Source organism: Heterocephalus glaber, unplaced genomic scaffold, assembly GCF_053883595.1.
Source record: "Heterocephalus glaber isolate CG9 unplaced genomic scaffold, H.glaber_assembly_v1.0 deba00000122, whole genome shotgun sequence".
Taxonomy (NCBI): domain Eukaryota; kingdom Metazoa; phylum Chordata; class Mammalia; order Rodentia; family Bathyergidae; genus Heterocephalus; species Heterocephalus glaber.
Genome location: NW_028258138.1, coordinates 59,978,890 through 60,123,068, shown reverse-complemented (window position 1 = coordinate 60,123,068; position 144,179 = coordinate 59,978,890). Strand labels below are relative to the sequence as shown.

General features: G+C 35.7%; 1 pseudogene; it reads right to left on the bottom strand.

Moving 5' to 3' along the window:
* Positions 1-63,332: 63,332 nt before the first annotated feature.
* LOC101702939 (nuclear speckle splicing regulatory protein 1 pseudogene) lies at positions 63,333-65,002 on the bottom strand (annotated as a pseudogene).
* Positions 65,003-144,179: the final 79,177 nt, after the last annotated feature.

Here is a 144,179-nt window from a genome sequence, read left to right as displayed (position 1 = left end):
GAAATTACAATGGAGCAAGAAGAAATCCAAAGGATCATCAAAACCTACTTTGAGAACCTATACACCAATAAGATGGAAAATATGGAAGAAATGGACAGATTCCTGATAGGTGTGAATTACCAAAGTTGAAGGAAGAAGACCTAAAAATTCTAAACTACACAATATCAATCAATGAAATTGAAAACATAATTAAAAACTTACCAACTAAGTAAAGCCCATGTGCTAATGGATTCACTGCTGAATTCTACAAGACATTTAGAAGGGAACTAATATCACTACTGTTTAGACACTTCAATTAAATTGAAAGGGAAGCAATACTCCTGTATTCATTCCTGGAAGCAAGAATCATCTTGCTCTCCAAAGCAGAAAAAGACCCAACCAAAAAAGAGAACTATAGGCCAAATTCACTAATGAGCATAGATGCAAAATTTCTTAATAAGATACTGACAAAGAGAATGCAGAAGATCATCAAGAAGATCATACACCCTGACCAAGTGGGATTCATCCCAGGGATGCAAGGATAGTTCATCATATGAAAATCAATAAATATAATACACTATATTAATAGACCCATGGACAAAAACATATGATCATCTCAATAGATGCATAAAAACCATTTGACAAAACCCAACATACATTTATGATAAAAACTCTCCAAAAAATTGGAATAGACTGTCTCTACCTCAATCTGATAAAATCCATCTATGAAAAACCAACAGCTAATATCACACTGAATGGTCAAAAACTGAAATCCTTCACACTAAAGTCAGGAACAAGACAAGGATGTCCACTATCACCACTTCTGTTCAATATAGTTTTGGAAACATTAGCCACAGCAATTAGAGAAGAGAAAGAAATAAAAGGAATAAAGATAGGACATGAAAAAGTCAAATTGTCATTATTAGCAGATGACATGATACTCTATATAGAAGACCCCAAGAACTCCACCAAAAGTCTTCTATATTTAGTAACCAAATTCAGTAATGTAGCTGGATACAAACAAGGTCAACACACAAAAATCAATAGCTTTTCTGTGCACAAAAACAGAATCATTGAAAGAGAAATGGGGCAATCAATTCCTTTCACAAAAGCATCCAAAGAACTGAAATACCTAGGAAACAACCTAACAAAAGAAATCAAAGACCTCTACACTGAAAATTATAGCATGCATAAAAAGAGATTGAAGAAAATATCAGAAAATGGAAAGATATCCCTTGTTCCTGGGTAGGAAGAATCAACATAGTGAAAATGGCCATACTTCTAAAACTGTTATATAGATTCAATGCAATCCTAATTGAAATCTCAGCAGCATACTTTACAGACCTGGAGAAAACAATCCAAAAATTCATTTGGAACAAGAAGAGATCTAGAATAGCAAAAGCAATTCTAAGGAATAAGGACAAGGTAGGGAGTATCACAATCCCCAACTTGAAACTATACTACAAAGCTACTGTGATAAAAACAGCATGATATTGACAAAGAAACTGACCTGAGTACCAGTGCAACAGATTAGAAGACACACAAACAACTCTAGACCCACTAAACCACCTCATCTTCAACAAAGGAGCCAAACAAACTCACTGAAGGAAAAATAGCCTCTTTAATATATGGTGCTGGGAAAATTGGGTTTCAACTTGCCAAAGATTCAAACTAGAACTATATCTCTCACTATGCACTAAAGCAAAATTGAAATGGATTAAAGATCTAAATATTAAAACAGAATTATTCGACTAGCTGGAACAGAGGTTAGGTAGAAGTCTTGAAGATATTGGTGTCGGAAAAGATTTTATGAACAAAACCACAGTTACCCGTGACCTAACACAAACCATCAACAAGTAGGATCTCTTCTTACTAAAAAGCTACTGCACAGCAAGCGAAACCACCAGCAGTGTGAAGAGACAACCCACTATGTGGGAAAATATTTTCACCAGCTATCCCTCAGACAAAGGTCTACTATCTAGAATATATAGCAAACTTAAAGAAAATAAGACCTCCCAAATTTAAAGACCTAATCCAAAAATGGGCATCTGAAAGGAACAAGAAGTTTCTCAGACAAAGAAGTATAAATAACAAATAAGTACATGAAAAAATGTTCAACATCACTGGTCATTTGAGAGGTGCAAATGAAAAAAATGCTGAGATTCCATCTCACCCCAGAAAGAATGGCTGCTATCATGAAATCAACCAATAACAAATGGTGGTGGGGCTGTTGGGGAAAGAGTAATACTGCTCCACTGCTGGTGGTAGTGTTGATTGGTGCAACCATTGTGGAAATCAGTATGGAGATACCTCAAAGAACTAGGACTGGAAGTCCTATTTGACTCAGCTCTTCCCCTGCTGGGTATCTTCCCCAAAGAATTAAAAGAATCATACCACAGTGATATATGTGCACCTACGTTCATAGCAGCACAATTCATCATAGCTAAAACTTGGAAGCAGCCCAATTTCCCATCAACTGGAGACTGTATAAAGAAAATGTGTTTTTTTTTAATAAAATGGAGTATAGTCAGCCTTAAAGAAGGAGAAACTGGAGACATTTATAGCTAAATGGATGCACATTTAGGTGATACTCTTAAGTAACATAAATTGGACACACGTGGAAATACTAAATAGTTTCTCTATAGTGAACAACTGAAATTGTAAATAAGGACTAAAATATATAGTAGATAATGTGAAATAGGAAGAAAAGGTGAAAAGTGGAAGGGGAAGTGGGATGGGTAGGGAAAAGAAAGAAGTGAATGGAATTAATATGAGAAAAAGAAAAAATGGAAACAAAGTCTTTGTAGATAGGGAAGGGTGGAGGGCTTGAAGAGAAGGCAGTGGAATGGTGAAAAATAAGAACAAGATTGTTTATATAAAGGTGGAAATTTCCAGTGATGAATGTCATTACTTTGTATAACTTAAATGTACCAATAAAATTAATTTTTTTAAAAAAGATAACCAGTACTCTCACCACCCCACTACAAAATAAGTTCAGTTACCAATTTCAAGTTCAATTACCAAGATCTCTGTTTTTTGCCTTATCTTTTCAGGAGATGCTGCTGGGTCAATAACTATAACATCAAACTTACACACACAGATGCACACATACACTATTGGACTTCAAGTTTTGATCCAACCAAAACTACCTTTCTTTTTTTGTGCTGTCAATTTCACTATTTCATTTTAGAATTGACATGAAAAAGACTACGAATTAACAGTGGGGTAGTCCCAGTCAGAATGCAGTTCATGAGACTTGAAAAGAGACACAAGGTGAAATATTACCCCACAGGTATCACCAGAAGAAATAATTTCAAAGAAATCCTTTGTTTAATGCCCAATATTTATTTGATAGTCACAATTTATGGCAGCCTATAGACCAGAAGATGATTGTCATATCCATATTCTTATCAATAAATTATTTAAATTTCTTTTTACTTTGCCTTATTTTTTTTGTAAAATAAAATACATTTCTGTTCAACGTGTATTGATATTTAATGTTTTTGAAAACTCTCTTTATATTTCAAGATTCCACCAATATTGAGATTTTGGTAATACATGACTAAATTCTTTACAAAAACTTACTTTCTAACATTATCTATAAACATGGAACAATAACTAATTTTGATCATTGAATAACAAAATATAGATTTTTTTTAGGGATGATGTACTAAGTGTGATTCATTTATGTCATAAAAATGCTTTTTTACTTAAATTTCTGAACTTAATTAATTTCATCTCATATACAGCTTTAATAAATTCAATTGCCTGGCAAAAATCCACAAATACAGAAAACAACAAATTAGAGATAAAAAGTGTCAACTGTAAGAGACACTGAGAGTAGGTATAGGAAATGATTGAAAGGGCCAGGGATTTAGCTCAGTGATTTTGCCCCCTTTTTGCAAGTGCAAGGAGCTGAGTTCAATTAATATTTGCAGCATAACTAGCAGTTAGCTTGTTTATTCATTTAGTAATTTTTTTGTATCCACAGGGAGAAAAATAACTATTAGTATGTATAGGAATAGATTTAATAATGGCTAACACATACATACTTTATTTTGTGCCTGTTACATCTTAAATTGTTCTTGTGAATTAATTTATTTAAGTCCAATATAGATTGTAGATGTTATCGTGTTATAGATCTTATAGATAAGAGACTGAATACAGAATTATTTAAGTAGCCTGTCAAAAATCAGATTTCTAAGCCCACTGCCGACTGGCAGGTCTGCAGGCATGATCTCAAGGCCACCAGTCCTGAAGAGGGCGCCAGGTCGGCCTGCTGCATGCGGGCAGGTCTGTGGACACAGTCCTGAGGTGGCCAGTTGCATGGAGGGCACTGAGTCAGCCCACTTCAGACAGGCGGGTCTGTGGATGCAGTCCTTAGGTCACCAGTGGTCCAGAGAGGACCCAGTCAGCCCGCTGCAGAAAGGCAGTTCTGCAGACATAGTCCCAGGGTCACCAGTCATGGGAAGGGCACTAAACCAGCTGGCTGAAGATGGACAGGTCTATGGACATGGCCCTGGGGTCACCAGTCATGCAGAAAACACAGAATCAGCCCGCCAAAAAGGCAGGTCTGTTGACATGGTCCCGAGGTTGCCAGTCATGTGGAAAACACCAAATCAGCCTGTGCCCTGGCAGCAATCCACTGGACCCCCACCACCACCACTGCCCCTTTGGCATCTTCTCTGTATAGCCACCTGGCTCCACACTACAAAGACACAGAAGACATCGGACCACCAGACCACTGTACTGGAGCTAATCAAGTTCTTAGCATTTAAAGATTTCCTGCCCAGAGGTAGGGGCTTCTGAGGCACAGACCCACTGCTCCTGGTCCAGAGAAAGAGGCTTCTGGGTGACCAAACATCCTGCTTCTCCCAGCCCAGAGGAAGAGATTTTCAGGCCACAATCCCTACTGCCACTCCCGGCCCCTGGCCCACCTCTCCTAGCTCAGAGGAGGTGAGTCACACAGACACCCTGCTCCCTCAGTTGAAATGAGAAAACACATAAATAATTCTCAAAACCAGGCTTCCAGATCACCTACAGCAACCCCAAAGGGAAATGAGATGGAACACTCTGATACTCAACCACCTGGACCCTCTGAACTGGCAACAAAAGGGGATCTGGAAAAAATGAAATCACAAATAATTTATCAGATAATGGGAGGAATTGTGCTACTAGTGCAAGGCATGATTAATAAATCTAGAGAGGAGCTGAGGAACATGATGGAATCCCAACATAAGAAACAAATTGAATCCATAAAACAGATGCAAATAGATTTCTAAGAGATGAAATATTCCATTGAATGTCTACACAGCATAATGAGCCAATGTGCGGACAGAATTTCAGATATAGAAGATAAGAGTGCAATTAATGACCAGAAAAAGAAAAAATTATTTCAAAATTATAAGGGAACATGAGAAATCAATCCAGCAGCTGTTAGATGATCCAAAGAACAATAACATGAGACTGATTGGAGTCAATGAAGAAACAGGAGAGAGTGGAGATGACATAAAAAAATTCTTCAGCCAAATAATGGCAGAAAACTTCCCAAGCAGGGAAAAAGAACTTGACATACATATAAATGAGGCATATAGGACTCCAAATAGCCTTGATCAAAAAAAATCTACACATAGGCATATGATTGTTAAGATTCCAGAAACTCAACAGAACAAATTTCTACAAGCACTTAGAGAAAAGAAACAAATCACATACAAAGAAAGTCCAACAGAATCACAGCACATTTCTCAGCACAAACCATCAAGGAAAGAAGAGCTTGGAGTGACATATTCCAAGCCCTAAAAGAAAACAGCCTCCAACTCAGATTGATGTAAACTGCAAAACTATCTTTCAAAATGGATGGAGAAATAAGATAGTTTCATGACAAAGAGTACCTTAGGAACTTTGTGAATACCAAACCAACACTCCAAAGAATTTTACACAATATCTTAGGAATAGACACTGAGGATCACAACCCCAGGAAGCAAAGCAGAATGAACCCATAGGGCATGACAAGAAATTAAATGTAAAGGGGGAGAACCCAACAAAAAGAAAAAGTCATGGCAATGACAAATCAATACAATTCAGTGATAACCATCAAAGCTAATGGTCTCAATTCACCAATCAAAAGAAATAGACTGGCAGAATGGGTCAAGAAGCAAAATCCAACAATATGCTGCATACAAGAAACACACTTAATTCAAAAGGAAACTCATAGACTGAAAGTTAAAGCGTGGAAAACAATACTCCATGCAACAGGAACTCAAAAAAAAAAAAAAAAAAGCAGGAGTAGCTATCCTCTTTGCAGATCAAGTAGATTTCAAACCAACACTGATTAAGAGAGACAAAGAAGGACACTACATCCTTGTAAAGGGAAGAATCCAAGAGGAAGAGATGACAATCATAAATATTTATGCACCAAACACTAGTGCACCCACCTATATAAAACAAATGCTAACAGACATGAAAAGTCATATATGCACTAATTCAATTGTAGTGAAGGACCTCAACACCCCACTGTCATAAATAGATAGATCAACTAGACAAAAAAAGTAATGAAATACTAGAACTCAATCGAACTCTTGGACAAATGAACTTAACAGATGTTTACAGAGTCTTCCCCCCCACAAAATCAGAATACACATTCTTCTTAGATGGACATGGGTTATTCTCCAAAACAAACCACATACTCACACATAGAACATGTTTAAGTAAGTGCAAAGGAATTGAAGTTATCCCTTGTATATTATCAGACCATAGTGCCATGAAATTGGAGATCCATAGCAAAAGAAACTGGAAAAATTTCATAAACACATGGAAATTGAACAACACACTTCTGAACAACCAATGGGTCACAGAGGAAATTAAAGAAGAAATTAGACAGTTCCTTTAATTAAATGACAATGATAATACAACATATTGGAATCTATGGGACACAATGAAAGCAGTCTTAGGAGGGAAATTCATAGCAGTGAATATGCATATTAGGAAAACAGAAGGAGCCCAATTAAACAAGCTGATACTGAACCTCAAGCTGCTAGAAAAAGAAGAACAGGACAAACACAGAGCTCAACAGGGGAGGAGATTGTAAAGATCAAAGGAGAAAGCAATGCAATGGAGACTAAAAGAATGATACAAAAAATCAATGAAGCCAAGAGTTGGTTCTTTGAAGGAATCAACAAAATTGACAAACCCTTACCCAACCTTGTCAGAAAAAGGAAAGAAAATGCCCAAATCCATGCAATTTGGAATGAAAAGGGTGATATTACAACGGACACTGCAGAAATCCAGAGGATCATCAATACCTACTTCCAGAAGCTATATGCCAATAAGATGGACAACACAGAAGAAATGGACAGATTCCTAGATACGTATGCATTAACAAAATTGAATAAAGACCTAAAAATTCTAAACAACCCAGTATCAAACAAAGAAATTGAAAACATAACAACAAACATATCTAATAAGAAAAGCCCGGGCCCTGATGGCTTCACCACTGAATTCTACAAGATATTTAGAGAGGAACTGCTGCCACTACTGTTTAAACTCTTCAGTGAAATTGAAAGGGCAGCAATAATGCCAAATTCATTCCTGGAAGCAAGCATCAGCTTGATCCGCAAAGCAGAGAAAGACTCAACCAAAAAGGAGAACTATAGGCCAATCTCACTAATGAACATAGATGCAAAAATCCTTAATAAGATACTGGCAAATAGAATGCAAAAGATTATCAAGAAGGTCATACACCCTGATCAAGTGGGATTCATCCCAGGGATGCAGGGATGGTTCAATATATGAAAATCAATCAATGTAATATGCTATATGAATAAAGGTAAGGACAAAAACCATATGATTATCTCCATAGATGCAGAAAAAGCATTTGACAAAATCCAACATGCATTTATGATAAAAACCCTACAAAAAATTCGAATAGATGGTCTCTACCTCAAACTGATAGAAGCCATCTATGAAAAACCAACAGCCAATATCATACTAAATGGTCAATAACTGAAATCCTTCACACTAAAATCAGGAACAAGACAAGGATGTACACTATCACCACTCTTGTTCAATATAGTTTTGGAAACATTACCCATGGCAATTAGACAAGAGAAAGAAATAAAAGGAATAAAGATAGGAAATGAAGAAGTCAAATTGTCATTATTTGCAGATGACATGATACTCTATATAGGAGACCCCAAGAAGTGCACCAAAAGTCTTCTAGACTTAACAACCAAATTCAGTCAAGTAGCTGGTTACAAGGTCAACACACAAAAATCAATTGCTTTCCTCCACACCAATGACAGACTCACTGCGAGAGAAAGAGGGCAAACAATTCCTTTCACAATAGCTTCCAAAAAACTGAAATACCTAGGAATCAACCTAACAAGAAAACAAAGACCTCTTCTCTGAAAACTATAGCATTCTTTAAAGAGAGATTGAAGATATCAGAAAATGGACAGACATCCCCTGCTCCTGGGTAGGAAGGATTAATATAGTGAAAATGGCCATACTTCCAAAACTGCTATATAGATTTAATGCAATTCACGGACCTTGAGAAAACAATCCAAAAATTCATTTGGAACAAGAAGAGACCCAGAATAGCAAAAGCAATTCTAGCTAACAGAGACATGGCAGGGGGTATCACAATCCCCAACCTGCAACTCTACTACAAAGCTATTGTGATAAAAACAGCATGGTACTGGCAAAGAAATAGATCTGTGGACCAGTGGAACAGATTAGAAGATGCAGAAACAACGTCAAACACACTCAGCCATCTTATCTTTGATAAAGGAGCCAAACACCCTCACTGAAGGAAAGAAAGCCTCTTTAATAAATGGTGCTGAAAAATTGGGTTTCAACTTGCCAAAGATTAAATCTAGGCCTATATATCTTGCCATGCACTAAACTAAAATCAAAATGGATTAAAGATCTAAATATTAAAATAGAAACTCTGAACCAGTTGCAACAGAGGTTAGGTAGAACTCTTGAAGATATTGGTGTTGGAAAAGATTTTATGGACAAAACCTCACTTTCCTGTGAACTAGCACAAACAATCAATAAGTGGGATCTCTTCTTATTAAAAAGCTTCTGCACAGCAAGAGAAACGATCAGCAGTGTGAAGAAACAAACCACAATGTGGGAAAATATCTTCACCTGCTCTTCCTCAGACAAAGGTCTACTATCTCAAATCTATAAAGAACTTAAAAAGATCAGACATCCCAAATTTAAAGATCCAATGTGAAAATGAGCATGTGAAATGAACAGACATTTCTCAGACAAGGAAGTAAAAATAACAAATAAATACATAAAAAAATGTATAACATCACTGGTCATTCGAGAGATGCAAATGAAAACAATGCTGAGATTTCACCTCATACCAGAAAGAATGGCTGTTATCATGAAATCAACCAGTAACAAATGCTGGTGGGGCTATTGGGGAAAGAGTAACCCTGCTCCACTACTTGTGGTAGTGCTGATTGATGCAACCACTGTGGAAATCAGTATGGAGATACCTCAAAGAACTAGGACTGGAAGTCCCATTTGACCCCGCTATTTCACTGCTGGGGATCTTCCCCAAAGAATTAAAAGAAGGATACCACAGTGATATATGTGCACCCATGTTCATAGCAGCACAGTTTGTGATAGCTAAAACTTGGAAACAGCCCAAACGCCCATCAACTGGAGACTGGATAAAGAAAATGTGGATTTTTAATAAAATGGAGTACTACGAAGCCATAAAAAATCAGAAATTAGAGACTTTTATAGATAAATGGATGCACATTGAGGTGATACTCTTAAGTGAAATAAATAGGACACACATGAATAAATACCGAATAGTTTCTCTGGTATGAGAAACTGAAAGTGTAAATAAGGACTAAAATGTATAACAGGTAATGTGAAATAGGAAGAAAAGGGGCAAAGGGGAAGGAAGTGGTAAGGGGTAGGGGAAAGGAAAGAAGGGTATGGAATTAATATGAGAAAATGAAAAACTAGGAACAAAATGTTTGTAAATAGGGAGGAATGGAGGTGTTGAAGGGAGGGCTGGGCAAGGGTGAAAAATAAGAACCAAGAGTGGTTATGGAAAGGTGCAAATTTGCAATGATGAATGTCATTATATTGTATACCCAAAATATACCAATGATTAGAATGAATGATTGATAATGCAAAATAGGAAGAAAATATCCAAAGGGGTAGGGATAGTGGGAGTGGAAGGGAAAGGGAAGAAGGGAAAGGAAAAATGATGAGAAATGGAAAAAATGGAAATAAAGTCTTTGTAAATAGGGAAGGGTGGAGGGGGTGAAGGGAGGGCTAGGAATGGGGAAAAAATAAGAACCAAGATGCTTCATGTAAAGGTACAACTCCTCAATGAGAAATGTAGTTGTGTTGCATACCTACAATGTACCAATAAAAGAATTTTTTAAAAAATCAGATTTCTAGTCAGAAATGTCTGGTGCTCAGTTTGATTTGGCTCTAGAACTCATACTCAAAAATACTAATAATATTTGCTCTTGAAAATCCAATTAAAGTGTGCTTTCAGCCTTAAAAATAAGTTCAAAAGAGGAACTTGGATAGAACTGCTATTTGTCTTCTAAAGTCAGCTCCGTTTTTATTTCATAATAATATGTCATCATCTGGGCACATGGCACACCCAGTTTGAGAGTTGGTCGACACTGCCGTTGGTGGCAATATGCAGGACATCTCTCCAAGCTGTCCCCTTTTTGGTCTCTGTCTCATCCTGAAGTGGTTTCAAAGCAGTAGCTGTAAACATCTGGATTCTAGCCCCTTCTCCTGAACAACCCAAATGATTGGCATCTGGCACCATTTCTCCCCTACCACTACTTTCTCCACCTCACTGCCACACATGACCTCCTTCTGAGCTGATCTCACTGTAAAACTAGTTGTGTTTGGGAGAATACTCGGGTCTCAATACTTTTTCAAGCCAGTAACTATACATTTTATTATCCATTGTTAATGTTTATGGAGGTCTGTGCTTCCACCTGGATTATGAACACCTGAAATGCAATTGTTATATATACACACACACATATATATATACGTATTGTGTGTGTATGTTTGTGTTTGTGTGCTGGGGATCAAACTCAGGACCCTGCACTTGCAAGGCAGGCAGTGGCACCACTGAGCTAAATCCACAGCCCAACAATTGTTATATTTCTTCTTCCTTATTCTAACACCTAGCATGTTCCTTCTATAGCTGGTATCTAAATTTATGTGGAATTAGTAAATAAAGCAACATATTCTCTGCCAAAAAAAAGAAAAAGAAAGCTAGAATGTGAGCTAACTGATATATGTAATTCCTATTTCACAAGGAACAATAATCTTGTTCCTTCCTTTCTTGCCCTTTCCAACAGGTTGTCAATGTTGGCAATGGCAACCAGTTGCATCTGTGTATTTAAAAGAAACAGAAGAAGCAAGGTAAAAGTAACTTGGGAGCTTGACTAACTTCAGGGAGCTGAAGTATTTTACAGCTCTGTCTAATCATAGTCAGGATGTTATGTGAAAGAGTTGAATTTTTATTTTGCTTAGCCATCCATATTTTTTTTTTTTTTTTTTGGTACCGGGGATTGAACTCAGGACCTTGCACTTGCAAGGCAGGCAGCAGAACCACTGAGCTACATCCCTGGCCCAAGCCGTCTATATTTTTGATGTCTTTCTTGCACCATGTTGATCTGCTTTCCACCTTACACAAAACTAAAAATATGGTGTATGGTTATCACATCTTTGGAATAAATATGTCTTCTACTTTGTGGTGAGCTATCTTCATGCAAGGTGACATTATACAAGGGAAAATTATTTGGAAAACAGGATAGAGATCTAGTACTTAGTCCTGTGTTCAATATCCTCTCCCTTTTTCAATATTTATGAAGCAGTATGTGTCTTGTTATATATTAAGATCCTATAAAAGACATGCTTCTTTTCTTTAAAGATACAGTTAATAAATGAAAGAAGTATACTATAATATAATGTGACATGTACCATAATTAAGAAAAAGTCTAAGACATGCTGAAAGAAAGTGAGTCTAAATTGCAAAAAGAAAAAGAAAAGAAAGAGGCCAATGATTTCTCAGGGGTGCTAATGAAGGAGGTAATTTTTTTTACAAATAAGTAGCAGTTTCCTTGCAGAAGAGTTTCCACATTCTGGGTATTGTGAACATCACTGTCAAAGCAAAAGAGATCTAACTTAGCATGAGGTCATGACTAAGCAGAAATATTTCCTTATTGTTGAAATATAAAGCATAAGGCTAGTGAAAAGATTGATAGATTTCCCTCCAATTTAGGGTGGCTTTTTTATATAATACCTACCTTGTTCTTCCCAACATGTCCCTGGTCCCACAAAAAGAGTGACCTAATACTTGCTCTCCTCCTAACAGCTAGTGACGTCACAGGCTTCTCCAGTCCCTGGCCACTACCTCACTCAACCCCAGCCCAGCTCCTATAAAAAGCACTCCCAATCCTGGCCATATTGCTTTTGTCTCTCCTTTGTTCAGAGACAGCCTGGCAGATCATTCCTGGAATAAAGGCTTGTTGTGGTCTGGTCTGGTCTTGGTTTTTGTCTTTTTTTTACCTGACAAAGATAATATGATAGAGGTACCTAAGAGTCTACATATTATGGTGAAAATAATGTGCTGTCATTGAAATTTTTAAAATAGGAGGCATATGGTGATGGTCATTTATTATATCTATTATATATTGTACATTATGTTCTCTGCTTGATGTAAGGGATAGAGAAAACCGATACATCATGAATGTCATCAAGAAGCTCATAATCTTCTGGAAAACCACATGAATAACAAAGCCTCGTGACAAGTGCTGAGACAAAAGCAAATACGATATCCTTGTGTTAGGGATAAGAGCAGAATATGTGAAATTCTGAAGATGAGAAGGAAGACAGATCATTTGCAGAACTGCAGGTAGTTAAAAAGCAATATTTGGGGGATTGGGGGACAGCAAGAATGTCAGAGAGTGAGACTGGAAGATAATCAAGAATCAAGTCACGAAGGTCTTTCATACCATACAAAAAAAGGTTGGATTTTACTCTGAATCAATCATATATCTGAAAAAAGAGAACAAGGAGGTGGAACCAATAGATGTAATGCAGAAAGGAAGGAAAAAGTACTGAACATACTCTGTCACACTGAGCAATGTAAATGATAGGGTCTTTAACTGACAAAAGAAAATAAAAGGGAAAGGATCGATTCAGAAAAGAATGACACATTGCAGGTGATGTCCAGTAAACAGCTTCTCCTATCTATATTCCATGATGAAAAAGGCAACTATTTTACTATCTCATATCTTTTTTTTCTCATATCTTAATTACAGCTGATATAACAAAATTAAGAATGTGAATGATGAATAGCTAATTTGTAGGCAGGTCATCCAGCAATTACATGTCCCAAAACTCTGACTGTCTAGGCCTCTTTTCCTTCAAAGGTGCTGGGCAGGACAGGTCGAAGTGTGACACCACAGAGGAGAGTGAGCCATACAGAAGCTGTTTCAGAAAGCCAGAGGGGTGGCCTGAGATGAATTACCAATTTGCTGAAACTCTAAGGGCATGGCACATATTTCTCTCTTCCACTGGACTTCATTTATAAAATATAAGTTCAAAAGTTACCTTACTAATAATGTCAAGGCAGATACTTCAGCACACTATACTCTGAGCAGGAACCCTACTTAATCTGAAACTCAGTATGGTTTACTGATTATATACTTGGAATCTGTATAGGAAAAAGGAGGAAATTAGAGAGTAAAATGAATAACTGTTGAGCAATTCTGATTTTTTTTCATGCAAAATATCTTATTTGTAACTTACATGATGATAAAGAAGAGTTTGATATATAATTTGCTCCAAAAACTATTTCTTTTCTATATAGAATCCGCAAGAAATTGTCACTATTGCTAAAAATAAAATAAATAACAAACTATCAACAATATAAGAAGCATTATAAAAATCACATTTGAAAACATCAATGTATATAAATTCTGATAATGTAGAAAGTAATTCTGAAACTTCACTGTCTCTATATTAGTGACTCAGCTGCTTAATTTCTCTACCTTTAACAATTTATCCTTTCACAGTGTGATAGCTGATAGAGGACTATAACTTTTGTAAGTACAGGTATATAATAAGATGGTAAAGGTCACATTCTCATTTTAACACAGGAAAAAGAGCAGTCTATAATCACAAATATGGCCATGCTTTGAGAAATAGTCTCACAATTTGTACTTATTTCTAATCAAGTAGGTATTTGGCTGCAAGCAGCAAAAAGCATAGTTTTACTGTTGTTCTGTTTTCTAAAGGAAGTAAGAGAGTTTCAGGATTTTAAGCAAGATGCTTGTATTTCTAATCATGCAGAAAAGTCTTGGAGAGAGTGGTTGTTAAACAAGAGTTGTTTTGTCTTTAGAAGCCTTCAGTACAATACAATGTCATTCATAACACTTTCCAAAGAATGTGCAGCAACTTTCATAGCAACTTTGTCTAACAAGAGAGACAGAGCAAAGAAAAACCTCAAGCAGGAGAAGGTAGGGGTGATTCAAAATCACAGAACTCCCTGGGAGCAGCACAGTGGCCAAAGAGGACAAAAGGACACATAGTGAGCTTTTGACTCTTTGAATGGCTCAGGAGTTCTTTATTATTACAGGAAAAAAATTTTAAAGTTTAATTTTTTCCTGGGGATGATTAGTACAGGCAACTGAACAAGAAGGAGCTCTTGGGATTACAGTGTGCTATGCATTGGTTCTCACAGAAGTTTTTTCCTCTAACGAATACCCAGTCTAATAATTTTTGATGTTATCCTATAGTCATGCAGTGATTCCCCCTGAAGTGAATGATACTCAAGACAGTACCAGTCTGTTGTAATGTCTGCACTCCTTTTTTTTAACAGCATAAAGATGCTTACTGCTGGAAATTTGCAATGTTAAGGGAAGCTAGGTTTATTAATCATTTGGGATGTTGCCCATATGTCCATGTGTGACAACAGCATTTTCTCTTCCTATTTGTGCTTTCAAAATGGATAAGTGAATGGCACAGCACTGAGGTAAAGTGGGGTGCACAAATGCCCTCTTGAAGCTTAATTACAGGGAAGCTTTCCTTGGAAAAGAGCCAGGATATCTTGTGAACCGAGCAGTCTTAATTTAGTTTTGCCTCTGCTTCACTGACACTGAGGTGCTATGATCTTATTCATTACTCCATTCCAAAAGCTGTGTGCAATTTTCTGCTCTGCCTGGTAAGGAAGATTTAGCCATTGTTATGTTTAGATGATAGTTAATCACTTGTAATGCTAATGTACTGTAATACATATGTTAATAATCCTGACATCCTGCTTAGTGGGCCTTTGGGTTATTTAGTGTCAGTCCATTTCATCAGCTCAGGGCTCAGGAAGTCTCATCTCCTTCACAAAATGTCTTTGTACTCCTTAATTCTTACAATGCTCTTGAGTGTAAGTGGGGGAGATTATATTCATTCCTGAAGAAGCAATACAAAATGAAATAGTATCATAGTATCTTCCAGCACATTCCTTTTCATATAGTGCTCTTTGATATTATTTGCCAAATAAATGATCCAATTAACTGGTAGGCATCATACTTCTAGTATATCAACCCCATATTTGTTGAAGTCCTTATGTTAGTCTTTTGTGGTGCTGGGTATTCCAAGGCTCAGAAAACAATTCTATCCTTAGTGTACTGCAAGCACTATACACTCAAACACATCAAAATCACCCAAACATTTCCTCTGACCACAGCATTGCCTACTTCAATTATAATCCCTTAGGAAATGTTTTAGATTATCTGAGACAGTGAGGTGGGTTTAGGAGAGGGAGATGTATTATCAATAGAATCATGAATATCTACATGATTAGAGACAATGTCATTTATTTTATAGAGAAGAAGAGATGAAATATCATTAACACTCATGAAGGGAATTCCTTGTCCCTTCACTCTCTAGTCTCCCAAAGATAAATTTGCCCTATCAATAACTGAGATTTTCTGAAACCTTACATCCTTATGCCCTAGAAATAAAGAATAATTTTCTTATTGACAGTGTTAAGATTCATTCTGCTGTGGGACTGCATAACTCTGTAATCATAAAAGCTCCACTCAAGCCCCAACATAGTGACTGATTGTGAGTTAATGGTTAAAATGTGCTTGTTAGTTCTGGGACACTAGATAAAATCTGTAACAAACATAGAGTTCCTAAGTGAATTACCCATCTCCTTGTTTGTCCAAAACTGATGTTCTGGACACAGCTAACTATAAGACAATCTGCAAACATCTTTTGACCATCAACATTTTTTTTTCTCTTTTCTGTAAGTTCTGCTTGCTAACTTCCCCTGCAACCCCCTATAAAAACAGCCTCGGACTCTGAGCCAGTTGTCTGTCTAAGCTACTTTGCTTTGGGAGTGCTGTCTGGCCAGACTAATAAAGGTCTGTTTTACTTTCCAACTTGTCTAGTGTGTTCTTTCCCGGGTGTTCTTCACTGCAGTCACCTCCTCAGAGTGTTTGGTAAGGCCCTCGGTCTTACACTGCCACCAATAATTTGACCAGAAAATATGAGCACTTACATAGTGCTAGATATTGGGTTTAAGAAAACAGAAAAGCAAAACTGAGCTTCTACATTTAGAAAACTATCTTTTGTAGGTCATAAATCTAACACTCAAGGTGCCACCTGACATTATCAGATAGTCTGGAAGAAGTCATACTCCAAATCCTCCTTTTTTATTGAGCAGAATTAGGAGGTAGAGGATAAAGACAGGTTTCAGTGAGGCTGAAACATACAAGTGTAACTCAATCAACTTTGATATAAAATCTACAAAATGGATATCGTGAAGGACTCAAAAGACTTTATCCTCAAATATGATAACTTGTACGTCACTCTCTAATCTTCACTTACTTTCTCCCATGAAGTATAATTATTAAAAAAAAAAAAAAACCTTACCTATCTCCGCTAAAAACACTGGGTTGTGTTCCTCTACAGCCAGAGGAACTCTGTCTTTTATGTGAAGGCCAAGAAGAATCCAGACATACAGACCTTGCTAACTTCCCCAGTTTATTACCATTAGATGATGTCTTTTTGTCCTCCAATCACATTTCTGGTCAACCATTGCTGAGCATACAGTTGTCTGGCAGCCATTTTAAAGGTTTCTGTGTTGTGCAATACTTTTGTTAGATAAATTGGTTATGTTTTCTTCTTGTTAATATTCCTTTGTTATAGAGTTATTACAGAGATGTCTGGATGAACCATGTCATGTGTATAAAATATGTATTACTTCTTCTCTACAGTATCCATACAAAATAACAATCCAAACCACTGATTTAAAAGAAACAAAAATTAAAAACATTTCATCTATTGAATGCATCAATGAGCTGCATTTAATAGTTTGCTAGCTGTAATCTCTGGGAATCAATGCATTTAATAGAAATGTAGAAATAAAATAAAAACAATAGAAGTGACATATTGGAATTAATCATTTCTTCTCTAATTTATTGGAATTATTTCCTGTGGGAGATGAGATTTCAAGATGTGTTTGAATGATGAAGAAAAGGGAATTTGTCAGAGAGAGTCAGAAATTTTGTGAGAGGAAGCAATTTGCCCAAGGTCAGTTAACTAGCCAGTGTCAGAGGAGGGAATTAAACATACTGAAAAGAAATGAATGCTTCTATATTGAGTCTCTGGTAAGAGCACCTTCAAGCTGATGTGAAGAATTTTCTCCAGAAGATAGGCAAGAATTCATGAAATTGTACATTGTGTATCAGAAAAAAAGAGATGCTGAGATTTTTCAGCTGAGAAACCTGATTTGCACAGACAGATCTAAACCTACTTTCTGCATTGGCCATCAAAATGATTTTCAAATTTCTATCAAGCCTAGAGCAAGACTAAACTACCTCCAAACAAAAGATGAAGATGTGCTTTAATCCTTCCTTCACGTGAGGACTGTAATCCTCATTTTGCTCTTGAAAAGAAGAGCAATAAATGAATGCAAACTTTAATAGCTATATTTCTGTCAAGAATCTCTCCCCGCTAATTTACCTGAGTAAAGATGGAGTGAAACAAGCAGCTTTTCAGATCACAGGATTCCAAATGTCTTTGAGTTGGTCATGCTACCTGTACCCAAGAATTTACTTTCCTTATGATGAAATCTCTCTTGTAGCTTGCTCACTTTGCTTGTTTTCCTCACAGAAAATATCCATGTTAAAATTTCAATATTATTTTTTCTAATGGTCCCTCCCTAGTGGAGTGAAAACTTTATAAAGTCTTAAACTCTATCAAGCTTACGAGCTTACTGCTATAACCACAGCACCTGGAAATGTATATAGTGCATAGGTGATCCTCAGTAAACATTTGCTAAATAGTATGCTGGGATATAAATCAGTGTCAGAGCATGTGCTTAGCATACACAAATCCCCACCACCACCCTCTCAAAATACCATACAAAAAAACATGTCAACCATATTCCAAAAAAGTTTTAAGTGTTTTTTAAAAATATTTTTCCAAATGGCAACAAAGACACAGTGTAAAATTAGTGAATAAAAACAAAGGGTAAAAACCTGTTGTTTTCCATGATATAATGTTTACTACTAGGGTCATAGTACCATTAGTGTGATGGTTATTACTTCAGTATTCTGTTATAAATTACAAATTATATATTCTGATAAGTATGATGTAGATGATTCAACCTGAATTGTATATATGGAAGCTTCACTTGAGGCACCAAAGGTCTGCAGATTATACATGGAGAATCACTGCTAGAAGTTTCTTAATCCAATTTTTATTTTAATTTCTTATTAATTTATAAATTAAAATATTTATTTAACCAAAATTATATATATTTAAGGTGTACAACATGATTTGTGTACTGGTTATCATAGTCAAATTGATTAACATATCCATCACTACCCATAGTTACTATTTGTGTGTATGTATGTGTGTGCCTGTTTATGTGTGTGTGCACATGTTGAGGACACTTAAAATTTCTCTTATCTGGTCAGAGATTTGGCTCAGAGGTCCTGCCACCTGCCTTGAAGGTGCAGGGTCCCAAGTTAGATCCCCAGTACCAAAAAAAAATAAAATAAAATAAGGTGTTAGTCTTTAAAAAAACCAAAATTTTCTCTTATCAAATGTCAGGGAACTAAGGCAACATTAATTATAGTCACCATATTGTGCATTAAATCTCCAGAGCTTACTCATAAATGCTAGCTTGGACACTTTTACTAAATTCTCCTCACCCCCACCCCCTAATTCTTAGCAATCATCTTTCTATTCAGCTTCAAGTTCACCTTTTTTAGATTCCATATACAAATGACATCATATTTCACTGTACTTATCTTTTTGTGTCTGAGCTACTTCACTGTTTTAAAAATAATAGATTGGTTCTTAAAACATTCTATTTAAAATAGTCATAAAGATATCAAGATGAGAATATAATTCTTTCAAAGACAGTGCTCCTACAGGAATGGTCATAGACTTCAGTGTGAACTAGCCTTGGTACTTGGATCTTAGATATGATACTTAGTGAAGCCATGCATTTGGGTAAGTTATCCATACTGAGATTCCATTTCTCTCAGTAAATTAGACACAAAAGTATCCACCTTACAGGAATATTATAAATACTGTAAGTATTATTAGAATTATATCAACATGATTGGCCTGAAACTTGGCAAATAGCAATTATAGTACTTGTTACTGCCCAGGGCTCCCTGCACATTCCATCTACTTTACCCAAAGTCCTCAGTCAACCAACTCACATTGCCAAAATCCTAACTGCATCAATATGATCACAGTATTAATATAATCAGACTTCTTCACCTTATCAATTAGCTAACCTTTACTTTCCCTTGAAGACTCTGCTCAGAAAACACCTTCAATATGAAGGCTTCCCTAAGTATCCCTGATCTCTGTGAGACAACACCCTTTTCTATGCTGAAAGATTTCATAGGGAGTGTCTACCAAGGGCTCATTGGCTAAAGGCTTGGTCCCCAGGCTGTGACACTTTTGGGAGTTCAGGCCTATTGGGAGGAATTTATGTCATTGAGAGGGTCCCCTTGAAGGAGATGTTGGAACCCTGGCTTTCCCCCCCTTTCTCTTTTATATCCCAGCTACCTTGAGATGAAACACTGCCTCTGTCATGTGCCTCAACTATAATGTACTCACTGTCCTTCCTCAAATTAAGGAGGTACATGGACCATAGAATGGAACCTCTAAAACTATGTGCCAAAATAAAACTTTCCTCCTTATCTTTGATTATCCCAGGTCAGGTATTACAATAATGGAAAACTGCCTAACACAGAGACTCTCGAGAGATGCTACCATTGGGTTTACTGGGCCACACATAACCATCAATTCATTTGTCTCTCCCCTGACATAGTTGCTGTTCCCACTTCTCATCACATAGACACAAAGACACACTCACATAAACACACACCTAATAAAATATCTAACAGTATGGATAATGTCTGTATTCTTTGTACCCTCAGTACATAAAATAGTGGATAGTGTACATCTGATACTTAAGAAATCTTCACAGTTGTTGATGAAACTTGAAATTAAAAACTGGCATGAATTCATCATAAAACTTTCATTTCCTATTTAAGTGAAAAGTGTTCCCTTGTTGTAATATGAAACAAACATATATTTCAAAATCATATAACTCCTTCTTGTAAAAAATGGGCTGTCACTTTCACAATGATTTTGATATCATAATTACCTGGTACAATTTAAGGAGCATAAAAAGACCCAGCTTTCCTATGTGGAATATCATTCTAGCTCTGGAATGATGCCTGAAATAACTAATTATTTATTTGTATGGTTTAGGAAATAAATGTTGTTACATTCTCACCAATAGAGTACCAGGTTTCTAACTTCTACACATATTTGCCAATACTTGTTATGTTTTTAATTATTATTTTGATAACACCCATCCTGACAAGTTTGAGTGACACATCATTGTGATTTTGATTTACTTTTCTTATTAGTGGTGCTGGGGACAATTTCATGTAACCGTTGGCCTCCATATATTTATTTGTAGAAAAGTCTAGTCAAGTCCTTTCCTCATCTTAATATTTTCTTCTTTTGTGTTTCTTCTTTTGTGTTGAATTGAAGGAGCTCCTAATATATTTCAGTTATTAATACTTAATCATATATATGTGATTTCCAAATATTTTCTTTCATTGCCTATATTGCTTTTTTAATCTGTTGATTGTTTCCCTTCTGTGAAGAAGTCTTTTGGTTTGATGTAGTTCCAGTTGATTGATTTGGGTTTTGTGCTTGTGTTTTTGATGTAATATCTAAGAAATCATTGGGATGTGAGACTTAGTTAAAGGAAACCCAACACAAAAAAAATATTCAGCAACATATTAGCAAACCAAATATAATTGCTCATCAAAAGGATTATATATCATGAGCAAGTAAGATTTGTTCCTGGGAGGCAAAGATGGTCCAACATATGCAAATCAATTGATGCAACACAGTCTCTGAAACAAAGACTTCTAAGGCAGCAGAGAATAAGGTTTCATGAACAGGAAGCAAAAATTTGGCTAGTGGGTCACTAGAGATAATGGTAATTGTGAGGGGTAGCATTCCTATTTCCACCCCTTGATTCCAGGGCCTATGAATCCTGGCTATGGGAAACACAGTACTGTATAATAGTGGATGCTGAATTAAAGCATATACAGCCTTTTGAAGATCCTTGCCCCAGCCCTGAAAGATACTCCATCTAGCAGGCACTGTAAGTGTATTTTCAAAAGGCCATTCCACTTATCCAACAGCTTCTGCATGACAAGGATCATGGTAATGCCAGTGAATTCCATGAACATGAGTACATCACCTCACTTCTTTGTCAGGGAAATGTGTTCTTGGATCAGAAGTTCTGTGTAGAATACCATGACACTGGATAAGGGATACTTTTAAGTCTATGGATGGTAGTTAGGGCAGAAACATTACATGAAAGGAAGACAAATCCACCCTCAGAGTAAGTGTCTGTGCCAGTAAGGACTATGTGCTGCCCTTTCTATAATGAAATAAGTCCAATATAATCAACAGCCAACTGGTTGTAGGCTGACTGCTCTGAGAAATGATGCCATATCAAGGACTCAGTGTTGGTCTGTGCTGCTGAGCATTCAGCAGTGGTTGTAGTCAGATCAGCCTGGTGAATGAAAGCCATGATGCTGAACCCATACATAGCCTCCATCCCTGCCACCTTGGCCATTCTGTTATGAGCCCATTGGGCAGTGATGGGATGGCTGAAGTAAAAGGTTGCCTACTATCCACAGAATAGGTCAACTTATCCACTTGATTATTAAAGTCTTCTTTTGCTAAGATTATCTTTTTGTGAGCATTTATATGGGACACAAATATCTTTACATTGTTTGCCCATATGAAGAGGTCTATCCACATCCCTCTTCCCCAAATATCTTTGTCACCAATTTTCCAGTCATGTTCATTTCAAGTTCCTGACCATCTTACCAGACCAATGACCTATGAACAAGTATACAGACACACATCTAGATATTTTTCTTCCAAGAAAAATGTGTGCCCAGGTGAACTTCATGAGGTTCTTCCCACTGTGAAGATTTCCCTTCACCACTGTCCTTCAGGAATGTCCTGTAAAGGGGCAGTAGTGCTAAGCTGTCCACTTTTGGATGGTGCTTGTATACATGCTGAACCATATGCAAACCAGGCCCTATTCTGCTCTTTCTCTGTTATCTGATCATATGGTATACCACATGAAGGCATAGGTGGATGCTGGGAGACAGAAGGTAATATAGCATAAATAAGAACCATGGGCATTTGGGCTACTTCTTCATGTAGCCTACTTGGGTATTCCAGATCTGCTTAGGCTCAATCATATATATACCAATTCTGTTTAATGATAGATTGTTGCCTACACCCAACTTTATGATTGGTGAATGAGATAATACCCAGCTCACAACGGGCAGTATAAGATGTATGGCAACCTGATATTGCATGGTCAAGTGTTCAGTTTCCACCAAGGCCCAGTACCATGCCAGAAACTTCTTTTCAAAGGTAGAGTAGTTGTTGCAGATGATGACTGAGTCTTGCCCCCAAATCCTAAGCACTTGTGCTGTGATTCACCTATGGGAGCCTGCCACAGCTCCAAACATCATGCCTATCTCTCAATGACATCTCAAGTACCAATGGTTATTCTGTATACTATAGCCCCAGTATCTGAGCAGCCTGTACAGCAGCCTGGACCTATTGCAGTGCCCTCCCCTTTTTTTTTCCTTAACTCAAAACTAGCAGTTTTCCAAGTCACTCATTAAATGGCTAGAGTAACACACCTAAGTTAGGATATGTTACCTCCAAAATGCAAATAGATCCACTAGGCTTTGTGTCTCTTTTATGGTTATGGGTGGAGCCAAGTGCAACAACTTATTCTTCATCTTCAAAGTGATCTCTCTGCATGCCCTACACCACTGGATTCTTAGAAATTTCACTGAGGTAAAATGATCTTGAAATTTTTGCTCCATCCTTTGACAAACAAGTGCTTTACTAACAAGTCCAGAATGACTACTTCCTCCTGCAGTTCAATCAGCAAAATATCATCAATGTAATGGACCAGTGTAATACCTTGTGGATGAAAAAGGCAGTCAAGATCCCTACAAACTAAATTGTAACACTGGGCTGGAGAGTTAATATAATAATGAGGTAGGGTAGCAAAGTATACTGCTGGCCTTGCTAAGTAAAGACAAATTGTTTCCAGTGGCCCTTATGGAGTAGCTGGATAGCAGGTACCAAGAGTATTGTAAATCTGCTCATTCAAGAAAACCATATCTGGTACAGCAGGTGTAATTGGTGTCACAACTTGAATAAGTTTATGATAATCCACATCATTCTCCAACACTCATCTGTCTTTTGCACTTGTCAAATAGAATTAAATGGAAATGTAGTGGGAACTATATCTTTCACTTCCTTTTTTGTTTTGTTTTGTTTTGTTTTTTGGTACCGGAGATCAGAGATGGAACTTGGGTCCTTGTGCTTGTGAGGCAGGCAGAATGCTTGTGAGGCAGGTGGCTCTTTCACTTCCTTGATAGTGGCACTAATCTTTACAAGCCCTCCAGGGATGCAGCATTGTCATTGGTTTACTGTTTTCCCAGGTAAATATAACTCTAATTGGCTTCCATTTGGTTTCTTCAACCATAATAGCCCTCACACCACTGGTCAAGCAACCAATGTGAGGATTTTGCCAAGTACTGAGTACATCTATCCCAATTATGGATTCTGGAGTGGGGGAAATTGCCATAACCTGAGTGGCTGAAGGATCCACTAAGTGAGAAATGACTGTGGAAGATTAAGAAAAGACAAAGACAAAGAGATATAAAAGAAAATAAGGTGGGGCTAGGTGGGGCTCTTACTCCTGATGGGAGAAAAAGATCACCAGGCATTTATAGTGTTAGAGATAAGGGAAGTGCAGGGGGAAGTAAAAGGGGCCGGTCTGTAACCAGAGCCAGGAGAGTAGCTAAGGTCTGCAGAACAACATGATTGATGGTTTTCTGGTAAATGGTCAGGGAGGAAGACAGTCCTCTTCTCAGCCAGGCCTTGCTCCACTATGCTGGCTTGTCTCCTGTTCTCCTCCCAAGGGGCTCTACCTCATCCTTGGGAGGAGGTGAGTTATGCCGGGCCATAGTGATCTACAGCACAGTGCTCCCAGCAGGAAATTACTACTGGGTGGGTTTGAGGACCTACTGCATCAGTGTGAGTTGGACCTTTGCTAAAACTGCATTGATCATTTAACTTCTATAAACCCCGACTCTTACCAGAGGGCGACAATGATGTTTTGAATATCCAAGAATCAGCATTAGTTCAGAACCAGTGTCCAGTAGTCCCCCAAATAGCTGCTCATTTTCCTTTATCCAGTATGTATTTATTCAAGTGACCTTTGGTCCATTTGTGGAAGGATGGAAAAAAGACTGATAATGTAAAATTTTGGTAGTAAATCAGGGTACTTTTTCAAGGGGACCCAGCCACTCCTTCATTCAACAGATTCTGGATCTATAAACTGAGGAGCCATGATTTTCTGATATTATAACTTGAGGTTGATATGTATTTATTTGCCCTTAAATTTTTCTAAATACACAACTCTACTAAAAATTTAGTAGGCTTTCTATCTCACTTTTGGGAATACCATTACTAATCACCAACACCATAGGTCAACATGAATCAGACAAATCTGATTATAGGTCCTCTTGTTCATTACAGTAATTATGGGTACTTTTCTTTGGCAATTAAATGCTGCCACTTGATCCCCCCTGACACTCTAGGAGGCAATTAAACCCACTGCCCTGAAGTCTCCCAATTGAGTAAGTATGGTCCCTCCATAAGGTCTGACATAAAGAGAAGAGCAATTGCAGACCTCTTCAGGGTTGCTGGTGCTCCCCTAACAAATCTACATCTTAAAGTATTAGTGATAGGTGCATTTTCTGCGTAGTCTCAGTGTGGAAGGTTAGGTTTAACATGACAAATCGACTCCACTATTCCATTTTCTTAAACCTTTGAATCCTCTCATCATCAGTCAACCAAGAAATATCAAGTATCTCTAACTCATTTAAGTGGGCAATCTTTTGATCCATACTGTTGCCAATAAGCCAAATAAACTAATAATATCTTTTTAAAAATTCCTTGAGGTACAAAATTAAATTTGGAATCTCGACTTAATGAGCTCATATTGACAAACTTAGCCTAACCCATGTGGATGTTTCTGCCACTATTGTCCCATACCCTTAAAATCCATTTCCATGTTTATTCCTCAGACCTCTGCTTATAAGAGTTAGCAATCTCAAAGTGTTCTATGAGAGTATAATGGACCTCCTCACAGGTCACACTTCGTACTCGCCTTTAGGGGCCTTCTGAGATCTGAGCCTGGCTATAGGCTTAGAGGCAAATATAGGTAGTGAGAGTGGGTCCTGAGGAGTATCAGTATTGTCTTATTTGATAACTGCATCATGTAAAACAGGATTAGTTTCCTCTGGGATAGGAGGAAAGACTAATATCACAGGGGGTGGGGGATTCCTTTATCACCAAGGTGGGGAAACTTCCTCCTCTGGCAGAATAATCTCATCAGGATCTAGCAGCTCAATGTCCCCTGACACACCAGGATACTCCCAAACATTTCTATCTCAATGAAGAGATCATATTCTTTTCTGATCAGCCACCCTCACTTTCACTTTTGATGGACACCACAATTAACTACCACAATGGGTAATCCATACTACCCAAGGTGATTCAGAGATTCAGTGAAATGCTTATGGAAATCCCAGTGGCATTTTTTCTGAGAAGTAGGAAACAGAATTCTAAAATTCATATGGAACCATGGAACATTCCAAATAGAAAAAGAAATCTTAAGAAAGAAAAACAAACCTGGAGGCATCACACTTTCTGATTTCCAAATATAGTTCAGACAATTGGATCAATGCAATAGAACAGAGGATACAGAAACAACTGTAAGCACACACAATTATTTGATCTTTGACAAATGGGTTCAAAATATACACTGGAGGAAAGATGGGCTCTTTAGTAAATGGTGCTCAAAACACTGGCTATCAACATGCAGAAGATTGAATCCAGACCCATATCTCTCATCATGTACTAAAATAAAAACAGACCAAAAATCTAAATATTAAAAGAGAAACACTTAATTGCTAGAAGATAAGATAGGCAAAACTCTTTAAGTCACAGGCACAAGCAAGAATCTTCTGAACAGAGCCCTGGTTACACAGGAAATAATATCACAACTTAACTAATGGGATCCTATCAAATTTAAAAGCTTCTGTGCAGCAGAAGGAAAAAACAACAAAGTGACAACCTGTAGAAGGGGGAAAAGTCTTCTCAGTTATTTCTCAGAAAAAGGATTAAAATCTAGAATATGTAGAGGATTAAAATTAATCAAAAAGTGGGTTAGTGAAATGAATAGACATTTCTCAGAAGACATAAAAATGCTCAGTAAATACATACATAAAGAAATGTTCAACATTGCTGGCCATTAGAGAAATGAAAATTAAAACAACACTGGCATTCCAACATAGCCCAGAAATAATGGCTATCATGAAGAAATCAAGTAATAACAAATGCTGATGAGGCCACAAGGGAAGAAGAACGCATACATCATTGGTGGTAATGATGGAACTACAATGGAAATCAGTATGGAGCTTCCTCAAAAAACTAAAATTAGAAATTTTATTCAATCCAGTTATTCTCCTTCTAGGTATCTTCCCAAAACAGTTAAAGACATCATATTACAGTGATACATGCATACTTATGTTTATACCAGCATAATTCATAAGAGCTAAATCTTGGAAATTGTCTATATGTTCATCAACAGATGAATAAAGAAAATGGGTTATTTATGCACAATGGAATACTCTTTTGCCATAAAAATAAACTTGTCATTTGTAGAAAAATTGATACACTTAAGACCATGAGTGTAAAGTGAAATAAGTGAGACACACAAACTTAAATATTGCATGGTTTCTTTTAAATGAGAAACCCAAAATATAAATAAAGAGTAAAATGAAAGATAGCTAATAGGAAGTAGGGAAATAGAGCATCCTCAAATGGGAAGGAAATCAAGAGATGGGGAATGGGAAGGGAGCAGAAGGTAAGGGGTGAAAAAAGAACTAAGATGTGTTATGTACATGTACCAACTCCACATAAGGAATGTAATCATTATGTAATACAAACATATATTAATGAAAACTAAAAACTAAACCTATACATAGTATTAGTTTTTCAAAAGCATAGTAACTAAAAGCCAAAGCATTTAAAAAACTATACAAAAATAGACATATAGACCAACAGAAAAAAATAGCCAAAAAATAACTCCATACACATAAGATCAACTGATTCTTGACAAGGGTCTCAATCATATAAAATAGAGAAAGAATATTCTCTTTAGCAAAATGTGGTGAGAAAAGTGGATATTCACATGCAAGAGAATAAAATCTGGCTCCTATATTATATCACACTAAAAATTAACTCAACATTTTTTAAAGATGTAAACATAAGACTTGAAACTATAAGATCACAGCAGGTAGTTGATTTTTTTAAACTGTAAAATTTTATTTTGTTTCATTTTTTATTTTGAAAAGATGAAAATATACTAAACCAGCTGGCCCTCAAATTCCACAAGATAATTCACAAAGTTTGATAATAGTAGGATAGAAGGGGTAAGTAGAGTAGAGGTGGCGGCTTCACCTTTGGCCTAGACAACTAGGATAATGAATTTCTTCCCTCAGAGAGGGGATAGCTTATTTTGAGCAGGCTTGGAAAAAGGAGGATTCTGCAGCAGGTGTGGGAAGTTTGTAAACAGATAGTGTAAGCATCTAGATATATGTCAATGAAGTTCAGGAGACAGATCTTGCTCAGAAGTACTTATCTGGGAGTCGTTCATGTATTTCACTAATATATATATAGAGAGAGAGGGCCTAATGTGTGTCATTCAGGATTTTGGGCAAATATTCCTCATCCTCAGGGAGGTTATATTCTAATGGGGCTTTTGACAGCTGTAGGAAAGATAAACCCAAGACAATTGTGTATGTGAAGAGAATGGAACCTAGGGACTTTAAAAAACTGTAAAGTTTGCAGAATTGAGTCACCATAGCCAAGCCAGACCTGTGTGAAATAAATATTTACTTTTTTGCCAAGAAGATTCTGTGGTAGTGTTATGCCAAGCAAGCCAGGAAATCACCAAACACTGGGACAAAGACAGAGTTAAAAACTGAAAGGAGTTTATTCACACACATGGACTCCACCCTCTAGGAGAAGTGAAGTCAGAACCAGGGGACAGCACAGCTTTTATAGGTAACTCAAACAAAGAAGTTCAGGGAAAGGTCAATATGTCCTTCAACCAGCTGCAAAATATCTTTTACAACCCAGCTTTTTAAACCCAGCTATTTTGTCAGGATAGGACATTCTATGTCTACAGGGTTCAGCTGTTACAGGGAGGCACCAGGCACCATCTGTTCCCAGGGAGTGATAAAGCATATCTATAGAAGCAGAGCAAGCCATTAGAAGGGCAGTTACAAAAATGCATCTTTAGGAGAATTCCAGCACTCTGTAAGGGGAGGGGCATGAGGGGAGTTTACTCACAGGCCAAGATGGCATTGCTTAGGTTCACTTTTGGTCTCACATTCCCCACTGGTTTTGGGGGAGGGGGGGTTGGTGCCAGGGATTGAACTCAGGACCTTGCGCTTTCAAAGCAGGTGCTGGAACCACTGAGCTAAATACCCAGCCCTCTCCACTGATTTTTGTACAAAATCAAACCTTTGATATTTTTTCAGGCAAGGGTTTATACATTTGATTCAGAAACATAATAGTCAAATTTAATAATCTATGAACCACTGAGGGCATCCCATACAGTAAGGTAGGCATTGTATGCCACAACATGATAACAACAAACATATGACAATTATGACTACAAGAAAAAGCTGTTTTAACCATTGGATATTAGGCAACCATTGAGTTAACCATTGAAACAAATCCCATCCTAATTTTTTATTATGTATTTTTTCTGTCAATTTTTAAAGTTGTTTTATTTTTTCTTGAATCCCTGGGCTATTGTCAGTCATATTAAAACAACACATTTTAAAAATTTTTTTTACATCCTTGATGATGGAACAAGAACAAGAGCAAGTAATCTATTGCTGCCCTGTTGTCTAGTATAGCCCATCAGTACTCTTGTATTCCTGATTAATTAATGCCAAGGCAGATGAGGTAGCATTTAGACCTTCGACCACCTTGCATGCCAATTTTTGCACCATCTTTTCTGCATGAATTCCTATGGCAGGCTGAGCAAGCACAGATGCTATCATAGGTAGCACTAGAGCATCTGTTAAGAGACCTACATCATCATCACATCCTGGTTCAGTATAGGGTGACCAACATTTAATTTTTTTTGGCACTATCAAATCAGTTCGATCTGGCAATATTATGGCCAAGTGAATCAGGCACCACTGAGTCTCAGATAAGTAGACAGGAATATAATTAAATGTTACTCTTTTACATGTATAAAACCAACCTGATGGTAAAGGTACATGACATCACTATATATGATTTTTTGTTTCTCATAACAGGTCATTTTTCCTAACCTTTTTCATCTTAGACATTGTGTATTGTTTAACATAATCATCTGAGGTGTATATAACTTAATAGCAATTTTTGGTTTAGAATAAGAAGGGGTCCCCCAATTGTAACTATCTTTATACATAAGATATTTTCCTGGGATGTCTTTAAATGGTATAAGGTTGTATCAGACTCAAAGGAGTGCACACCGGGATGAGACAACTCCCTAATACATAATGTAAATTTATGTCTACATTTAAACAGAACTCAGACAAATTAAGTGATTGTGCCAGCTGAATCAAACATTACCAGCAAGGTCCAATTGTTTTGGGGGTAATATTGCCATTGTTCCAGAAAATAATGATTTAAAAATAATGATCATAATAAATGTTGAATTACAGGTCAGTATAGCAAACAACATTATATCCAACAAAAGTAATCCATCAGTTTTTATTTTTATCTCTTGGGCCTCAGGGTTAATGTCTATCTATATATCATCATTGTTTTAAGCTGAAACTGACTCACAACCCCACTCAGCACAGTAAGGGGAGTTTTCCTGACACTTTGAAAGGCCATCTGAATTGCAAGCATAAAATTGTAAAAGCTTAAGGACTGAGACAGCCAGATCGCCTAGAATATTTACCAAATGCCACATTACATTTGAGCAGTCTGTGCTTAAGGGATTCAGATGGGGATGGAACAGTTGGCATAAAGAAACAATTTTAAACTTTAGATCATTTTGGTCTGGCCCAAACTTTGTCCATCTATATATGTATTCTGTGTTGGTTTCCCAGAGCTGCCATTTCTCCCACTGGGGTGGTTGTCCCAGACGTTGTCCCCCCACACATTTCAGTATTAACAAGAAGGGGTTATATTTCCAACCCATTCCAGTCTTAGCTTTTTGTCCCCTGGTTGACTGATGATCCCCCATTTGTCTTCCGGGGTGTCCTCAGGAGCTGCTTTGATGTGGTAGTGATGTATCCGCAGTGTCTTTCCTGCGACCTTTACAGCAGATGGTGTCGTCAAGATCACCTGGAAAGGCCCTTCTCAATGTGGCTTCAGAGCCTTAGATGAATATCTCTTTACCAGCACCAGATCTCCAGGATGAAATTTATGGCAGGTGACATCAGGTCGAGGGGCTGGCCTGGCCTCCCAAACTCAATTTCACAGTTTCAGTTGGATTACCTGGAGGGCCTTTAAAGAATTTAATGAAGTATGATTTTTACATTTTGATACATTTTTCAAATTTACCCTGGGCAGTAAGGGAGGTGGTCTCCCTAATATGATTTCATAAGGAGTTAATTTTTCTATATAAGGAGTGCACCTAGCCCACAAGAGGGCCAGCGGGAGGAGGTCTGGCCAGCTTCCCCCAGTTTCCAAAACAAACTTAGTTAATGTCTCTTTTAAGGTACAATTCATCATTTCCACTTGCCCTGAACTTTGTGGTCAATAGGCACAATGAAGTTTCCAATCAATGTTGAGGGCCTTGGCACGAATTGGGATAACTTGGCCCTGAAGGCTGGGCCATTGTCAGACCCCAGTGTATGGGGGAGGCCAAATCGGGGGATGAGCTCCTGTAACAACTTTTGTTAACTATTGTAGCTGTCTCTCCTTTAGTAGGGAAGGCTTTTACCCACCCAGAATAAGTATCTACCCAAACCAACAGGTACCTATATCTGCAGCTTGGCTTGACTTCAGTAAAATCCAATTCCCAAAATTCCCCAGGTTGCTCATCTCAATGTCGGGTTCCCTTGCCTCTGGGTGTTGTTTTTGGCATTTACCTGGGTGCATGTCTGGCACCAAGTGCAAACATCCTGGACCATGGCAGCCATCTTAGGAGTTAAGAACCAGGAACTTATCAATTGTCTGAGTTTCTTTTCTCCTAGGTGAGCAAACTGATGTATTTGTTGAATTAGCTGTCAGCCAAGAGCCTGAGGCAAGCAAACTCAGCCATCTGGATGACTTCACCATCCATTTTTATCTTGTATAGCTCCCACCTGGGCATTTTGTTTCTCTTCCTCTGATGAGTAATGTGGCTTAGTTGGCAGCTCAGGAAAACCTTTAAGGAGCAGAGTGGGGGCTGTCCCCACTGGTTTTCTGGCAGCCAGTTTAGCAGCTAGATCAGCCTTTTGATTTCCTATTTCCTCTGGTGTGTCGGCCCTCTGATGTCCCTTGCAGTGCATTATAGCTACTGATCTAGGCTTCCATATGGCTTCTAGTAAAGCTAGGATCTCATGTTTATTTTTGATGTCTTTTCCTCCTGATGTGAGCAGGCCTCGTTGTTTATATATCTCTCCATGAACATGTACAGTTGCAAAGGCATACCGACTGTCTGTGTAGATACTAACAGCCTTTTTTTTTTACCCAGGTTTAAGGCCTGAGCAAGAGCTATCAGCTCTGCTCATTGGGCTGAAGTTCCAAGTCCCAGGGCAGCAGCCCACCTCATCACTCCCTGGCCACCTTCCACCGCCACCCCCACTTACCTGACTTCTTGTTTGATGAAGCTGCTTCCATCCATGAAGAATTTCTCCTCAGGGTCCCTTAGGGGCACATCCCACAAATCAGGTCTGGTTACCATTATGTCCTGGAGGGTCTCCACGCAATCATGTAGTGGAGTCATTGGGTCTGAGGCTGGCAGCAGGGTCGCAGGGTTTAAGGTAGTGGCTTCTGTGAACTTGATCTGGGGCTCTTGGAAGTCTTGGACAGGCTTGTAGTAAGAAGTACCAGGCTTTTGGACAGGCAGGAGTGGGGTGTTCCAAGGGGATTGGCATGGCTTTAAGATTCCAGCATCTAGGAGTCGGTTGATGTGTGTTTGAATTTTTCTTCTTGCCTTCTTTTTGATAGGATACTGTCAGACAGAAACAGGCTGGGCATTGGACTTTAGACTGATCACTATAGGAACTTGATGGCTTGCTAACCCAGGGGATTAATTTCAGCCCACACAACTGGAAACTCCATTTGTAGACCACCAATCAGCCCAGCTGACTTGTCCTCTGGCTCCGAGAGCATCAGGTATTCAGAAGTCAATGGGCAAGTCACCATAACTTTGACAGTCCCCTGTGGGATGCCTAGTTTTAGGTCTGCCTTTTCCTCTGTAAAGGTAATTGTTGCACCCAATTTTCTTAGCAGGTCCCTACCAAGCAAGGGGTATGGACACTCTGGAATCACCAGAAAGGAGTGAGTCACTTGTCTGTTACCCAAGTCTACCATTCGTGTAGTTGTTCATTTATAACCCTGAGAGCCCTTGCTGGTACCCCCTGTACCAAAGTCTCTCATGTTGTCAATTTTCCCAAAGGTTTAGTCAGTACTGAATGGGTCACCCCAGTATCTACCAGGAAGTTGGTTGGTGTGCCCCTGATTTTTAATTTTACCATGGGCTTGTGGGGGCTTAATTTGAATCAGCTCTGACTTTCCTATTCCATGTCTTCAAAGGTCAGAACCTCCTGTGTCTTTTTCTGGTTCTAACCCTCTTTTCTTTTTGAGGGGGCACTCATTTTTCCAATGTCCAGTCTGTTTGCAATAGGCACATTGGTCCCTTCCAAGCTTAGGCCTTGGGGGTCTCTCTGGCTTAGGTATCCTGGTCTGTTTACTTGTCTCATAGTTTTTGGGAGCAGCAATAGTAACTTTTCCCAGCCACTTGGAAACTGCCTGTTCCAGGGAGTCTTGGTTGTCAAAAACCTTTTGTGCTAGACTCAGGAGCTCAGACCTGTTCTTTCCCTCAAATCTTTCCAATCTCTGAAGTTTCTTTCTAATATCTGGGGGAAACTGAGATACAAAAGCCAGATTTATTGTGGCTGGATTTTCTGGAGGATCAGGATTAATACATGTATAGATCCAATATGCCTCTAAAAGGAGCTCCAGGAAAGCCTCGGGGGACTCCATCTTATCCTGTTTTACCTCACTCACTTTGGTCATATTAGTCAGCTTCCTAGCTGCTTGGTGGGGTCCCTGTAAAAGGTGCTGGCAGTAACTGGCCAGGTCTCTCCTACCTGCATCAGTGTTGGGGTCCCAGTCTGGTCGGTGGGTCTGCAACTAGGCCTCTGCTCACTGCAGATAATCCAGAGTGTTTGGACCAAGGTCTGGGTTTGGTCCCAGGGCTGCCTTAATGGTCTCTTGGAAAATCTAGTCCCGCTCCTCTGTAGTGAAGCAGTTGTGGAGCAGCTGCTGGAAGTCATCTCAGGTAGGCTGATGAGTATGGAAAACAGATTCTAGGAGGTGAATCAAGGCCTGGGGTTTCTCTGAAAAAGGGGGAACTTGATTTTTCCAATTATAAAGGTCACTAGTAGTAAAGGGAACATACACGAATCCACCACCTGGCTCAACCTGTTTTAAAGGAAGGACTGTGGATGTTACCTGACTAGTTGTCCCTTGTGACTCATAAGTTTGTCCCAATCGGGTATGAGGGGGAGACAGGGGGTCAGATGGTGTGGTTGGGGCAGAGGGATTAGTGGGAGCAGAATCAGAAGGGGAGTCAGAGTCTTCTTCAGGTTCTTCATCCTGGGCCCAATATGGGGGCGGACAAGTTCAGAAGTCATCCCCATCCCATGGAGCCTGGAAAAGGTTACATTTTAAAAGAGGCTTACTAACAAACACATTTGCCATCTCTCAGGAACTCTGCCATTGGAGGAAGTGACGATGGACCTTATTTTCACTAGACTGAGATGACTGGGCAACTTCTGAACAGACAAGAAAAGAGGGGGGCTCTTCTACTAGGTCCATCCAAACATCAATATAAGGGAACTAATCAGGGTGACAGGGCCCTCCCTTTCCTGTAACCCAATTCCAAACCTGTTGGGTAGTCTGAATGCTAAAACTTCCCACACTCGGCCATCCCACCCTGAACAATAGCCACTCTAATTGATACAGGGTCCAGAGTTTTCCTTTTGAGAACTTGATGATGAATTCATCTGCTATCTGTGGGTATAAATTTGAGAGAAATGTTGTAAAACACATTCAAGGGGGTGGAGGGGGTAGACTGCCCAGCTCCCATGGCTCGCTGTAGAACAAAACTGAAAGCAAAAGGCACACAGAGCAAGCTGACAGACAACAAACAACAGATACACAGATATTTAGACAGACTACAGCCTTCTTTACCAAAAGGATAAACTGACCAGGGGACTTCCTGCCATCGTGGCAAAGTCCCGGGTGTGGGAATTAGTTCCGAGTCTGACTTCCCTTTCACCCTCTGTAGGATCCACTGAGAATCATGAGATTCTTACCTGACCTCCAGAGGCTTTCCAGATAAACTCCCTTCAGGATGGCTGGAATGACCTGAATCCTCCGCTAGGGGCCTGAGCTCCCAGGGCCCTGATCAAATGGTCAGGGTGGCCTCCCCAGGCTTATTTTAGGCCAGTGGCCTGACACAAGGGCCGTCCACTGGACCAAAGTCACCAAGTGATGGTGATTTCACTGGGGCCTCCAAAAATGTTATGCCAAGTGAGCCAAGAAATCACCAAACTCTGGGACAAAGAGTTAAAAACTGAAAGGAGTTTATTCATGCACATGGACTCCACCCTCTAGGAGAAGTGAAGTCCAGAAGCAGGGGACAGCACAGCTTTTATTTTATTGTATTTTTTTCCCATCAAGTTTACTGGTACATTTTTGGTACAAAATACAGTTACATTCATCATTGGGATCTTGTACCATTACATAAGTATCTTGGTTCTTTTTTTTCCCCCTTTCCCTTGCCTCCCTCCACCCACTCCACCCTTCCCTATTTGCAAAGACTTTGTTTCTATTTTTTTCCTTTTCTCATATTTTTTCTTTCCCTACCTCTTCCACTTCCCCTGCTCCTTTAGACCTTTACTTCCTGTTACACAATATCAATTATACATTTTTAAAATTACAATACCAAGATCTAGGAGACATTACCACAGATTTTACAGAATTTAAAAAGATATAGATATATATTTCAAAATCTGTTTTGAAATAAATTTGACAACTTCTAAGAAGTACCTTGGAAGACAAATTAATGAAACTAACTCTGGAGGAAATATAAAATTTGAATAGCACCTATTAAAGAAAGTATATCCCTAGCTTGAAAACCTACCTATATGACAACAGTAGGCTCATATACATTTTAACTGATAAATTACATCAAACAATTAAAGCAGAAAAAAGAAGGAACACTTCTCCCCTCATTTTAGGAACTCAACATTGAACCACAGCTTTTATAGGTAACTCAAACAAAGTTCAGGGAGAGGTCAACATGCCCTTCAACCAGCTGCAAAATATTTTTCACAACCCAGCTTTTTCAACCCAGCTATCTTGTCAAGTTATGACATTCTATGGCTACAGGGTTCAGCGGTTACAGGAAGGCACCCGGCACCATCTGTTCCCAGGGAGTGATAAAGCATATCTACAGAAGCAGAGCAAGCCATTAGAAGGGAGGTTACAAAAGTGCATCTTTAGGAGAACTCCAGCACTCTGTAAGGGGAGGGGCATGAGGGGAGTTTACTCACAGGCCAAGATGGCATTACTTAAGTTCACTTTTGGTCTCACAGTAGAAATGGTTAAATCAAACATTAAGTAAAATCAGGCAGGATGTTGCATGTCTGTAATCATAGCACTCTGGGAAGCTGATACAGGAAAATCACAAGTTCAGATTGTGCCTGGGAAAATGAACAACTTAGCAAGACCTTGTTTCAAAATAAAACATGTAAGAGGCTTGGAGATTTACCTCACTATGAAGGTCCTGATGTTTTGATTTCCCACTATTACCAAAAAAAAAATCAAGAAGCTAATGACCAAAAACATTCAATATAATTAACAATAAAAAGTCTGTGTGTGTGTGTGTGTGTGTATGTGTGTGTGTGTACACATGCATGTTTCTAGGCCTTAATAAGAGCACTTGAAATGAAAGTGTAGGGAAAAGAAACTGAACTCTAATGGGTGGAGTTATATAAATGGAGTGATATTCTGTTACTGAGAAGATACAGCATGAGTAGATTTAAGGATATAGAACACTAAAAGGATTTCAATAGTAGTGTTTATCTTATTTTTATATTTTTTTAATTTTTAATTGTTTTCGGTACCAGAGATTGAACTTTGGTGGCAGAACCACTGAGCTAAATCCCCGCCCCTCTTATCTTTTTATTAGTATCAAAGTGTATGTCAGAAAAATTCATGTATAAATGCCATATGCATTTTTTCATTGGTAACAAAAATTGAATTAGAAAGTCCTATAAATGACACAGTAATAGAACATATAATTCCATTATGAATCACATATCTTTGGAGGCTTTATGAATATACATTTTATTTCACATATATACACTACTGTCATAACTAGGCTAAATAAGGACTTATTTAATAATACAATGAAATTTATTCAGCTTGAATTACAACCATTGAAATCCACTGAGCTCCAGTTACAAATGACCATTGCCTCAAGCCTGCTGTCTTTACATCCACCCGCTACGGGGATGTATATATCACTGGGTATGGGGAGTATTTGAATCCTTTTAGAATATGTAATAAATTATTTTGATTTGCATTAATTTCAGTTTATATTTTATTCTTTTGTTCCTGCCATTCATTGTGATTGTGTCTTTCTCCAGAAAATTTCTGGATGATCACTCTTGAGGGCTTAGGTGAATTAACTGTTTTTGGACTTTGGACAATTTTTAAATTTCAGAATTCTAGAGCTCCTTCAAATTTTTCTGACTTTAAAGACAGTATGTGTTGGTAACCTTGAGTTTGATTGGGTTTTTTAAAATAATTTTTAGTTCTTTTACAATAGTCAACTAAAATAATTATAATCAATAATTTTTATGAAGCTAAATATAATAATATAAGAAACAAAATAAGCAGTCACAAAAAAGTATTATAGTAGTGATGTCATTGTGTGGCTATGTAGGTCCTCATAATGCAAATGAAATGAAGCAAACTTGTGTACCTTAGAATTTTAAACACTAAGAAATGTGAAAGGTCAAAATGGATATAGTGCTTTCTAAAAACATTAGATTTCTTTTCCTAATTCTATAAGAAAAAAACAGAAGTAGGAAATTTAAAAAATAGCAAGGTCAAATAGGGGAATGAAAAGGAGTTCTATTAGGGAAATATGTAAATAGTTTGCCATTTCACATGGCCTAATTAGAGAGTACTTATGGATAAATGAGATGTACAAGAAATAATTTTCAAACACTCTTTGTTTAAGTGATAAAACTTAAGCTGTCTGATTGGCTACTTCAAGAGGGAGGGAGAATCCTGAGAATCAAAATGTCCATTTTCATTGTGGCTTAATGATTCACTGTCCAAGTGTGAAATTAGATAAATACACATTCCTTCAAGCAGAGCTAAAATTTTGAAATGTCTAGGGGTGTTTGACAGTGTCACATTGTGTCTCTGGTTTTCCCTTTTGCTCATTTTCCATAATTTGGAGAATGGTGTCAAAATGTTTGCCACTATGATAGAGAAAGAGAGAGTTTTATTGTTTAGCAAGAACATACTTAAAGTCACACACAAAGCCCTCTGCTTCCCTGATAAAGCAGATGAAAAACAAAAATCTGCTTTTGTGTAAAGCAAGATAACTTTTTGTTTTGGTGATATTTGAGAAAGACCTCACAGAAGCCTCTCTTAAGATAGGGTACATTCTTATCCACTGATTCATCTTCTCTACTTTTGCCAGTACTATTTCTGGAAATTGCAGCAACTGATAAAAGAATATTACCTTGGGAACATGGTGATCACTGGGCTGTCTTAGGAGACTTTAGCAAAAACTGTATTTGCTTCTGAAAAAAATGTTCATAGAAGATAATGGTACAATTAAATGCCTGATTTTATGTATATTTACTCTAATTTGTTTCATGGGAGAGCAATTTACTGATTCCTTTCATGGTTTTTATAAAAGAAGGAAGTTCTAGCACACTGCACATATTCTCAGGGCAGGGCAAACAAGCAAAGACAATGCCAACTAATTGAGTAACGAAATGAAGTTTTGCTTTTGCTATGCAGAAGTTTTATAATGCAGGTGGACATTCTCATACCCCATGAAAGAAAGAAGGATGCAGCTCCCAGAATATGTGGTAAGCATCAGTGGAGACAAATTCTATCTATACCATGGCGCCACTACTTGATCCAGGGTGTACAACTGTCTTCTGGTTCATAGTATACAGTGACACAAATCCTGTATGCTCAACCTAAAAATAAGAAGATGTGAGATACCTGTACCTTAGGATACAGAATCAAGTTCTGTGAGATATGCTGGAATTAAAAAATAAACATTAACAGACCTTGCTAATTCAATACTCAGTGTTACACATTTGGACAAAGCTGAGGTTTCCCAGCTATTTCCCAACAATGTGTCAAGGGAAGCAAAGAAGCATTGGAGAACCCAACAAAGAGCTGATATTTCAGCAAGTTTGAAGGGGTACTGTGTGCTGACCCAGAAAATTCCATACTAGAGACTGCATGACTGGATGTCTCCAGGTCAGAGAGAGTATTCTGGCATCTGGAGAGCACACTGGTACAATTGCCTGCCCTGCTCTTCCATCAGGGGAAAAAAACTCTGGGAAGCAGTCCACCTGTTAGAGAGGGATGGTAGAAACCTTCATCTTTTTAGTGCAATATTTTAAAAAGTCAAAAAGCATAACTTATTAGATTTTCAAATTTTAAGAAGAATTTTTCTCAAGAGAGAGCAATCAGCTCATGTATTTTATTTCAAAGGTCTCAGAAAATACATGTTTGTCTTGACCTTAGTCTTCCAAACAGTGTGAATGACATAATTTTCATTTTATTTTTCTGATCAGAAATATAAAGAGGGTAGGAAATAATAAATAAAGTGAGATTGAGTATTTTTTGAGTTGCTATCAGATTATAATCCCATTGCAGTCTTTGTTCCTGACCCAACATACTTCTTTATAAAAAATATAGACCATTATACATGGTAATCTTCTCAAGTCATGGGATTTAGATTTCCCATTTCAAATACCCCCTTTCCCCCTCTGCAAATACAGATCCATTCTGCAAATACACTTAGATAAGAGTGAAATCAATGGCTCATTGAGAACTCAACTAGTGAAGAACAGACTTATTTACTACCTTCTCTAAAGGAAAACCTCCAGATAGGTAAAGATCAAATGGCAAGACCGATACAGGTAACTCTTCCTCATCTTTTCCTTGCTTTTGTGAGTGATACTATCATTTCTTTCCTCAGAAAACTGCAAAATTGGATGGTTCACAGCATTTAGTGCTATGTCCAGGAGCAGGAAGAGTACTGAGAAGAGAGTGACAAAGACATCTCAAATTCAGTAATGAACTCCAGCTGGACCTTCTGCCAAACAAACAGAGCCTTTGGGTTCCCATCATAACTATAATTTCCATTCTGGGGAAAAGATGTTGCTAGTAGAATTCAGTTATGAAGTCAAAGGATTAAAGGTTTTCAAAAAATCTGACTAAAATCTGTCTTTGTTTAGGAATGAGTCAAATATTATTGAAGATGTTCCTACTCTTCTCCATTTAGCTTTCTTTTACTACTGGAGATCAAACTCAGGACCTTGTGAGGCAGGAGCAGTGCTACTGAGCTAAATCCCTGGCCCAAATTTAGTTTTATTTTAACACCAACAGTAATTGTCTTAAGCAGAAATGGTGCCTTTTACCATTTGCCACTATAAAATTTGGTCATATAAGATTCCTTGCTGCAAAACTGTTCAGCTTGGGAAATGTCTACCTGGGAAATTTTAGCATTATTTTTAAAAGAATTTTTAAAGATGGTATGGGAATGGGATAAAACAAAACAAAATTTATTTATTTATTTATGTATTTATTTGTGGTACTGGGGATTGAACTCAGATCAAGGTAGGCTCAGTGCCACTGACCTAAATCCCCAGTCCAAAACAAAACTTATTTTAAGAAAAGAAAAAAGAAAAAAAATAGAAATAGAGCTTTTGCAACTGGGTCAGGGACCAAGAATTGGAAGGAGCAGAGAGGGATGGGAGGGGTAGGGGACGAAGTAACAATTCAGTCATATGAACTCCCCACAATAAATGTAATCATTATGTGCTACAAATATGTACCAATAAAATTTTTAAAAAATTATAATATTTTTAAAAAAGAAAGTATATTATACTCCATTAGAATATTGCATCTATTGGATACATTGCAAATTTTGTCACAAGTACTTATCTGTCTATAGTCCATTAGTCACCTTTTCTTAAAGAGCCTATTATGAAGTTCTGTCAATGGACTAGATGGCTAATGAACTACCCACCCATTGTCTGAATGCTGATATGGGCAATTGTAAAACTCCACAGACTTATGTTCTATACTGCATAAATAAATAATTAAAAGTAGAAATAATGGCTTTTGTATTTTTCCACTTAAGTCAACCCTCCAGATATCATTCTTACTTTTTGGTCATTTGACAATTTTCCACTACTGGTAGAATCTTGGATGTTTAAAAAGAAGCATATTTATCAACCGATTACTGGTGCCTTATAAAAGAAAAAAAAATTGTTTTTCTAGTCTACAAAAATATGTAGACTCAGTCTGCTCGGTTGCTTTCTGGAAATCATCTCATTTATTTAATGTTTTATTCAGCCTATTTTCTGCTATACTATTATGGATTTTTTTTCTCTTATGTCCAAAAGAAAAAAATTTGAATTTTTATCCAGTCTTTGTTTTTCTAGCCTCAAATGAATGTGTGTATGTATTTGGGGTGAGTTATACTGAAGATGGGAGCTTGAGAGGTGTGACTGTTCATTTTGGTATGAAAATTTCATTTGAGTTAAAATGGCCTCATAGATTAGTAAAACTCTGGGTGTGTCCTTGGGTGATTGATGTGTAGGCTGAAGCTGAGGAGGGAAGACCCATCCCAGATATGGGTGTAATAAACCAAAAGGCTTGTAGCCTGACCAGAATGAAAAAACAATGAAGAAGGGAGTCTGTCCTTTTATTTCCTTGGAGACATCCTAGTTTTCCATGTTGCCTTTGGTCATTTGTCTCCTTTCCTTCAGGCTTTCAACACAGATTTACACTGGTCTCTGCAGTGAACTCCAGGCTTTCAACCTTTGACTAGATCCTCTCATCTCCAGTGAACAGACTGCTCTTTGACATCCTTCCATCTGATTTGGCAGTGACCATTGTTTCTCTTCTGCTTCCAGTCCAGTAAACCTTCCCAGTAAAATCTTTGGATAAGCCTATATGTATATTATATTAAATCTGTTCCTTTAGTGAACCCTAACTAAACAAGAGGTAATGCAGAGAAATATCTCTTTCTTCAGAGTGATCTTATATGATTGATACATATTAAGGAAACACTGTAATTTTTCACAGTTTGAATTCTCTCTGGCAAGTAATAGCCTGGGTGTTATAGAATAGTTTCTCGAACTTAATGAATACAGAAATTATATCAGGGCTTCAGTTTTAGTCCCTAGACAAAAACTTTGAGGAGCAAATTTATGACCGGTATATTTCCTCAAAAAATTAATTTATCCTTATATTTCAAAGTTATGAAATCACCGTATTTTAGAGTCTTAGGTATTCCATGGAATACTATTGAATTTGGTTAAGAAATTGATTGTCATTAAATTTCAGGAAATGTTTACTATTTTCTCAACTTGGAAATTTTAAAAACAATACTAGCATAAGGAAAGATGTAAGTTATACCACAGAGAAAGATCTTTACATTTGTTAATCTAATGTTTCCTGTACTTATTTTATAAACAGAATATTTTTAAGCATAATGTCTAAAAAAGTGAAGGTTCTTTTCCCCCACAGAATATCCTTTTTGATACCACTATTCACATTTGTATGGCTTTGTTTTCAAATTTCTTAGATGATAAATAGTAAGGAGATGGTGCACAGAACACTGCAGAAAAAACAGGGATTTAGAGAGGCAGGTGAGAATTTGAACTATACTTTGGGAATGAAGGCAATTGTCCCTGTTGTTGAGCTTGGCATGCAGAGTGTGGAGACAATCAACAGAACTCACCATGCTCACATGGACAACAGTTGAACCTGGAATTGGAAATTAAGCATCATACCCAAGAATATGGCAGACTACTGACCAGAGTTATGTTTGCATTTTCCTACACTGAAAGAAAAGAACCCCACCAAAAATGTCAACCTATACTTCTTTATACCAGATAAGGACTCACATCTGGAATTTATGTATTTTAGAAATAACACAAATAAAAGAATGAAATCTAATACTTTTGTGCACTAAGTATTTTGGAAAAGTTCATGTGTCATATCTGATACAGATGTTTAAAACAAAGTCAAACAACAATTATAGGAGAGGCAAGAAAGACCTTTATTTTAGATAACAAACAAACAATAATTTTAAGAGAGGCAAGAAAGACCTAAAGACAGACTGAAACATGGGATATAAAAACAGAGCTGAGACATAAATAAACTATTATAAATTGGTCAAGTTCCAAAAGGAGAAAAGAAGACAAAGAATCTTGCTGGCAATAAGAGATGTGATGCATGAACTTTTATCTTTCTGATTCTTTCATACTCCTGCACCCCTTTCTGTGAACTTTCTATCTTCATGCTGGGTCTGATAAATTGGGCTAGATTAGAAAGTAACCAAATCTCAAAATTTATAGCACTTTTCACCATTGTAGAGGGGCTCCACTGTAGTATGAAAAAGATGCATTAAAGCCTCATCATTAAACTATAATGAAAACACTATTAATAGAATTCTCAAAGTTATACTGAGTATGGACATTTGGCTAACAATATCTTTATTATCATTACTTTCTAGAAACTATTTTTGAAAAATATGTCATTTCCAATGTGTAAGGAACAAAATAGTTTTTGACACTTAGCTAATATATCTTATTTCAAAATTTTATGGCATTTATTGTCAAAAAACAAGTATGAAATAAAAGGAAAAGCAAACAAATGCCTGTGTTAATCTAATGGTGATTATTAAACTGGCTACACTACTCACATGTAAATTTCATAGAAATCTGAAAAGAGGCACAGTGAGGATAATCACTTAAGTTCTTTGAAAAATCTGAGAATTTCATTATCTTCTTTTTGACAAATAATGGCTTTACTTAACCTTATTAACTCTGATGGACATTAATGCAATCATTTCATTGTTATTCATATTCTATAAATTTGCATACTCTGAGATTAGAATGTTTGCATTTATTTTTTCTACTTGATAGCATAATTTGCTGTTATTTAATTCTCTTTCATATTTTACACAAAGCCAATATGGGAGCATTCATCGTTATAAAATGTGCCTACTTTAAGAGACTTATCCAGGCCATATAGTAAATTGTAAAAAATTGGTTTCCTATAATATGTTCATTTTCATTTATAGTTTATGTTGATCTTTGGGAATGGTAACTTTTGCATTTATTTAAGAAATACTCATTGATCAACTGTCTATCAAGCAATGCATTAGACACTGGGAATAAATCAGTGAGTATTTAAAAACATGAGATTCCTTTTCTTGGTTCTGTCATTGAATTATATTTAATGTGAGTTAACAATGTGAGTAATTAGCAGGAGACAATGCAAGATGAAACATATCAAAAAAATAATTTCAAATAATAATAAATTTGACAAAATAAAATAAGATGATATGAATGAGAATGGTCAAGTGGGGCTACTACGGGATTCACAAAGTTATTATTTATTGAAGTAAATGTATGTAGTCTGCAGTATCTAAAATGAGAATAAATTAATGATCTGAAAATCTGGATAATATAAGTGGAATTTTACAGCGGTTAAAATGTCCCTGTGAATGAAGATATTTGGTTTGTTTGAGAAACAGCATGAAGGCAATGGAACAGCAGTGTGAGGGGTGAATTTTGGGTGGTAGGGGGTGCAGGGGTGGGAGGATTTCTGACCAGTTACCCTGGAGAACCAGTTACTTACAGACAAAAAAGCTCTTTGTTGCCTAATCTAGGAGGAAATTGACTGTCCCCCAACCTACACATACATAAACACTACCCATAGCAAACAATTACCCTGCGGGATATGATCTCCAATCACTTATAAGTCAGAGATTCTAATCTTGGCTTAAGATTGTAGCTGGCCCACAGAGGTGCTTTAATTGTCCTGAATAGTATTTTGGGAAATAAATTGAAATATTTTTCACTACTCAGAAGTTTGGAGATTTTATGTTCAATTGTGGATTTTAAGTTCTTGAAAAATCATATCATTTGACAACACCTATTCCAAATTTTTCCATAATAATCATGTCATTTAGATAGGAAAATCACTTTTTTAATTGATGCTATCCCTATTACTAAAGGACATAAAATGATCTTGAATCCTAACATGCCCATGATGTCAGAGAAACATTTTAATTGTGTGGTATTGCTCAAAAGATTTCCATAATAAAATGGAAATGGTTTATATAACTAAGAGAATGCAAGGAGATGCTCACAATGAAGGACATTTTTCTACCCTAGAACTGAAGTTGGAACTACATAATGAGCTGCCAGCCTCTTTCATTGCTTGGATGATGCTTTATAGGTCTTGACTGAGCAACATAAAGCTGTTCAGTTTGCGGATCGCAGTTCTAAAGTGAGGATGATATTTTATTTGGAAGATAACCACTCTGATCAAAGTTGGTAAAAATAAATCAAGTTAGTGGGCTGAATTCTGGCAGTAATGGAAGAATTGAATAACACCTAGAGACCTCCATGTTTGAGCTTTTACTGACTCAAGGCATAAACTCAATGGTCTAGCAAGTGGCAATGGAAACCTAACATATTAAAAGGGTGCTCATATGGGACACAGTTGTATGGATGCTACTATGGAATTCTGAGGAGTGCATCAGGTACAGAGGGTGATTGAAACCACTAAATGGATCTTTTAGGGCACTACCTTGAAGTGGCCACCTGGATTCATGACATAGGTAGACCTTGGGTTGAATCTAGATGATTTTTTCTTAAGTCATAAGTATAAAAGGGCAATAAGAACTACTCTGTTTATGTACAAAAGATACAGATTATAGATCACTATATGGTAAAGTTCCTGGGGAAAAGGCCTTGAACATAGCTAGAAATTCAGTCTGATTTGAATTTGCAGCTACAGGAAACTAAAACTGAGTCTTGATGGGAATAGGCACAGTCTCTGGCCTGGCTTGTGCTTCTTGAATAGAAGACAAGAGTACTCAGCATGGTATAAAAGAATCAGAGCAGAAGATATTACACCCATTTTGAAGGCTGACCAGTAGTCTTCAGTCCTAAGAACACACTTTATTACAAATAACATTCAATAATGATGAGAGAGATATTCTCTTCAGCTAATAGTTTGCTATAAAATTAGAATAAACAATTGAAATAATTGGTTATCTATGTAGGAGTGAAATGAACTTTCTTTCCAACCACTAAAGATTTGATCATTAAGGCTACTGAAAGAAACTAAAAAAAGACAGATTGAAGTAGAACAAACATACAAAATAATGATTTATTTTTTTTCTGTGCAAGTGCAGGAGTCACACAAAGTATGTACCTCAAAGAAGTCCCATATGGTTGAAATTTAAGAATATTATTTTATAGGGGACATGGAAGTCAAAGCTCCAGGAAATTTTAGAGAAAGAAGTTATTTTTGGAAAATTAACAAGGCCTAGGGACAAAGTTTACCTGTGATTTGTGTATGGTATAAACAATAATATTTCTTCCAGTAAGTTAATTTTCTCTGGCTATGAAATTTAGGGGGAAGGAAGATTTGTTATCAGAACCCTAAGAAAGAGAGCGCCTGCCTTTGGAGAGTACAAACAGATTAGGTCCCACGAACCACTGTAGTAATGGAAAAAATAATGGACAAAGGCAGAGAAGAAATCTGTTCAATAAAGCTGTATCAGGAAAACAAGGGGAATCAACTGTCATCAGCCCTGACCTCAGTGGTACTAACATGAGATTCAGGTTTAAATAGAGGAAGAATTGGAGCAGGAGTCAAGAGGTATGCATAATTAAGTTGTCCTGATCAAACTGGTGCAGTTTATCATTATCTCAAGTCTGGTTCTGCAAAGTGGTTCCACAGAAAATATCATTTGAAGGAGTAAGCTAGTTCCCATTCTGACAGGATTATTTTTGCTTAAATGTATAGTCTCATTTTCCATTATGGGGTAAATGTTCCTGCTTAAAGAGTATGTTGTTCAGCTTTTCCAATGCTGGTACAAAATCCCTGACACTTGCAACTTAAAGGAGGAAAGATTTATTTTGGTTCACAGTTTTAGTGGGGTCAGTCTGTAGTTAGCTGGCTTCAAGACAAAAATGGCATAGTACAAAAGCCTAGAGGAAGAAATATGTTCATGTATTGGTAGCCATGATGTAGAGAGAAGGAGGAAGAGGCAGGGACAAGAATACACTCTTCCATGTCATGTCCCTTTGACCTGCCTCTTCTGATCAGTTCCCACCTCCAAGTGGAAATCCAGCAGCAGAATGCACTGATTCCAGCACAGAATCTACTGTTGAGTATAGCATGATCTGATCACCTTCCAAAAGTCTCACATCTGAACATGAGATTATGTTGACCCAACAATGAAATGCTGACCAATACAGAAAACTGATAGCAGAGAATTGGGTTCATTGTTGTGTCTATTATCTGACCTGGTAGTTTAGAAACCTTGGAAACTTTCTTGGAGAATGGATTTGGTAAAGTTTGGAGAGGAAGGCTAAAGACAGCCTTGAGTGCTGTAAGCCAAGCTTGATGGATGGCTCTGCCTGGCACTCAGAAGACAAGAATGCTGATATCAATGTGGAAAGGAGCCTGGCAATGAGGTTTCCAGCTGGAAATTAGGATTCAATTTGGAATTCACTACGGGCCATTTATGTAACTCTCTGGCAAAGAAAAATATCTGTATTTTATCAGTTCCCTAAAACTTTAAGGAATTAAAGTTTAAATTAACTTTAGGCTGAATTTTAAAGTGACAGAACAATTAATCTGGTGGAGAAAATTTCATGACAAATCAATGTTCAGGGTGTGCTTTGGATACTGCTAGCTGCTTTAGTTTCAATGTGTAGTGAGCATCTGGAGCAAAGAGGAGAGCAGAAAAATTTTAAACATTTAAATTTCGGCCTGAAAAGAACCATGAGTAAAGTTGGAGCAAAAGAAATTATGGTTGCTCAAAAGATTTGTACCATTAAAAATCAAAAACAAAAACAAATAAACAAAAAAGTACTTTAAATCAAGACAAGAATCATACCTTAAATGTATCTCAGAAATCAGCAAGACCCTACCTATCTGAGGCTCAAGGATGCAAAACTATAAACCCTTGGGCTGAGGATTTAGTTCAGTGGTGCTGCTGCCTGCCTTGTGAGTGCCAGGTCCTGAGTTTGATCCCCAGTGCAAACAAAACAAAACAAAACAAACAACATCAACAATATATCTCCTTCATTTGAGGAGACAGTCCTTTGGCTGGCTGCTACAGAAGGATTCCCTAAAGTATTAGTTTCCTAGAATTCATTTCATCATACTTAGCCATCCAGGCACTTAGAGGCCACTGTAGACTTGGTCCAAGTAGGCCTTGTTATTGCTAGCACTGACAGCATACCTTAGTCTCATTTATGTAAGCCTGGTTTTATAGACATGCAGAATGCAAGAATTATGGGATCATGGAGGCTTATACCCAGATTTCAAAGAAAGGTTTGTGGGGCCAGATAAAAATGTGTGACAGAATCAGAGTCCATGCTAGAAGCCTCTGGAAAGGTAGTGTGTGAAGCTGTGAGAATGAAACCAAAGCTGTGTTGGAGGCCCCAGAGATTTGGAGGTACCAAGAGTGTGGAGTATCTGCCAGGGAAAGTCTCTGACAGCAAACGAAGCCAGCCTAAGCGAGAAGCCCTGTGGACTGCAACCAGCAAAGCTATGTGGGGTCCCCTAAGCTTTCTTGAACTTGTATATTTATGCCATGTGCCCAAATGCCAGACATGGAGCTACAAGACTTGATGTTTCCCTTGTAGAATTGTGGTTTTGCTTTGGTCAAATTATTTTTCTATTCCCTTATTGCTCTCTTTTAGAGAGTAAATATTTATTTTGTGTCATTGTGTTTGAGGAGCATGTAACTTGTTTTGTGAATTTTATAGAGACTAAGAGATGAGTTTGCCTTGAGACTCAGAGGACATTTTAGGGGTGAACTCTTGAGTAATGCTAGCAGGTTGAGACTTTGGGGAAGGCTTTAGTGCATTTTTGGTTGCATATGGGATAGTTATATCATGGTAGGTAGAATTATGTCCCAATGTTTGGGTTTATTTGGAGATTAAGTATGGTTTAAGGAGATGTGTTTGGGTGTCAAGATGACAAGATATCGAAGGAGATGATTAATCTTGATTGTCAACTTGGTTTATTGCTTGAGAACTTCCTGGGGATTAGTAAAACACACTATGGGTGTGTCTGGGTAGGTCATCAAAGTGTGACCTGGAGGACCTATCTGTTCCCTAATCCCTTCCTCTCTGGCACTTTTCCCCTACTCTCTGTTTCTCTGATGCCATGAGATGAGAAACCTTCTTCTCCCATGCCATTCTGCCATGGTATTTCTGCATTGGGGATACCTGACTATAGACTAAAACTTTTGAACTCAAGAACCAAAACTGAACTTTTTCTCCTTTAATTTATGAATGTTGGATACTTTGTCCTAGCAACGAAAAGCTGATGAATAGGATCCCTCTCTAAATCTTGAAACACCTTAGTTATTCTTGGCCTTTATAGCCTTGCAAAGGGAGGATTATCTATTTTAGACAAACATTCCTTTTACTGATCAGCATTCCTATTGTCTTTACAAAATATGTGGCACCATAATTTAAAGAAGGAGAAGTTTATTTTGGCTCAGAGCTTGAGGTTTTAGTCTATGGTTAGCTAGCTTGAAGACAAGAACTTTATGGTGGGAGGGCATGGTGGAACAAAGCTTCTTTGCTCTTGGAAGCTGGGAAGAAGAGTGGATTGGAAAGTGCTTGAGAAAAAAGGGGCAAAGAACCAGACATAGTCCCAAAGTCACACTCCCATGACCTACTTCTTCTAATTAGGCCCAACTTCGTAATAGCCCATTCAGCCATGAACTCATCCATGAATTTATGGATAGTTTTATAAAAGACTATCTAGGAGTCTTTTAATTCAGTGAAACTGACAATGAAAATTAATAGCACATTCCTCAAATGATTAACATACTTATATACATAGTTGAGCAGAATCTGACTCAAAGTTTTAAGGTAATAAAGGAAAAAAAGATACAAAATGTAGGCAAAGAAGCAAACTTTTATCCTGTTCTTAGTCACTCACTGGGCTTAACAGTTTTTTTTATAAAAGTAGCCTCTAGGTTCTTCTTAAATTTAAATTGATTATATTACTTCTGGAGATGCTCCTTTTGTCAGATAAGAGAATTTCGGAGAAGGCTTTGTCTTACACTTTGGGAGAGAAGGGATTAAGAAATGGGGGGGATGTAGCTTAGTGGTTTTGCCTCCTGCTGTGCAAGCCCAAGGACCTGAGTTCGATCCCTGGTACCAAAAACAAGGGATTCATATTGAGAGCAGGCTGGGGAAGTGGGCATGACCATTACACACCATGGAACTCTTTCCAAATCCCTGCACAAGGACTTTTGGGGAGAACTTGAGTGGGTTTTCAGTAGGTTGGCCTAGGCCTGACTTCAGCCTGAAGTGTCGGATCCCAGCCCCACCTTGTTAGGACCTGCATGTAGAATTTCTCATGGGTTCTCTCCAGGTTTAGATAGCATATAAGGAGAGGTGTGCCATGAGGAGCTTGCTTTCCTAGCTTTCCACAGCAGCCCATGCTGGATTTCCCAGAGTCAGTGTATCTTTGCTCTCACCCTCATTTTCTCTTTGCTCAGCCCAAGCTCACACTGCAGAGCCAATTTCTCTCACACCCTTCAATTTTGTTTTCTTGAATAGACTTTGCCACTGCTTTTTCTCTCCTTTCATTCAATTCTTTATTCAAGATGAAGAGAAGCTGGAATCTGCCTCCAGGAGAAGTGAGCAACCCCGAACCTGGTAACATTTAGATATTGAGGCACTTTTAGAGGCAAGCTACTCGACAGCATCCCCACTACATAAAGAAATTGCCTTGTTTTACGGTAGATCTGTAGAAGAAAGGGTGATAAAATTTTTTAGTAGGACGACAATTTTAAGATGTGGAGGACACTGATAGCTATCTACATATTTTTCTTTCTTAGTTTTTCTTTGTAGCAAGTTTTGAACCTTAGGAGGGATTTGTTCAAACCCTCAGTTTATCACTGGTAAAACAGAAACAGTGGCGATAATCTAGAAATCACAACTGACATCTGAAATAGGGGCAGCCTTTTTGAACTGAGTCTGTAATCTAAGAGCATGTGCTAACTCTGAGTACTTAGGGTCAGAGTGGAATTGATGAGTACTCAATTGTAGTCTGGATGATTGGGTGTACATATTGGAACATAATCTATAAAAGATAATGTGAACTGGTAATAACATTTTACAGTGAGAATCCTGGTCACCAGCTAAGTTCAACTATTTCTCAAAGTAGAAGTAATCATGGCAAAAACTATAAAATGACATCTAGTTTCATACAGTTATTCAAAAAGAAAAAAATTTCCTCTCATACATTTATCTTACTATTTTAAAGTTTTTCTATGCGTTAATCATGTATAAGAACTGTCAAGTCTTGTTACATGTAATCAATAAATAAGTCAATATTATAAAACTTTAGGATATTAAAAAAGAAGACATGCTAACATCTTCTGACTGGTAAAATAGTCCATTCTTCCCACATCTGTTATATTTTAATAGTGATAAATTAAATAGCAATATTCATTCCATAGCTTGAGAAACATGAAATATTGCAATGATTATATTACATTTTAATTCATATTTTTATCCTTATTTTATTTCCATGTGATTTTTATTAACTCAATCTCTATCATAGTTGTTTGAACGTGAATGTTTATTGAGTACTTAAACACAAACAGTTAATGATTTTATTCCCATTCCTCTGTTTATCCTTAAGTCACAAGCTTAATACTGCATGTTTTTATCTAATCAATAATTTGTCCTTTTCATACATGATCTAAACATAAAATCATAGAAATATACCTTTCCCAGGATGATCTAATAGTTACAAATATAATGATATTTGTAAAACACTAAAGAGTTTTCTTATATTTACCCAAAAGGCTAAATTGTGATCTCTCAAGCACAAAACAGCCTTTACCGTCCTGATGAGTGTATTATATTCTTTAAGAGAAAACTCTAATAGCTCCTAAATGTCAAAAAGCACATAAAATCACTTAAAAATTCAACTAAAACTAATATAACCAAGAAAACATACTATTAAGATTCTTTTATATCTCCAAGTGAAATGAGTAAGGACTCTACTATAGCTGGCATATCTATCAGTAAATTTTACTAGGGATTTATAAGATATCTTTGGTTTAAGGGCTCCATTAAGAAGCATATTTAAGGGGCTGGGGATTTAGCTCAGTGGTTTTGCCACCTGCTGCACAAGCTCAAGGGCCCGAGTTCAATCCCTGGTACCAAAAAAAAAAAAAAAAAAAAAAAAAAAAAGAAGCATATTTAAATAAGTTCTTTTTTATTTAAAAACCTATCCTCCTCTCTGATTCTATTAGGATAACATGCAATTTCAAGGCATTGTATATTGTGGACACTCAGACATTGATTTTTTTTGCTGATATTGATACATTTCAATTTTAAAATGTGTTTTTAAAAATGTTTTGCTTTTAGACATTTCAAATGCATTATCATACATTATTGGCAATCATGCAAAGAGATGCAATTGATTTTTAGGATGAAAGAGACTCCATTCAAAATATTTTAGCCTAAGTATGTATTATAAGCCACATTCTTTAGGATAGATGAAATTGATAGAGGCACACATCTCAGGGCTACCATGATGGTATCCCATCAACATGTATCAAAAATGAAATGCAAATAAATACCTCATTTAGGACTGCTGCTACAAGGCAGGTGGGTAAGACAACTAAATTTTTCTTAACTAAAATTTTGTTTCATTTTGTTTATGTTGCTTCAGTTAGTGCATTTAACATTCTTGGAGAGGCATCATATATATGGTAAGGGGTGATTAAACAGGAAGGTCAATTTAACATTCAGACTCTGAAGACTTCCTGCAGTCATTTTAGAACAATTTCTGGACATGAGGTGGTATTTTTAAAATTTTGAGCAAGTAAACATTAGTCTAGATCCTGTGAACAATTCAACAGATAAAATTAAACAAGTTTTCTCTACAGGTGAATTAACAGCTGCTGTCAAATAACCTCTCTATCTTTACACCTTATAGCAAATGTATAGCAAGCAGGTTGAAAATTTTTTTCCATCATGAATCCCCAAGTGTAAAATTTCTGATTGTCATGAAAAATATGATTCATCCTAGAAGTTAGACCCCTTGATTCTCTGAGACAAAGCTTTTGATCTATTGAAACAATACTGTTTCATCTTATAAGATGTATTTAAACTATCTCCCATTTTTATGTTTCTGAAGTTGAAATCATAGGAAAGATTAGCCCTCTAAATTTAATTGCCTATAATTTTGCTATCAAGACAGCCATCAAAGTGCTCTACAAACAGAGGAGTGATTGAAAATGAGAGACAAGTGTCTAGCTATCTGCAAAACTAATTTGAGCACTAAATTAGATTCACCCTGTTATGTTTCGCATGGATCTCTTTCATTTGCATCTTGTGTAGGTGCCACCCCCAAAATGAATATCTTCCTTTGTCACATCTTTCAAACTTCATGTTAAATGGTGATGCCAGAATGCATCTCTAGGGCTCAGCTTGCAATCAGATTCATTTTCAAGAATCAGATCTCAATCATAGGAAGTGAACAAATTTCAAATTGTTGATGCAAAGATGTATAAATGTGAGTTGAGAAAAGGAGACAAAAAACATGGAATAAAAAGGTAATCTTCAATTAGTATATGGTAAAAATTATCTCTGTGACTTTTTGAAAGAGTTCCGGAAGAGTAGATTACCAATTCCTTAATTTACCTTATCTCAACTATAATTAGCTTCATACATATTTTCTGGTATAATCAGTTGCTCAATTTTTAGCTTGTTTTAAAAAGCATTGCTCTCCTTGTTGCAGTAGATGTAACTTCACATAATATCATCTGTGTAAGACTTTATAACAAAAGGGATCAGAAGTATTATGCTATGATATGTTGTGTTGTGATCCATGAGCCTTTTGTACTCGAGCTATTTATGCTCTCTTGGTGTAGATTGGACTAGGACTATCTTGCTGCTTGTTATGTGGTCCTACTAGTGATTTATTTTCCCTGAAATAAATGATAACACACAAAATAGAGGTGGCCACACTGTAGTAGTTTTCCAAGTAAGGAAATTTGGGGGAATTCTGGTCTAAGACATCTCTGGTCTTAGCTGTTCTCTGAGCACATATCAAGCTGAGCAGCTGTAATTCAATTCAAACACTATAGTCTTAATCTTTGCATTACAGACATCTGTTTTTTCCCCTGAATCTTTTAGAAAACAAAAATTTATGGAATGATGATATATCTCTATTGGGATGTTACTAAAATAAAAATAATAAATTTTGCCTTATTCTTTTCTGTTTACTTAAGTTTTATATTCATAAGATGTGAAAGTTACAGGAATATTAGAAAATATGAGGTAATTCACAAGAACTTACCTAGAAGTTTATTTGTTCTATAGCAGTAGATCGCAGGTAGAGGAACCCTTTTGAAATTCAGATAAAGAACATTTTCTGTATTTGTGTATGTGTATACACTTACTACTTAATATGTATAATTGCATATATATTTACCTTATATTTGATTTTAGAAAAATGTTTAAAACAAAATAAAGCATCAAGGGAGCAAGGAGGCCATTTCAGCAGGAAATTCTGTACCACAAGCTAGCTATGGCATTTTATGTTCATATTTCAGCTGACATCTCTTGTTCCTGCCTGGACTGAAAGTACTTGGCACAGTTTGGATTTTTTGAGAACCAGACTCAGAGAAGTAATAATATGTGATATTCTTTTCCATTCTAACCAGCTTTATTGAGATAGACAGATGAAGAAAATATTTATGTATTTAAACTGTACAACATAGGAAAATGATTAGCACAATGTCACAATCAAACATTGACAAATGTATCACTTCAAATAGGCATCTTTCTTTTCTTTTCTCAATGTGGTAATAATAAAGTCTATTTTTTAGTAAATTTCAGGTATATAATGTATTATAATTAACTATAACCACCATTCTAGATATTAAGGTCCCAGAAATCAGTCATCTTTCTAAAGAAATCATTGGTGTCTATTTATGAAAAAAAAAAAACCCAAAAAACTTTCACCACAGTTTATTCGTCTGTTAACTATAAGTTTGTATACTTTGGCCAATATCTTTCTTTTCCTTGCCCTTTGACTTCTGGTAAGAACATTTCTACACTCAGTTTCTATGACTTTGACTTTTTAAAACTCCACATAGGATTTTTGTTAAAGAATGCTCTTGGTTTTACAACCTTTGGAAGGGAGAAGGAGATGTAATCAGAATTGGGCAAAGAAAGCAATTTATTTGTACTTCAGTGCTAATAAAGTTGTCAAGCAACATCACAAGGAGTTCCTCAGCTGGATTGGCTCTTCAGCCCAGAGGCCAGGGATTTTATACCAGTCCTGACCAGGCATTGGTTACAGATTACACCAGAAAGAGGCAGAAACTTAAGTGAATTTAGTTTTTCCATGTTGGTTTTTAACTGGAGCTATACCAATCAGGGCTGTCTACTGAAGGTCATGTTGCTTACTCCTTTCATTGAGGAGAGCAGGCCCTACTTTAAGTAAGGGAATACAGGAAGAGGAAGTGTTTCAGAGCATTCACCAACTACCAAGGAACCTGACTATGTGCCCAACAGCAATAATGACCTTCTAATCATGGTTGAAGAAAATATAAATGAAATACCAAAGGCAGTTTTCTTCCTAAATGGCTCTTATTCATAATGTAGTTTCTTTTTCCTGTCTCATAAGCCATCATGTTGTGCTCTTTGCACAAGGAAAGTGATTCTCTCACCCAGTTTTACTGCATGTTCTACTCCAACATAAAATATTTTCAGAATTGCAGAAGAGTAATTCCAAAATAATTCACATATGGGTATGTTAGAGAAATATTTGGTGTTTTGTCTGGCTCCAATATTTATCTACCTTCTACAGAAAGTCCGGTTTTGACAGATGGTTTATGTTAGGTGTAAATAGATGTTTTCCCTGAAAGACAGTAAGAAGCACATGCTGGCATGTTCTAAATACTCTCTGTAACAATTTCTGTACAATAATTCTTTCTTTAATTTAAAAGTGACTCTGGTGACTGAAGCAACCTGACAGAGCTCATCCTGGGCCTCGATTTTGTTATTTCTCTCAGCTTCCTCTAAAAGTGAGCTCTGTCACCTCAGATCTGTGGAAACTCCCTTTTTAAAGTGCTGTGATGACTGGATGTTTTAATGGAATGGGAGAATGCTCTGCTAATGGGTCTGGCCTTCTTGATTATCTGTCAGCTGTGGAGCATGCTTTGAGAGGGCAGATACACTTTGTCTTCACATTTTTAATGAATCAGAGAAATCTGTATCCTGTACGTCTACAGGAAAATCAGCGGGAGTCCTGAAAATGCCAGTGACTTCTGATACTTGGTGTCAGCTGGTGGTCCAGGGTGAAGAAGAAGAGAAAATGAAGGGATGGGTCATAAATTCCCTTCATTAAAAGGCGAGTGCTAGCGTAGAGAAGAGAGTAGGGAGATATATGATCAAGATCCCAGGGCCAGGGATTTAGCTCAGTGGTTCCAGTGCCTGCCTCGCAAGCACCAGGTCCCAAGTTCGATCCCTGGTACCAAAAAAAAAAAAAAAAGATCTCAGTCCTCATTGAGCATGCCAGCCATTTCCAGAGCTTTCTGGACTGTGTGGTCAGGGAGAAATGAACTTAGGGTAGCCTGGAGATGATGGAGAAGGAAAGTTTGAATGAAAGAGCTACAGAACTTGCCTTTATAAAATAGTCCTCCCACATTGGCACCTTAGTAATACAAAACAGCTTTCCTGATAACAAGTGTGTGTGTGTGTGTGTGTGTGTGTATGGGTGTGAAACAAAGAGGTTTCCAAACCATATCTTTATTATATAACTCAAGAAGTTGTGTCTCCATTTATATCTTTGTAATTTTGATTTTTACCTATGATTACCTGTTGCTTTTTATAATCAGGTTAACTCCAGAAACATTTACTGATATTGTACTTGATACTGGATAAAAAAGAAATATATTAATCTCAGTATATTCATGTAACATTGGAAGCTGAGAAGTTTGGTCTCATCTAAGAACAATTTGCACTGTCAAAGAGGAAGAACACTTCCTTCTTCTGGGATTTGACCTAAAGACTTTGAAATCCCAAGGTGATTGTTTCTTCACAGGACCTCAAAACACTTTATTAGGAACAAATGAGTCTCTTTAATCTAATTTATATTGAAAAGAAGTACAGCTAAATCCTGAATTTCCAAGAGAAGGGTGAATCAGCATTTGTCTCGTGTTGTAAATGCTGCATTTTCTAAGCCTTCAAACTGAAGAGCAAGACCTTTGCTCACTGAAGGAAAAAGTCCTGCTAATTGTGTAGCATGTCATGGAATTTGGGCCAACCTGTCAATTATGCTGACTTTTTAAAGAAAATTTATGATCTTGTTTCCATGCTTCTTTACTCTACCTTGTCCTGACCCATAAAAGAATTTTGACAGAAAAAAGAACTAAGACTAAACAGATTAAAGTCTTATTTATCTTTCTCTCTTTTTATTTTTCTTAAGATTTGTATATTTTATTCTATATTTTATTTTTATGTTTCAATGTCTGCTTTTCTGAATGGCTTCTATGATTAGGCATATCATTATATTCACTCTACAAAATAGTATTATGATACAAAATATTCAACTTTGATATATTTTTGAAATAGCAACCCTCCAATCTTTCTTACTAATCATACATTTACTATTACATGAATGTAGTCATTCTCTTTGACTGACCTACTTTTTACCATTGCCCTACCTTCATGACCATTGACATTTACTATTACCCTACCTTCATGACTACCACTTTCCAAAATTTTTCTGATCAGTTTCTTGTTTATTTCTTCCTTTAATTTTTAAATTTCCTATACAGCCAAACTCTTGAGGTTCCCACACCAAATTGACAAGTTGATTTATTTTTCACTGAAAAACAAATATATATCCTTGTTCCTTGTAAGTCTGATTCAAAGATGACATACATTTTATATAAAGGCAGATTTATGATTAAATTAAAAGCATCATAATGCTTTTCACAGGTAAAAAGTTTTCTGTCTCCACCTTGACAGATAGTAAGTGGATATTAAGGAAAGTGTTTATTTATTCTGAAGTAGTGGTCCTATTTAATATTGAGCCACAAAGAGAATTGGAGGAAAGAGTAATGACTTGGCAACAAAATAGAGTAACCAAGCCCTGGGAGGATCCAGCTGAAGAAGATGTGATTTCCAGTTGGGGAAATCATGAGGTCAGTCATAGCTGGGAATTTATAATTTGCTTTGATCTTTGAAAAATAATGAGTTCAATTTTAGGGCATTGGATAGAACTTGGCCAGCTCCAAATGACTTGAAACTGTCCACATGACTGACATGTCAGGAGTCATTCTACATAATTTTGGGGAAAAATCATTTCACAATTAAATTATGATTAGGCCTAGTCTTCTTGCATACAGGCTGGCTATGACATGCAGAAACATAACTCCATTTTGGCCATACATAACTCCAGTCACAGCTGAGACCTCAATGGTCCTGTGATGGTGTGACACTCAAGGGCAAGATTATATCAGCTGAAGGCATTCGGTTTCCTTGAGAACTGAGTAGTAAGAGAAAGTTTCACCTGGGCAGAGACAAATTCCTTATCAGCTTATTCATCCCACTACTGTTGTAAGAATGTCTTTGCTCATCTTACCATTCTCATCAACATAAGCTCCTCATCTACCTAAGATCCTCATCAGCATAAGAACCTTGTCAATTTAGGATTACTGCCACCCTCTGAGACATCTGATACTTTCTCCAACTCTGTAAAATCCTCATTGTCCTAGGATTACCACTACCTTCTAAGTCACCTGTTACTCCCTATGCACCCAATAAATAGTGGCAAGCTCCAGCTGCCTTTGTCTTTGCTGCCCACAGCAGTATTGATCAGGCCCAGAACCCAGGTTCTTCTCTAAGTCTCATTTCCTATCTTTATTCTTTAATTTGCCTTGTGCTGTCATGGCTCACAGGAGACCAAGACCTGATGCAGGAGTTCTGGTAACGTCCCCTTTTCCTGTTCCCTGCACTGATATGCTTGAAATCAGAAAAATAGGCACAAGAGAAAGCAGGAAAGCATAGTGGTGAATAAAGTTAACCATTATCCTATTCAGAATGTCCAGACTAACAAATAAGACCTGATAGTTACAATTTATGAGTGCTTTCTCGAAGAGGTAAGCAGTAGTTTTCTTCATTTAGGCCTAAAGTAGAATTAAATTGCATCATTTGGAAATTGAAGTCTGCCTCTTTGTTTTTTTCCTGTCCTTTTTCTTCTTCCCTTTATTCATTCTCTTTCTCTTCTCTTTTTCTCCTTTTCTCTTTCTCTTTCTTTCTTGCTTTCTTGCTTCCTACCTTTCTGGGTTTTCTTTGCTTTCCCTGGTAATGTGTTGTTTTAGATAGAATAAATCCATGAATTATTCAAAATCTGGATAAATATTATTATTAACTTACATTCATTTAATTATTCATTCCTTTGACAGGTAGATATTGAATGCTTGATATTTCTGATATATATCCTTAGATATATAACTGGAAAAATGCTTGAAAAAGAAAATAAATAATTTAAATAATTGGTACTATACTTGTATAGTAAGGCATATATTTATCATCAATGAAAAATTTCTGTAGGTAAAATTGAAAATATCTTTGTATTTGATAAATCTATATTCTTTTTTTGCAAATAGATCTAGAAGAACTTGGGCAACATATATTACCTTCATCTTTAACAAAGTACCTTGCTTTTGTTTTTTGAACTCTTTACAAAGATAAAATGCAAAGAAAATGAGGAAAAATTCAAATAATAAGGAAAGAAAAAAAATATGATATCTCAATAAAGCTGGTTTGACTCTTAATTTATACTATTAGAAAAAAATTTTAGAGCACTAGATATAAAATTAACTTTGTTAGAATAAGAAGATAATATGTGCTTCTTAGAAGTAGTTAATGTTACCTTAATTTTCTGAATATATCCTGACTTAAAAAAAAATTGGATATTTCTTCTCATATAAATATGGAAGGATGTTATTTTTGGTGTCTTGAAAAACAGTATGTATAATTCCAACAAAGAAGGAATTAATCCTATTATACTTGTAACACACATTTTGACAATTGGTTGTGGCACAATGTGAATGAAATGAGAGTTCTTAGTTTCATTTCCTGTTTCTTGCAAGGACTGGTTTCTTACTCCAGGAGGACAGATCTCAGTGGTGGCACTATAACCTTCTTAGTCACAAATTATTGAATTCCTGTGTCTGTCATTTACTGTCTGAGATAATTGGAGATAAAAATACCTCTTTCCTAGAACTGCTGTGAGGATTATGAGTTAATGTTTCTGTGGAATGGTAGGTGGGATAAAAACAGATTCATTCCTTACCTACCCCATCGGCCCTGCAATTCTAGAACTGTTACACATTTGGCCTACAAGAAATAGCATGATTGATCCAAGAGAGTGAGTAAATTTAAACGTCAGAAAAACAGTGTCACTGTATCTATCAAAACTGCTGAATCATAAAATTCAAAGAAAGGCTGTGGAAATGTGCCAGATTAAGAGACACTGAACTAAACTGGTACCAGAAGTAAAAAGGAAAAAAAATGACATAGCTGTTATCATTGGGTGCAGTGGCAAAATTGAAAATAAATGGTAGATTAGCATAGAATATAGTGTCATCATTTACTATGTTACAGTTGGGAACTGTGCTTTGATTTTTTTAATATGACTGTTCTTAGATAATAAACCTTGAACTGTTTGGAAATAAAACATCATGACATATATAAGTTAACCTTAAATGATTCAGGAAATAAAAATGTATATGAGTGTGTGGGTATGTGTGTTTGTGTGTCTGTCTGTGTGTGTGTGTGTGGGGGTAATTGTGGGAAAGACTAAATGATAAAGTGACCAAGGGGAGAAATAATAAATGATATTAATTAAATCTGGATAAAGGGTAAGGTTTTTTTTATTCTAATTCTTGCAAATTTTCTGTAAGTTAAAAAATATTTCCTAATAAAAATTAAAACAAAGTCAAAAAATTGATTTACAGGTGAGATTCATTAAAAGAAATACAGTTTTAGTAACCTTATTCATCCTTGAGACATAATACCTGACACAACTTAAAGGAGGAAAGATTCATTTTGGCTAACATTTTCAGAAGTTTCACTCTCTGGTTAGAAAATTCCAAGGCAAAAACTGCATGGTGAATGAGTATGGCAGAGGAAATTGCTTATGTTATGGCAGCCAGGAAGCAGAGGGTGAGGAGAGGATTTGGGAGGGAGACAGACCCATCTATGTCACCAGCCCAGTGACCAGGCCCCACCTCCTAACTGCACATTCAGCCATGAACTCATCAGTGGATCCATCTTCTAATGAGTTCAGCACTTCCAGGTACAATCACCTTCCAAGAGCCCCACCTCTGAACACGAGGCTTTGGGGGAATAGTGTAGATCAAATCATAACAAATACTAAAATATCTTTCTTTCAACAGAAGGAAATAATTCAAGATGAATCTACAGAAGAAAGTTTCCCCAGATGAAACCACAGGAATGCGGGAAAGATTGGAGAATATCAGAATGTGTAAACATGTGACTGAACATAAATGGCTGTTAACTGTATCAAATAAAATATTGTCTAAATTATTTCAAAGTATGTGCAGAGCTAAAATATATGAGAATAATTATACAAATGGTAAATGTAGACAAAGTTTTTGAAAATCCTTTCATTTAGACTCATGAAGTGTTAAAAGTTAGTAATTCATACAGAATCCACTATATCAGTAATGAATATGTAATCTTGGTGAATTTTTTTTTTTTTTTGGTACCAGGGATCAAACTCAGGACCTTGAGCTTGTGAGGCAGGCATGACTACCATTAATAGGATGAGAGAGAGAGAGAGAGAGAGAGAGAGAGAGAGAGAGAGAGAGAGAGAGAGAGAGAGAGAACTATATATACACTGAAGTAAAAGGAGGGGCAAATGGAATGATAAATATATTAACTTAAAGAAAAATGAGATAAAATAAATTATATCAAATATAAAAAAAGTAATAGCTATAAACATAGTAATTAATTTTTTTTCTAGTGTATGGTGTAATTCTTTTTATTGATTAAGTTTTTGGTACATTTTAAATATACAATATGTTGACATTCATCATTGGGAATTTGTACCTTTAAATGATATATCTTGGTTTTTATTTTTTCCCCATTTTTCTGCCCTCCCAACAACCTCTCCACACCTTATTTACAAAAATTTTGTTTCCATTTTTTCCTTTTCTCATATTTATTCTTTTCCCTTCTTTCCTTTCCCTGTGCCTCTCACTTGCACTTCCCCTTTGGATCATTTCTTCCTATTTCACATTATCTATTATACATTTTGATCCTTATTTACACTTTGTTTCTCACACCAGAGAAACTATTTGGTATTTACACATGTGTGTAATATTTATTTCACTTAAGAGTATGGCCTCAATTTCCTTAGGTCTATTGATATTAACATGGTGGACTATTAATGAACTTTTCTAATTTAAAATATCCTTGAATTTCTAGTATAAATCTCACTAGAACATAGTGTACTCTTTTCTTACTCTGTTGTTAGTGTTTTAATATTTAAGGTTTTTTTCATAATCTACATTTTATACTTTAATTTTTCAAATTTTTACATGTATTTACCTGAAATACAACATTTATAAAACAAAACAGCCACTGTAACAAAAGGAACATTATCAGCAAAGCTGCTTGCTTTTTAGTGGTTTCAGTGGCGCCAATTTTCCTTATTAAGTACCTTCCGGGATTCAGACACACTTATGGTTCTTGAATACAACCAAGAATATGGTACTGATAAAGAAATATTATATATACACATACATACATATATACATATCTCCAGTTAAACAGTCAGATTAAAGGACTGACAGTTGTCTTAAATTTAAGTAAAAAATAAATTTTGAAAATACATTTTAAAATACTCTCCCTCAACTACTGTCAACACATTTCACAGTGCATTCACAAAATAAGTCCTAGGAGTCACAACGTTCTGGGTTTCCATAGATTTTCCGGTTGGGGCAGCCATTAATCATCTTCTTTCTCAATATAGGTCTTTGCGCATTAGCCTGTGCCATTTGCCTGGCCAAGGACCTGTCTCTAGCTGACATTACAGTTTCTTTATTATTCCTCTTCATGAACTTACTCACTGCTTCTGGTAGTCTCTCTTGTTCTTTGCCCTGATCTTGTCTTTCCTCTGTGAATCTGTGTTTTGCTTCCAGTGATGTTGCAGAAACAGAGGGCTTCTCTTGGTCTCTTTCTTTGTTCTTTTCCATATTCCTCATTTTGCTGGTTCTTTCATGATCAAGAAACTCTTCTTTTGCCCTAGAATTTGATATGCCTTCTTTTCTGTGATTACTTTCTGAAGACTGAACACTTACTTCTTGTTTTCCCCTATCTCTGTATTTATCATTATTTTCATATCTTTCCTCCTTTTCTTTCATGTGCTCTTCCTTTTCTTTGCTCTTCTCTTCCTTCTCCCCACCTCTCTCACTTTATCGGTCATGATTATTTCGTTGTCTATCTCTTTCTTGTTCGCTTGAAGAATATTTCTCTCTTTTCCATTCTCTGTCATTTCTTTCTCTCTGGTCTCCCCTTGGTTTCTCTTTGTGTTCATGCCTCTTCCAGTGGGAATCTCTATGACTGGCCTCTCTGGGTTTATGAGAATCCTTTGCTTTTCTGTGGTCATAATCAATATACTAGTTTTCCTGGTCTCTGGATTGCCTCTCTTGGTGCTGATCTTCCCTTTTCTTATGCTCTCTGGACTTGGAACTTTTGGTGTGTTGTTTGGCACTATGCCCTCTTTCTTCACTAGATGATCTTGAGTGGCTATGATTCTTGAGATGTTTGGAATAACTCCTGGAGGTCTCTGTGACCTTTTCCCTTCTGCAATTCACTTTATTTTCTTCCATTTCATCATCTTCACTGCTCTTAGTATCAAAGTCACTGTCTGCATCTCGGTTTTCCTTCTCCACCACACAAGTTTGGAAAACACATCTCTCCTGTAACATTCTGTTCTCTGAATTTACTTCATCTGAGTAACCTCTTGATTTCTCTTCCTTTATTCCAGAACTGGCTTCATGAAAGCTGCATTTTGGTACTTCTTCACCAACTGCTTGATTTAATAGGTGCCTATAAAATTCACTGAGATCTTTCTGCTTGGTTACATCCAAACGTGCTTCTAGCGCAGCAGCCCTTTTTTCTCTTTCTTCTTCTTCAGCTCTTTCTTGAAGTTTTGTGTTTTTTTTTTATAAGGAGATGTCACAAATGCCTCTTTTTCATCAAATTCTCCTTTCTCCATTTCTCATTCTCTCTGTATTTTTTTCCATTCTTTTTTCCTGTTCCTTTTTTTCTGATCTCAACTGCTTTTAGTAAGTTGTGGATATACTTAGGCTTTCGATCTTTTCCCAAAAGTAATTTGGAATTACTTTCTTCCTTTTTTTTTTTTTTTTTTGCATCTCATCATGAATACTATCATATTCGTATACAGTGGAGTCTTCTGCAAGGGCCTTCTGCATCACTAGTTTGGTCTGTTTCGTGGCCTGCTTCTTTGCAGCTTCCCTCTGAAGATTCTGACTCACGGAGGTCTCATCATCATCAGAATCATTCCCAAACACTGATGGTTTCGCCTGCCCAGAATCGCCACCTTGCTCCCTTCTCCGCTGAACGTAGTTGACGCTGACGTGACGCAGACACCGTCAGGTAAATTCTCGCGCGACTTTGAGTAAATTCTCGCGTTTAGCAATTTTATCTGTTTGAGTTGTTTTTAGATTCCTGGTTAATGTGTCTTAGGGCGTCTGCTTTGTTTTGAAGCCGACCAGCTGCAGTTCATAGACGTTTCAGCCCATAATTGGCTGGTTCCGAGGCTGCCGTGGCAAACAAGCATCGCAGAGGAGAAACAACTAGGCGCACCCAACGCACCAAAGGTAACAAGCAATAGTTAAGATTTTTATCATTTAAAATTTTTAAATATATTTAATATTTCTCAATATTTTCTCAATATTTCTCAATATTTTCCATAAGTGTTTTAATTTTGCCTTCATTTTTGAAGAATTTTTTTTCTCTTTTGTCATTGTATTACTAAAAGTTTCATAGAGTCTATATTTGTTAACCATGATATCTACATTAGTTGTAAAACTTGTTCTACTTTTTCACCTTTTGGTTTTTGCACCTTTCGTGTTTTCTGGGTATTTTTGTTTGCTTGTTAGTTAAATTTTAATCAAAGGCAGGGGCCAGGGATTTAGCTCAGTGGTTCCGTTGCCTGCCTCGCAAGTGCAAGGACCTGAGTTCGATCCCTGGTACCAAAAAAAAAATAAAATAATAAAAATAAAAATTTTAATCAAAGGCTGGGTGACCTCTATAAGTAATTATAAAAATTCTATTCAACATTATGTTTTACCAGAGAACACACATCCTTTTTTCCTGACAAAGAGTTAAAACATGAAAAATCATAGTAATTTTCTGTAATTCAGCTTATTTTGAAACTTCAGAAATTTTATTTCTTGTTCATCTTATTAATTCTATCATATATTCCTAAATGAAAGTTGGTGTGTTTTTCATAGAGTGTCAAAACTCTGGCCTCCTTTTCTTTTGGGGTTTTTCTTTGTTTCATCAACCCTGTAAGACACTTAAATGCCCTGTATGGCTTCTTAGCAACCCTCCTGCTCTGTTTTGTTATCTCCTTCCACTTACAAGGCACCAATGACTTGAAAGGGAAAGGGCTAGGTAATGTCAGTGTTTTCCTTTCTCTCCTAAACTTTGACTCTTCAAATCTTGCTATTTCAAAAGAAAAAAAATATACATATATAATTTTTTCTTTTGAAATAGCCGTATATATATATACACACACACACACACACATATATATATATATATATATCCCCAGTCACATGATTCTGCTCAAACTTAGCTCAGTTTTTCAGTCTCTTAGCTAATGTTCAATTGTTAGACTTTTTGGCTTCACATCATTAACAGGACCTGCTCTGAGGTAAAATAGAACCGTAACATGCTTGCCTACTTTTATTAATTTTATAAGGCTGCACAAAATACCAATAAATGCCACTAGCTAATTTAAACAACAAAAATCTATTGTCTTATATTTCTGGGATCTGATAGTCTTAAGATCAAAATTTTGGCAAAGTTGATTCTTTCTGATAGTTTGGAGGACCTCTCTATTGCAATATTTTGGCGATCTTGGGTGTTTACAGCTATTGAAAGTACCACCCCAATATCTGCTTTGTGTTCACTTGACACTTGCCTTGTGTACATACATGTCTCCAAATTTCCCTTCTTAAGATTGCAGTTACATCTGGTTAATGACCCACTCTATTGTAGAATGAACTCGTTGCTATTTAATTATATATGCCACGGACCTGTTTGCAAATAAGGTCGCATTTGGGAGTACCAAAGTTTGGATAGATATATGAACATCACTCAACCTACGGAGTTCTGGAATCCTTAAGTCTTCTCTCTTTGAATGGCAATTTAATGTCTTCAGAAAGGAATTTTACATTTTTCCTAACTTTTTCAATTGTTTCTGGCAATATGATTAGTGTGATACCAGGTGGTCAGTAAATTCATAGGTGTAGTCTAAGGTTCAACCTGAAATTTGTAATTCATCACAGGAGTATTAGAACCTCAAGCTTTTCTGTACGAACCTTTTTAACTGAGAGCAGGCACAAAATTGGGACAGTATGTCTCAATCTTTTGTTAGTTTTGCATTTTATTTAATAATCCTCTTTCCATTTTTAAAAGTTTGACTTACTAAAATTAGTTTGAGAGCCATTATATGAGGGCTTTCCATGAAGATCACAGAGAAAAGAGGATGACCAGGACGGAATTTGAGAAGGTCTCTATCCATTGCTTATCCTCAATCTGTGAAGTTACAGAAAAAAGATACACTTACAAGATATGATTAAAATATAAATGTTAAAGCCTTAGAATGTCTGGAAATTATAAAGCTTTCCAAAATTCACTCAAGAACTTGTGTGGCCAAAGATTTTGAAATCATTTACAATCTTTATCATGACAGTGATGGCAGTAAGTCATGTCAGTTGAAGCACGTATAAAAAAGATGTAAAGAACTACTACCACATAGCTAGAAATTCTAGTTTGCATTCTAAAACAGAATTAGCTCAGTTGTCATAGATAAATGATACAAACATTAGACCTACATGTTTCCTTATTTATAATATTTTATTTGCTTATATCCAGGAGGTATTTGATCTATTGCATTTAAAAAAAGTCATTGTAACATGCCTATATTTAAATTTTGCATAAAAATCCTTTTCTAAGTACTGATCCAGATGTTTTTCAAGAAGTTCCCCAATTCTTATAATAACAGTGCTTTATACATGTTTCCTTTCCTGTTTTTCTTTTTCACATACATATATTTGCCTTTAAAAAAAAAGACTTTATATTCACTTGATTTACTCTTACTTCACACTGAACAAAAGAATATATTGAGGTGCATAAGAAGTTTATTTTTGATAGAGTGACTTCAAAACTGTAACATTTTTGCTGAGATTTTTAGATGTTTCTCTCATATTATGTTGTAAAATACAGAAAAAATAAATATAGACTCCATACAAAGGCTAAAGAAGAAAATATAAGTAACTTTCTTGTTAGCTTCCCACAGTATGTGTGTGTGTGTGTGTGTGTGTGTGTATGTTTAATTACATATATATTCAAATAGACAGACATGCATATCTATCTATCTATCTATCTATCTATCTATATCTATCTCAGGGATCGAACTGAGGACCTTGCCCTTGCCAGGCAGGCACAGTGCCACTGAGTAAGTATACATGTATTCATTGAATTTTATTAAATTTAAATGAACTAGGAAAAAATTTTTAAAGGCTCACCTTGGCTTAAATATTTTAGGATTATCTAAAATGATTTAGAACAAAAGCAGAATTTTTAAAGCTTTGGGTATTTTTTACCTCCACAGGAGGAATGTGAATGGCATCAAGGTTAAAAATGTCATACTGAAAGAATACTTTATAGTAAAGTACTCAGTTTCATTGACATTATTCTGTAATTAATGTTTCATAGAAGCATAGATTTCAAATGTTTTAATATTACTAATATTTGTTATATCATCAATAATGCATTATTTAAAGGTTATTCTTGTTTTATTCAGCACAATTTTTAGAGTTTCACTGAATTTGGAAGTATTTCAATTCTGTCTTTTTATATTTTAAAAAAATGCACTAGATGCAAAAGTCTTTTGATATAGTGAAATAGAGTGAACTGATTTTTTATTAATAAATCTGGGAAATTGTTCTGAAATAAAAGTCATTCAGTATACAGAAGAAATAATTTATTGAGAAGAATGAGTGAGAACTTCAAATAATTTCTTCTCTATGATAATTATTTTACTAAGAAAGATATTACTGAGAAACAATACTACAGTTATATGCTCATTCATCATTGATATACCTTAAAGTGTTTTGAGTATATAAATGTAAAGTATTGATTCAAAATATCTTCTTGTTTTCAGTTATTTATAGAGGGAAAAGTTAGGCACCACAAAGCAAGTGTGTCAGCTAAAAATATTTTCATCGGCTAGTGATCAAGCCAAGCTTAGCTCCCTAGTTCCCATTTTATGTGTTATTAGCATTTTTGCATCATTTTCTACCTAATAATAGTGGCAGTGATAACTGTTTTTGACAAGTTTTACAAATATTTAATATAGACAGTTGTTCCTACATCCCTTTAACTATGGATATTTAAAAATACAGACATATTACTGGTTATTATCTTCAGCTTGTGCTCCTACTGCTGTCTGTGGGATCCATAGTTCCTTTTCCTTCCTCTATTAATGAGCATGAGAAAGGTTCTCAATATAGCACAACTTTAGCATTTTTTTTCTATTTATTTTTTCAACCTCTTCTAACATTCATTCAACTTGGACACTATCTTCTTTAAAAAAGTCTTTTTTTGATTGTTTGTGTCAAAACTTTAATAAATAGTCAAAATTAATATACACCATTAGAAAAAAATGTATCATTGTGATAAGAAAACTGTTCTGTAATTAATTGTAATTAAAGAGAAATAGACAAGAAATACTGTCTTGGGCAATGATAGATCTCCTTGTTTAGTCATATGATAAACACCCTGGATGTTGGTCATATATGGAGACATCTCCTAAATTTATCTGTTATGTTTTAGCCTTTTTGTCAAAACATAAACACCTTCAAAATTTAATCATGCATATCAGTAGTAGGGTTATCAAACTTATGTGATAAAATCTTCTACTTAAAGAGATAAAATATACCATTTGAATGTTGGGATGTTTAATTTTATGTGTCAACATGGCTGGATCACAGGGTGCCATCTATTTGGATAAACATCATTTTTGGCTGTCTCTGTGGGGATTGCTAGATGAAATGAGTGTTTGAAATCAGTACTCTCACCAAAACAAGTTATCTTCTTCAGTTAGGGTGGGGAACATCAAATATTCTGAGGGTCTGAAAAAAAGGTAGAGAAAATAATTCATCCCTTGTTCTTCCTGTCTGAGTGTTGAGCTGGGAAATTGGATTTCTTTTGCCCTTGGTCATATACTGATCCCATAAGCTTGCCTTGTTTGCAAGCCTTCCCTCTAGTTTGAACTATGTACTAGCTTTCCTGGATTGCCAGTTTGTAAATGGCAAACTGTAGGATTATTAGTCTCTATAATCATGATGACCAATTCCTCAAGATCTCCCTTCCTCATTCTTCTGGTTCTATTTCTGTGGAAAAACTTGACTACTACTGACATCAAAGCCATCCAAGATATTTTTGACTGTCAAATAAATTCAGAGTTCCTTGACTAGATGTCAGATGGTAAGTTAGAGAAATTTATATGAAACACTATACCTAGAGCAAAATCAAAATTAGATCCTTATTGGGTAAGACAGCCACAATAGTGGTTCTAAGGCCAACTTTTGTCCTGGAGACATTGAAAGAAAATGAGAAGGTTCATCTAAGTAAAAGTGCTGTCAACATGGAGAAAAGAGAAGGAAGCAATACTATTGTTTTTTTTTGGGGGGGGGATGATTGGAACATAAACAGTAAATTGAACACAAACAATGAATCCACATTATTAGTGGATTCAATGCTGGTCACTTCTGATCAGTAAAAAGAGCTGATTGTTGAGAAAAACATCCCATGATATATCAATTCCTTTTCCTTTTCTTTCCTTTGCTTTTCTTTGCTTGCTTTTCTCTTTCTTTCTTTCGTTCATTTGTTCGGTCATTCTTTCTTTCATTCTTTCTTTCTCTTTCTTTCCTTTCTCTTTTTTTCTCTCTCTCTCTCTTTCTTTCTTTCTTTCTTTCTTTCTTTCTTTCTTTCTTTCTTTCTTTCTTTCTTTCTTTCTTTCTTTCTTTCTTCTGTGTTGCCACTGAGCATGATAAACATATGCTGTACCACTGAGAAAGGCTCACATTAACACATAAGAAAATCTCTCTAAAGAAAACTTCCTGATTAAGACAAGATGTTTCCAAATGTTCATCCTTTTCCTTGTCCTCTACAGGTTCAGATACAATTTGGTTCCATTGCTGTAATTTGTGAATTATTTTTTGGATAATCATAGGTCAGATTGAAGAACTGGGGCCATGTAACAGGAATTTATTGCTTTAAGTACAATACTGCTTCCTTTGAGTTTTTATACATTTTTTCCTATTCATTAAGTTTATTTTGGTACATTTTAGGTATACATTATGATCACATTCATCATTGGGAATTTTCACCTGTACATGGCATATCTTGGTGCTTGTTTTCTCCCCAATCCCCTTCCCTCCCTTCTACCCTTCCACCTGTCCCTATTTAAAAAAAAATGTTTCATTTTATCCTTCTATTCTCATATTTTTTTTTAAATTTCCCTTCTTTCCTTTCTCCTACCCCCCTCCACTTCTCCTTCCCTTTTGGACCTTTTTTTCCTATTTCACATTATCTATTATACATTTTGGTTCTCATTTACACTTTCAGTTTTTTCACACCAGAGGAACTATTCAGTATTTACATATATGTCTCCTATTTAATTCACTTAAGAGTATGACCTCAATGTGCATCCATTTAGATATGAATATCTCTAGTTTCTCATTCTTTATGGCAGAGTAGTACTCCATTTTATTAAAAAATATATATATTTAAAAATATAATCTCCAGTTGATGGGCAATTGGGCTGTTTCCAAGTTTTAGCTATTACAAACTGTGCTGCTATAAACATAGGTGCACATATATTGCTGTGGTATGATTCATTTAATTCTTTTGGGAAAATACCCAGCAGTGGTATTTAGCTGGGTCAAATGAAACCTCTAATCCTAGTTTGTTGAGGTATCTCCATATTCATTTACACAATGGTAGCTCCAGTTTACACTCTCAACAACAGTGGAGACATGTTCCTTTTCCCCCACAACACTGCCAGCATTTGTTATTGGTTGATTTCTTGTTAGCAGTCATTCTTTCTGGAGTGAAGTGGAATCACAGTGCTGTTTTCATTGCATCTCTCCAATGACCAGTGATGTTGAACATTTTTTCATATGTTTATTTGCTCTTTCTACTTCTTTGTCTGAGGAATGTCTGTTCATTTCAGATGCCCAGTTTTGCATTGGATCTTTAAATTTGGGAGGTTTGATTTTTTTAAGTTCTTTATATATTCTAGATAGTAGGCTTTTGTCTGAGGAGCAGCTGGTAAAATTTTTTTCCAACATTGTGGTTTGTCTCTTCACGCTGTTGGTGGTTTCTCTTGCTCTGCAAAAGCTTTATAAATAAGATGAGATCCCAGTTGTTGATTCTTTATGCAAATTTCTTTGTGACTGAGGTTTTGTTCATAAAGTCCTTTCCTATACCAGTGCCTTCAAGCATTCTACATAACATATCTTCTAGCAGGTTTAGTGTTTCAGTTTTAATATTTAGATCTTTGATCCACTTCAATTTTAGTTTTGTGCATGATGAGAGATATGAGACTAGTTTTAATTTTTGGCAATTTGAAACCCAGTTTTTCCAGCACCATTTATTAAAGAGGCTATCTTTCCTCCAGTGAAGGTGTTTGGCTCTTTTGTCAAAGATGAAGTGGCTGAATATGTCTGGAGTTGTTTCTGCATCTTCTAATCTATTCTACTGATCCTCAGGTAAGTTTCTTTGCTAGTGCCATGTTGTTTTTATCACAGTAGCTTTGTACTATAGTTTCAAGTTGGGTAATGTGATACCTCCCACCTTGTCTTTATTGTCTAGAATTCTTTTTGCTATTCTAAGTCTCTTTTGGTTCCAAATAAATTTTTGAATGGTTTTTTCTGGTTCTGTAAAATATGCTGTTGAAATTTCAATTGGGATTGCATTGAATCTATATAACAGTTTTGGAAGTATGATTATTTTCACTATATTGGTTCTCCCCACCCAGGAAGAAGGGATGTCTTTCCATTTTCTGATATGCTTTTCTATCTCTTTTTTTCAGAGTACTGCAGTTCTCAGAGTAGAGGTCTTTTACTTCCTTGTTAGATTATTTCCTAGGTATTTCATTTTTTTGTGGTGGTGTTATTATGAAAGGTGTTGTTTCTCAAGTTCCTCTCTCTGAGTCTGCTGTTTGTGTACAGGAAGGCTATTGATTTTTGAGTTTTGACCTTGTATCCAGCTACTCTACTGATTTTGGTTATTTGGTTTGGAAGACTTGATGGAGTTCTTGGTGTCTTCTATATGCAGTATCATGTCATCTGCAAATAATGAACATTTAACTTCTTCATTTCCTGTCTCTATTCCCTTTATTTCTTTATCTTGTCTAATTGCTGTAGCTAATGTTTCTAGAACTATATTGAACAGGAGTGGTAATAGTGGACATCCTTGTCTTGTTCCTGATTTTAGTGTATAGGATTTCAGTTTTTGACCATTTAGTATGATGTTGGCTGTTGATCTTTTTTTTTTTTTTTTTTTTTTTTTTGCTGGGAATTGGACTCAGGACCTTGCACTTATGAGGCAAGCTCAGTGTCACTGAACTAAATGCCCATCTCTGTTGGTTTTTCATAGATGGCTTTTATCTAGATAAAGACCATCTATTATACTTCTTTGTAAGGTTTTTTTTTTTTATCATGAATGGTTGTTGAATTTTATTGAATGCTTTTTCTTCATCTATTGAGATAATCGTATGGTTTTTGTCCTTGGCTCTATTAATATTGTGTATTACATTTATTGATTTGTGCATGTTGAACCATCCCTGCATCCCTGGGATGAATCCTCCTTGGTCAGAGTGTATGATATTCTTGATGATCTTCTACATTCTGTTTGGCAATACCTTTTATAGTATTTTTGCATCTATGTTCATTAGTGGGATTGGCCTATAGTTCTGTTTTTTGGATGGAACTTTCTCTGTGTTTGGAATCAGGGTGATGCTTGGTTCCAGGTAAGAGTTTGGGAGTTTTGCTTCCCTCTCAATTTCATTGAAGAGTTTAAACATTAGTGGTTAGAGCTTCTCTCTAAATGTCTTGTAGAATTCAGCAGTGAAACCCTCAGAACCTAGGCTTTTTGTTCATAAGTTTTTAATTATGTTTTCAATGTCATTGATTCATATTGGGTTGTTTAGAAATTTTAGATCTTCTTTGTTCAACTTTGGTAATTCATGTGTCTAGAAATTTGTGTATTTCTTCTGTGATTTCCATCTTATTGAAGTATAGGTTCACAAAATAGGTGCTGATGATCCTCTGAATTTCTGCTGCATCTGCTGTAATTTCCCTCTTTTTATTCCTAATTGGATCGATTTGGGACTTTTGTCTCCTTTTACTCATAAGTTTGGCTCAGGTTTTGTCAACTTTACTTATTCTTTTGAAGAAACAACTTCCTGCTTCATTGATTTTTGTATTGTTCTCTTTGTCTCCATTGCATTGATTTCTGCTCTGATCTTTATAGTTTCCTCCCTTGTGTAAACGTTGGGTTTGTCCTGCTCTTCTTTTTCTAGAAGGTTGAGGTTCAGCATTACGTTGTTTATTTGAACTCACTCTGTTTTACTAATATGGGTATTCATTGCTATAAATGTTCCTTGTAAGACTGCTTTCATTTTGTCCCATAGATTCTGATGTATTGCATTGGTACCATCATTTAATTGTAGAAACTGTTTAATTTCTTCTTTAATTTCCTCTGTGACCCATTGATTGTTCAAGAGGGTGTTATTCAATTTCCATGTTTTTATGAAGTTCTTATGGTTTCTTTTGCTATTGATCTCCAATTCATTGCACTATGATCTGGCAGTATACAGGGGATAACTTCAATTCCTTTGCATTTAGTTTTAGGCATGTTCTATGAGCTAGCATGTGGTCTAGTTTGGAGAACGACCCATGTATAGCTGAGAAATATGTGTATTCTTATTTTGTGTGGTGAAACATTCTGTAGACATCTGTTACATCCATTTGTTCAAGAGCTTGGTAGAATTATAGTATTTTTGTTGGATTTTGTCTAGTTGATCTATCTATTTGTGACAGTAGGGTATTAAGGTTGCCCACTACTACTGTATTAGTCCCTATTTGATTTTTCATGTCTGTTAATATTAGTTTTATGTAGTTGGGTGCACTAGCATTTGGCAATTGTTATCTCTTCCTTTTGGATTGTTCTCTTTACAAGGATATAGGGAATTTCTTTGCCTCTCTTAATTAGTCTTGGTTTGAAATCCACTTTGTCTGCAAATAGGATAGCTGTTCCTGCATATTTTTTTAAAGTTCCTGTTGCATGGTGTATTATTTTCACCCTTTAACTTTCAGTCTATGAATTTCTTTTGAATTAAGTGTGTTTCTGGTATGCAGCATATTGTTAGATCTTGCTACTTGAGCCATTCTGCCAGTCTATTTCTTTTGACTGGTGAATTGAGACCATTAACATTGATGGTTATAACTGATATGCATTGACTTATCCTTGTCATGTTCTTTTCCTGTTGTTGGATTCTCCCTCTTTGCATTTGATTTCTTGTCATGCCTGATGGATTCATTCTGCTGGGCTTCCTGGGGTTGTGACCCTCTCTGTCTGTTCCTAGGATATTGTCTAAAATTTTTTTGAATGCTGGTTTGGTATTCATGAAGTTCCTAAAGTATTCTTTTCATGAAAGTATCTTATTTCTCCATCAATTTTGAAAGACAGTTTTGCATGGTACATCAATCTGATTTGGAGGCTGTTTTCCTTTAGGGCTTGGAATATGTTACTCCAAGCTCTTCTTGCCTTGAGGGTTTGTGTTGAGAAGTCTGCTGTGATTCTTATGTGTTTTCCTTTGTATGTGATTTGTTTCTTTTCTCTAAGTGCTTGTAGGATTTTGTTCTTCTGTTGGCTTTCTGGAATCTTGACTATTATATGCCTAGGTGTAGATATTTTTTATCACAGCTAGTTGGAGTCCTATATGCCTCACTTGTCAAGTTCTTTTCCCCTACTTGACAACTTTTCTACCATTACTTCTGTGAACAGTTTTTTATGTCATTTGTACTTTCTTCTGTTTCTTCCTTGATTCTTCTTCGCATCATCTAGCAGCTGCTGCATTGATTTCTTGTGATCCCTTGGTGTTTTAAAGAAATCTTTGTTTTTCTGGTCACTAATCACAATCCTGTCTTCTATATCTGAAATTCTGTCCTCACCTTGGCTCATTGTGCTGTATATAGTTTCAATGCAGGCTTTAATCTCCTGGATATCTGTTTGAATTTGTTTTATGAATTCTATTTCTTTCCTATACTGAGTGTTCATGGATTCTATCATTTTCCTGAGCTCCTCTATTTTTTATCTGTGTCTGTTCTAGAGTTATTAATCATGTCTTTCACTATGGTCACTATCTCTGTTGTTATCTGAGAAATTATTTCTGATATCATTTTTTCCAGTTGTTCTTTTGGTGCCAGTTCAGGGAATCCAGGTGGTTGAGTTTCAGATTGTTCTATCTTACCCTCTGGATTTCCCTTCGGTGATCTTGAAGTGTGCATTTGTATCTTGTGAAGGTGTCTTCTTATTTCTATTTTCTGTTATTGTTGAAGTTTTTGGTTTAATTTCTGGATTAGTGCTTATAAATAGCTTACTGCAAGTATCTTTATTACTAGCATTTAGAGCCTGTAGAGAATGGCTACCTTTTGGATTGTCTTCCAGGTATAGCTGACCTTTGGATTTTGAGTCTGTAATGATCCTTACACAATTTCAGTCTTGGTAAACCATAAAAGACAGCTGACTAGAGCAATCACTTCACCTTGGGCAAAATAATACAATCAGCATCAACAACAGTAACATCAAACAGAGCTTAGAAAATGACATATTGTGGTAGCTATTATTCTGACACCTTTAACCACATGGACTAGAGGTGTCATTATATATCAAAATCAAGGACCATCCAGAAATATTTTTACCATATATAAGCCCTTTATTATAGTGGCTTTACCCTCCAGGAAGAAGACTTAGAAGGAGTTGGGGCAGGTAGAGAGATAGAAGTAGAAGGAGACATTAGAAATAGGGCTAGAGGACACAGGAAGATCACACAAACTTTGGGAAAGATAAGAGGAAAAGAGAGAAGGAAGGAAGAAAATGAGAAAAGAACAAGAAAAGTAGAAACTGTATTCACACTCCTATAATAATAAAAGCAATAAAAATCCCAGAATAGGACAAAAACAGAACAATAAAGGAGAGAAATGCAGAGGAAGAAAAGAAAAGTAAAAGAAAAAAAAAGAAAAAAAGTACACTTTGAGGTATGTCTCTGCTATTGCTGGCATACAACATGGGCAGCAGGGTACAGAACTAAGTTGATTAATCTCAGCAAGCTAGCCATAGTCTACAGAGATTCAGGGTGGCTTCTGGCTGCCAGGCCAGAATTGAGCTCCCTGACCTCCTGCAGGTTAGAACTCTACACAGTTCTACTGCAGGTTTGAGCCCCCCTTCCCCCTTAGGAACTCTGGTTCAGTAGGAAGTGGACCCAACCACTCACCAACTGCTGTAGTCCACTTCATTTTCATTCTCCCAGTGTGCTTCAATTTTCAACAAGCCTTTAGAGAGGTCCTCTCTCTGCTGCTCACCACTGTGCCATCTTCCTGAGCTCACAGCAAGGGCCTCCTTGGCCTCGGGTGCCTCTCCTGCATGGATCTGGGGCCCAGGACTCCCTTGTGGGAACAGAAAAGAGCACAACTCACGGTGTCCAGGAAGGCTAAAGAATGTCTCATGGTGAGTTTTTATTCTTTTTATATATTAGCTTGCATCACTGCCACATTTTAATCAAATCAAGTAAATTTTAATCACAGTATCCATTTGTATAGCTTAGTATGTGCTTATGAAATATGCTTTTTCTAAAATGCTTGAAATTATATACTATTTTGAGATTATTTATCTATATATATGTCTTTATCTTTATAGGCAAAAGTTTAGTATGTGAGTTCTGGAGCCAGATTCTTGATTTTGAATTCTTACATATCTGTTTATTGACTGAAACAAGTACTTATGTTGTTATTTCAAATTACTCATTTATAAAATGGGAATGTAACTGAAAACTTTTCCATAGTGATATTATGAAGAATTAAATTACATAAAACATTTAGAGTAACATACAATAAATATTAAAGATCCATTTGTACAATAGAAACAAATTATTTTGAGTTAAGAGATTTTATCTACAAAATATTTTGCAGTTTTTAAGAGCTACTGAATTTGACTTTCCAGATTTATCTGAGTAACTTATTGTTATTGTCTGAATGCTTATATCTCCCAACCCCAAATCATATATGGACTCCTAATACCCAATATGACAGGATTACAGAGTAGGTCATTTAATGAATCAGTCATGAGGATGGAGACTTCATGAATGTGATTCATATCCTCATAAAAGAGACTTAAGGGAGCTTGTTTGCCTCTTATACCAAGAAAGGATGCAGTTTAAAGCCTCCATTTATTTGGAAAAGACCTTAACAGACACCAACTCTGCTCTTGGCTTGATCTTAGCATTCCCAACCACCAGAACTGTGCAAAAGAAATATTTGTTTTGTATAAGCTGCTAAGTTTGTGGTACTTCCTTTTTTTTTTTTTTTTTTTTTTTTTTTTTTTGGTACCAGGGATTGAACTTGGGACCCTGAGATTGCGAAGCAGGCAGCAGAAACACTGAGCTAAATCCCTGGCACTTTGTGGTACTTCTGTTAAAGCAGTCTACACTTACTAAGATACTTCAAATCTCAAAAACAAAAAATCTTTAAATGAATATTAAGCATGACATCATGACTACTGGGATAGTTATGAGTGGAATTGCAACTAATGATTTTTATAGAACAGGAACAAAACAATGTCATCTGAATATAATGCATATGTATTTTAAACTGTGGGATGCAAGAGAGAAGAAGGGAGAGAAAGAAAACAAAGGAATTTAGAAAACCAGTCCATCAAAATCTGCCATTGATTACAAAATTTGCTCCAAGATTTAGAAGGAAGTTTGCCATCATAGCAGATGAGGCAATGTGAATAAATATATTGTTGAAGAAGTCATTGGAGTCAGCATAGGGAGAAAATGGTAAGTTTTTATTTTATTTTATTTAAAAAATGTAATTTTTATTTCCTCTAAATTATACAGTTCCATAACAGAGTCTCCTTACTATATAAATAAATGCTGTTCTGGCTACATGCATCCTTTAAACCTTTGTATTTAATCAGATGGTAACCAATACTTTCATTAGACAAGTCAGGTATTAATCCTTAAAATGCAGGACACATAAGAATGTAATAAATTTGTTAACTGCTAAGTTGACAAAAGAAAGGTTATCTGATTGTACTGAGGCCTGCCCACATGTTTCACAGGAAAACACAAATTGAATCAAATTTTTCTTCCTGGAAAAATTCGATGGTTCTTATATAAATGAAGTTAATGCTAATTTTAAAATAAAATTAAAGGGGAGTTAAAGCTCATATGAAGTAGTAGCTTCTTTTTAAACTTTGTAGCACATATAAATATATATCAACTAAAACAATTTTACCTTATGCTGTTTCCCTAATGAAAATGAATTCTTAGAGTAAAGGAAGAGCTCTCATTTGCTTTTTGGACAAAATGCTGTTTCCAAGAGCAAGATCTCTATAAGAAAAATTCTTAAAAGTTGAAATTGTTAGAAATTGTCATTTGCAGCTCTTCTGCCAGAAATTGCAGCTGTTAATTTCTTTAATCTTACATTATCTCACTTACATGTTGAATATTAAAAAATAATAAAATCTACAGAGAGAAAATAAAATAGTAGTTACCCATGACAGTGGTGAGGAGAGGATAAAAGGAGGATGTGTGGCCAAAAGAAAATTGGAATTGATGGTCTTTATCTCAACTTGATATAGACTATATATGAAAAACCAACAACCAACGTTATATTAAAAGGCCAGAAACTGAAAACCTTCATGCTAAAGTCAGGAACAAGACAAGGATGCCACTGTCACCACTCCTGTTCAATATAGTTTTGGAAACATTAGCCACAACAATTAGACAAGAGAAAGAAATAAAAGCGGTAAAGTTAGGAAAGTAAGAAAGTAAACTGTCATTATTTGCTGATGATATGATACTCTACATAGAAGACCAAAAAAACTCCGCCAAAGGACTTCTAGACTAAATGGACAGATTCAGTAGAGTAGCTGGATAAAAGGTCAACACTCAAAAATCAATAGCCTTCATGTACACAAATAACAGACTCACTGAGAGAGAAATTAGGGAAACAATTCCTCTTACAATAGCATCCAAAAAAATGAAATATCTAGGAATTAATCTAACAAAGGAAGCAAAAGACCTCTACACTGAAAACTACAGCACTCTGAAAAAAGAGATCAAAGGGGATATAAGAAAATGGAAAGACATCCCTTGCTCCTGGGTAGGAAGAACCAGTATAGTGAAAATAGTTATACTTCCAAAACTGCTATACAGATTCAATGCAATCCCAATTGAAATCACAACAGTATATTTCATAGAACTAGAGTAAACAATCCAAAAATTCATTTGGAACCAAAAGAGACCTAGAATAGCAAAGGCAATTCTAGGCAACAGAGTCATGGCAGGGTTATCACCATCCCCAACTTGAAGCTATACTACAAAGCCACTGTGATGAAAACAGCATGATACTGGCAAACAAACAGACCCGAGGATCAGTAGAAAAGATTAGAAGATGCAGAAACAACTCCAGACATACCCAGCTACCTCGTTTTTGACAAAAGAGCCAACCATCCTCCCTGGAGGAAAGATGACCTATTTAATAAATAGTATTGGAAAAACTGGATTTCAATTTGCCAAAGATTCAAACTATACCTATATCTCTCACCATGCACTAAACTAAAATTGAAGTGGATTAAAGATCTAAATATTAAAACAGAAACACTAAACTTGCTGGAAGATAAGTTAAGCTGTTCCTCAAACAAAGGTCTACTATCTAGAATATATAAAGAAATAAAAAAGATCAGGTCCCCCAAATATAAAGACCCAATTCAAAAATGGGCATCTGAAATGAACAGACATTTCTCAAAGAAGTAGAAAGAGCAAATGAACATATGAAAAAATATTCAACATCACTGGTCATTCAAAAGATGCAGATGAAAACAACATTGAGATTCCACCTCACCCCAGAAAGAATGGCTGCTATCAAGAAATCAACCAATAGAAAATGGCTGGTGGAGTTGTGGGGAGAAAGGAACCCTTCTTCATTGTTGGTGAGAGTGTAGACTGTGGAAATCACTGTGGAAATCAATATGTAGATACCTCAAGCAATTAGGATTAGAAGTCCCATTTGACTGAGCTAAATACCCCTGCTGGGTATTTTCCCAAAAGTATTAAAAGAATCATACCACAGCAATATATGAGCACCTGTTTATAGCAGCACAGTTTGTATTAGCTAAAACTTGGAAACAGCCCAGTTGCCCATCAGCTGGAGACTGGATAACGAAAACGTGGGGATATTTTCAATATCTCTAGTTTCTCATTCTTTATGGCTGAGTAGTACTCCGTTTTATATAAAAAAAAAAACTTGTATTGATCCTCCTGGCAAGTGCTGGGATTACAGCATGTGGCACCATGCCTGCTACTACATTTAATTTTAAATAATGTTTTATTCTGAATAATATGTTCTTGTTTAAAGCAAAATTTCCTTCTTATCCCTCCATTCTACATCATGTGTTATATTTTTTGTCAATTTGTTATTGTTATTTTATATCTATTTTCTTCTAACAATTCATCAGATGTATTCTTCATCATCTTCACTATTTTCTCTTTTTTAGAGATCCTATAAATCTGACCTTTACATCAATAATTTTCTATCGTCTTTATACTCAAAGCTATGCAGTCAAAAAGTCTTTTGTAATACAGTAGTTTTGAAGTGAGAATTCCAGGATCTTTTTTTCATTTCCTACCCATCTTTCACACATTTCAACATTTTCTATGGAAATGAACCACTGTTTAATTCTCTGCATAACTTTCCATATCATGCTGGTCCAGGTTTGTCAAATGATGACAGACTTAGTTACAATGTCAATTGGCTTAGAAACTCAATGTGCTTTAGATACATTATCCCAATCAGTTTTTATGACAGTCTCAGAGTGAGTATTTGTTATCTACAATTTACAAATAAAGATATTGGCACCTAGAAAAATCCAGAAATACTACGGCTAGAAAGTGGGGACACTAAAGTTGAATCAAGTTCAGTGTGGATCAAAGTCTATTTTCTTTCTACAATACCAAATTTTCTTTTCTCTTAATAAATCTGTGATGACAGTAACATCATCATGCTGCTTTTATATAAGTACTTCTTTATAAGAGCATTAAAACCATCAGAAAAAAATACATTTGCCTCTTTCTAAAACAAATCTTTAGGTGTTATAGCAGTAGTAATTATAAAGTAACTATCTTTTAAAAAAAATCTGAAAGTAATTGTACTTAGTGAAATTTTTGACAGGATGGATTTTTGGTTAACCAAGAAAAGGGCCTGCTTTTTAAATTGAAACTGACAGGTGTGTAATACGTTCTTAGAAGTAACAAAGAGTAAAAAGAAAAAGCATAATTTTATCGAGATTTATATACTAAAAAGGAAAAGAATGAAGTGAAGACATTTTGAGTGAGTACCTCTAGTTCAAGAAAGAAAAAATACAATAAATGTGTCTCAGGCTGGAGACAGGAAGATGTCAGGGAACAGCCTAAGTAAGGGTGCAGTCTGAAAGGAAATGATGGGGAATACTGAAATAGATTACACAAAACATGCTTTTTTGATGACAGGTATACCAGAGGAAAGAAGTCTAAAGAATAGTAACAAAATTTAATGGAGATTAGAACAACAAAAAAATGCTTGATAAAAAGGTATTATGTAGATTCTATAAGTTCTTGATGTAATAGCTTTTCTGTTGTTGTACCTGACACCTATAATTTAAAGGAGGAAGCTTTAATTTAGCTCAGGGTTTTTAGAGGTTTCAGTCTGTGGTGGCTTGGATCCAAGGAAGAGACATGATGGCAGAAGGGCATGGTGGAAGAAAGCTGTTAACTTCATGGCAACCAGGAAGCAGAGTCTAGGGAAAGCACCAGAGAGGAAGGGGCCCAAGAACTAGATATAGTCTCTGAGGTCACACCTCCATCATCCACCCAGAAACATCCAGATCTAAGCTTCTTCTAATATTAGACAGTTCTTCAGGAAGTGAAGGTGGCAATCAAGTTGAACTGCCATACTACAAAAGAAGTTGAGAGCAAAAACACAAGTCAACAAGAAAAATGTAAGTGGTTTCCACATCAAGAATAAAGACGAGAGCACCCAGGACTGACTGAGCCCAGCTCTGTCTGTCTGGCTACACCTGCTTGTGACCAAGAGCTGGTAAGGACCCCCATGCCCATTAGCCACCCATGGAGCCACACAGGCACCTACAACAACAGGGCCCTCCCACCCCCCGCTACTGCCTCCAGGCTGTGCAGCTACCTGGTTCCACACTACAGAGGCACAGGAGGACATAAAGGCCATTGTCTTGAGATGCAGATGTGAACAAGAGAGAGAGGGCCTCTCTCAGGCTCCCTGATGATAACTGAAGTCCACTGGAAAAGTGAAGAGAATCTCTACAGTAAAGGCACACCAAACCACTGTACTTGGTAAGTTAGAGGGATCATTACCTCCCATCAGAACCTGGAGTATCTTCAGGGTAAAGGCAGCTAGAACCTGCAATAAAATCTAGCATAGTTCAACCCTGCAGGGGGACAGGGAGCTCAACTTGGGAACTGTAGCTAGAAATCTGCCTGAATCTCACAGGTCTGCTACTGGCTTGCTGAGACTCATCAACTTATATCTGCACACTGCTGCCCATGTTATCTATTGTGACAGCAGAGACATACCCTGAAGGAGTCCCTTTATTTTTATCTTTTATTTGTTATTTTCAAAATTACCACTATTTTTTTTGCTCTTATTTTTAATTTTTTTCCTTCTTTTTCTACTCTTTTAAAATTTTTATTTTTATCTTTTTTCTTTCTTTTCTCTTTTCTTTCTCTCTCTCTCTCTCTCCCTCGCTCCCTTGCTGTCCCACATTGTTCTTCATCTCCCTTTGTGTTCCTATTCTGGCCCTAATTCATATTTCTTCTTTATTTTTCTTTTCTTCTCTTTCCTTCTCTCATCTGTGTCCTCTGGCCTCACTGCTAACCTGCCCCTATCCTTCTACCGACCTATCCTTCCCTCCCCAACTCCTTCTAACTTCCCATTCCAAAGGGTAAAGTTGCTATATTGAAGAGATTATTCACTATAAATATATGTTGGGTTGGTCCTTGATTTTGATTTAATTCACACAGTTAAAGGTGATAGATTAATAACTACCACAAATTGTCATTTTCTAAGAGGTACCTGATGCTATTGTGTTGCTAATTGTATCACTTGGGCTAAGGTGTTGTGATTGATCTAATCAGTTTTCATTCCTGGTATAGTGAAAATGAGACAGCCTCGGAGCCATTAGAGACTCAGAACGTAAAGACCAGCTATATCTGGAAGACACCGCTGAGAAGCAGTCATTCCATAAGGGTTCTAAATATATCAACAAAGATTCTTACAACAAGCAACTTCAAAGTATCAACCCAGGAATTAAACCAAGGGCAGTACCAAAAACAAAAATGAGAAGACATTTAAGGAAGGCAAAAACTCAGTCTTCCACCCCACAGAAAGCAAATTCTGGGAGAAATGATGTGGAAAAGTCTGATAATCAACCACCTGGACACCCTGAACTGATAGGACAGGAAGTAGTGAAACAGATGAATGAGTCTCTAGAAAAATTAAAAGCAGAAATAATCTCCCAGATAACTACAGAGATGTTAAGCAGAGTGAATGACATGATTAGAGGCTCTAGAACAGAAACAGATAAAAAAAAAAAAATAGATGAGCTCAGAACCATGGTAGAAGCCATGAATGCTCAGCATAAGAAAGAAATGGAAACCATGATCACCCAACATAAGAAAGAAATGGAATCCATGAAACAGATTCAAACAGATATTCAGGAGATTAAAAACTCTATTGAAAGCATGCAGAGCAGATTAAGGGAATCTGAAGATAGAATATCAGATATAGAAGACAGGATTGTGGTGAAGGACCATGAAACCAGAGATTTCTTAAAAATAGTAAAGGACCATGAGAAATCAATCCAGCAGGTTCTAGATGATGTAATTATATTGTATACCTAAAATATACCAATGATTAGAATAAATAATCGAAAATGTAAAATAGGAAGAAAAGGTCCAAAGGGGTAGGGATAGTGGGAGGGGCATGGGAAAGGAAAGAAGGGAAAGGAAAAATGATGAGAAATGGAAAAAATGGAAATAAAGTCTTTGTAAATAGGGAAGGGTGGAGAGCATGAAGGGAGGGCCAGGAATGCGGAAAAAATAAGAACCAAGATGCATTATGCAAAGGTACAATTCCCAATGAGAAATGTAATTGTGTTGTATACCTACAATGTACCAATAAAAGAATTTAATAAAAAAATTTAAAAAAAGAAAAAAAAAAAAAAGAAAAACAACATAAGACTGATAGGAGTCCATGAAAAAACAGGAGAAAGTACAATTGACATAAAAAAGTTTTCACAGAAGTAATAGTAGAAAATTTCCCAGACAGAGGTGGAGAATTGGACATACATATATGTGAAGCATGAGGCACATAGAAATGCAACCAGCCAAGAGAAAAAAAAAATCTACACCTAGACATATAATAGTCAAGATCCCAGAAACCCAACAGAAGAACAAAATCCTACAGGCAGTCAGAGAAAAGAAACAAATCACCTACAAAGGAAAGCTCATCAGAATCACAGCACACTTCTCAACACAAACCCTCAAATCAAGGAGAGCCTGGAGTGAAGTATTTCATGCCCTAAAAGCAAATAACTTCCAACCTAGACTGTTGTATCCTGCAAAATTATCTTTCAAAATCGATGGGGAAATTAGATACTTCCATGACAAAGAACACTGGAGAAAATTCATGAACACCAAACCAGCACTCTAAAAAATTCTAAGCAATATCCTAGAAAAAGACAATGAAGGTCACAACTCCACGAGGCCCAACAGAGGGAAGCCTCCAGGCAAGGTATGACACTAAAGGGAAAGGGGGAAAAATAAGAAATAAAAGAACCAACAACAATAAAACATCATGCAAAGGATGGGTCAATATCTCTCAATTATAACTATCAAAGTTAATGGCCTCAATTCACCAATCAAAAGAAGTAGACTGACAGAATGGATTAAGAAGCAAAATCCAGCAATATGCTGTATACAAGAAACACAACTATCTCAAAAAGAAATTCATAGACTGAAAGTAAAAGGATGGAAAACAATTCTCCATGTGACAGGATCCCAGAAAAAAGCAGGGGTAGAAATCTTATTTGCAGACAAAGTAGATTTCAAATCAAAACTAATTAAGAGAGACAAAGATGGTCACTACATCCTTGTAAAAAGAACAATCGAAGAGGAAGAGATGACAATCCTAAATATATATGCATGAAATACGAATGTCCCCAAATATACAAAATAAATATTAATGGACATGAAAAACCAAATAAGCACTAATACAATTGTAGTGGGGGACCTCAATACCCCACTATCACACATAGATCATCTAGACAAAAAATTAAAAATGAAATTCTAGAACTGAACCAAACTATTAAAGAAATGTACTTAATAGATATTTACAGAGTGTTCCACCCCACAAAATCAGAATACACATTCTTCTCAGCTGCACATGGGTCATTCTCCAAAATAGAACACATGCTAGCTCATAGGACATGTCTAAGTCAATGTAAAAGAACTGAAATTACCCCCTTTATATTATCAGACCATAGTGCAATAAAATTGGAGGTCAATAACATAAAAACTGCAAAACTCCCACAAACACATAGAAATTGAATAACACCCTCCTGAACAACTAATGGGTCACAGGGAAAATGAAAGAAGAAATTAGACAGTTTCTACAAGTAAATAATGCCAGTACAACATACAGGATTCTATGGGACACAATAAAAGCAGTTCTATGCAGGAAAGTCATAGCAGTGAATGCCCATATTTGGAAAAGAGAGAGAACTCAGTTAAATAACCTAATGTAGAACCTCAAGCTCTCAGAAAAAAAAAGAGCATAAAAAAATCCAAAGCTCATACAAGAAAGGAAATTATAAAGAACAGAGCATAAATCAATGCAATAGAGACTAAGAGAATGATACAAAAAATTAATGAATCAGAGTTGGTTTTTCAAAAGAATAAATAAAATCAATAAACCTTTAGCCAATCTTATCAATAAAAGGGAAGAAAAGGTGCAAATCCATGCAATTAAGAATGGAAAAGTGAAGTCACAACAGACCCAGCAGAAATCCAGAGGATCATCAATACCTACTTTGAGAACCTGAACTCTAATAAAATGGAAAACACAGAAGAAATGGACAAATTCCTAGATACACATGAATTGCCAAAGTTAAATGAAGAAGATAAATTCTAAACACCCCAATGACAATGAGTGAAATTGAAAATGTAATAAAAAATTTAGTAACAAAGAAAAGTGCAGATCCGGATGGATTCACTGCTGAATTCTACAAAACATTTAGAGAAGAACTATCACCATTACTCTTTGAACTCATCAAGGAAATTGAAAGGGAAGCAAGGTTTCCAAATTCATCCCTGGAAGCAAGAGTTACTTTGATTCCAAAACCCAACAGTAAAAAGAACTACAGACCAATCTACCTAATGAACATAGATGCAAAAATCCTCAACAAGATATTGGCAAACAGAATATAGGAGGTCATCAAGAAGATCATACACTCTGACCAAGTTGGATTTATCCCAGGGATGCAAGGATGGTTCAACATTCATAAATCAATAAATGTAATACATTATATTAACAGAGTCAAGGACAAAAACCATATGAACATCTCAATAGAGGCAGAAAAGGCATTTGACAAAATCTAAGTATACATGATAAAAACGTTACAGAAAATTGGAATAGAAGGTCTTTATCTCAACCTGATTAAGGCTTTTTGTGAAAAATCAACAGCCAACATCACACTAAATGGTCAAAAACTGAAAACTTTTAGGCTAAAATCAGGAACAAGGCAAGGATGCCCACTATCACCACTCCTATTCAATATTGTTCTGGAAACATTAGCCATAGCAATTAGAAAAGAGAAAGAAATAAAAGGAATAAAGATAGAAGGGGAAGAAGTGAAACTGTCATTATTTGCTGATGATATGATACTTTACATAGAAGATCCCAAAAAACTCGGCCAAAACTCCTCTAGACCTAATTGACAGATTCAGTAGAGTAACTGGATATAAGGTCAGCATTCAAAAAACAATAGCCTTCTTGTACACAAATAGCAGACTCATTGAGAGAGAAATTCAGGAAACAATTCCTTTTACAGTAGCATCCAAGAAAAAGAAATATCTAGGAATCATCCTAACAAAGGAAGCAAAAGACTACACTGAAAACTCCCGCACTTTGAAAAAGGAGATTGAGGAGGATATAAGAAAATGGAAAGACATTCCTTGTTCCTGAGTAGGAAGAACCAATATAGTGAAAATGGCCATACTTTCAAAACTGCTATTTAGATTTAATGCATTGCCAATTGAAATTCCAGCAACATACTTCACAGAACTAGAGAAAACAATCCAAAAATTCATTTGGGACAAGAAGCAACCTAGAATAGCAAAAGCAATTCTAGGCAACATAGACATGGCTGGGGTTATCACAATCACCAACTTGAAACTATGCTACAAATCTACTGTGATAAAAACAGCATGGTACTGGCAAAGAAACAAACCTGAGGATTAATGGAATAGATTAGAAGATGCAGAAACCACTCCAGACATACTCAGCCACCTCATCTTTGACAAAGGAGCCCACTGCCCTCATTGGAGGAAAGATAGGAAAAACTGGCTTTATATTTTCCAGGGATTAAAACTAGACCCGTACTTATCACCATGCACTACAGTAAGGTTGAACTGGATTAAAGATCTAAATATTAAAACAGAAACACTAAACTTGCTGGAAGTTAAGTTAGGTAGAACTCTTGAAGACATTGGCATAGGAAAAGACTTTATGAACAAAACCTCAGTAGCATGGGAACTAGTATAAAGAATCAACAACTGGGATCTCATCTTATTAAAGCTTCTGTGTTGCAATAGAAACTACCAACAGCTAAGAGGCAACCTACAATGTGGGAAAAAATTTTTAGCAGCTATACCTCAGGCAGAGGTCTACTATGTGGAATATATAAAGAACTGCAAAACATTAGACCCCCCGCAAATTCAAAGACCCAATTCAAAAGTGAGGATTTTAAATGAACAGAAATTTCTCAGACAAAGAAGTAAAAGCAGCAAATAAATATATGAAAAAATGTGCAGCATCACTGGTCATTTGAGAGATGCAGATGAATACAATGCTGAGACTGCACCTCACCCCAGAAAGAATGGATGCTATCAAGAAATCAACCAATAGCAAATGCTGGTGAAGTTGTGGAGAGAAAGGAACCCTTCTCCATTGTTGGTAGGAGTGCAGATTGGTTCAACCACTGTGGAAATCAATATGGAGATACCTCAAGAACTAGGGCTAGAGATCCCATTTGACCCAGCTATTCCCCTGGTGGGTATCTTCCTAAAAGAATTAAAAGAATCATACAACAGCGATATATGTGTACACATGTTTGTAGCAGCACAGTTTGTGACAGCTAAGACTTGGAAACAGCCCAAGTGGCCATCAATTGTTAACTGGATATAGAAGATGTGTTTTTTTTTTTTTTAATAAAATGGAGTACTACTCAGCAATAAAGAATGAGAACCTAGAGACATTTATTGCTAAATGGATGCATATTGAGGCCATACTCTTAGGTGAAATAAATAGGACACACATGTGTAAATACCGAATAGTTCCTCTAGTGTGAGAAACTGAAAGTGTAAATAAGGATTAAAATGATTAAAATGAATAATTGATAATTTGAAATAGGAAAAGGTCCAAAAGTGTGTGTGTGGGGGGGGTGAGAGGGGAAGGAGAAAAGGAAGAAGGGGAAGCAAAAATTATGAGAAAAGAAATCCAGCTCACTGCTCCTGTCCAGAGGAAGGGGATTCTCAGACACCATCCCTCCCACCACTCCTGGCCCAGAAGAAAGGGCTTTTGGGCTGCTATCCATCACCCCACTCCTGGCCCACAGGAAAGGGCATTTGGGCCCCGGTCTGTCCTGCCGCTCCTGGACCAGAAGAAGGGGCTCCCAGGCCGCCATCTGTCCCAGCGCTCCTGGCCCAGAGGTAGGGGCTTCCTGGCCACCATCCCTCCCACCAATCCTGGCCCACAGGAAAGGGCTTTTGAGCCACTGTCCATCCCGCCACTCCCAGCCCAGAGGAAGGGGCTTCCAGGCCACTATTCCTCCGGACACTCCTGGACCCTGTCCCAACTCTCCCAGATCAGAGGAGGTGAGCCACACGGGCGCCAGCAGCAACCACCCCCCCCCCCCCGTTGAAATGAGAAGGCACTTAAATAAGTCTCAAAACCAGACTTTCAGAGCACCTACACAACCCAAAAGGGAAATGAGATGGAACACTCTGATATTCACCACCTGGACCCACTGAACTGGCAACAAAAGGGGATCTGGAAAAAATGAAATGAGAAATAATTTCTCAGATAACAAGAGAGATTGTGCTCCTAGTGCAAGACATGATTAAGAAATCTAGAGAGGAGATCAGGAACATGATGGAATCCCAACATAGGAAACAAATGGAATCCATAAAACAGATGCAAATAGATTTCCAGAAGATGAAAAACTCCATTGAAAGTCTACATAGCAGAATGAGCCAATGTGAGGATAGAATTTCAGATATAGAAGATAAGATTGTAATTAGTGAGCAGGAAAAGAAAAATTGCTTTAAAATTGTAAGGGAACACAAGAAATCAATCCAGCAGCAGCTAGATGATGAAAAGAAGAATAACATAAGACTGATTGGAGTCAATGAAGAAACAGGAGAGAGTGCAGATGACATAAAAAAAATTCTTCAGAGAAGTAATGGCAGAAAACTTCCCAAGCAGGGGAAAAGAGCTTGGCATACAGATAAGTGAGGCATATAGGACTCCAAATAGCCTTGATCAAAAAAAATCTACACATAGGCATATAATTGTTAAGATTCCAGAAACTCAACAGAAGAACAAACTTTTACAAGCAGTTAGAGAAAAGAAACAAATCGCATACAAAGGAAAGCCCATCAGAATCACAGCAGACTTCTCAAAACAAACCATCAAGGCAAGAAGAGCTTGGACTAACATATTCCAAGCCCTAAAAGAAAACAGCCTACAACCCAGAGTGATGTACCCTGCAAAACTATCTTTCAAAATGGATGGAGAAATTACTTTCATGACAAAGAGCACCTTAGAAACTTTATGAATACCCAACCAGCACTCCAAAGAATTTTACACAATATCCTAGGAGCAGACATTGAGGATCACAACCCCAGGAAACAAAACAGAGTGAACCCATCTGGCATGACAAGAAATTAAATGTAAAGGGGAAGAACACAACAAAAAGAAAAAGTCATGGCAATGATAAGTCAATATATTTCAGTTATAACCATCAATGTTAATGGTCTCAATTCACCAATCAAAAGAAATAGACGGGCAGAATGGGTCAAGAAGAAAAATCCAACAATATACTGCATACAAGAAACAGACTTAATTCAAAAGGAAACTCATAGACTGAAAGTTAAAGGGTAGAAAACAATAATTCATGCAACAAGAACCCGAAAAAAATCAGGAATAGCTATCCTCTTTGCAGATCAAGTAGATTTCAAACCAACACTGATTAAGAGAGACAAAGAAGGACACTGCATACTTGTAAAAGGAACAATCCAACAGGAAGTCATGACAATCATAAATATCTATCCACCGAACACTAGTGTGCCCAACTATATAAAACAAATGCTAATGGACTTGAAAAGTCATATATGCACTAATACAATTGTAGTGGGGGACGTCAACACCCCACTGTCACAAATAGATAAATCAACTAAACAAACAATAAGTAATGAAATACTAGAACTCAATCGAACTCTTGAACAATTGAACTTAACAGATGTTTACAGAGTCTTCCACCGCACAAAATCAGAATACACATTCTTCTTAGCTGCACATGGGTCATTCTGCAAAATAGACCACATTCTCATGCATAGAACATGTTTAAGTAAGTCCAAAGGAATTGAAGTTATCCCCTGTATATTATCAGACCATAGTGTGATGAAATTGGAGATCCATAGCAAAAGAAACTGGAAAAATTTCATAAACACGTGGAAATTGAACAATACACTTCTGAATAACCAGTGGGTCACAGAGGAAATTAAAGAAGAAATTAGACAGTTCCTTCAATTAAATGACAAGGACAATACAACATATCGGAATCTATGGGACACAATGAAAGCAGTCCTACTAGGGAAATTCATAGCAGTGAATATGCATATTAGAAAAAAAGAAAGAGCCCAATTAAACAACCTGATGTTGAACCTCAAGCTTCTAGAAAAAGAAGAGCAGGACAAACCCAAAGCTCATACAAGGGAGGAAATTATAAGGATCAGAGGAGAAATCAACGCAATGGAGACTAAGAGAAGGATACAAAAAAATCAATGAAGCCACGAGTTGGTTCTTTGAAAGACTCAAGAAAAGTGACAAACCCTTAGCCAACATTACCAGAAAAAGGAAAGAAAAGGCCCAAATACATGCAATTTGGAATGAAAATTGTGTATTACAATAGACCCAGCAGAAATCCAGATGATCATCAATACCTACTTCCAGAACCTATATACCAATAAGATGGACAACACAGAAGAAATGGACAGATTCCTAGATACATATGAATTACCAAAGTTGAACGAAGAAGACCTAAAAATTCTAAACAACCCAATATCAATCAATGAAATTTAAAATGTAATTAAAAATTTACCAACTAAGAAAAGGCCAGGTCCTGATGGCTTCACTGCTGAATTCTACAAGACACTTACAGAGGAACTACTGTCACTACTGCTTAAACTCTTCAATGAAATGGAAAGGGAAGCAATACTCCCAAATTCATTCCTGGAAACATCACCTTAATCCCCTAAGCAGAGAAAGGCACAAGTGAAAAAGAGAACTATAGGCCAGTCTCGCTAATGAACATAGATGCAAAAAACCTTAATAAGATACTGGTAAATAGAATGCACAAGACAATCAAGAGGACCATACACCCTGACCAAGTGGGATTCATCCCAGGAATGCAAGGAGAGTTCAATATATGCAAATCAATCAATATAATACACTATATCAATAGAGCCAAGGACAAAAAACCATATGATCATCTCCATAGATGCAGAAAAGGCATTTGACAAAATCCCACATGCATTTATGATAACCCTCCCCCAAAATTGGAATAGATGGTCTCTACTTCAAACTGATAAAAGCCATCTATGAAAAGCCAACAGCCAATATCATACTAAATGGTCAAAAACTGAAATCCTTCACACAAAATCAGGAGCAAGACAAGATGTCCACTATCACCTCTCGTTCAATATAGTTTTGGAAACACTACCCATGGCAATTAGACAAGAGAAAGAAATAAAAGAATAAAGATAGGAAATAACAAAGTCAAATTGTCATTATTTGCAGATGACATGATACTGTATATAGAAGACCCCAAGAATTCCACCAAAAGTCTTCTAGACTTAATAACCAAATTAGTCAAGTAGCTGGTTACAAGGTCAACACACAAAAATCAATAGCTTTCCTCTACATGAATGACAGACTCACTGCAAGAGAACTAGGGTAAATAATTCCTTTCACAATCACATCCAAAAAATGAAATACCTAGGAATCAACATAATGAAGGAAATCAAAGACCTCTTCTCTGAAAAGTATAGCACTCTGAAAAGAGAGATTGAAGATGATATCAGAAAATGGACAGACATCCCCTGCTCCTGGGTAGGAAGGATTAATATAGTGAAAATGGCCATACTTCCAAAACTGCTATGTAGATTCAATGCAAATCCAATTGAGATCCCAGAAGCATTCTTCACGGACCTTGAAAAAACAATCCAAAAATTCATTTGGCACAAGAAGAGACCCAGAATAACAAAAGCAGTTCTAGGTAACAGAGATATTGCAGGGGGTATCACAATCCCCAACTTAAAACTATACTACAAACTACGGTGATAAAAACAGCATGGTACTGGCAGAGAAACAGACCTGAGGACCAGTGGAACAGATTAGAAGATGCAGAAACAACACCAGACACACTCAGGCATCTCATCTTCGATAAAGGAGCCAAACACCCTCACTGGAGGAAAGATAGCCTCTTTAATAAATGTTGCTGGAAAAATTGGGTTTCAACTTGTCAAAGATTAACATTAGACCTATATCTTGTGCCATGCACTAAACTAAAATTGAAATGGATTGAAGATCTAAATATTAAAATAGAAATGCTGAACCAGTTGGAAGAGAGGTTAGGTAGAACTCTTGAAGACACTGGTGTTGGAAAAGATTTTATGACCAAAACCTCAGTTCCCCGTGAACTAGCACAAACAATCAACAAGTGAGATCTCTTCTTTTTAAAAAGCTTCTGCACAGCAAGAGAAACCACCAGCAGTGTGAAGAGACAACCCACAGTGTGGGAAAAAATCTTCACCTGCTTTTCCTCAGACAGAGGTCTACTATCTCCAATCTATAAAGAACTTAAAAAGATCACACCTCCCAAATTTAAAGACCCAATCCGAAAATGGGCATCTGAAATGAACAGACATTTCTCAGACAAGGAAGTAGAAACAGCAAATAAATACATGAAACAATGTTCAACCTCACTGGTCATTTGAGAGATGAAAGTGAAAACAGTGCTGAGATTCCACCTCACTCCTGAAAGAATGGCTATTATCGTGAAATCAACCAATAACAAATGCTGACAGGGCTGTGGGGAAAGAGGAACCTTGCTGCACTGCTTGTGGGAGTGTAGACTGGTGCAAGCACTGTGGAAATCAGTATGGAGATACCTCAAAGTACTAGAACTGGAAATACCATTTGACCCAGTTATTCCACTGCTGGGAATCTTCCACAAAGAATTAAAGAATCATACTACAGTGATATATGTGCACCCATGAACATAGCAGCACAGTTTGTGATAGCTAAAACTTGGAGACAGCCCAAATGTTCATCACCTGGAGACTGGATAAAGAAAATGTGGGGTTTTTTAATAAAATGGAGTACTACTCAACCTTAAAAAATGAGAAATTAGAGACATTTATAGCTAAGTGGATGCACATTGAGGTGATACTCTTAAGTGAAATAAATAGGACACACATGAATAAATAACGAATAGTTTCTTTGGTGTGAGAAACTAAAAGTGTAAATAAGGACTAAAATGTATAATTGGTAATGTGAAATAGGAAGAAAAGGGGCAAAGGGGAAAGAAGTGGGAGGGCTAGGGGAAAGGATAGAAGGGAATTGGATTAATATGAGGAAATGGAAAAATAGGAACCAAATGTTTGTAAATAGGGAGGAATGGAAGTGTTGAAGGGAGGGCTGGGCAAAGGTGAAAAATAAGAACCAAGAGAGGTTATGTAAAGGTGCAAATTTGTAATGATGAATGTCATTCTATTGCATACCTAAAATGTACTAATGATTAGAATGAATAATCGATAATGCAAAATAGGAAGAAAATGTCCAAAGGGGTAGGGGTAGTTGGAGGGGCAGGGGAAAGGAAAGAAGGGAAAGGAAAAATGATGAGAAATGGAAAAAATGGAAATAAAGTCTTTGTAAATAGGGAAGGGTGGAGGGGGTGAAGGGAGGGCTAGGAATGGGGAAAAAATAAGAACCAAGATGCATCATGCAAAGGTACAAATTCCCAATGAGAAATGTAAATGTGTTTCATACCTAAAATGTACCAATGAAAGAATTTTAGAAAAATAAAATTATGAGAAAAGAAAAAAAAAATGGAAACAAAATCTATGTAAATTGGGAAGGGTGGAGTGGGTGAAGGGCGCAGAGATAATGGGAAAAAAGTAAGAACTAAGATACATCACGTACAGGTACAAGCACCCAATGATAAATGTTAATGTATTGTATACCTAAAATGTACCAATAGAGAATTTAAAAAAAGAGGAATAAAGACGAGAACTGTCAACCCAGCTATAATTCAGTTTGTCAGTTAAAACTAGGAATAACTAGATGGTGATGCTTAGTTTACAGTGTTTCTTAGATAGGTCAGTTAGACAGGAAAAGATTCTTCTTTACCAGTAATTTTTACCACCCAAAGCATCATAAAATAATTTTTAAAAATAACTGGCTGTCTAACTATTTTATCAAGTATGAAAAAAGAACTCAGAAATTTCATAGAATACTCACTGAATGATTAAAATATTGCTTTATTACACAGTTTGATCAGAAAGTTCTTGCACTGTCTTATATTTTTAATTTTAGCTTTTTTTCCATGTGAGTTGCATTATATTTATTACATACAAAGTCTGTTAAATACAGAAGTATTATAATACTGCTGTATTATACTTTATAATATAATATAATTTATAACATACTTTATAACTACACTTTGTAATAATTTATAATGTATAGGATTTATAATATACTTTATAATATAATGTAAGTATTATAATACTTCTGTATAATACTTCTTTGCTATGTTATTTCTGTAAAGAAACATGAATAGCTCAAATAGAAAGAAAAGGGAAAAATGATGGGAGCATGACTCTGCCATAAGAATTAGTATCAGATCTTAATTTATACTTGGGTAATGGTTGTGTCAGTTTTCCCCTGGAACTATATTTTGTTTTGTTGTCAATAAAATCTTTTCTTTATTCTCTTTTTTTGTTGTTGTTGTTTTTGTTTGTTTGTTTTTGTTTTGGGTACCGGGGATCAAACTCAGGTCCTTGCGCTTGCGCAGCAGGTGGCGAAACCACTGAGCTAAATCCCAGGCCCTATTCTCTTTTAAAATTAATTTTACTGGTACATTTTAGATATACATAATGATCTCATTCATTATAAGGAATTTCTACCTGTACATGATATATCTTGCTTCTTTTTTTCCCCTAATCCCCTCACCTCCATTCAACCCCTCTTCCTTTCTTTACTTAAAAAAGTTTTGTTTCCATTTTTTCTTCTATTTTATTTTTCTTTACTTTCCTCTTCCTCCCTCCCTTGTTCTCCTTCCCATTTGAAAAACCAAAATATATAATAGATATTGGGAAATACAAAGGCAGTTTTTAGCTCTGTAAAGTAATGTATAGTATACTTTTTTATCATTTAAATATGGGTTCATTATATCTGGGCTAAACATCTACTTATGTTTAAGTAGTGGCTTTTGTTCTGGGAAATTCTATTTATAACCTAATTAAATTTGTTGACTTATCCTCTATCTATCTATTATGATTGCTTAGTCTTTAAGCATATCCACCCTGATATTTTGTGTTTCTCTAATGGAGTCCTTAAATTTAATGATTATCCTTGTATGAAAACACCTATACAATGAAGTTTGACTTCCCTGAATTTTGGGAAATTTCGCATTCTCATCAAATCTTCTAATGGTTTCCTGTATTACTTTCCCCTTGTAATGTTGTAGAGATTTTTATGACACTATAAATGCAAAGACTTTATAGGATATTATTTCTTCTTTTCACTAAATGCTCTGGGATGTACTGAATGATAACTACCTTAGGAGTATTCAGGTAGAGACCACAGCCAGAATTTCACTATGCACAGATGTACCCTGTCAATTTCATGAAAATATTTTTTTCTTTTTTAGTTTGAAGAAAGATCTTTGAACTCATGAAATTCTACCATTTCTTGAGATGAAAAAGCCAAGCCGCTGGTTTCATTTATTGACTCTTCTCATTGTTTCTTGTCTCTACAATAGTTCAAATTAAATCAATGAATTTATAATGTTGAAATCAGGGTTTGCAAGGGTATAGATTTAATACAGGACACATAATTTATAGGATTATTTTATAATATTCACTCCAAAAGTCAAATACAAAGGCGGGAAATAGATCTATCCACATGTTAGAGACCAGAAAAATCCATCTGAGGGCCTGACTCCCACAGGAATGTCCCACAAAGTCCAGCTAAAAGCCTAGAGCCCAAGGCAATGTCTCATGCAAGTCTGCACTGGGAAGGGCCAAAGGCCAGTGGTGAAAGCTAGAAAGTCTGTGCCTGTGAGGTGAAGAATTTGTGCCATCAGACTGAGATGTGCACTAGAACCAGGAAGCAATGCTCAAGGTAAAGTTCAGAGCTTCCCTGATGAGAAAATCAGCCATTTCAAGTGACAGCAAGGACCTGAGCTCCTCTGAGGATGAGGACAGCCAAATTCATATCAGGAAAACCAGCCTAGGCAAGCTTCTCCAAGAAAATTAACAGCATACAATCTTTCCCTCCAATTTTCCCTTTATGCCATTGGCAATAATTCTCAGGTGGACCTTCCATACCCAGAGCCACACTGACTCAGTTCAGCTGGGTGTTCCAAGTTGACCATTATTTAGCTCACCACACTACCAATCTCATGGTGGCACAGTATTTTATAATAGCATTGCTTATAAAATTTTGGTTAATGCATTGTGGAAATGTACATACATCACTGTATGTATATTTACTCTCTTAAAGGACTCTGATGGTTTGGTTAGTCATGGTGCTCCCAGTAGAAGCCATATTATATTTCTTTTAATACATTGTTCAGTGGTATTTTCATTTATTCTATATTCTCATAGGTTGGTCAATATGAAATGGACATTAATAAAGTCTTTGTCCTTTGATCTTCTCTGAAACCACATTCAGAAGTGAGTATTCTTTGGGATCCCACTAGTTATTTGTCCTATGTCTAACTGTAGTAGGTGGAGATAGGTTGACCACAGGTAACTGAAACGACAAAAAGTAAAACTGTAATAAGGAGAAACTCCTATATTAACCCAATATATGAAAAAGTTGCTAATTAGACCACTACATGACTTCAGGCTTGGAAGAGAAGTAATGTGTAGAACTGGTTAGCTTGTCTGCTAGTTTTTAAATACTTTGTCGAAGTCACTCTTGGGTGAGTCAAGAAAGGGTATATGAGAAAACTCCTTGGGCAATGTGTGTCCATCTAGAACAACTTCTGAATTTACCGATAAATGCCCTTAGTACTCTGCTTTCTTCGTATAGTAAACAAAACTGTAAGATGAATCTCTGACTTTTCAGTAGCTACATATGCACATCTTAAATAATGTCTTCTTGAATGAGAGGGAAGCTGTGAATTTGATGGGATATCATTCTCATAATTATACTACATTACATAAGAGAAGAGATTTTTCAGATGTAATTGAGGTCATTAATGAACTGATTATAAGTTAATCAAAAGGAAGACTCTGTTGTGCATCTGGGAAAATCTTGTGAGCTTTTAAAACTTGTCAGAGAGATGAAAATAAATGAGTTTTCTTTTCTCTATTTGAAGGAGAAAACATTCATGACATGAACTGCCTATAGAGGAGACTATTGGGCAAACACAGAGTGACATCTAGGGCTAAGTGCAGTACCAAGGCAAGAGTTACCAAGAAGAAGTTGCTTTTCATAGAACAAGAACATACACTTTGACAACAATCTAAGGAGTCCTAGCACAAAATCTTTTCCTAGAAAACCCTTAAGATGAAGATGCACCTGTATGGATAGCGTGATTTCACCTTTGTAACATTTTGAGTTGAATACCAGATAAAATATATTAGACTCCTAAACCACACACACTGTGGCATTGTAAATGTTTTAATTGCTATATTAGTGGTAATTAATTAAAAATATATAACTCTCCAAATGTTTTGAGATCAAAGATTTCTTCTCATTTTATATTATCCACATGTCTTTTAGTCCAACCTGGCAAAAAATCAGAACATTGTCTTAAAAGATTGAATCTTCTGTGTATTTTATTAAGGTTTACTCCAACAGACAATACCCATAAGCATATATGTATTCAACAATAATCCCTTTTCTACTTTGGAGTGCCAGTGAGACTATACTGGAATGATACCTTTAAGATTTACTGAAAGCATCATTGTTTAAGATCTGTGAAATCCCGTCTGAAAATCTGCCAGACCTCTTTGTTTTCCTCTCTCAATAGTTCCATGAAGTACTGACTTAAATTTTCAGTAATGTTTGAAAAGATCCTGGCTTTAGTAATTGTTTCAATGTCCTTTCTTAATTTGAGAAAATATGCTTTGTGGAGATTCTAAAAAGAGTAAATAGTTTTATATTTGATGCAGCAAATTATTTTTTTAAACTTAAAATTTGTTCTACAACTCATCTTATGTTTCATTATGGGAAGTGGAAAAAAGAGAGGTGGCACTCCCAATGTTCTGCCTGGAAATTTCCTTAGCTAGGAATGGGTTTGTTGGGTACTTTTCTGTTTTCTGCATTACTGCTGATTGAATTTGCCCACATTTTCTAGCAGAGCATAATAAAGGCCAATAGCCAGAAAATTCCAGTAATCTTTTTCAGAATTTCCTAATGTTCTCCCTGACAGGAGGCTGTAGGCATCCTCTGCCTGTGCTAATACTCTCTTTGGGGCTTTTGAAGGCTGATATTAGTACTCTCTTTGGAACCCACTCCTAGTCCCAAAGTCTATACTACCTGTTGTATACATTAGTTATGGGAGCAATGTACTTCTGGTCACTCAAATCAGTTCTGGTTATCTCTTGATACTCCAGAGATAGAGTGTTGTATACAACAAGGTAGTGATGTACACAACAACATACATATTGACCATCAGTTTCAATGTGGGTGGCTTGCCACAAAGCATCAACTTGTGCAGGTAGACTGGAGCTACAGGATCTCCTTCTAAGATGGCTAAATTACAAGACTTGCAAGTTGTTGCCAGCTGTCATTTTTTAATGTGTCAGCCTCCTTACAGGCAGTTCCTACTCTTTACAGTGTGGTGGCTGAATTCCAAGAGCAAGTAGGAGAAGAGATAAAAAATAGATACCTCCAGCCTCACCTGCTCTACCTCCCCTCCCCACTCCTCCCCTCCCTACTAGCCCTTCTCCTTCTCCTCCTTCTCCTCCTTCTCTTTCTTCTAAACCCAGGGCCTTTTCACTGAGCTAAATCCCCAGCCCTTGTCTAAATTTTTTTTTGAAAAAGGGTCTTGATAAATTGCTAAGGTTAGGCTACAACTTGTGATCCTCCTGCCTCAGATACACAGCGTGTTGGGATTACAAACATGCACACCCAGCTGCTTCCAGCTTCTCAGGGCCCAGGCCTGAAAGCATCACTTTCAGCATACTCTTCCATTCAATCAGTCACGAGCAGCCATACACCTATCTCTCAAGAGTTTTTCAGCATCGTGTTCTAAAAGTGTCAAAGCTATCTAGTGTATATATGAATATTTCTAATTATTCTGTAATCTGTGTTCTTACAACTTCTTTGCATTATTTCTAGGTCTTCACCTGGAGACTACACAGGACAAACTTCTCCATAAAATCCTCTTTTAAGTGTTTTGAAAATAATTGTGATGTTTCTAACTTTATTCTGCTTTAAAAACCTCACCCCACTGTGGGGTAAGATTAAGCCTTACTGGTGCCTACAATTGCTCACCCTCATCTCAGTCATACTCCTGTTACACTTTGTCAAGCATGCTCATTCCAGAGGCTAGCTTTGGAAACTGCACACCATCCTGTGAGCATGGTCTGACCAGCCCAGAATTGAGCAGGGACATTATTCATTCTTACCTACATTTTTAATAAATATAAAAGCAAATTAGATTTGTGCAAATTATATTATCATGTAAGTATTTACCAAATATGGTATGGTTTTAAGTATTGTTGGTAGCAATTTTTCATTTATCCTACTTTCCTTAAATATATATTTATAGAGTTTCTGTAATTATAAATTTAAAATTACATTGACAAGTATTTTCTCAGTAAAACCAATCCTCTCTCTTTTGTCTATGTCCATTTCTACTAATATTGATGTATTTTTAGAAGTAAAATATTATGCAAATAATATCATTTAATTCCAGGCTTTCTTAATTTGGGGGGGATTAGAGTTTGAACCTAGGACTTTCACACTGAGCTACATCCACAGACATGTTTTTTTCTTTTCTTTTTTGCTTTATTTTGAAATGAGATTTTGCTAAGTTGCTCAAGATGGCATCTAACTTGCCATCCTCTTGTCTCAGGCTCCCAGAGTGCTGTAATTACAAGCATGTACCACAACACTTGGCTTCTTAATTCTTAATGTATAAAGAAAAAAGCATTTAAAATAATTATTGAGCTATTGTTATAATATTCTCTTTTCTTGATGAAATATATATTGAACTATATTATATTTGATTTATTTTTATAAAACATGAATTATTAGATCAGATCATAAGTATATATTTTAGGTTTAGAAACAAAAAATGTTAATAAATTTAATAAATAGGAAATAGGAATTTTAGCACAATCAATGGATAAGACACAGAAGAATTTACATTTGTGCCTTCTCTAGTTCCTCAGAATCATTATCCATGTTAGTGACATTTTTCAGATGGATAAAAACAATAGATATCTTTATTGGGAATATCTTGACCAAGGATAATTGAAATGAGGTGTTTGTTAAGCAACCACATCCCTTGAGATAATTTACGCCTAGCATTCTGACTCAGTTGCATTGAGATGGAGTAGAAGAGCATTGGTATATGCCTTTTAGTCCATTTTTGGTTATTATAATATAATATTACAAGCAGTAATTTATAAAGGATAGAGAGTTATTTTCTATAGTCCTAGAAATAAAGAAGTCAAAGATCAAGAGGCTAGATGTGGTGAGGTTGTTCCTTCTTGCTGTGCAATAACATGGCAGAAAGCATCACATGGTAAGATGGAGCCAGCAGGCAGGCCCAGGTCCCTTCTTTCTCGTAAAACCACTAATACAATTATGAGAGCTCACCTTCACATCCTTCTCTATCATAATTACCCTCCCACTGCCTCACTTAAATTTCATCCATATAGGATTTGGAAGATTGTTTTCAACACAGGAACTTCAGAAGACACAGTGAAACTGTAACAAGGTGATTCATGGTGCTCCAAGTGAGACTGATGTGGATGGTTTTTGACTCATATCTTCAGAAATACGATGGCAGCCACTACTGATTGCTCCACTGCAGTATTATCAGTATGATCCATTGTCTGCTCTGCCACCCAATAGTTCCAGGACCAAGCCACTTATTAATAGTATTTTAACGGTACACTTTACTTTCCCTCCAGATTCCCCACAGTCTCTTGATGTCAAGGCTTTAATTTCTTTCCACATTTGGTCTTCTGGTTCTTGCATGGGTGGTTTTATTTTTGTTATTTTTCAAGCATAAGCGGCTTCATTTCTCTCCATATCTTTTCTTTTTCTCCCTATTTAGGGTTTTGGGAACATCTCTTTCCTGACTCCTGTTCTTTTTTGGTCTGTTTTGAGATTTCAGTATTATGCATTTTACCATTCCTAGTGAGAAGGCAGAATTTAGAGTGTAATATTCTGATTGAAATATTAGCTTATATGTGTAAGGCTGTTCAAATCTAAATCTCTTGTTTTCTTCTCACATAATGATTTAAAACCTAAGATTTATTTTTTCTGTGAAGATAATTTATACTGTAATTTTTCTGTAACTATTTAGATGAAATGCCTTTTTTTCCATTAAAGGCATTGTGAGGTTAATTATATTAAAATATTTAAAATTATTTTAATATAAAAACTGTATTCCTAAAATGAGCCAAAATTTCCTTATTGTGATGTTTCTATAATTACTTACTTTGAGTTTAAAAATAATATTTTCTCAGAAGTTATGCATAATGTAAAAACACCTTTTACATTTTTCATTTATAATTGAATTTTTCAATAATTTAATGTAAGCCTGATCTTTTCATTGTGAAATTTACAACTGCAGATAGACTCTGTAAAGTGAAGAAAGTCAAAGATATTTTGTCATGACTCAGTTTTAGGACATTGTATTTTTCTTGAATACTGACTCTTGCTCAGACTTTCAAAGTGATTTTCATAATATTATCCATAATCTCTCATCTGTGACACTTTCATGCATCTATAGGCTCATTCCATCTTTCCCTTTTACTAGTGTTTACTCTCTAAATGCTTGATAAATTTTAACAGAACTTTATTAACATCAGTTTCACAAGGACAAACTTTTATTGATCTTTATAAAATATCCTTTTCATATTAATAAGCTTAACTTTATTACTTCACCATCTACTGTTTCATTTTTTAACTTGACTGACTTCATATGTTATACACTTAGCTTCTTTCTCTTCTTTTTGATATAAAATTTCATGCTACAAGAATGGTTTTAGACAACTTTAGATTTACATGACATGTTTAGATCTAGTATTTGGTTTTCAGTAAACATTAGATTTCAAATTTTTCATTATGACTACTTTTTAAACAAGTATTTTTGGTGATTTTTGTTAATTAAAAATATTAGTGTGTGCTTGCAATGCGTAATTATTATGTCCATCTTGGAAAATTGTTGTGTATACATGTTTCACCTTTGACATTTTACTTTTTCTTCTTCTTTCAATCCTCCCCTCTCTACCATTCCAGATCTCTTTCTCATCTCCATAAGACTTCACTGCTGTTTTCAATCACTTATCTTTTATTTTGCTTTTTACATTATTTATATTTTGGGTTTCTTATATAAGTGAAACCATGTGATATTTAATTTTCATTATCTGATTTTTTAAATTTAGTATTATGATCTAAGGTGCATCCATTTTTCTACAAATATCTCAAATTTTTCTTTATTCCCAAATAGTAATCCATTGTGCATATATGCCATATTTTCTTTATCAGCTCATCTGTTTGTGGTCTTATAGGCCACTTCCATAATTGAGCTATTAGACACTGTAATAAGCATGAGTATGCATATATCACTGTAAAGGTGCCTTTAATTCTTAGGGTAAGTTAACAAGAAGTCGTATTGCTGGGAATTTCTATTTTTAGTTGGTGGGGAATTTACACACTAATTTCCATAGTGCCTCTACTTGTTTATGTTCTAACTAATAATGTAGAAGGGTTTCTTTATTACCCAAACTACAACAGTATTTGTTGTTCTTTGGATTCTTGATGATAGACATTCTTTCTGGAATAACATGGAATTTCAGTGTTGTTTTGATTTGCATTTCTCCAGTAGCCACAGGTATTGAACATTTTTCTGTGTATTTATTTATTGGCCATATGTAGTACTTGTTCTTTAAGGAAGGTCTATTCATTTCAATTGACTATTTTTGATTGGGTGTGTTATTTTGTGGAGGATCTAATTTTTTTTAATTGTTTATATCCTCTAAATTTTTGCCCTCTGCTTGAGGAGTAGCTGCCAAAAACCTTTTTCCCATTCTGTGAGTTTTCTCTTTATTGTGCTTTATTTTCTTGCTATGTAGAAGCTTTTAAATTTGATTTAGTCCCATTTGTTGATTATTAATACAGCTTCTTATGCACTTAGGTTTTATTTAGAAAGTCTTCACCTATGCTTGTGTTTTCAGAATTTTACCTGTTTTATCTTCCATCAGATTCAATATTTCTCTTTAAGTAACTAAGTCTTTGATTCATTTTGGTGTTATTTTCATACAAAGTGAGAGAGGCCACTAAATCAGGGTGAGGAAAGAAAAACTTATGAAGTGAAGTTTTGAAAATAAAGGGAAGCTGAGAATGATAGTAAAGAAAAGTGGGAAAAATGAAATTAAATTTAAAAAAGGAAAGTAAATAGAATTAGGTAAAGGTAAAGAAAAAAACAAAGAAATAAAGAAAAGTAAATATAAAAAATAATTAAAGAGCAAAAGAGAAAAACAGAGCAAATGAGCAAAAGTTCCCCATAAAAGAAAAAAAAAAAGAAATGAGTCCAAAAATTTTCTCTACATTTAGTTGTTTTAGTAAGTAATTTACTTCCAGGACATGTGGTATTGGAATCCACTGGGTATTTAGGAGTGCTATCATGTTAATTATTTTCCTTTTTTTTTTTTTTTTTTTTTTTTTTTTTGACAAAATGTTCAAAACCAAGTGAATAAAGAAGGAAAGGTGACTATTCTCCTATAACTATGTCCCACATCCTGACAGCAAGACAGGTATACCACCCCTATTATCAAATAACATTCTGAACACATAAGGCTTTGGGATCCATTATAGATCTAAACCATAAAAGCTGCTGAGTGACATCTTGGGCCTATTTTAGCTATAAACCCCTTTTTGCTGAATGAATGTTGAGTCAAGCACTCCGCTTTCTACTTGCTGAGATCCATAAATTCTGTGTTACTTGGTTCAGGGCTATATACGCTTTAGCAGATTTTAGTGTTTGTGCTCTTCTCTGCAGCCTGAGCCACTTTTAACCCTCATTAGTTTTGCAGCCTGGGTTTGTTTGGTGTCTCACTTGCTCCAGGAGCCCCACTGTCCATATATTCCAGAATGTGGCAAATGTCCAAGCCAAGTCATATCTCTGATCATGTTGGCAGATGAAGAAAGCAAATGAATAACTGGGATCCATGCTGATATTATCTATCTATATTTCATTCATCTATCTGTCGTCTCTATATTATATTCTTTCTTCTAGAATGGCTTTTGTTAAACTTTTCTAACATTTTATTCTCACTCCACTTTTCTGTTTTTACCTCCTTTGGTAGTTTTTCATTTCTTTTTTGTCTGTGATTGAGAGTTAACTTAAAATTTTAACTTAAATACATAATGACCATTTTAGTTTGGCCAATATGTCTGCTATTCCAAAATTTGTTATAAACTTGAATATCACCAACAACTCCTTCATTATATTTATAAGTTTGGATTAGAGTCATTCAGGCCTCATAAAATTCCTCTACATTTTGAAAGATTTAATGAAATGTAATCATGTTTCTTCCTTAAGTATTTGACACAATTCACAAGGACATCTATTTGGTTATGTGTGTGTATGAACATTTTTTTTATAAGAGATATAATGATAGTCAGATTTTCTGGTTTTATACTGTATAAGTCTTTGATTACTTGTAATTTTTAAAAGAATTTGTTTTTTCAATTTTTTCTATAAAATTTTCTCAAAATATGTTAAGATTTTTTTGATAATCTATTATTTCTGGTTTTGATAACTTGTGCTGCCCATCTGCCTACTGGTTATCTAGTGGTTATCTTTGTTTTAATTTTCAGTATCAACTTTTGACTTTTGTAATTTTCTATTTTTTGTCTGATTTCACTTTCTTTTTTTTCTTCCCCAAGGCAGGACTTTACTGGGGAAGGAGCTGCTGAGCTGCCTCGAACAATGGTGAGAGAGGGTGAGACTAACTGGGGGTGAGGTTTAAATAGGGTGGTGTAGCAGGGAGAGTATAGTGAGAGTTGAGCAAGAGTGCCAGGTGATTGGAATGGTATGATCATATAGGTAGCAGAGTGGAGCAACAAGCTAGGTTTTGCTGCTCCAGAGAGGGTAGGTTTCACTTTTCCAAAGTGGCTCATTTCCATAAGCAGGAACCATTTTAGAATATAGGACCATTGGGGCCATTTTGTCTGGTAGAGAACTGTATCATTCCAGACTCTTGTTATTATGGAATAGGGGCTAAGGTCTCTTTTTCTGTAGCTGCTTCCTGCTGTCAAAGGAACATTGTTGGGTGGGGCCTTTAGATGGCCAAGGTGTGGTCTCATATTTAGGATCCAGCACCGGTAGTGAGGGGCTGGTAGCCAGCCATGATGAGTTCACTGGACATCTGGTTGGTAAAGGCTCACATGTGTTCCTTTAAGAAATTTTGAAAAAAGCAAAACAGAGTCCAAAAAGTAGGATTATACAGAGGATGGTGAGGGATCCTAAGAAAGGTGGGAGCCAAGGAAACCATTGGTTAAAATATCCCGACAAAAGATGTTGGGTTTCTAGATCTTGTCTGCACTTTTCTATGTGTTCCCTGAGCTCCTTTACTTTGTCTCCAACAATGCCAGATTGATTTACAAAGTAACAACACTCTTCTCCTAATAGGAGGCATGTTCCCCCTCTTTCTGCTATTATATCCAGAGCTCATCTATTTTGGAGTACCACAGCTGCCAGCAAATTGATTTGGGACTGTAGGGTGACCAGAGAGAGTCAGCTACCTTTTCCATGTCTACATTTAGCTCTTGGGATAGGGAGTAATAGAAGTGTGTTCATGTTGAGATTCCTGCCACCCCAGTGCTAATTCCCACCAGAACTCCGGCTCCCATTAGGAAAGGGAGTACAGGAAGGACACACTTGTTAAGATGATGGGGAGAAACCTATTGTAACATTTGGGTTTCAGTATAGATGGTGAGGGGAGGACTAAGGAACCCCATGTAACATAGGGAGGAAGGGATTCTGTTTATACAATGGAAAGTTTGGGAATCACAGATGAAGAATATCCCCTTAGAGAGACAGGTTATAGAAGACTCAGGAATGTTGACAATGCAAGTACAAGGGGTGAATATGTTTGTTTAAGCTTGGACGAATTTGTACATGTCTAATTGTCATGTTTGGTGGACTCTAGTTGGGATGCAAAAGGACCTAGCATTGTGGTGACATTTTTTGGGGAATCAGGTTTTAATGGGGGCGGGTAGGGAGGGTTACAGGTATCGGGACATATGGCTGAAATCCAACATTCATTTTGGTTTCCTGGCAGATTTTACAAGGTGGTGTTAAAGAGATGTTGGAGTCTCTGATATGTTTGAACTGTCTTTTTAGGGATGATAAATCAATTCCCCTGTATTAAGTCTAGCTGTATAGATATGTATCTGTAGTTATGCTTTTCTACTGGGTGTTTAAGACCAAGTTTCAGTGAGACCTATATTAAATAAAATTAACCTCTTGCTATCTATCAAGGTCAATTAGGTCTCTTCAGGCATTAATTTGGAACCATGCATAGAGCCTCTCAGCTCCTCTGTCAGTGTCAGCCATCAGGATGGGTCAAGGACTTACTTGACCATGTCACTTTCAGTGAAAGCATGGGAGATTTTTCCCTTTTTGCGACCCTCCTTTGGCACATGGTACATTTGTCCTCTGGTGTACATCAATGTCCCTGCTCAGGAGGTTGGGTGACTTACCAAAGATGTAGGATCCTGTAGAAAAAGTTCCCTCATATCCTGGATTCTTTGTTGACCTTGAGGGGCTAGGGCCAAAATATTGGCAGTCCTCTTAGCCTGGTTACCTTTCTAGTTTTGGTCTCCAAACTTTAGTTGTTGAACACTCAGTAGAGAAGATCAGTAATGTTAATAGTGCAGTAGGAGCAGTGAGCTTAACTATTACAATTTTACCTGGATAGCAAGCATTTTGGTAACTAAAATATAGTTAGAGGATTATTTTTATCAATCTTGGTTGTTCTAGTAGTTGATTTCCTGTAGAATATTAACAGAAAAACTTTCAATCAGGAGCCACACATAATAATACTTTAGCATGACAATCATGATGACATTATCTTTGTAACAAACTTAGATATGTATCTTAGTATAAGATAGCCATTGTTAAATTCACTCACTACCCTTCTACATAAAAAACAGGAAACTCTTAAGTTATTCCCTTTTGATAGGGTGCCATCTAAAGAAAAATGTACCTTTTATCATGAGTAGCTGGAGCAGAAGTGAAGGGTGAATACCTGGATCAAAAGGTTACCACTAATGTAGCTTGGTACCCAAAAGATCTTTTAATAACACCTTGTTTTTCCCACTGAAAATTTGTGTTTTGAAAATAACCAATATAAACATATTATAATAATATATCTAAGCAATGTTAATTGGGGGTGTGTCTTCCCATAAGGCTATGAAAATTATTGGGGCTCCCATTAGTGAACAAAGACCAGAAATAACTTTTCTGAGCAGCTGCTTCTTTATACATCAAGGAGAGTCCCATCATCGAGCCATCTCCCAAACCTAAACATTTTCATTTAATTATCTTGACAAATTTCCTTTTTATATAACCTGTAAAACCAGATTGTAACAATTAATTTGTAGCCAATGACAAATATATATATACTTTTTGAGTTAGAGAATGTAGACAGCAATATGTATTACAATCAAAATTAATCTTTGATGTCATTTTGATCAGCTAGCAACCTGGGAGAAAAGGAAGGCATGCCTTTAATAACACCTATCAAAAATACAATTGGACAAACACAAACAAACAATTGGACAGACACTGACAAACATATAAGACAATTTATGAAACTAGAGTGCAGTCAAATATATTTGCCCAATTGAATTATAATATCTCTTTTAATTAAGACTGGTCAAAACTTTTGTAGGTCAATTACCAGAGATCACTTTCAAATAGAATCAGAAGGAATAAAAGCACTTTATAACAGTAGCATAATCTTGTGTTATAGTTATTGTCAGAGGTCTATAAGCAGAAAGTAGAGAGAAGGTGAAGTAAATCCTTTAATTACAATTTAAGAATTTGCAATGTAAAAGAAATGTTTTAAATACATCAATTAAACATCTGGAAAACAAACACCAATTAAACATCAATTTAAATTGGAGATGAAAGGTACATTTGTCAAGTAGCTGAAATTTGTAATCTGAATTTTGATTTTTTTTTTTTTTCCTTTACCAGCAGGACAACATAGCTGATTTGAATATGGAGCAAGCAGTCTGTAGCAGGTACTGGGGTGGAACCCAGAATTTGGTCTGAGAGCTCTGATCTTAAGCATCACATTTTCTTTGAATTGTGTTTTGTTTTTTTTTTGTACCAGGGATAGAACTTGGATCCTTGCACTTGTGAGACAGGCAGCGGAGCCACTATCTAAATCCTCGGCCCAGTGAATTGTTTTAAAACCTTGTATTTTATTTTCTAATATTTATGAAGAAAACAATAGGCCCTGATGAAATTTTTTGGTAATGTAGCCTGCCAAACAAGTTTTTGATATGTAAATAGGCAGGGTCCAGAGAGGATTTTACTTTCTTTTTTAGAGTCTTGCTTCCCTCTCTCCTCAGGGGAAGCTGAGTCAAAGAGAGCAGGCAGAGCAGTGGGTGTAGGCACCTTAAAAGTCTCACCTATCTTAGCAGCCTTTTGTGTAACCTGGCAATAGAAGGTAAGAGGAAACACAGAGGTAGAGCGTGACTGCTGCATCTGAGGGGACCGGGTGTTAACTCACTCTCCTGTTTGGGAGGGTCTAGAGGAACAGGGAGACAGTGTGTGGTGGAGAAGGGGCGGGGGGCTTTGGGTGTGGCGAATGAGGTCTCTGTGGGGAGGGAGAGCTAGAGGAGGGAGCCAAGCCAAGGAAGAGGCAGATGTGGGGTCAAAGGGTGTTAGATTGACAGAGGGAGGGACGGGTATGAAGGTAGGAGAAAGCCTGCACGGAGGGGACTTCAGACCATTTGCCCTTGCATTGATAGAAGTTGTAAAGATCCTGTAAAAGGTTCGGGTTGAATGTTCCATTTTCTGGCCAGTGGTCGTCGTTGTTTAATTTATATTGGGGCCTGATTTCAGTAAAAAAAAAATAAGGCGTTGGGGCTTGATGTGGCCTGTGAGCCCAAGAGTTTTGAGATTAGCTAGCAAACATCCCAGCTGTGTTAACTCCCATGTCTAGGGAGGGCCAGATGTGGAGGGTGAGTATCAGATTGCTCCCGAGGAGATGGGCAAAAGGGAGGAGCATCCTCGTCCCCTCTGACTATCTCTGGAGAGAGAACAAGAGGAGCCAGGGCGATGGGGTGTCCCCCAGGGGCGACGGTCCTGGCCAGGGCCAAGGAGTCTGTCTGACCTAGTGCTAGGATTTTCTGAGAGAGACAGAGAACCCTAGAGAAAGAGGCTGGTCTGAGTACTCACCCAGAGATTAGGGACCCGTGTGGATTCGGGGTGTCAGCAACAGCAAAGGTGAGTGAAGGATGGTCGGGAGCCCAGTCAACCCTGACCATTGGGAGATTGTCATGAAATCCCGACCATTGCCTTCCCGAGTTTCGGCACTGGAATGAAAGAAAACAAGCCAAAACAGGAGCTTCCGAGCCAGATCTTTATTGGGGTAGGAGCTGCAGGGCTGCCTCAAACAGTGACGAGAGAGAGCTGATTTCACTTTCAATGGTCTGTCTTTTAATCTTTATTATTTCACTTTTTGTACTTATATTTGTTTTTCTTTATTTTTCTTTTACTAGCTTCTTAAAATGCTACCTTATGCTATGGATTTTAGAATTTTCTTCTGTTTTATATGAAGAATTAAGAATATAATTTTAAATTAATCACAGATCCAATTAACAAATTTTATATATGCACATTATCATTTTTTGTTTTAAAATATTTTTAAATTTTCCTATGTACATGATGATTGTCCCATATTTTGTATCTTCCATTTTCAAGTGCATACATTTATTATAAAAGTTATTGTTTGGATTAACCCACGTTCAAACACATATGAGTGGTGGTTGTTTGCTATATTTTCTCATAGCTTACATCCATCTTCTAGTATGATTTTTCATTTTGTACTCCATCTTTAAGTTGTTCTTTTCATTTTGAAGTGATGCTTCTGAGTTTTTTTCTTGTTTTAAAAATTCTGTTTTACATTCATTCTTGAAATGTAGTTATGCTTGGTACTGTATATAGTTCTATGTTGTCAACCATTTTTTGCTTTGAGGATATCAAGAGAATATGGCATTATGAAAGTATTATATAAAAATGAGGCTGATGGGATCTGTAGACTCAGTGTGGAGCATATGACTGCACATATCAGAGTAAGTCCAATTCCTATGTTGTGGAGATATATATATATATATATATATATATATATATATATATATATAAAATCAGTTTCTCAGTGGTTATCCTTCAGACTTGTTAACTTTGTTTTGTATCAGTCAGTGGATCCATTATTTTGATTGCCCAGCCATAAATTTCAAATGTAAAATATAGAAAACATTAACTATACATAATATTTTGAATGAGTTGATGACATCTGAAATCAATTTTTCTTTTTCTGCTAATCAAAATAATATAGCTCTTTGTTCAATATGATACTTAACATGGTTAATAGTTCAAAGCTTAGTGGTATTAGTTATAAACAAATGGCCCAGATGCTTACATATTTTAGCAATTTAATGCATTTCGTGAGAAAACTGTTATTCTTAAAATTGGTGCCACTTTAGCAGTAGTATATAGTTTTGTAAGGAGTTTATGATTTGAAAAAATATTTAACTTTGCTACGAAGAAGAAGAAAACACATAGTGTAATGTAACTCATGTAATGATTATCCAAGATATTGTCAAAACTCATGGGATGTGTTAAGTGCAGATGCAGAATAAACAAGTAACTTGCAAAATACATCAAGAATCTATAAGTTAAGCAAAATATAAATAGTAAATTATAGCTTATATGACATGCTAAAGATAGAATGATTGCATTGTAAGGTGAAATAAATAAAAGTGTTACATATAGATAAAACTGTATAGAAAGATCATGTATTGATGATATATCCTATAGGCTAAATGACACCTCATTTCTACATGAGTCACCCAGTGAAGACATGCAGTACAGACCTATTTTTTCCCATTGAGTTTATTGGTACATTTTAGGTATAAAATACAGTTGCATTCATCATTGGGATCTTGTACCTTTACATGAGTATCTTGGTTCTTTTTTTTTCCCCTTCCCCTGCCCTCCCTTCACCACCTCCACCTTTCCCTATTTGCAAAGACTTTGTTTCCATTTCTTTCCTTTTCTCATATTTTTTCTTTTCCCTTCTTTCCTTTCCCCTACCCCTCCCACTTTCCCTACTCCTTTAGACCTTTTCTTCCTGTTACACAATATCAATTACACATTTTAAAAATTACAATATCAAGATCTAGAAGACATTACCACAGATTTTACAGAATTTAAAAGGATATAGAAAGCATATTACAAAAATCTTTTTGGAAATAAATTTGATAACTTCTAAGAAGTACTTTGGAAGACAAATTAATGAAACTAACTCTGGAGGAAATGTAAAATTTGAATAGCACCTATTAAAGAAAGTATATTCCTAGCTTGAAAACCTACCTATATGACAACAACAGGGTCATATACATTTTAACTGATAAATTATATCAAACATTTTAAAGCAGAAAAAAGAAGGAATGCTTCTCCCCTCATTTTAGGAAATCAACATTGTGATAATACTAAAACTGGATAAAGAAGTGATGACAGAAAACTTCCCAAGTGGGGCAAAAGAACTTGACACACAGATAAGTGAGGCATATAGGACTCCAAGTACCTGTGATCAAAAAAAAAATCTACACATAGGCATATAATAGTTAAGATTCCAGAAACCAAACAGAAGAATAGAATTCTACAAGCAGTTAGAGAAAAGAAACAAATCACATACAAAGGAAAGCCCATCAGAATCACAGCAGACTTCTCAGTGCAAACCCTCAAGGCAAGAAGAGCTTGTAGTGAAGTATTTCAACCCCTAAAAGAAAATAGCCTCCAACCCAGATTGGTGTACCCTGCAAAATTATCTTTCAAAATTGATGGAGAAATAAGATACTTTCATGACAAAGAGCACCTTAGAAACTTCATGTATAACAAACTGGCACTCCAAAAAATTTTAGAGAATACCCTAGGAAAAGAAAATGAAGATCACAACCCCAGGAAGCCCAGCAGAATGAATCCATTAGGCTCAACAAGAAATTATAGTCCCATTTTTACCTGAGATATGCTCTGGCACAAGACAGGCAGATAAAACCCTTGGCTGTTTAGCAGACTAATTAGAAAACTACTTGTTTCTTAATCTGTCTGAGAGAACAATGTGCATCATTGTCATGGTACCTTTGTCTATGATCTTCTTGCATACTTATATCATGAGAAAGGAAGGATGTGTTGAAAGAGTAAGAGAACATTTTGATATTATGTAACTTAGAATTCATTTAGGAGTTCTTTTTATTTTAAGTCAGACCCTATTTGAAGTGTGTTTGCCTGCTTACTCCATCTCTCTCCTCTAGATCTTGTTTCAAAATTTTACTATATCTAATAAATTGTAAACTGCCTTACTGTGTTGTGACCTCAAAGGTACTTGGTATGATTTTGTTCTCAGAGGCTGTCACTGCATAAGGTAATTTCCTGTATGATAGGTGGTATCAGGATAATTAGAACATACTTGATAATATTCTTTCAAGTGGATACTAAAGACCAATTACTAAGGACTTATAAAGGCATAAGTACAATATATGGTAGGAAAGGAATATCCAGTTGTATTTATTGTAGCAAGCCAATATTTATCTGTGTGACATCTTTTTAACTTTGACCAATACCGGATATTTCTAAAGGGATAAGGAAAAACAAATCCTCCATAAAGATGTTAATTAACCTGTAAACTACCTGAGGCCATATATCTTCTTATACTATCTGGTTATGATCATATGTCCTAGAAAATGATAACTTGTGGTCCCTAACATTTTGTTGTTGTTTTGTTTTTTGTTTTTTGATATCAGGGATCGAACTCAGGTCCTTGTGCTTGTGCAGCAGGCGGCGAAACCACTGTGCTAAATCCCCGGCCCCATGGCATTTTAATTTCTATAATTATAGATAGTTTGCTTTATATAAATTCATAATCCTTTTCCAAAATAATATTCTACCCCAATGAATCCCACATACCAATAGCTAGCATATTAAAAGCTACATTCCAATGATGCTCACAATATTTCACTAACTGCAACACCTGTCTAATGTTGTCAGAGTCCCTATTTATCATGCACTCTGTTGTCAGATTAATCTCACTAAAGAGATGCTTTGAGTCACTGTCATTTTTATATTGTTCCAATGGATTTAAATTGAGTTTCAGTAAAGTCAAATTTTTATTCTGGCATTCCAAAACTTCAGAGAACCAGGACCTATTTCTTTCCCAGACTTATAATTTCTATTGTAAATTTTTATTGTAAATCTAACTATGATTGAAGTGCTTGATTTTTTGGTCTCCCTTCTAAATTCAACAAATTCTATAGAAGTAGGAGATACACAATTACAAATGTATATCCTTTTTTACCTATTCATTGTTGTATGTTCTGGCCAATAGTCTCATCATCTCCAAAATGGGTCAATTATAGTTGTAAGTAAAATCATAACCATAATTATACTGTGCTCAAACATTATAAATATTAAATTAGGTAATGTAGATAATCCATAATATATTTTATATTCTGAGAACATGTCTATTCTCCCAGCACTTTCTCCTTGTACAAATATACTTACATGTAGATTGACATAAAGATATAGGTAGATATAACTACAGATACATACTTTCCAAACACTGCTCTGTAGGTCAGCTACATCTACATTTCAAAAATTCCACTATGGTCTTGAAAAATAGTAAAGCCTCATTAGCTTCCCAATCAGGAAAAATAATTCTACTTTTACCTTAAATCTTCTCACGATATAATCTTGACAACTTCAGTGATCTTACTTAACTGGACAGGGAAAAGCTAGGAAGAGCTTCATCCCTCATACATATGAGCCACACAGTGCTATTCAGCCCTTATGCCTGAAATAAACTTCAAGATAACATATATGAGGTTAACAAATAGGATCATCATTAAATTTATCAAGATGCATCCAGAAAGACATCAAACAGATAGGTCAAATAGATCTATGTAGAAAGTCTGGGCCATTCAAAAAACAAGCATAATCAACCCAAAATAAAAATTTGAAAACTGGATGAAGTGTACAACATTGTTCAAGTTTTAGATGAAGAAGGTAGAACACAACTGGGGATCTATGATTTTGTATCACGTTTTCCTTTCATTCAATTCAAAATATTGCCTACTTTCTCTTAGTACTCTAAGCAATCCCATAAGATAAAAACGTACTGATTAGTTTGCAAATAGTTTCAGATTTTTTTAAGTATCTTAGTCAATTTGGGCTATTATAAAAAAAAAACCTTACATTGGTTAATATATCAACAACAAAAATTTTTTTCTCATAGTTCTGGATACTTGACATTCAGTCTAAGCACCAGCAGATTCTGTGTCTGGTGAGAGTCCATGATACAGACTGTCAACTTCTTATTGTATCTTTACATGCCAGAGCAGAGAGAAGCAACCTCTCTCAGAATTCTTTTTTTTTAAAGTCAGACTCCAAGTGTGTTAGCTTACTTACTCCATTTCTCTCCTCTACTTCTTGCTTCAAAATTTAAACATATCTAATAAATTGTAATACATGCTACATGCTATATAAATAGATTCTAATTGGTTAAAAGTAAAGGTATTAGGAAAGACATACTATGGTAATACTAATCAAAAGGAAAAATGAATTAACTATGTTAATTGCACTCAATTAATTCATTTCACTTTAGACTTCTGAAGGGGGAAATTTTTCAAGCATAAAGCAGAAAAATCATATAATGGCAAAGAAGTTGATTCTAAATAAGATATAACAAATCTTGTCATGTATATACCTAACACAAAAGCATTGAGATACATGGGGAAAAAGTTGATAGAATTAAAGAAAGTAGAAAAATGCACTATTACATTTGAAGATTGCAATGCTTCTCTTTGAGTAATTGATAGAACAAGCAGACCGAAAGTGAATAAAGATGAAGTTGACCTCAAGGGTACTATCAATCAACTTCATCTAATTGACATTTATAATGTAGCCAAACAACAGCAGAACCCATTCTTCATGATTTCACATGGAAATTTACTACTATAAATTACATTCTGAGTTATAAAACACGCATTAGCAATTTAAAAGGGCTGAAGTTCTATGTAATTCTCTTAGATAGCAATGGAATTCAACTAAGGAGTAATGGGAAAATAATTGGAAAATCTCAAAATACAGGAATGAAACACGCTTCTATGTTGCCAATGGATCAAAAATGTCTCAGAATAAATTTTGAAAGATTTGTGCCATGGCAATGTTAGATTTATTGCAGGCAAAGAAAACTAATTTAACATTTGAAAATTAATCACTATGGCCCTCTATATCAACTTATTAAAGGACCAAAACCATATGTCATAAAATCGAGGTAGAAAAGGTATTTGACTATCTGATATCACACATAGGAAAAATTTCAGCAAACTAATAATAGAAAAGAATTTTCTTCAGTTGATAAACATTTACAAGAAGTCTACAGATAGAGACTGGAAGTGTAGTTCAGTGGTAGGTGCTTGCCCAGCATGCATAAGGTCTTTGATTCGATCCCAGGAACAACAACAATAACAACAACAACAACAACAACAAAAGCCTGCAGATAATACCATACATTTTTATGTTTCATAAAAAATAAAGCAAGGATGTCCTCTTTCACCATGCTTGATCAGTACTCTACTGTAAATTCTAGTAATCCAGTAAGATAATAAAGTAAAATAAAGCTATACTGACTGGGAAGAAAGATAATACTACACTCATTTGCACACAACATGATTGTGGTGCAAAAAATGCCCCCCGAAATAATTTTAAAAAACAACCTACCTGGAGCTAATGAGTTTATCAAACTCACAGGATACAAAGTTAATGTAAAGGGCCCGGGATTTAGCTCAGTGGTGCAGCTGCTTGCCTTGCAAGCACAGAGTCCTGAGTTTGATCCCTGGTACAAAAAGAAAAAAAAAGAAAAGAAAACAAAGATATAAGATATCAACATCTGAAATGTAAAAGAAGATATCACTGGAGATATTAAAAAAAAGAAGATATCACATAAGATATTAAAATTATAATAAGGAAATTTAAAATTAAAAAATTTAATGTAATAATGTCATGTTTTCCTATACATCAGCAAGAAACAATTGGAATCTGAAATTTTAAATAGCATAGCAATTGCAATAGTATGCAAAAATGAATTTTGTAGCTAGAAATCTAAAAAGATATCCACAAGACATGCAGAAAACCACAAAACTCTGATGAAAGAAACTAAAGAAAATCTAAATAGATGGAAAGACATTCCATGTCAGTATACTGGAAGATTTTATTTTTATTTATTAAGTTTTTCTTTGTACATGTTTAAACATCTCATAGTTTCTCTTATATGAGGAATTCGAAGTATAAATAAGGGGCAAAGTGAAAGATAGATATAAAGAAGTAGGGAGATCTTTTTTCAAATGTAAAGAGGAATAAGAGATGGAGGAGGGCCAGAAATTCAGCTCAGTGGTTTCGTTACCTGCTTCGCAAGCTCAAGGAACTGAGTTTGATCCCAGGTACACACACACACACACACACACACACACACACACACACACAAGAGATGGAGGAAAGAGGAAAAGAAGAAATGGAAAAGGGATTTTAAAAAAAGAGTTGAAGAAAAAAACAGAAATAGATATAATTGTTTAAGGTATCAATGATTCCCAACAATCTACTGATCGAACACAACATGAACCAATAACCTATCAACTGTGGATCTATCAACTGTGAGGATAATTACACAATAATTCAAAATTTTGTATGAAAAATTGAAAGACATAGGCTAACCTGCATAATGCTAAAAAAAAACTAAGGTAAAAAATTAATATTACCATATTTAAAAACTAACTCTAAAATTACAATTTTCAAGATAGCATAATAATGGCAAAAGACACATATATTAATGGAACAAAATAAATGGCCCCCAAATTAGATACACACACATAGAATCAGTTGATCTTTGATAAGTGAGCAAGATGATTAAATGAGCAAAGGATAGTTTTTAACAATTTGTTTGCAGCAAACTGATATACATGCAGAAAAGCCTGAAACTGGTGTTCTACTTCATTCTTTCCAGAAAAAAATTAATTGAAACTAGATATGCAAAATGTAAAATTGAAAAATAACTTCTATAGGCAATATAGGAAAATATAGATTTCCTTGGATTTTTCACTGAGTTTTTAGATTCCACATTAAAATTATTATCCAAGAATAAAAATTTGATAAATTGGACCTTAGTAAAATTTAAAAACTTCTTCAATACACAAAAAACTATTAAGAGAGTGAAAAAACAAGCAAAAGACCAGGAGAAAATCCTTGAAAAACATGTATATAATGAAGGAATCATATATAAATTATAGGAAAAACAGTTAATAACAGGAAACAAAAATTAAAATACATGCAAAACCCTCAACAATCAACTATCTAATCAAAGAGGACATAAAAATGTCAAGTAAGTATACCCAGGGTGATTTTGAAGAGTAAAGTAATATTGGAGTAATCAATCTATTCTTGTTTTCCCTCCCATCATGTTTCACAAATGTTACTCCCAATTAACTATTACATTGACTTGTAGTTTTACCTTGGTCTCTACTTCATAGAAAAACACGTCAAGACAATGCAGGAATACTATCAAAACCTGTTGGGATGCTTACACTTGGCATTCATTTTTATCCTGTCCATGATATCATTTATTTCAGATTTATGAGTATTTCTTTGTGATCATGCAACTCTGTTCCTCTTCACAAAGTGCAGCTGTGTTTAAATGAACATATCTACTGAAAACTCTTCAAAGAAATTTTTGAAATGGCTTTTGTCCTTTACAAGAAATGAACTGCTGCCCTTCTATTTGGAATAATCAGAATCTAAAGTAGCATCTAAACAAGAGATCTTAAAATAAGAATGATTTATTATAGCATAAAACATTTTTGAGCCTTACAGAGAATAGTCTTTTTGTAAATGTTACAGATACTTATTCCTTCTGAATATATATCTTGTTACAGAAAAAAACTGTTAGAAAATCTATTAAGACTCCATCAAATTTCTGTAGTTAAGGATAATCATTTTTAGGTTAAACAATACAATCTTTGTGAAAATTACCATCTTTGAAAATTTTGACCCAAAGAAAAACAATGAAATTTATAATTCTCTATTTATTCACTGTTATTAACAGCCATTGGTATTATGAGTCATTGCTAAGCAACTGAAACCTCAGTTCAAACAAACAAGTTATTGTCAAATGCAGTGTAAATATCAGCTACATTAACTTTCTAGTAATTGTTCCCTCCTTTGGTCAGGCCAACAGGCCTTCATGTAGTGACATATCCACTTTGTATATACATGTATGTATGTGTGTTATAAGATCCAGTATGGGTGCTTCTATTCACTGTGACACATTTTTAAATGAAAGATTTCAGCAGTGAAAAAATACTATAAAAACAAACATGATATTAAACACACTTTATCCTTCTATTGTATCACTATAATGTGTATAGGAAATGTAACATAATTAAGAAGGCCATTCCGGGGAAGTTTATGTCGATTTGTAATGTTTTATCATTTAAGCTTTATGTTTATAAGCAATTATACTATCATTTGTATTATCTTGTATTGTAGTATATGTTTTTATTTATGTTATGTAATTCCTCACATTTCCTTGTATACTGGAATATTTCATAAACATTTGAAAATAGTGAAGTAAAAATGGACTTTATACAATCTCTTTTTGGAAAAGAAACAATTTAAATGGAATAAGAGCAGAAGGTAATTCACTAGAAGGAAATATGGCAATAAAATTTTATTTATATGAGTATGGTGATGGATGCCTGTACTCCCAGCACTCTGGGAAACTGAGGCTGAGGATAGCATATTCAAACCCACTTTGGGCAATTTAGCCAGTTAGTGAGATCCTGTCTCAACATAAAAAAAAATTTTTTTAAATTAAAATAGGTACTAGGATGCAGTTCAGAGTTAAGGCCCTGGGTTTAATACCAAGTATCACAAAGACAAATTTCAAAAATGATTAAATTAAGTAGTTTCTAGACAGCTGTAAGGAGAAGTGACTCAAAGACTGAATTCACAATTTTATTTTATATGCCCTTGTGCAAGTTCTCTAAATATAAATTTCTGCTTATAAAAATGAAGATTAAAATGTTTTCTGCTTGGTCTTTATGAGTATAAGATTATCCAGCACTTAGAGACCAGAGATTGTAACAGTCCATTATCATAGCAAATATTCTTTTCATACATTTTACATTAGCAGTTTGGAAATAAATAGGTATGATGAAAGACATGAAATTCATTTTATATTTAATAAACTTGAAAATAATATGTAATTTATTCTGTCATGATAGAAATATAAATTTTTTTTTAAAAAATCTCCATCAATGTATAAACACTTAAGATCATGAAACTGATTTTTAAGAAACTGAATGGGCAAAGAATATGTTACATTTATTTTGCCTAACAGACAAAATTGAAGTTACATTGATTTCAATTTTCTATAGAAGATATAAGTAGGTTTAATTATTAATAGCATTTAAGTAAAGGATTATTTGAATCTTGAGTGTTTGATTTAATTGTCAATTTAGCATATTCAGGATTTAAAGAATTTATTACACTACAAAAGAAAGATTTTTCAACTTTTATGTTTCAAAGATTTGGAAGAATTTTAAATGTATGTTTTAACATAAGTTATGAGGAAGTAGTGAATTTAACCCACTTTGGGCACAAATAATTTGCCTAAGCAAGCAGTTTTGAAATCTCTATGATTATGTCAGTTGCATAATTTTCAGGGTAGAAGGAAGACATTTTATATTAGTTCAAGAGCTGTCCTTTGACTTCAGTCCTGTTTTACTTTCATAGTGCAGTAGCAGTGTTTTCCCCTATTCCACTGGAAATATGTTCTGAGACTGTTAGTGGATGCCTGAATCCATGAAGAGTACCTAACTTTACACATATTATGTTTTTCACCCTTCACATTCTTAATGATGATAAACTTTAACTGATAAATAAAGCACAATAAGGGATTAACAACTAGTAATATACAACGGTTAAAATATAGTGTAATAAAACTTATGTGAATGTCATCTCTCTCCTGAAAGAGCCAAAGCACAGTATTTTTGAACTGCAGTTGACTATGAGTAATTAAATCTGCACATGAAGGGAACAACTGGATTGAAATTACATTTACAGCCAATATCTATTACCTTTTCAGTTATGTAGTCTGCTACTTCAGTGTATACAAAGGTAAAAAATATTAGCAATTCTAAATGTTAGACAAGAATTATAACGTACTTGTTCATGACCTCAGTAGAAATGAGTATTTCATTGTCAAAATTCTTGAGGAACTAAAAGCAAAACAAACAAACAAACAAACAAACAAAAGAAATACAATTTTAACACCCCAGAGAAATACATGGGTTTAATAAGGTGTCTTAGAAAGTGATTTTTCATTTGTGGCTTATAACTATTCTCACTAAGCTCAATATTTGCCCAATTTAATAAATCAAATATTCTTTTTTTTTAAAAAAATAATTTTATTGGTACATTTTAGATATACAATATAATGACATTCATCATTGGAAATTTGCACCTTTACATAATCCATCTTGGTTCATATTTTTTCCCCTTCCCCTGCCCTCCCTTCAACACCTCCATCCTTCTCTATTTACAAAGACTTTGTTTGCTTTTCTTCATTTTCTCATATTAATTCAATTCCCTTCTTTCCTTTCCCCTACCTCTCCCACTTCCCCTTCCCCTTTGCCCTTTTTCTTCCTATATCACATTATCTATTATATCTTTTAGTCCTTATTTACACTTTTAGTTTCTCACACTGGAGAAACTATTTGATATTTACACATGTGTGTCCTATTTATTTCATTTAAGAGTACTGCCTCAATGTGCATCCATTTAGCTATAAATATCTCTAATTTCTCAATTTTTCTGGCTGAGTAGTACTTCACTTTATAAAAACCACATTTTCTTTTTACAGTCTCCTGTTGATAGGTATTTGGGCTTTTTCCAAGTTTTAGCTATTACAAACTGTGCTGCTATGAACATGGGCACACATATATCACTGTGGTATGATTCTTTTAATTCTTTGGGGAAGATCCCCAGCAGGGGAATAGCTGGGTCAAATGGAACTTCCAGTCCTAGTTCTTTGAGGTATCTCCATGCTGATTTTCACAGTAATTGCACCACTTTACACTCCCACCAGCAGTGGTACTGGGTACCTCTTTCCCCACAACTCGGCCAGCATTTGTTATTGGTTGATTTCATGATAGCAGCCATTCTTTCTGGTGTGAGGTGGAGCCTCAGCATTGTTTTCATTTGCATCTCTCCAATGACCAGTGGTGTTGAATATGTTTTCATGTATTTATTTGCTGTTTCTACTTCTTTGTCTGAGAAATGTCTGTTCATTTCAGATGCGCATTTTAGGATTGGGCCTTTAAATTTGGGAGGTCTGATTTTTTTAAGTTCTTTATAGATTCCAGATAGCAGAACTTTGTCTGGGGAACAGAAGGCAAAAAAATTTTCCCATATAGTGGGTTACTGCTTTACTCTGTTGGTGGTTTCTCTTGTAGTGCAGAAGCTTTTTAGTAAGAAGAGATCCCACTTGTTGATTGTCTGTGCTAGTTCAAGGGCAACTGAGGTTTTGTTCATAAGATCATTTCCCACACCAATGTCTTCAAGAAGTCTACCTAACCTCTGGTCCAGCCAGTTCAGTGTTTCTGATTTAATACTTAGATCTTTAATGCATTTCAATTTTAGTTTAGTGCATGGTGAGAGATACAGAACTAGTTGAATCTTTGGCAAATTGAATCCCAATTTTTCCAGCACCATTTATTAAAGAGGCTATCTTTCCTCCAGTGAGGGTATTTGGCTCCTTTGTGGAAGATGAGGTGGCTGAGTGTGTCTGGAATTGTTTCTGCATCTTCTAACCTGTTCCACTGGCCCTCAGGTCTTTTTTTTTTTTGCCAGTACCATGCTGTTTTTATCAGAGTAGATTGTGACATAGTTTCAAGTTGGGGGTTGCAATATCTCCTGCCATGTCTTTGTTACCTAGAATTGCTTTTGCTGTTCTTGGTCTCTGCTTGTTCCAAATGAATTTTTCGATTGCTTTCTCAATGTCCATGAAGTATGCTGCTGGGATTTCAATTGGGATACCATTGAATCTATATAGCAGTTTTGGAAGTATGGCCATTTTCACTCTGTTGATCCTTCCTACCCAGGGACAAGGGATGTCTTTCTATTTTCTGATACCATCTTCAATCTCTCTTTTCAAAGTGCTACAGTTTTCAGAGAAGAGGTCTTTTATTTCTTTTGTTAGGTTCATTCCTCGGTATTTCAGTTTTTTGGATGCTATTGTGAAAGGAATTGTTTGCCCTAGTTTTCTCTCAGTGAGTCTATTATTCGTGTGGGAAAGCTATTGATTTTTGTGTGTTGACCTTGTATCCAGATAATTATTGAATTTGGTTATTAAGCCTAGAAGACTTCTGGTGGAGTTCTTGGGGTCTTCTATACAGTGTATCATGTCATCTGCAAATAATGACAATTTGACTTCATTTCCTGTCTTTATTCCTTTTTTCTTTCTCTTGTCTAATTGCTGTGGCTAATGTTTCTAAGATTATATTGCACAGAAGTGTTGATAGTGGACATCCTTGTCTTGTTCCTGATTTTAGTGTGAAGGACTTCAGTTTTTGATCATTTAGTATGATCTTGGCTATTGGTTTTTCATACATGGCTTTTATCAGATTGAGATAGAGACCGTCTATTCCAATTTTTTGTAGGATTTTTATCATAAATGTGTGTAAGATTTTGTCAAATAGTTTTTCTACATCTATTGAGATGATCATATGGTTTTTGTCCTTGACTCTATTGATATAGTGTATTACATTGATTGATTTGCATATGTTGAACCATCCCTGCATCCCTGGGATGAATCCCACTTGGTCAGTCTGTATGATCTTCCAGATAATCTTCTGCATTCTATTTCCCAGTATCTTATTCAGGATTTTTTTTTTCTTTTTCTTTTTTTTTGGTACCAGAGATTGAACTCAGGACCTTGCACTTGCCGGCCAAGCGGTGGAACCACTGAGCTGATCCCTGGCCCCTTATTCAGGATTTTTGCATCCATGTTCATTAATGAGATTGGCCTATAGTTCTCTTTTTCGCTTGGGTCTTTCTCTGCTTTGGGGAACAATGTGGTGCTTCTTTCCAGGAAGGATTTCGGGAATATTGCTCCCTTTCAATTTCTTTGAAGAGTTAAAACAGTAGTGGCAATAGTTCCTCTCTAAATGGCTTGCAGAATTTGTCAGTGAAGCCATCAGGACCTGGGCTTTTCATAGTAAATTTTTAATTACATTTTCAATTTCATTGATTGATATTAGGTTGTTTAGAATTTTTGTGTCTTTGTCCAACTTTGGTAATTCACATGTATCTAGGAATCTGTCCATTTCTTCTGTGTTTTCCATCTTATTGGCATATGGGTTCTCGAAGTAGGTATTGATGACCCTCGGGATTTCTGCTGGGTCCATTGTAATTTCATCCTTTTCATTCCTAATTGCATGAAATTGGGCCTTTTCTTTATTTTTTCTGATAAGCTTGGCTCAGGGTTTGTCAATTTTGTTTGTTCTTTTAAAGAACCAACTCTTGACTTCATTGATTTTTTGTGTTGTTCTCTTAGTCTCCATTGCATTGATTTCTGCTCTGATTTTATAATTTCCTCCCTTGTCTGAGGTTTGGGTTTCTCTTGGTCTTCTTTTTCTAGAAGCTTGAGGTTCAGCATCAGGTTGTTTAACTGGGCTTGCTCTGTTTTCCTAATATGAGTATTAACTGCTATGAATTTCCCTTGTAAGACTGCTTTCAATGTGTCCCATAAATTCCAATATGTTGTATTCTCATTGTCATTTAATTGTAGGAACTGTTTGATTTCTTCTTCAATTTCCCCTGTGACCCATTGGTTTTTCAAAAGTGTGTTGTTCAATTTCCTTTTGTTTATGAAATTTTTGTGGTTTCTTTTGCTATCGATCTCCAATTTCATTGCACTATGGTCTGATAATATACAGGGGATAACTTCAATTCCTTTGCACTTATTTAAGTATGTTCTGTGAGTGAGTATGTGGTCTATTTTGGAGAATGACCCATGTACAGCTGAAAAGAATCTGTATTCTTATTTTTTGGGGGTGGAACACTCTGTAAACATCTGTTAAATTCATTTGTTCAAGAGTCTGATTGAGCTCTAGTATTTTGTTGCTTATTTTTAGTGTAGTTGATCTATCTATTTGTGACAGTGGGATATTTAGGTCCCCCCCTACTATTGTATTAGTGCCTATTTGATTTTTCATGCCGGTTAGTATTTGTTTTATATAGTTGGCCATACTAGTGTTTCGTGCATATATATTTGTGATTGTTATTTCTTTCTCTTGAATTGTTCCCTTTACAAGGATGTAGTGTCCTTCTTTGTCTTTCTTAATCACTGTTGGTTTGAATTCCTCTAGATCTGCAAAGAGGATATCTATTCCTCCTTTACTTCAGGTTCCTGTCTCATGGAGTATTATTTTCCACCCTTTAACTTTAAATCTATGAGTTTCTTTTTGAATTAAGTGTATTTATTGTATGCAGAATACTGTTGCATCTTAGTTTTCTTTTTTTAAATTCTTTTCTGGTCCATTTTATGTATACAATACATTTACATTTCTCATTGGGAACTTGTGCCTTTACATGATGCATCTTGGTTCTTATTTTTTGCATCTTGCTTTTTGACCTATTCTCCCAGTCCATTACTTTTGATTGGTGAATTGAGACCCTTATCATTGATTGTTATCACTGATACATATTGACTTATCATTGTCATGACTTTTTCTTTTTGTTGGATTCTTTCCCTTTGCATTTAATTTCTTGTTGTTCCTTATGGATTCATTCTGCTGTGCTTCCTGGGGTTGTGATCCTCACTCACTTTTTGTAGGATATTATGTAAAAATTTTGGAGCGCTAGTTTGGTATTCATGAAGTTCCTAAGGTGCTCTTTGTCATGAAGTGTCTTATTTCTCCATCAGTTTTTCAGGGTACATCAGTCTGGGTTTGGAGGGTGTTTTCCTTTAAGGCTTGGAATAAATCACTCCAAGCTCTTCTTGCCTTTAGGGTTTGTGTTGAGAAGTCTGCTGTGATTCTGATGTTCTTTCCTTTGTACGTGGTTTGTTTCTTCTCTCTAACTGCTTGTGGAATTTTGTTCTTCTGTTGGGTTTCTGAAATCTTAACAATTATGCAGATTTTTTTTTTTGATCAAGGCTAGTTGGAGTCCTATATGCCTCAATTAGCTGTGTGTCAAATTCTTCTCCCTTGCTTGGGAAGTTTTCTGTCATTACTTCTTTGAACAGTTCTTTTATGTCATCTGCATTCTCTCCTGTTTCTTCACTGACCCTGATGAGTCTTATGTTATTCTTCTTTGCATCATCTAGCAGCTGCTGGATTGATTTCTCATGGTCCCTTACAATTTTAAAGCAATTTTTCTTTTCCTGGCTACTATTTGCAATCTTATCTTCTATATGTGAAATTCTGTCCTCACATTGGCTCTTTCTGCTGTGTAGACTTTCAGTGGAGTTTTTAATCTCCTGGAAGTCTGTTTGCATCTGTTTTGTGGATTCCATTTGTCTCCTGTGTTGGGATTCTATCATGTTCCTCATCTCCTCTGTTCTTTTATATGTGTCCTCTCTACATTTATTAATCATGTCTTGCACTATGGGCACAATCTCTGCTGTTATCTGAGAAATTATTTCTGATTTCATTTTTTCCAGATCCTCTTTTGTTGCCAGTTCAGGGATTCCAGGTTGTTGAGCATCAGATTGTTCCTTCTCTTTTCCCTTTGTGGTTGCTGTAGTGATCTGGAAGTCTGGTTTAAGGCTTGTTTATGTGTCTTCTCATTTTTACAAAGTGGGTTGTGCTGCTTGTGCCCATTCAGCTCACCTCCTCTGCTGTGGCTGTGGTGGTTTGGCAGCTGGGAAGCCTCCTCCTCTGGCCTGGGAACTGTGCTGTGGTGGCCTGAAAGCCTCCTTCTCTGAACTGGGAACAGTGGTAAGGTCAAATCAAATATTCTTTAGTGTACAACATGAATTTAATAAACAGGAAAAAATCCCCATTAAAATAATCATATTTATGTTACATAATTTGCAATACTTCCCAATCAATAGGAAGTAGGTACACAATTTGTTTGGTGGTACATGTAGGTGATTTGTATTGGAGAAACATAGATTATTTGATATTTTCAGATAGCTTGTTGTGTTGTTCAGTGCTATGGCAACAGGTCCCACCAGGGTATGATGGGGGACAGTCACATGATTCAGCACAGTGCAATTTAGGTCTTGGGGTTGCCATGCAAAACTGACATTTTTTGACACTCAAAGGTTTCAGTGTTAACAAGCATCTGTGAGGTTTTTCTGCTTCATGTCACTCTATCTATGTTATATCTCTTTCTTCTGTTGAAATGCAATTGTCATTTTAAGATAATAGGCTTAAAGATGTGGATAAAAGAAATTAGCAGATTTTATGCATAGACACACACACACACATATATGGCTTGAATATATATTCAGACAAAAATTCTTGTAAGAAAATGTTTATATTAAGAAACTTTACAAAGACTAGCTTTGGAAAGCATCCATAATGAAGATAGAAAAGAAAATCATTTGTTTGCTTTCTATGACATAATTTAAAATATTGACATGAACAAAAATAAATTTTAGAAATAGAAACACTAAGAAAAGGACATTGAGATTACTGCTAAGATAGGTTTTATTTTCTTTATACATGTTATTACTTAAAAAGCAATAAAAGCTTACACTAAAGATGAATAAGCACTTTTGTTAAACAGCATTGGCTCAAAGCTTGAAAAAAAAGACAATAAGACTAAAATATACCACTTGATTAAGTACTGGCGCTTGTTCCTTAGGAGTCTGCCAAAAAGTTTGAACCTTATCCAAAACAGTCTATTGTAGTTTTTATTAGTTTTAAACCCTGAAAGCAAGGGAGACATAAAATATACAGGCATTGTTTAAAAACTGAAAAGGAGTAATTAATTTTGAATGAATATCCAGTTCATATGATCAAACCAAAGTCTTAAAAAATGCCTAGTGACTGCTCTTAGATGTTTGTTCTCCTCACCCAGGCATAAGATGGTTTGTAAATCTTTTGGTGAGCATTTTTCAGACTCAGAAAAAACTGTCCTTTCAAGTTTTGAACATTAATTTTACTCACACAAAATAGTAGTTTTGACTTATTTACAGTATTTCAAAAATATATATGGATATCAAAGAGAATATCTCTTTCTCTCTCTCTCTCTCTCTCTCTCTCTCTCTCTCTCTCTCTCTCCCTCTGAGATAGAATGTCACTATGTTGCCCATACTGTTCCAAACTTTGGAACATAAGCCATCCTCCTGCCCTAGCCTTACCAGCTAGAAGTAAACACACAGGTGAGCATGCTCAGCAAAATAAAAAAATTACATAAGCTTATATTTAGAAAGAGATATTTGGATAGAGTTAGTAAATACTCAATTCTAGCCTCAAAGAAGCTTATTTGTGTATTTTATAATAAATCATAAAATTATATTCTTGATGACTACTAGGTGTAATATTTTCTTGTTCCCTCAATTGTTTTTTTACCATGCTTGTTTGGATTAATGCAATATTTTATACAAGTTTAAGGTTTAATTTATATATAAATATTATCTACATTTCAAAAATATGTAGCTTAATCATTTTCTACAGTAGATTTAAGTAGCATCATAATGGAAGTTACAATGTCAAAATGAAAGTAATATGTTACTAGTTACAGTAATCTTATTAAGGGATTTAGTTATTTTTGAATAATCAGAAGAAAAATACAAGACACAAAAAGTTTTAAATATATTATTCCACTTGAGATAACTACTCTGAACACATTGATATAAATTGTCCAAGAGCAAATCTTCTCTTGACTTAATTCTATTTTTATGATCACAATAAATCAAAGTGGGAAGCACTTAAAATGGCAAATAGTATGTAATATTTTTATTTTTATATTAAGATAATTTTGTCAAAGTATGTAAAGAGTCCCCAATGATATATCATTTTTTACCACACTGAAGATATTTTATAAGTTATAGTAATACACATATCACACAATTACATATATTTGACACTCAAATACTCTGGAATTACATTTACATATAATTTTATAATCTATAGATATACATACATAAATGTATATGCATGTGTCAATGGATTACACTTAAGTTTGAGATAGAGAACAGATAAATGAACTGGACATTGCCTTTCCAATTAAGGCTTAAGGTATTTTTCACTGAGTTTTAACCTGAATATGAAATAAATCAATATAAAAATATTCTTCAAATAATAGTTAAGTCATTAAGTATCACTATGACTACAGACTATCAATTTTGTGTATGAGATGATTATAATTATTTTAATTTTATAGGAAGGAATGTGAAGCAGAGACAGACTAGAAAAAACCAAAGAAAAGAAAATCTGAGACACAACTGGTAGTTGGCCACACATACCCAGCATAAGAGTATACTTCTTAACCATTCTGATTTACTATCTCACAATTATAGGTGGAACAATGGTAGATCGATCCTGCTATAGTTTGGGTAAAAGTCTGCCAAAGGCCCATGTGTTAAAAGCTTGGTCCCCTAGCCCATGCCACACTTGGGAGAGGGTGGCTCCTTAGGAGGTATGGGCCAGGGGAAGGAAATTACATCATGGAGGGCATGCCCTAGAAGGGGATAGTAGGACCGCAGGCCTTGTTCTCTTTTTTTGCTTCCTGGCAATCGTGAAGTAAAGAGTGCTGTGCTACATGTCCTCTGCATGATGAGCTATTTTCCCATAGGACCGAAGAGACGGGGCCACCTAGTCATGGACAGAGACTAACACAGACTCCTACCTACTGGTCTCTGGGATAAATTTTGGACAGTTTGGAGTTATGTATGTTTAATAATTATTAAGAAGTAAAACTTTTACAAGTGCTTGTCTTATTTAAAAATACAAGTGATTGTGAAATCTGTGTAATATTCCTAATGGAATTACACATTTATCAACAGATTCCAGCTGCCAACCAAATATTTTAATACTATTTGATATTAAGAAAAAATGAAAAAATGGTAAAAAATTTAATTTGTTGTATTAATGTGAAATATAGTCCCCTCTGCTTGAGGAAAAATGAAAAATAGGAATAGTGCATTTTGTGGATCCAGTTAAAAACTAATATATTCTTGGCTTCCTAAAACATACATTAAAATGTTGATATGTTGTCATTTTTTTTACTTATTTCATTGTAGAAATTCCATATATATTAAATATAAAAGTTCTATATATACACAGTCAGCTTCAGGAATAAAATGATGAGTACAAATCACTGCATATTTATTTTCTGGGCACCAAAAAAAGGAGGTCAAGTCAGATTTAGGAAATGCTAGAGAAACTTTGTGTTTGAATTCCAATATAATGATTCTCAACCATATGGTATAGCTTTAAAAATATATCATTAACAAGACACCAACACAAACTAAAATTCTTGTTAATAGGACACTGGCACTATAGTCTTTTATATTTCCAAGATGCAAAAACTTGCTCTGTCAGGTGATTCTAAAGGGTACACATCTGTAAGAAACTCTACCCCTGTGAAATGGTGTCAAAAATAATCTAAGTGTCTGGCATCTATTGGTTCCTCTTCTCTGTTACTGCCACCTAATATACCAATGTCATAAAGTAATGTTCCCTTAATCTGTGCCAAAAAAAAAATAAAAAGCATTTTTGCATCCATGCAGTAATCATGAAAATTTATGAAAACCTTTTAAAATCTTCAGAAAATATCACCTATTCATTACACTAGTGGTTTCTAAATGACAATTTACATTTAATTAAAAATAAAGACTTCCTATACTCCAGGAGAATCTGTTTCTCATTTAGATGATTTCCATGTGAAACTATTGAGTTCTTATCATTTTTTTTTTTTTTTTTGGTACCAGGGATCGAACTCAGGTCCTTGTGCTTGCACAGCAGGTGGCAAAACCACTGAGCTAAATCCCTGGCCCGTTCTTATCATTTTTTAAATCACTGGAACTTAGAATTTCTTTTTTCTTAATAAACTTTTGCATAATTTTAGTTTATAAATCTAGGGTGGGATATGTGAGTTTGCAGAGAGGCTTTCCTCTGATCAACTTTGGAAATGGCTGGCTTTAGCAGTGGCGGGAATGACTGGGATGCTGCAGTTCTGCCTCTTTAGGATTTCATAATCTAAACATGGACCAAAGCATCAAATTTCATACCTTGAATATATACAGTTTCCATTAGTCATTTATATTTTGAAAAAAGTGAAAAAAAAAGTCCAAAACAGAAACCATCTAGTGATCTCCCTGGAGATTGCCCTTCTTGAAAACGAAATAGAAGCTGACTAGCTCCTTTGTGTCTCTTAATGTACATTTACTTGAACTGTATTATTGCATAGGCTAGACTTCATTTACTCCCTCCAAAAACCTATACTATTTTCAGAAAGTCCTAGCTCAAAGCAGAAAGCAATAAATAAATAAATAAAAACAAATGGCTGGTTTTCCTATACCAAGGAATGCAGAAAAGATGCTCATCTCTCTCTTTCATGCATAATGCTAGTGGTCAGTGTAGAAAAAATAAAACTGGAAGCTGCTCCATTTCATAAAATCACTTGCTTTTCCTTTAAGTCCTCAATTGATCCATGTATTATACACATAAATACCCTGGCCAGACCACATAAAGGAAAAGAAGTAGGACATAACCAGAGAGAGTCAGGGGATATTGTCTAATCTAATCCCATATGTTTATCTAGGTACTGCAGTAGTCAACAAGGCAGAAATACATGGGAACTCATCTTTGATATGGAAAGATCTCTTAGTATAATCCATTTGACTGTTACAAATGGAACACTGTAAGAATCCAGAAAGTCACTTTGCACAAGAGCCCTGGAGAATGGCTGCAGTGAACTTTGACACGCTTCTAATTTGTTTTCTTTCCAAAGAAGGTTTTGCAATATTTCATTCAAATATTTGAGGAAAGCAATTATGCAATATCTAGAAAAGCATTAATTAGCATTTGAATGACACTACAAAATATTTTTCACCATTCTATAATTTATTGATTTTTTAAAAATGATGTGTTCCTCTTTAAATGAATCATATTTTTTAATATGTGAAAACAGTATGGTTTATCAAGTAGGTGCAAATTTAAAGAGGCAGCTTGCCTTCCTAGTTGTACACCAATGATTTCACTTCTCATACTTATTTTGAGGTGTTACTGTAAACATTACTTTAAACTCTGCTATTTACTCCCATCAGTACATAATTTAAAATGCATTTGGGGATTACATTATAACAAGATTGTCCAATTCCTAATTGATTAATTAAAGTAATCCCTGCAATCCCTGTGAGCATGTGAAAGGTTCAAATGATAGTAAAATGACAGTGATGAATAAATTGGGGAAAGTGATCATCCATCAAATGAGCAGTAGTTACACACAGTTTGAAAGCCTGACATACTGAAAATTGAACAAAAATAAAAAGGCCAGTGCTCATGAAAAAAAAAAAATCCCTCAAAATCAAAGTGAAATGTGTTAACACTTGAAATCATGAATGAAAACAAGTGAAGTACAAGAATTTTCTTACTCCATCCATTCCATTTAGATAGCTTCTACATAAGCTATTTTTCTTTAAAAATGATCACTTTTATGACTTCAATACTTTAAGTATACATAGATATTTGGCAATGGAGAGGAAATAAATAACCAATAATTCAATTCTTCACAAAAAAATCCTTGGAAATATTTTTCAGATAGACTCCCATTAGAGTAATTTGCTCATTTTATGTCTTTCTTTACTGCTTTATTATATACATATATATATATATATATATATATATATATATATATATATATATTGCCCAAATTGATGGGATTTGTTATTACACTTCTGTACATGCATGCATAGGGAATTGGGAATTGGTCATATCTGTCACTGTCTTCTTCCTTCACCCCATCTATCTTTGCCCCAGCACTCTTTTTCAGGCCCTGATAATCACTCTTCTACTTTTAGGTCAGCTTTCTCTTTTTTTTCCATTTCTTCTTTTAAGTTCCCACAAAGTAAAGGCTGCACTGAACTTGAAGCTATAACTACCCCTGGTGTTTTTGGCCTCTTCACAGTGCTGCACTACCTCTACTAGCAGAAGGGGTGGATAGCTGCTTCTAGCCATCATTAGGAGCCAGCGTTGCCCCTGTACAGTGAAAGTAGGGGGGAAAGTTCTTGAAACAGAGGATCCACTGGGAAATGTCCTGGTGTTTCTGTGCTCAATGACTATAGTAAATAGACAGGTGCTGAAACTGTGGCTCAAGGTGCAAAATGATTAAGGGTTTCATTCCTGGGAAATGACATTCAGGATTATGTCACACCAGTAGACAAACAGGCAACCCAGACTAGCTGTGGTGCTGCTGTGAGGTGAGGGAAACACAGAGCATGATGAAGGAGTAGGAAAATGATGAGTATCCACGACGATCTTCCCTGTAGCAACATTTCCCTGTATTCCATTTCACCTCATTTTTCTTCACAGCTGTCACAGCAGAGACAACATTGCCATGCTTTCTGCTTGAATGAACCCTTTTCTAGATTGTCATATGGTCCATTTGCACCACCCATTTAAGTCTTCCCAAATGTTACATTCTTAATGGTATCTTCCTGATCAAATTACAATTTTTCTTCTCTCCAGGTTTCTATGTTCTTTTTCCTTGCTATACATGTATTTAGCAAATTTGGGTGAGAGTTTATTTATGAATATATTAATTACATATTAATGTATATTTTGAAGGTTGTTTTATTAAATATAAAATTCAAGAAGTTTGAAATATCTGTTTTTTATAACCAGGGTATCCCATCACTTAAAATATCTAGCTGTTAGTAAGTATGTAAGAAATACAAGATGTGTTGCATAAAGGTATAAATCGTACATGAAGAATGTGACATTATGGACTGAAAACATGTACTAATCAAAAAAATTAAAAAGAAACATTTGTGAAAATGTTTGTTAGTGACCTTCTTTTTTGGATAATGACTCATGAATATACATTCTTAACATACACAGAGGTGTACATTTATCTCACGGTCCATAATTTTAGGATAACCTTGTGAATAAGCAGAGTTGGCAGGAGGTCTTATGGCTTAATATTAGTGGAGAAGGGAAGGCTTTTTCTTCATGTGTCAGAGCACAGCTCTCTTAGCATGATCACTGATATTTCACATTCCTATGCTGAGTATTAATAAGGTTAAAACACAAGCTTTGGAAAAGTAGACATTTATACAAACCAACCTGCACTGTAGTGAATGGATTTATATCAGGTAAAAATAAAAGGCAGAAAGCATAGATAATATGAGTGAAAGAGGTAGCAAAAGGATGAGACAGAATTGAAAAGTTTATTGGATATTGAAAAGCAAATCCTAACTTTAATTTTTGAGAAAGTCTAAGCTTTTGTGTGTGTGTGTGTTTTTGGTACCGGGGATTGAACTCCGGTCCTTGTTCTTGCCAGGCAGGCAGTGGAACCACTGAGCTAATCCCCAGCCCAGAAAGTCTAAGCTTTATCAAGCTTACTATGCTTATCCTGAGTTTCATTACTTCATATATGTGCTGCTGCATTTTCCTCCAAAGCTCATTCTTTCATTCAACTTTCCACTTTCTGTCCATTGACTGCCATTTTCTATCCTTCCAAGCTAGGACATTTTTTTTTTTTTAACTTGGATCTTCTCTCTTTTTTCTATCACTTTTAATTTACCATTTGTTTTTTTCAATTCTGATTTCTTCAACATTGATATCATAGCTCTCCACAGTCCAGATTATGGCTACCCCTCTATTTATCTTGTTGGGCCTATATTTTAAACAAAATGAGTTACTCTTTATTTGACTAACACGTATTCCTTACCATTTCACTCATGTTGCCTCCTTTACAAGAATATCTCTAAAATTATTGTTTTCAGTTAATAGTCATCTCTCACCTTGATAAACACCAATGTGATCCCATTTTTCTTTCTTTAACCTTCTCCCTAACTCTATCTCTGTGTCATATCTCCTAATTCATTTGACTCATATCATTATATGTTAATGTTATTTATGTGACTACACGGTAAGCATCTAAATGACTGGGACTGTCTTCCATAATCTTAACAGTGCTTTAAAAGGATGTGTTGAACAGGAAAGAATAATGTAATTTCTTGATGTATAGGGATATGATTTAACCCCAACTCATGGTTTTTATCATTCCCCTTCTTGATTGGATCCTTTTGTGTAGAACTCAATTATCCTACACAAATCAATGCATTTTTCCAGTTTGAGGATGCACTAAATTTTTAAGCTCATGACAGTTATTCTTTCTAAAGAACAGTTATTCTTTCTAAAGGAAATGTGAATAACTCTGTCCAGGACAAGGTCTGTCTTTCTAGAGACTGGATATCTCTTGGTTCAATCAGCTATGGGTGGGTAAAGAATGTTTGGGCTAGAGATGCAATTCTATCCCAAAACAGGATTGTGGACAAGAGAGGTAATCAAAATGATGACTACTGAATTTCTTACTTCATTTTTCTATCAAAACTAGAAATAATAATAATTTATACAGAACTCTTCAGAATAAACATGTAGTTTAATTGAGATTTTTAGAGAATAACTGCATGATCTTATGATTTTTAGTAACCTCATATAACGATGTTAGTCATAGAATTATTGACTTTAATGCTCATTTTAGATATTTTATCAGTACATTTCTTTGGGGATTAAGACATTAAAATGAAATCAGTTACATTAGAGTTTTATTAAGTGAAAAACTTATAAGTAATAAAGGGAAAGGAGCAGGAATGAGAGAGGCCTTGAGAGCTTAATGTGGATTCGGGACCTGTGAAAAGGAAGAAAGAAAAATGGATAAGAAGATCCTAGATTGAGGCAAAGCTTTGACAAAAATTGGCCTACCTGATTGAAAGCCACAGCGGAAAATGTAACTATTAGGTGAGTCACACATTGGCAATCATTGTAGGATGGCCAGAGCACTGCCACCCTGTAGACACCAGGTGGAGGAGCCTGAGGAACACCACCACAGTGTGTCTGCTGTAATGTGTGTTGTCAGTTACACAGAAAATTCCTCTCAACAAATTCTCTCATGAAGCAGGAGGGGAGCAGTGTAGTTCCACAGCTGCCATTGCCCCTGATTCATACTCTTCTCTGCAGTATCTTTTTCCCCAAATAAGTAAGGACCACAAAATCAGGTAGTGCTGATCTTTGTTTTCTCCTGAATATGCCAAAGTCAATGTAAGGTAACAGAAGACTCTTCTGACTATATTTTTAAGAGGTTATATTTAAGAGATAACTTGATATAGCAGACAGATTTCCTCAGTGTGAAAGTAATTTATTTTAAAAATTAATATGCCTCAGAATTTTTAGATTCACTGAAATATTTAATTCCTACTTTGATACATATGATTAATGAAAGCATTCAATATACCATATGTTATTTTAAACAACCTGATATAGGATAATTATAGCTCAATATTATAATATAGCTATTATAGTATCTTGCATAATTTATTTCAATGCAGGCAAGCTATAGCCATGATACAGTGTCTGATTTCAGATTTGTAGATGAGAAGATTGGACCATATATAATAAAAAATGTAAGGATTTCCCTAATGTCAGAAAAAATCTAAATGGAAAAATTGAAATTAGGTTTGAGATCTTAAGAACTTTTTACTGTATTACTCCCATTGATTTATACTGTCTTTTTTTCTTCTTTTGAAACAAAAAGAGTATCTTGAAATATTTAAAAATCCAAAACACTTAGAAGTACATGCTCAGAGAATGTCTCCTTATCATTTTCAGAAAATCAGCTTCTCCTGCACAGAAAAAGTTAGCAAGTAAGAATATTATGAGAAGTAAAGGAGCTCTAGAACCCTATTAATAATCACCATCATTTATTCATTTATTTTCACCCTCCTTATGTAATTTATAAACAGTATTGCATTCTAAAAATGACCTTATCTCTATTTTATAGATAGGGAAACTGAGGTATAGAAATTTTGATTGCCTGAAGTCATACAGCTAGCAAGTGGTAAAAGTGAGATTAAAACACTAATTTACATGACACTAAAAATGCACACTTATTTATCAAAAAATCCCGCTTCCTTCTTCATTGGAGACCACTATTTTTATTGAACAAATTTTAATTTCAAAATAATTTTTGAAAAGATGAAATAAATCCAGTCTGACCTCAGAGATAGGAGATACAGTAGAATTAAGGTGTTTTAAAGTCATTCCAGACATTATGACAGTTCTAAAGGAGGAAATGAAAGAAAAAGACAATCTACATGTATTAAAGACTTAGGATGTGTCAAGTTCAGTTTTATATGTTGGTATGTATACATATAATTCTCACAACAACCTTGTTAGCACATATGACATCTACTCATTTATTATGCTAATAATTTCTCTCTCCTTTGATTAACGTCTCTTTTATTTGGTTGACCTAGTCCTCTCCTCATATAAACCACTACACTTTGGGACCAGGGATTTAGCTCAGTGGTTACACCGCCTGCCTTGTAAGTACAAGGACCTGAGTTCCATCCCCGGCCCAAATAAAAACAAAAAAACAACAAAAAACTCTGCACTTCAGTGGTTTCTGTGAATCATGCTATTTTATCTCCTTGGATTTATTGATATATGTACATAATGATGTAGACTTATTTGGTCAAAGCTCATCCCTGGATTGTTTCCAATTATATCCAGGAGACAGAATTTCTGTCATTCCTAGATTAATGCCCACGAAGGGAAAAATTATCTAAGCAAAAGGAGGTTTAAAGAAGTGAGGAAAAATCCTGGTAGTGTTGAGAATTCTCATTCTATGTACCCCTGTAATTCATCTTTGTCCTTTTAGTTTGATTGTATCAATCAATATATTATTTCAATTGTGTACGATGTTATGTTTATAGTCCCCGCCCCCATTCTGCCACACTTATGGATGAAAATTAAATGCACACTGTCTACATTGCCCCTACCTTTAGAGGGATGAATCCTATCTTAGTTCTGTAAGGAATTAATATATTTCACCCAAATATCTATTAGACATATAACACTTTGATTCAAGTTTCACCTGAATGAAATAGGTACAACAAAGTGAATTTCTAAATATAGTTGACCCAACTCACATTCTATCAAAGAAATAAAGCTTTCACACATTCACCTCAAATATATTGGCATACCTGAAATTTTTTTCACACATATCTGAGCAACTATTTTCTTAATGTGCTGTCTTGTTCAGAACACAGCTATAAAAATTTCCCTAGAGAAGGTTATAAATGCAACTCTAAGCATAAGATCACTGGAACCAGTTCAAGGAATAAAAGTGGAAAGCCTGAAACAGAAGGAAACAGTAAGACACTGGGTTTTTGCACAGACTCAATATGATTTTAAACCAATATTAATTAAGATCTTAAATCAAATCAAATCAAAACAAAATTGTAATATAGAAATATAAAAACATTATTACTTGAGTTTGACGTGAGTGAATTAAATATAATGGAGAGAAAACAGGCAGAAATTAAAGATTAAATAGAGATTAATGAATTTGTTGAATGTTTTACCCCCTGATTTTTTTCTATGGTTTTATATACTTTCAAAATGTGAAGATACTTGGATATTATACATATTTAATATAACTTACACTATTTATGAATATTATTCTTTACAAAATGTGTCTGAGTAATGAAAATGCATAGGTTACAAATACATGTGTGTATATATTTATCTTTCAAGTTTACCTTTTCTCAAATATGAGGAGTTCTTATAACTAGTTCCTGACTGTACAATTTGACATTTGTTGGAACAATTTCTAAATATCTACACCTACTAAGCTGAGTGGTTATCTATTTGTAAAAATTATGGAAAAAATTAGTCAACACAACTTGAATTGCTCACTAATCTTTCTTCATCATAACTCTTACTGCACTGTATTTTTGCAGCCATGTCCCACCTATTGCCATGATTTTCTTACTCTTACTTTCTTTAAGCAATGCATTTTCTACTCAGCAGTGAGAGGGGATTATTTATTTATTTATTTATTTTGTTTGTTTGTTTGTTGGTACTGGGGATCGAACTCAGGTCCTTGCGCCTGCTGGCCAGGCAGCAGAACCACTGAGCTAAATCCTTAGCCCTCAGAGGGGATTATTTATAAAAATTTATGTCCATGATTTTGTAATATGGACAGACAGACAGACAGATAGACACACACACACACACACACACACACAATTTGAGCTCTCTCATCACTTCCATTGCTATAGAGATGAAGTATAATTGTCTTAAAAGACAGTAAACAAACTTCTGCATCTTCTGGTTCCTGCCTCTCAGCTTTCTTCTTTCTTCTTTTTTTTTTTTATTAAATTCTTTTATTGGTACATTGTACGTATACAACACAATTACATTTCTCATTGGGAATTGTACCTTTACATAATGCAACTTGGTTCTTATTTTTTCCCCATTCCTAGCCCTCCCATCAGCCCCTGCTCCCTTCCCTATTTACAAAGACTTTATTTCCATTTTTTCCATTTCTCATCATTTTTCCTTTCCCTTCTTTCCTTTCCCCTGCCCCTCCCACTACCCCTAACCCTTTGGACCTTTTCTTCCTATTTTACATTATCAATTATTCATTCTAATCATTGGTACATTTTAGGTATACAATATAATGACATTCATCATTGGAAATTTGCACCTTTACATAGTCTCTCTTGGTTCTTATTTTTCACCCTTGCCCAGCCCTCCCTTCAACCCCTCCAGTCCTCCCTATTTACAATGATTTTGTTCCTATTTGTCCATTTTTTCATATTAATCCCATTCCCTTCTATCCTTTCCCCTAGCCCTCCCACTTCCTTCCCCTTTGTCCCTTTTCTTCCTATTTCACATGACCTATTATACATTTAGTCCTTATTTACACTTTCAGTTTCTCACACCAGAGAAACTATTCGGTATTTATTCATGTGTGTCCTATTTATTTCACTTAAGAGTATCACCTCAATGTGCATCCACTTAGCTATAAATGTCTCTTAATTTCTCATTTTTTATGGCTGAGGAGTACTCCATTTTATAAAAAAAAAAAAAACACGTTTTCTTTATCCAGTCTCCAGTTGATGGGCATTTGGGCTGTTTCCAACTTTTAGCTATTACAAACTGTGCTGCTATGAACATGGGCACACATATATCGCTGTGGTATGATTCTTTTAATTCTTTGGGGAAGATCCCCAGCAGTGGAATAGCTGGATCAAATGGAACTTCCAGTCCTAATTCTTTGCGGTATCTCCATACTGATTTCCACAGTGCTTGCACCAGTCTACACTCCCACCAGCAGTGGAGCAGGGTTTCTCTTTACCCACAGCCCTACCAGCATTTGTTATTGGTTGATTTCATGATAACAGCCATGTTTCTGGAGTGAAGTGGAATCTCAATGTTGTTTTCATTTCCATCTCTCAAATGACCAGTGATGTTGAACATTTTTTCGTGTATTTATTTGCTATTTCTACTTCTTTGTCTGAGAAATGTCTGTTCATTTCAGATGCCCATTTTTGGATTGGGTCTTTAAATTTGGGAGGTCTGATCTTTTTAAATTCTTTGTAGATTCGAGATAGTAGACCTCTGTCTGAGGAAGAGCAGGTGATGATTTTTTCCCACATTGTGGGTTGTCTCTTCACATTGCTGGTGGTTTCTCTTGCTGTACAGAAGCCTTTTAATAAGAGGAGATCCCACTTGTTGATTATTTGTGCTAGTTCATGGACAACTGAGGTTTCGTTCATAAAATCTTTTCCTACACCGATGTCTTCAAGGGTTCTACCTAAGCTCTGTTCCAAATGGTTCCGAGTTTCTATTTTAATATTTAGATCTTTAATCCATTTTGAATTTAGTTTAGTGCATGGTGAGAGATACAGGTCTAGTTTTAATCTTTGCCAAGTTGAAGTCCAATTTTTCTAGCACCATTTATTACAGAGGCTATCATTCCTCCAGTGAGGCTGTTTGGCTCCTTTATTGAAGATGAGATGGCTGAGTGTGTCTGGCATTGTTTCTGCATCTTCTAATCTGTTCCACTGGTCCTCAAGCCTGTTTCTTTGCCAGTACCATGCTGTTTTTATCACAGTAGCTTTGTAGTATAATTTCAGGTTGGGGATTGTGATACCCCCTGCCATGTCTCTGTTACCTAGAATTGCTTTTGCTATTCTGGGTCTCTTCTTATTCCAAATGAATTTTTGGATTGTTTTCTCAAGGTCCATGAAATATGCTGCTGGGATCTCAATTGGATTTGCATTGAATCTATATAGCAGTTTTGGAAGTATGGCCATTTTCACTATATTAATCTTTCCTACCCAGGAGCAGGGGATGTCTGTCCATTTTGTGATATCATCTTCAATCTCTCTTTTCAGAGTGCCATAGTTTTCAGAGAAGAGGTCTTTGATTTCTTTTATTAGGATTATTCCTAGGTATTTCAGTTTTTTGCATGCTATTGTGAAAGTAATTATTTGACCTATTTCTCTCTTAGTGAGTCTGTCATTGGTGTAGAGGAAAGCTATTGATTTTTGAGTGTTGACCTTGTAACCAGCTACTTGACTGAATTTGGTTATTAAGTCTAGAAGACTTTTGGTGGAGTTCTTGGGGTCTTCTATATAGAGTATCATGTCATCTGCAAATAATGACAATTTGACTTTTTCATTACCTATCTTTATTCCTTTTATTTCTTTCTCTTGTCTAATTGTCATGGCTAATGTTTCCAGAACTATGTTGAGCAAGAGTGGTGACAGTGGACATCCTTGTCTTGTTCCTGATTTTAGTTTGAAGGATTTCCGTTTTTTACCATTTAGTATGATATTGGCTATTGGTTTTTCATAGATGGCTTCTATCACTTTGAGATAGAGACCGTCTATTCCAATATTTTGTAGGGTTTTTGTCATAAATGCATGTTGCATTTTGTCAAATGCTTTTTCTGCATCTATGTAGATAATCATTTTGTCCTTGGCTCTATTGATATAGTGTATTACATTGATTGATTTTCATATATTGAACCATCCCTGCATCCCTGGGATTAATCCCCCTTGACCAGGGTATATGATCTTCTTCATTCTGTTTGCCATTATCTTATTAAGGATTTTTGCATCTATGTTCATTAGTGAGATTGAACTATAGTTCTCCTTTTCACTTGGGTCTTTCTCTGCTTTGGGGATCAAGGTGATGCTTGCTTCCAGGAATGAATTTGGGAGTATTGCTTCCCTTTCAATTTCATTGAAGAGTTTCAACAGTAGTGGCAGCAGTTCCTCTCTAAATGTCTTGTAGAATTGAGAAGTGAAGCTCTCAGGGCCCAGCCTTTCCTTAGTTGATAAGTTTTTAATTACATTTTCAATTTCATTGGTTGATATTGGGTTGTTCAGAATTTTTAGGTCTTCTTCGTTCAACTTTGGTAATTCATATGTATCTAGGAATCTGTCCATTTCTTCTGTGTTGTCCATCTTATTGTCGTATAGGTTCTGGAAGTAGGTATTGATGATCCTCTGGATTTCTGCTGGGTCTGTTGTAATTTCACCCTTTTCATTCCTAATTGCATGGATTTGGGCCTTTTCTTTCCTTTTTCTAACAAGGTTGGCCAAAGGTTTGTCAATTTTGTTGATTCCTTCAAAGAACCAACTCTTGGCTTCATTGATTTTTTGTATCATTCTCTTAGTCTCCATTGCATTGGTTTCTCTTCTGATCTTTATAATTTCCTCCCTTGTATGAGCTTTGGGTTTGTCCTGCTCTTCTTTTTCTAGAAGCTTGAGGTTCAGCATCAGGTTGTTTA